Source organism: Aquarana catesbeiana, linkage group LG11 (genome assembly GCF_042186555.1).
Source record: "Aquarana catesbeiana isolate 2022-GZ linkage group LG11, ASM4218655v1, whole genome shotgun sequence".
Classification (NCBI taxonomy): domain Eukaryota; kingdom Metazoa; phylum Chordata; class Amphibia; order Anura; family Ranidae; genus Aquarana; species Aquarana catesbeiana.
Genome location: NC_133334.1, coordinates 265264269 through 265408447, shown reverse-complemented (window position 1 = coordinate 265408447; position 144179 = coordinate 265264269). Strand labels below are relative to the sequence as shown.

At 43.4% G+C, this 144179-nt stretch overlaps 3 protein-coding genes and 1 long non-coding RNA gene across 7 annotated transcripts in view; 2 read left to right on the top strand and 2 right to left on the bottom strand.

The window, feature by feature from the left end:
- ORC6 (origin recognition complex subunit 6) overlaps positions 1-17813 on the top strand; it is a 20060-nt gene extending 2247 nt beyond the window's left edge. The window contains exons 3-7 of the mRNA XM_073605808.1: positions 3177-3340; positions 4930-5019; positions 6441-6553; positions 13472-13546; positions 15892-17813. Of these exons, the coding sequence (XP_073461909.1) occupies positions 3177-3340; positions 4930-5019; positions 6441-6553; positions 13472-13546; positions 15892-16025 (576 nt within the window). The 3' untranslated portion in view covers positions 16026-17813. The remainder of the gene's footprint in view (positions 1-3176; positions 3341-4929; positions 5020-6440; positions 6554-13471; positions 13547-15891) is intronic.
- A 9624-nt stretch (positions 17814-27437) lies between these two features.
- On the bottom strand, positions 27438-124567 carry MYLK3 (myosin light chain kinase 3). Of its 3 annotated transcripts, none has more exons than XM_073605807.1 (13): positions 124319-124567; positions 72533-72623; positions 70791-71157; positions 66495-66889; positions 64841-64946; positions 55014-55107; positions 48031-48140; positions 44809-44950; positions 39570-39640; positions 36771-36899; positions 34377-34529; positions 30575-30707; positions 27438-28574 (listed from the first exon to the last, which is right to left on the bottom strand). In XM_073605807.1, exons 1-13 carry the CDS (start codon positions 124367-124369, stop codon positions 28503-28505), a joined length of 1914 nt encoding a protein of 637 aa, XP_073461908.1. In that variant the 5' UTR covers positions 124370-124567; the 3' UTR covers positions 27438-28502. The 3 variants fall into 3 exon arrangements, with proteins under 3 accessions (XP_073461908.1, XP_073461907.1, XP_073461906.1); XM_073605806.1 differs by lacking the exon at positions 124319-124567 and adding an exon at positions 114371-114709; XM_073605805.1 differs by lacking the exon at positions 124319-124567 and adding an exon at positions 86430-87105.
- LOC141111784 (uncharacterized) lies at positions 56236-58321 on the top strand. The gene is made up of 2 exons (XR_012236475.1): positions 56236-56467; positions 57566-58321. It is a non-coding gene; the product is annotated as an uncharacterized lncRNA (long non-coding RNA).
- Positions 124568-129810: 5243 nt separating the features above from the next.
- Positions 129811-144179, bottom strand: part of LG11H16orf87 (linkage group 11 C16orf87 homolog) — a 20965-nt gene continuing 6596 nt past the window's right edge. The window contains exons 2-5 of one of the 2 annotated variants that reach the window (XM_073605803.1): positions 142619-142715; positions 139944-140126; positions 134751-134867; positions 129811-130289 (exon numbers count right to left, since the gene is read on the bottom strand). In XM_073605803.1, the coding sequence (XP_073461904.1) occupies positions 130171-130289; positions 134751-134867; positions 139944-140126; positions 142619-142715 (516 nt within the window). In that variant the 3' untranslated portion in view covers positions 129811-130170. The remainder of the gene's footprint in view (positions 130290-134750; positions 134868-139943; positions 140127-142618; positions 142716-144179) is intronic. The other variant, XM_073605804.1, reaches the window with a different exon arrangement.

Here is a 144179-nt window from a genome sequence, read left to right as displayed (position 1 = left end):
CCCCCCCCCCAACGTCTATTTTATAAACAATGAGAATTTTTTTTTGTTAGTGAATATTTTTACACATATATATTAACATATATTTACACATTTCACCTTGAAAGTGCAGAATAAAAAAAAAAAAAAAAAAAAAAGTATTTTATTTATAAATAACTTTAACGCTTTATACCATTGCTGACAGCTGAAGTGAAAACAAAACAGTTATCGGTAATTGGTATTGGCGAGTACTAAAAAAAAAAAAAATTAAAAAAAAAATGGTATTGGTGCATCCCTAATGGGAAGATTGTGCTTTTCTTCTTTATAGCTATCTCTTTTTTTTTTTTTTAATGCCCTGGCATCAATGGGAGTAAATGCCCTATCATTGGCATTAGTGGGAGGAAGACTGCCCCCTCTGTTGGCGTTAGCGGGAGGATTAGTGTCCATCGTTGGTGTCAGTGGGTGGAGTAGCGCCCCTCCGTTGGCGTCAGTGAGAGGAATATTACCCCTTCGTCAGCGGGAGGAGCAGGGCCACATCTGGGCTGCAGTTTGGAGACCACTGCTTTAAGCCTTCGAAATACGGGAATCGGTGCAGACAATTTGCATCACTTCCTGTATCTTAAAGGATTAACAATTCTACAATAGCCTAAGTGCCCACCTTTGCCCTTTCCATGCCATTTATAGTCCTATGTCATTACAGACCCCCTGTTCAGTGAGAAACCGCTTTTATAGGGTACAGACTACACTGGGTGACTTCCTTCCTCTTAACCTGGCAGCGGGCTCCGGTGTACTGCCTGCCATATGCAGCCTTTTCTGCATGGACCTCAATGGAGAGGCCGTCTACTTGCAGACTAGTTACTTGGCTGCCAAGTAACTGTCTTTTACATTGAGGCCTATGGGAAAAATGCTGCATAGGTGAAGTACACTGTGGGTTCCTATGACACTGTACAGATGAGGTTCCCCACCCTGGGGGCATATGATGGGTAACATAAAGTGTATGGCAGGGGTTTCCTGCCTTGGTCCTCAAGTACTCCTCATTGGTCATGTTTTCAGGATTTCCTTCCTGCACAGGTGTTTTACATTTTGTCTTTATCTAAGGGAAATTTCTAAAATCTGGTCTGTTGGTTGTACTTGTGGGCTGAGCTTGGGAACCAATGCTGTATGACGGGGCTTGAGAAATTTGCTTTGATTCTAGGAGCTGGCTAAAAAAGTTAGGAGCCAATTTGTGCGCGGCGATATGTAACGTGAATCGCAATCGATGTTTGTTTTTGGGAATTTTTCTCTTGTTTAAAAATAGCTATAGATATAAATAGATAAAATAGCTGTCCAAAATACCAAACCATTGACTCTGATTTAAAGCATCTGTGCAAAGATAAAGGAAAACCTGCAAACATGGCTTGTTGGGTGTACTTGAGAACCACTGACCTACGGGACACAAAGTACTGTACTGTGCTCGTTGCTGGCCGCCCGCCGCAGATTTACAAAGTGGCATGGCTGGGCAGAACGACGTACTTGTACATTGTTTTGTGCACTAGCCCCTGTGGGCGCTGGGGCTAATTGACCAGAGGGGGGAGCCAATCAGTAGGACCGGCGGATGCAATGTGATCGTTCCCCCACAGAGGCAGAACAGGAATTTGCAAATGTAAACCAGGCAGATTGCCGTTTTGACGGGAGGACATAGAGATCTTGGAACACAGATCTGTGTTGTTCTAGTCAGTCACACACACAGTTATTAAAAAAAAAAAAAAAAAAAAAAAAAACACTCCCAGGGAACACACTTAACCCCTTGATTTTCTCTTCCAGTGTCATTAGTACAGTAGCAGTGCATATTTTTAGCACTGATCACTGTAATAATGTCACTGGTTCCCAAAAAATGTCAGTGCGGATTTGTCCGCTGCAGTGTCGCAGTCCCGCTAAAAATCGCTGATCACCTTCATTACTAGTAAAAAAAATAAATAAATACAAAATTCCATAAAAATTTCCCATAGTTTGTAGACGCTGTAACTTTTGTGCAAACCAATCAATATACGCTTATTGGGTGTTTTTTTTTTTTTTTTTTTTTTTTTTTTGTGTTTGTTTTTGTTTGTTCCAAAAATATGTAGCAGATTACATGTTGGCCTAAATTGATGAAGAAATGTGTGTTTTTTTTTTTTTTTTTTTTTTCCTTTAACCACTTCATTTGGCTGCTCTTGGATTTGGCTGCTCAATGACTGGGCCATTTTTTGCGATTTGGCACTGCGTCGCTTTAACTGACAATTGCGTGGTCGTGCGACGTTGTACCCCAACAAAATTGACATCGTTTTTTTTTGTTTTTTTTTTTCCCACAAATAGAGCTTTCTTTTAGTGGTATTTGATCATCTCTGCGATTCTTTCCGATGTAAATGTACATGTAGCGGTCGGCAAGCGGTTAAAAAAAAGTTTGTATTTATTATTGGATGTGTTTTATAGTTAAAAAATTTTTTTTTTCAAAATTGTCGGTTTGTTTTTGTTTATAATGCAAAAAATAACCGCAGAGGTGATCAAATACCATCGAAAGAAAGCTCTATTTGTGGGGAAAAAAGGACATAAATTTTTATTTGGGTACAGTGTTGCACGACCGCGCAATTGTCGTGCTGTATTGCAAAAAAATGGCCTGGTCAGGAAGGGGGTAAAACCTTCTTGTCCTTAAGTGGTTAAATCATACAAATGAGCTCTGTTCCACTTGTGCTCAAAGTGCCTCACATGGACTTGCACTCACCACGTGGTAGTGACCAACTATTGCTAGTATGGTCTATTGCGCTTGTGGGGCATTGCCTTTGCTGATCACTGTCGTTTGAAAAAAAATCCACCTCCACCTGTTATGACCAGGATGACTGAGGGACCTTGTTGCGTAAAACCACTTAATAAATCTATTTTTAAATTTTAAGGTAGAAATACTCACATTTTAAAAGTGCCCTTTGAACCTGGCACCTGGTGTAAACAGCATTTGTTAGCGGTGGGTTCCAACCAACGTCCGTTTTGCTACCGGAAGTGCCGCACAGCTCAGGACCCACAGATGACGTCAGCGGAAGTTGCGTCACGATGACGTGAATTATCCTTGATATGTTTCAAACTGATCCTCAGGAGAGCTGACTTAGTCCTACTCTTTTCTCCATAACTGTTGAACCATCAGCTTAGGAACCTCTGTTTAGTATAGAAACCCCTTTATTTTTTTTCTTCAGGACTATCTGGTGCGACTCTCTGGACTCAACAAGAAGGTCTATCAGAACTGCCTCAAGTCCTTTGAGTGTTTGCTTGGTGTGGATAACAAATTGGGCATCAGAGACCTGGCCGTACAACATGGCTGCATGGAGGCCGTGAACCTTGCATCCACAATCCTCAACAGGTCAGAAGGCAATTGGCTTTGTACTTTTTGGTCTGTGTGATTTTTAGGCATCTGCAGACATCAGAGAACATTCACACAATCTGGCCCAGGTTTATAGTTGATGTGCATTTGTATGTTAATAGTCCCTTCCATGACTCTTGTTGAATCACCTTTTGGAGAAACGAAATTGGCTGTATGTTTTTCAGCCAATCACTTTAGTTTCTTCTAAAACCGTTGAAGTGCGCCTCCTCTTTACTCTACTCTATTACTCTATAGACCAGACATACAAAAATCTGTCAAGTGAAATAAGAAATATATTAGATTAGCTTTTTCAATTAGCTTTTTCGATTAGCTTTTCTATTGTAAAGTGAGTAGGTGTCCCTGCACATACCCACACAGCGGCCTCTAAGCCCTCATCCTTTAGAGGACCTACTATGGCAAATGGTAGGTTTTTTTTTTTTGTGGGTTTTTTTTTTTTTTTAAGCTCCAATCTTTGCGAGAATGCATGGTGACATCACCCCTGCCTCCCAGAAGTGTTGGTTTGGTTATAACCCGGGGGGGCAGACATAAAAAAGAAAGCAGACCTTCCGTTTGCATTTGCCATGGAAGCTTCACTTTAAAGCTGAAGTCCAGGATTTCAGCCAATTTGTAAAAAGTAGAGGCACACTGAGTTAAGTCCAAGGAGGTGCATGACATCTCCTGTACATCTCTATTATTTATATCTGACAAGTTTATGGCTCTGCCAGAGCTGACACTGGCTGAGAGAGGGACACACAGCAGCTATGCCCGTCCCTCGCCTCTGCTGCCCATACAGAGAAGCCCTTGTATTTTGTGAATGAGTTCACATAATACAAAAGCTTCTGTGATTGGACAGGAGGAGGGGAGGGACTGGCATAGCAGCTGCACCAACTATAATGTTTAAGACTCTTATGCTGGCCATACACTATACGAAAAATCGGCCGAAAAATCGTTCGTATAGACACTTCGTTCGTTTTTCGGCAAGTTAATGGGCACAAATCGATAATCGTTTGTGACGTTTTTGTGGGAAAAAAACGAACGGGAAGTTTGGAAAATTTCTGCAGAACGTACGATAAATTGCAAGGTTAATGTGTTTCCCGTCCGAACTGTCTGCACTAGGTATATGTAAAAAAACGAACAAAAAATTATTTATTCATGTCCACTGAACAATTTATCGGTCATTACATGATGGCACGATCGTTTGCGGTCACGGTCGAACGTTCGTTTTTTGAAAATGGGTTCGGACGATTTTCTGTATAGTGTATGGCCAGCATTAGACCTGAACCAGTCGGGCTGCTGGAAATACAGTGATAGCTGCCTTATGGGAGAGCACAATAAAACTGTCAGATGTTAATAGAGAGAAACCCAGGAGATGTCATACACCTCCTTGGACTTAACTCAGTGTCTTCCTTTTTTTTTTTTTTTTTCCAAGAAGTGGAGTTTCTGGAATTCAGTTTTAAAGGGCTTAGTTGGCTTTCAGTTAAACTGGTGTTACAAATACACATCTCCTCCTGACTTCAATCCATTTTCGTAATTGTAGTGATTGATATCCAAATATTCGCCTTAATTGGAATATGTTTGTATTGCTCTAGATATGAAGCTACGCTGCCTCAGGCTCAGCAAGAAGATCTCGATTTATCCAAACCTTTATTTATCACGGCCGCTCTGTACTCCGCTTGCAGGTATGATGGTTTGAAGACGGGGGGAGGGGGGTTGGCATTCTCATTATAGGAATTTTCTGCAGAATGTCTGACTTCTGTCAGAAGTATTCTGGCCTGGTTTTAGGGAAGCCACCTTAGGGCTATCATTTAAAGAAAGCTACTTGTATGTTTGTTTTATTATAAAACAAATGAAAAGGAATTGGTTAAAAAAAAAAATCCTTTTACTCTATTGAACAATGTTTAGTAAAATACTGGGGCCTCTTTATTGCATGGTAAATTCTTAATACAAATGTGAACTAACCCTTTTAAGACTGCAATCGACAGGTTGCCGACCCCCATCTACATGTCGATCACTGGCATCTGACGGGTAGATCGTGACCCGACATGCCGCCAGCTCCTGATCCTGCCTGTTGCAGATCAGAGCGGCAATTTATAATAACAGCCGAGACTTTTTTTTTTTTTTTTTTTTTTTTTCTAGAAATAGTGGCGACCAGCGACTTGTAGCGGGACTGATATTGCGGCGTAAAAATCGGACACTTAACTGACACTTTTTTGGGGACCACTAATGCAGTGATCGGTGCTAAAAATATGCACTGTCACTGTACTAAGGACACTGACTGTACCAATGACACTTACTGGGAAGGGAAGATGTTAAACATCTAGGGTGATCAGAGTTAAATGTGTGCCCAACCAATGGGGTTAACATCAGGGACGATCAAAGAGAGTGCTTACTAACTCTGGGGGGAGGTGCTTTTTACTACTGGAAGACATGGATCTGTGTTTCTGCTTTACAGGATCATGTATTCACAGAACGACAGTCTGCCTTGTTTACATGGGCAGACTGTCATTCTGTCAGAGTAACAAATGATCGTCTGGTCCCAGCAGACATCGGGTCCGTGGGAACCCGCTGATCAGCTCCTGCTGTGTAAAATCAGTGGGAGTGAGCTGCCGGCGCATGCTCGCGCCCAAAACGCGGAAGTGAAGATGGATATATACTAGAGCTGCATAAATAATCGTTAAGAATCGTTATGGTGATCTTGAAAAAAGTATTTCCTGATTATTTCTATGTAGAGAATTCTCTCTGCTGTGCTAAAGCCGACAGCCGTCAAAAGAAAGGGAAAAAAAAAACGGGCAATCTGCCAAGAATCACAACATTCTTTAGCGGTGAAACTTAAGTATAAACATTGTAACGATTTGTCCTGGGGGCCCAGAGCAGAGAGCCAATGACTGACAGTCCCCCAGCTTTCTGCTCAGGGAGCGATCGTGGTGTTTGATCGCTCGGTTCTCAGCTTTAGAGATGCAGCATCCACCTAGGCAAGTATGATTCTGGGGAAAAAAAAGCTTTACTTCTCTTTTAAGTTTGGCAGTATAAGTGAGCCTTTATGGTTTGACATCTAAATTGAGTACAGTCTATTTATTGCCTTTTTGCTTTACAACCCGAGGTGTCTGAAGTTGAAAATCGAAAAGAACAAGTTGCTCTCTTCCTCCGGTGTGAAGAAAGGAATATTTGAGCGTCTCTGCGTTCAGTTGGAGAAGATTGGATCGCAGATCTGTCGTAAGTCATCCACAATTTCTTTTAAAATTTAGGAAGACCTAAAATAAAAATCCTAATGTGAAACTGATATCAGGACATGGAATATTCTCTAAGGAATTGGCCTTAGTGTACTTACCCTCATCTCCCAGCCCCCATCCAGCTCTGTGACGAAACCCACACCTACATAATTTCTTTATCATACATCACGGGACACAGAGCTTAGGCGGCTATTCATTAATGGCTTATACGCCATCTGTAGGTGAATGGACACTGGTAGACAAAGTCTAAGACCGGAAGTCAACCCCTATATATAACCCTTTCCATACAGAGGGTACTTCAAGTTGTTTTTTTTGTTTGTTTTTTTTTTTAACCAGTGTCTGCAAGGTGGATGGGCACGTTTTTAGTTTGAGCGCTCTCTAGCCCCAGGTCTTTAGTCCCAAAGTGGTTCTTAAATGAATCAAGGGATTGACCGATCTGATCCATTTGAAGAAAAGCTTAAATATATGGTACCAAAACCTCGCAAAGACGACGCAAGGATCCTGCGAGGTTTTGTCTGTAACGCGACCTTTCGGGCGCTGGACCCTGCGTAGTGGAATCCTGAACACCACAGAGCTAAGGCATTCCTGCAGGGTGCTATACAGTTCCAAGGGAGTGGACCCTAAAACATGAAAGGGTACCCAGTCCTTGAAGGTCCCCAAGTGACGCAACCCGCCGTGATGGGTGAAGATTGGGCTCTTAGTTTCTAAGGCTGCCCTGCGCCTGGACAGGTAAGTGAAGCCCCCTTTTTTACTTATTGAGGGGTGCCCCAGGGATTGTAACAATCTGTCAAACTAGCTAGAGGCTGTACACCTGTGTGGCGGTGACCGCAGGGGGAGTTTTGGGCTAGCTGCTGTGTTTTTATGTAGGAGTACCTTTTCCTGTTGTCTTGGCTGCTTTCTATGGATAAGTCCGTGGGTTCGCTATTGCACACGAAGGTTTGCCATAATGCACAAGAATCCGGTGGCGGCCATGGCACACGCGGCTTCACCACGCTGAACTATGTGCATGCACTGCCGCGCAGGCGCTGTAGCTCTATGGATGGCACGTACACAGCTACACACGTCCTCCGTGACTGCGTACGGCCACAGGTCTGCATGCGCCGAGCATCCCGGAACACAGCCAGCCTATTTAAGCTCAAGGTGGCTGACATGCGGTGCTTCCAAGGGACAGCTGTGGGACACAGAGCAGGCTCTGAACCAGGTCACTTCAGCAGTTCATTCTTCCTTACCCGGGTCATGTGAGTCCTCCAGGTGTTGGTTAGCAGGATTGTTGAGCCCCATTAAAGGGTCTCCCTTCTGGGGTAAATTCGAAACCCAGATACTCCCTTTTTGTGGCTTGCAGATGTCTTAAAAAAAAAGGGGGAGCGGGGCTTACACTACAGGGAAGGGCACATCTGTCATCAGCTCCTGAGGAGCCTAGTTGAAACTCTAGTGTTTTATCCCTTGAAAGACCAGAGGCTTCCAGGCAATCTAAGCCGCTGCGCCTGTCTGGTATTCTGCCTTCGGTCAACGCTGCTGCTTCAGCCTTTATCACCAGGGATGATCTGTCCTCAGCACTAGCCGGTTAGAGGACAGGATTGCTGGCATGATTGCCTCCATCGGAGGGTGGTAATAAGTGTGACAGATTCCCCCCCCGCCCCGAGCCTCCTATCTTGGAGCAGGAATGGGTTGAGGATGGGGGGAAAAGCTAAATGCCAGGGATACTGTGAAGGGCCCGGCAGATGAGTCTGCTTCTGAGCAATCTGGGCCGGAAGATGTCCAGTTGGTGTCGGCCTCTGTCGCAGAGGCTTTTGATCCAGACTTGCCAAGATGGTTCGTTCTGCCTTTAAGTTTCCTCCTGCATAGGTTTCTGAGCCCCCCTGGTCGTCTTTGGGGACCCTGAGGCCTCATCAGGCCACACAGGCTTTCCCCTTGCACCCACTGTTGGAACAGGCGGTGTATGCTGATTGGGAACATCCTGACAGGATTTTCGTTCCCCCTAAGAGGTTTTCCCTTTTATATCCCATGGAGGAAAAGTTTTTAAGAAGTGGAGCATGCCAGCCGTAGATGCGACTGTCTGTTACTTTAAGAACTTGACGTGTCTGGTGAATAACGCACAGGGCTTGAAGGACCCTGTTGACAAGAAACTGGAGTCACTATTAAAGGCTTCCTTTTCTTTGGCCAGTTCAGCTATTCAGCCAGCTGTCACAGCAATTACCCTGTTTCCCTGAAAATAAGACCTAGCGTGATTGTCGGTGATGGCTGCAATATAAGCCCTACCCCCAAATAAGCCCTACCCTGTTTCCCTGAAAATAAGACCTACAAAGACTTTACCTAGGGCTTATTTGGGGGGTAGGGCTTATATTGCAGCCATCACCGACAATCACGCTAGGTCTTATTTTCAGGGGAAACAGGGTAGTCTGCCATTCCTTAAAGTGGATGTAAACCCGAAATTTTTTTATTTATTTTTTTTTTTATATCATAATGTAGAGTATAAGATTTCCTATCATTTGAGCCCAGTCTTGCCACACAGAGTTAATCCATCTCTGAGCAATCCTCTTTTATTGTTCAGTGAGATAAATCTTGACAAACTGAGAAACTTTGTCAAATCCTCCCCCTTGCTGTGAGTGACAGGTGATTTACATCTCGTGCACTAGCCTAAGACATGCATTATTTTTTAATTCCCTCCCCCACTCCTTTCTTCAGCAGCTCTGCAAGGATTGGCTGTTCCACACCTCAGTATGATTGGGCATGCTGAAGTCATGTGGTTACTTTCCTGTCTTTTCACTGGATGTTAGAGATCATAGCAGAAGTTCAGTGTAAGAAATACACAGGAGAAAATGCATATTGACAAGGGGAGTGTAGAGGTGGGCGGGGATTCTACTGACATCACGACTCCACCCACCGAGCTCCAGACAACAGACCCGCCCACAGAATCTGCAGTTTTTCGGGTCTCATAACAGACAGAGGGGAGACATTTGACAGGTAAAGATACATGCAGGAGGCATGTATATCCTTATAGATAACCCCTATGGCAGTAGTTTAGAATGGATGACATTGGGTTTACATCCACTTTAAAGGATCAGGTCAGAAGGCCTGACAGGCCTAACCAAGTGGATGATCCTGCTGAAAGCAATGCAGAATATACCTTGAGCGCTGTTTTGCTGTTGATGCCTTTAAGGATTTAATACAGCAGGTTTCTCATTTGGTTCTCCTGTCTGTATACACGCACAGACTTTTGTGGCTTAAGAACTGGTCAGCCAAGCTTCCTTGTAAGAAGTTATTGGCAGGGTTCCCCTTTCATGGGGAACGCTTGTTTGGTGATTTGGACAGAATTATATCCAAAAGATTTCCAGAGGGCAGAGTTCTCTACTTCCTCTGAAGAGAAGAACCTCAGGTGTCTCAGCGCCAAGGCAGTTCCACTGCCAACAGGGCGCTAGAACCAGGGGTAAGGCACAAGACCAGGAGAAACCCTGGGTCCATAACTCTTCTAAACCTGGCACCAAGCCCCTGCGTTTTGAGGGGACGCCCCCAGTATCGGGTGGGGGGAAGGCTGCTGCACTTTGCGGACATTTGGAGAACAGTGGTTCAGGACAAGTGGGTCACCTCGAAAGGTTACAAGCTGGAATTATGGCTTTCCCCCTCCAGAAGTTTCTAAAATCTAGCGTTCCCTCGGGTCCACCTAAGAGAAACTTAATGTTTCAAGCACCAGATCATTTAGTGCATCAGGGAGTTATTATACAGGTTCCTGTAGCTGAAAGGGACGTAGGGTTTTATTCAAACCTGTTCACGCTTCAAAAACCAAACGGGAACACAAGGCTCATTTTGGATTTAAGATCCCTGAACCAGCCTCTGTTAATCCAGTCCTTTCGGGTGGAGTCAGTCCACTCGCGTATTTACATGTACCGATTATTCAGCCTCATCGGAGGTTTCTGCGATTTGCAGTAGAGCAATGTCCTGTTCGGTTTGTGGCTCTGCCCTTTGGGCTACAGCACCCCGCGTGTTTACAAAGGTCCTAGCACCAGTACTGGGTCTTTTAAGGGCCCAGGGAATCTTAGAGCTCGGATACCTTGAGGTCCTCCTGCTCAGAGATCACTCACTACAGGCTCTAGAACAGAGCATGGCTTGCACAGTGCAGTATTTAAAAAGCTTGGGCTGGGTCATAAATACCGAAAAGTCAGCCTTGAGACCAGCTCAAAGTCTCTGAAGTATTTAGGTCTGATCCTAGATACAGTCCAGGCAAGGGTATTTTTGCCACCCGTAAAGATCTGTGCCCTGAAGGATCAGGTGCATCCGACAGCAGACTGTTCTTCGAGGCAGTGCCTTATGGCCAGTTCCATTTCAGGCCTATACAACAAGACCTCATCTTGTCTTGGAACAGGAGAGGGCAAGCCCTGGATTACCCTATGTTCTGATTTTTCTTGGGCGCGCTTATGCAGGATCAGAACCTGCGAAAGGGAAGATCCTACCTCCTGGTGTCTTGGAAAGTACAGACGCCAGTCTCTCGGGCTGGGGAGCAACCCTAGAGGGGCTCACAGCTCAGGGGAGATGGTCAAGGGCAGAGCCTGACCATCAACATCCTGGAGTTGCGGGTAGAACGTCTGGCTCTACGGTCCTGGACAGTGGTGCTTCAGTACTGCCCTACCGGGGTTCAGTCAGATAATGATTAAACCACCAGGGCGTTACCAGGAGGAGTTCAGCTCAGGAAGAGATGAACAACATATTAGCCTGAGCATGTGCCGGTTCTATCGGTGGTCCATATCCCAGGGTTAGAACTGGAGGGCGGATTATCTCAGCCGCCAGCAGATCTGCCAGAGGGAAATGATCCCTACATCCGAAGCTGTTCTGGGAAATTTGCCAGCATTGGGGGTGGCCAGATGTTGATCTATTGGCATCCAGGTTCAGCAACAACCTACATCAGCTTGTGTCCTGAACAAGAGATCTCCTGGCAAATGGAGCAGATGTTCTGGTAGTTCCGTGGAGCCAGTACGTCCTGGTTTATGCTTTTCTCTCCCCTTTTTTTTTTTTTTTTTTTTAAATATATATTTATCATACTTGCCTGTAAAATCCTTTTCTTTGAATACATCACAGGACACATAGGTCACTCCCCTCATTTTGAGGATTCGGTGTTTGCTACAAAACTGAAGAGGGGTTATATAGGGGCAGACTTCCTGTCTACCAGTGTCCATTCACCTAGAGATGGTGTATAACCCAGTAAGTAATAAATAGCCTAGCTCTGTGTCCCATGATGTATTCTACAGGTAAATATGAAAAAAAAAATCCAATGGTTTACATATTTCCAGACCTGATGGCACCAATGTTATTTCCAGCAGGTTTAACTACTGTAATACGGCTGGTTCACATTGGCTTTGGTTTGCATTCAGATTGTTCTGCAGAGAGCATTTGTCAGGTGGGGAGGAAGCATTGTGGATCCTCACTGCCTGCTCAAACCCCTTGATCCCTGCACTAGCATGCTGCAACCATGGAGCTTGCAGAGTGGCCCCAAAAACTTAAATGGGTTGCGTTGAAACCCCCCCAACCAATACCTCCAGTAGATGCAGTGGCCAGGGGTGTACACATGCCACGATGCTTTGTAGAAATTCTACCCCCTATCATTTTTACTGGGCGCTATGCAATGCATGCAGCTGTGCGGTGATCAGAGGTTCAAACCGGTGGTGAGAAGGTGAAACGCTTCCACCGCCTGTTAAATGACCCACGTTTGGGTCGCTTTTCGGAGACCAAAGCTTGTATGAATGAGTCTAAATGTCAGGGGGTATAATTCTGGCATCAAAGCACAGCTTTGCAGCCGTGACACCAGTACACCCCATCTGCTGCCTCCAAAACTACAGGTAACGGGGCAATAGAAGTGGCTCAACCACAGGGTTTTATCACACAACCACCCCCGTAACCAAAAAAACAAAAGGCTAGGTTTACAATTGTTCGCAGTGGGTGCAGGAACAGCTGCGATGCCACATCGTGCTGTTCTGCGGAGACGCTCGGGGCTGCCATTCATTCCTAAAGTGGTAGTAAACCGCTGAAGAAAAATTAAATAAATCTGCAAGACAATGGCATAATGCTTCGCATACTTGCACCTTAAAAAAATACTTACTTTTTTAGGACGAAGCTCCCGCAGCCAAATTGTTGCCCCGGCGTTTTTCTTCCGGGGTCGCCGGCTCTAGCGCTGCGAGTGGCCGGAGCCGCGATGACATCACTCCCACGCATGCACGCGGGAGTCCTCTGTTCCGGCACGATACGCCGGACCTTCACTGCGCATGCGCTGCTGACGTCAGCGGCTGCTTGCAGGGTGAATGGCTCCTAAACCGTGTGGGTTTAGGAGATATTCATTTTACCTACAGGTAAGCCTTATTGTGGGATTACCTGTAGGTAAAAAATGTCCAAGCGGAGTATACAACTGCTTTAATGGCACCCCCTACGCATTGTGTACTTTCAGGAACTTCAGAGAAATCACACTTTTTTTTTTTTTTTTTTATGCGGGTAACGCAGGCTTGGCAGCCCGCTCAGACTGCTGTACCTGCGCAGATGCGGGCTGCACAAGTGTGAACCAGGGCTAAATCCGTCATCAAATATGTTGGTTTTTAAATGTTGCCTCATTTGATGTTCATTGCATATCAAAATCTCAATAAGAATTAAATTAAAAATAAAATAAATTAAACTTGGATGGCTAAATAAACAATTACAGGGGTGAAGTTTCTCTTACATCCTGGCACTTCTCTGTAATCTGTACATACTGCAGCGTTGTGTTCAGAAAGCTTGAACTTTATAAATACATCGGAGCCTCTCCCTTCCGTCTGTCCTCTAAGGTGATGGGTTGTCGTGTGTTTTTTTTTTTTTTTTTTTTTTTTTTTTTTTCTGACCTATAAATGTCTCCCAATCACATGCTCTACGTCTTTCTCAATTTCAGAGGAAAACGCCGCCATCACGCAGCAGCCGCGGAAAAAGCAGAAGACCCTCCTGGAGCGTATAGAACAGAACTACGGTAAGACTGACCTCCTAAGGGTGGGGGGATATGGGTAATATTTTTGGTGATTAAAGCAAAGCTGGCACAAACTGATTGCACATTTGAAACATTTTATGGATTAGGCTGCCAAATGGCTTGTCGCTTTCTTTTACTGCCAATTTTGTGATTTACAAACCTTTTCCTCACGGCTCAGCCAGACAGCTGACACTCGGAGCTCCTGATTAAAGGTGACGTTTAATCTGCTTATAGATTGGCCTGCATTTGGTACTTATTTCCTCCATCAATATGCTAATGATATATTTAAATCCTTTCCATTTTCATTCCATACTTTTGGACCTAGTGATGTCATCACTGGGTCTCTGTGCTCCCCTGTGCAATGGCGGCCGATCATGGCGGGTGGGAGGGGCCAGCAGGGTGCTGTACATGGCTTCTTGAAAACATCACAGACCCCCCCTGCCTTAGTACTCCTCTCCAGAGTCCCCAGCCCTGGTGCAAGCAGTGGGTCGGCTCTTATGAGGAGGAATCCACCCATGAAGGCTTTTAGATATTTGTATAACAGTATGGAGGAGTGGGTGTTCTCAGGCATTTTTCTAAAAGACCCCTGACTCCCCCCCTATGATCCACTGAAGCTAATGGAGCACAGATTGCGCTGCATTACCCTGGACCCGAAAGTGACCTTTTACTAGTCCCTTTTCGGGTTAATAACCACTTGCCATCCAGGCCAATTCTGACAATTGTCTCCTACATGTAAAAATCTACGTTTTGTTGCTAGAAAATTACTTAGAAAAAAAAAAAAAAGTGGTGATAAACCACTTTATTTGAGACTTGTTTAAAATCAGTTTTTTTTTTTCTAGAAAATTACTTAGAACCCCCAAACATAATTTTTTTTTTTCTTTTTTTTTTTTTTTTTTTTTCAGACACCCTAGAGAATAAAATAGAGGTTGTTGCAATACTTTGTCACACCGTATTTGCGCAGCGGTCTTACAAGTGCAATTTTTTGGTAATAATGCGCTTGCTGACTAGCCGCCACAATTTTACTAAATATGAGATCTGGGGTCACAAAGACCTCAGAACTCACATTTACACCTAAATTGAATAAATCTTCTTCCTTTTTGTACAAAAAAAAAGAAAATTTCCCCTTTAAGACCATCGGGCGGAAGTGATGTTTGACGTCGCTTCCGCCATCTAATGTTATGGAGCCGAGTGGGGGCCATCATTCCCTCACTCGCCATCCAGACTCGAAGGTGAAGGGACCCGATCGTCTCCGCCGGCTCCGGTAAGCGGTGGAGATGTCCGGAATGCACATTTGGGGGGGGGGGCATCCTATCCCGCCCCTGATAAGTGATCTCTCATCGAATCCACCCACTTTTAACTTAGAGAACCGCCCGCCGTTGCTGAAAACACCGGGGTTATGGCAGCTAGCTGCTGCCATAACTGTATTTAGCGTCAAAGTACTGACGTACGGTTACGGCGATTTGTGTGAAGTGGTTAAATGCCACCAAAAGAGAGCTCTGTTTGTGTGGTGGGGATAAAAAAAGATAAAAATTTTAATTTGGGTACAGTGTTGCTTGACCGTGTAATTGTCATTTCAAGTGTGGCAGCTCTGAAAATTGGCCTGGACAGGAAGGGGGTGGAAGTACACTCCTGGTATTGAAGGGGTTAAACCCCAAATCTCTCCTCTGGCCTCCAATGCAGCCGATCGGACACAGATTGGTCTGATCAGCTGCTGACAGCCAGGTAAACAGAGGTGGAATCGTATGTGGCGACACTCTTCGCTTGCACTTTCCGGGGTCACAGAAAGAGAGAGGGGAACAATGTCAGCTCCTCTCTCGCTGTGTAGTTGTTACCGCCGATCACATCGCTCCTGGACTCCGCGATCAGACATCAGAGCCTGGGAAAAGGAGGGGAACCCCTTCCGCCACCTGCAGAAGTGAATATCATGTGGCTGTTCAGCCACTCTGATCGCTTCTGCAATACAGGGAATCTCCGGCTGAAAATGTTCATACTGGGATGTTGCCGATATGTGAACTGAGGACGTCTTATGGTCGGCAAGTGGTTAACGGGACGGAGATCCGCAAACGGATGTTTATTGATCTTTCTGTCCCTCCCCCTCTACCTAGCAGCACCCACCATGCCGGTCCCGGCTCTGCTGGTGGATGAGTGGATTCCGGGGATCGTGGCTGGGCTGTGTGAAAGCGATTAGCACAGCCGACAGCCAGCTTGTAAGATTTACACACAATCCCAGTGGCGGTAACGGGATATGAAGCACAAGATGCCTCCACTGTACGATGTGACTGTTGTATTTCTTCCATCGGATGACATTTCTTTAGTTCTCATAGCTTGCTTTTTCTCTGTCTGCACAGATTCAGAGGAAGAAGATGAAGATGAGATTCCACGCAAACAAGCGTGCTCCGAGCCAGAAAACAAAGAGCGAGTTTACGAGGAGTGGAAAAGGAAAATTCTATTAAATGCAGCAAAAGCCGCCAGTGGAGAATAACGCCAGACATTTTTTTTTGGTTCATTCAGTAATACTGAGCAAAGAGCAATGACATTGTAACCCATAACAGCCAATCAGCAGTCTCTCTTTTGATAAGGTTAACTTTTTTAAAAAAATATTTGCTGATTGGTTGCTTTGGGTCACTTTTGAACAGTGAGTTTCTAAATAAGTCCCAAATTTTAACAAATCGAGTGGCCTTATCCTGCGAGGGGTCCTAGTGCCAAAGGAAGGGATTTGCAGAGGTATCAACTTTTTCTATAATTTTAAAGGTCTGAAACCGGCCTTAAACAGGACGGCAGAAGGGGGGCGCAAGGTGCATATAAGTGGGTTTAACAATTATGCTGAACTCCAGCTATGATTTTGAATTGCATGCTTGCATTGATTCAGTTTGATGCAGTGTAAGTGTCGGCACCCCCTTGGGTGCAAGACACGCTATTACTGTAGTAGTTGACACTACTACAATGATTGCCGCTACATTCCAGGTCCTGTGCTGGTAGCTGCAATCTTCAGGACCTGTGCCAAACAGCCGACCCACTGCACACTAACCACAGGGGGTCGCTTGCTTGGCACTGCCACCATTCACAGAAAACCTGTTTTTTGTTCTAAATGACTACAAGGTGTATTCTTATTGGATGAGGTGGGGAGAAAGGGTGGTGATATCTCGATCTCCACCTTGTCCAGTCAGAAAATGCCTTGTATTCATTGCAAAAAAAGTTTTTCTGTGAATGGCATTCAGCGTGAGCAACCCATCCCCCCCCCCCCCCCATGGTCAATGTGCTTTGGGACAGTCACCCAGAACAGGAATGTTGCAGCTATCACTGTTCTAACACAGGCTACTATAATTATCTGCTTCCCCAGCGGCCCCTCAGGTATGAGCTATGCATTGTGCAAAGCTGGACCAATGTAATCTGCTAACTGCAATAAAACACACCTGCAGTTCGGCTTTAAGGCCTGGTTCAAACCTATACGGGTTGCGATTGATGCATTTTGCAGGGTTTTTTTTTTTTTTTTCACGTTTTTGGGAGGTATCTGTAGTCATGCGAGAAACCAGCAAAAGTCTGCTTTTTCATGAATTCTCAATGTTTCTGCTGCATTTCCATTGAAGTCTATGGAATCAAAAAATGCAACCTGCTGCGTGTAAGAAGGGGAAAAAAAAGGGTCCCATTCCCTTTCCAAAAAAACGCATCAGTTGAAATTTCACAGATGTGAATGTGACCCATATTAAATGACGATAAATGGGCTGTAAATGCGTTTTTGCAAAACTGAAAATGCGTAGGTGTGAACCAGGCCTTAAGAAGCGCTCACTTTGCGCATTCAGGGACTTAACGTCCTCCCGCTCATCCCCAGTTTCCTCCTAATTGGGGTACTTACTACCAGGGTGTGTGGTAAGGATTGCTCGCCAACGTGACCACTGATTGGCTGTCATGTTCCGACGGCCCCCAATCATTTCTAGATACCAAGATCTGTCTTTGACCGATCGGTCACTGTGCTGTGAGCTCGCTCTTAGCACAGAAACCTCTTCCGTACCCCTTCCCCCACCCCACCCCATGGACGCATATGTATGGGTGGTAAAGCCCTTCCACTTTGCCGCCACGCATATGCAAGGATTGATATCGCAGAATCAAAATTATTTTTGCCATATTTCACATTGCAGGTAACCGTTCACATTGTTTTAATTTATAAAGCCTCTCTGTGCAATGAATCTCATTTTTACCAGCTGTTTGTGGATTGCAATTTAAAAAAATAAAATAAAATCCATTTTAATATTTCCAGGGCAGGGAATTGGGGGGGGGGGGGGGGGGGGTATAAAAGTGTGAACGTTAAGTTTCTACTTTTGCCAAAAAAAAAAAAAAAAATCACAATGTCCCCACCTTCCAGCTGCTGTGATCCCAGTGTGACCCGATGGAATGCTCTGTGCTCTAGCAGCCCCGGCGTATGTAAGCCTCATAATGCCCACAATGGGGAGCGGTCATTGGTCAGTGCAGCCACACGACCAACGTGAAGCACTTCTTTCTCCTGGGACGTGCCCACACTGACCAATGAGAGCACACGGTGGGGAGCAATTGTGATTCTTACAGACGCTGAGGCTTTCGAGGTGTACAGACCACAGCAGCTAATGTGGGGATCAGTCACACCTCCCAACATTTTTGAGATGGGAATGAGGAACACCTACTAACAAACGTATGTAGGCAGAGGACACGCCCCCTGCTACACCCCCTTGGAGGTGAATAACCAAAAAAAGTTAATTCAATTCAGAAGGGCTTTTTTTTTTTTTTTTTTGCACTCCTATTCCTTTTATATTGGCTTTTAAAATGTACACGTGCTACAGTTTAAAATTTGGATGAAAGGTTTAGCGCTGGGAAAAACTTTTTTGAAAGATAAAAAGTGCATTTTATATACATCTATATAGATCAGACCAAAATGAGGAGGACAGAGGGACATTGCTCCAAATCAGGGACAGTCCCTCAAAATCAGGGACAGTTGGGAGCTATGATCACAGCAGCTACGGGGGGTTGTCAGGGATGTTTGTTTTTAGTTAGTTTTTTTTTATTTTGTAAAAAGTTGAACTTGCCCTTTTAAATAGGAGAGTGTGTTTTTAGAAGGTACCCTGTACTGAGAAAAATACAAGGGTTATAATTTGCTAAACGCCACCTTTTTTAAAATGCTAGTTCCCTGGCTGTGATGCTGATCTGGTGGCTTTCATATTTTAAATCTGACTGCAGAGTGAAGTTGAAACTCCTGATCTGTGTCTGTGATTTAGACAGTACTGAAATCACTGATCTCCCGTGATGGCCAGAAAACTAAAATTTTTTTGAATAGGTCACCACCCCCCCCCATACTTATTTTGTACAGGTTTCTATGAAGGCCTCTTTCAGGGACAGGGATTTGCATTTGAATGGTCCTGCTTCATACAAGTTAATGTTTAAGCCATTTCCTTTAAAATGTAAATTCATTTTAATTTTTTTCAAGAAATGATTAACTCCAAATGTCCTGGCCACCCCTTTTGGACTCCACTGTACATAGTGGCTTTGATGCCCTGTGCTGCCAGTGTATTCCATACATCTCGATTCACAGCCCCAGAATGAGCATCCATCATAATGCCCCCAAGGTAAAGTGGTCATTGCGACCAAGTTCACCAGTGAGGAGCGCTACTGTCTTCTGGGACGCCTTTCTTGGAGAAGCCTCAGATATGCTTTTCATTGGTCAGCACAGTCCATGTGGCTGCACTGACCAATGAGTGCTTGCCATTGCGAGCAATATATGCATTCCAAAGCCGCGTATTGCAGCGTATGGTCCACTACACCGGCAACACAGAGAATTGCAACAGCCGTGTGCCGGTGTTCTGTCGCTTTTTACTGCAGATCGTCAGATAATGCCTCACTCTCTACGCTTGTGATACAGGGGGGAGTGGGTGCCACGCCAGCTGCAGAATTAAGCCAATCATAGCCTGGCCCTGTTTCTTTCTCCCCTCTTCGACCAACCAGATGGTGTGGAATGAGCGTCTTGCGAGATTCATAGACCACGATAGTGATGACCCTCCCACCCCCAAATAAGGCAGGGGGTGCCGGTGTTCTGTCAATTACTGCAGATAGAGCAAGGCAGAATCTGATGATTGGATTCTTCCTCAATGCTTTGCTGATTGTCAGATAAAGCCTCCGACGATATTTGCATGCGCAGTGTTGACGTCACGCCAGCTGATCAGTAGATCAGCTGGCGTGATGTCACTACTGCGCATATGCAGGTCGTCTGAGACATTATCCGACAATCTGCAGTAATCAAACACTGGGGTGGCCGGGATATTTGGAGATCTTTTCATGTTGTGTGTTTTTTTTTTTTTTTTTTTTTTTTTTTTTTAAGATGTACTTGCCTTTTTAAGAAAATGAAAGGTAAATTTAAACTTATAAATTGTATCCATTTCCCAAACCTAAAGCATGTTGCATTCCATGTTTTTACTATTGACGCCTGGTTTACAGGAATTTTTTATGAATGTATAACCCTTTTTCCTCCATTCGAAGGCCAGACGGGAGATGACTCTGTGTAAGCTCCAGACTGACTTGTCCGAGCTTACACAGGGCCTATGGGCCCTCCACCATGTGACCGTGCTGGGCCAATCCTGAGACTTTAGTGGTGTCCTGTGGGAAAGGGTTGTTGCACTCTACCGGGAAGTGATTAGTGTCTATTTGACCCGGGCAGGGAAGTAAATGGGGAGGGGGGAGCAGTTGAATTACCCTGCTAAGCAAAGCACCGGGTCTCTTATGGAGGTCAAAGCAGATGTTGCTAGGAATGAGAATTTGTAATCATTTTGTTGCTGATGGTTTAATGTTGCATTGTGTTTTTACATATGTGTATATAAGAAATAAACCTATTTAATTCATTTTAATGAGTGGCACAGCTTGCGTTATTGACTAATTTCAGCTGAACTCTAGGCAGGAGAAATGCATATGTGCGTTAAAGGTTCCTCTTTTAGAAAAAAAATTCACTTTTTTTTTTTTTCCCTTTTCCAGAGCTGTGTATGATTGACATGACCATGTGGGTGGGGTCCCGCACGGCTGCGCTAATTTTAAAGTATGGGGAATTTCTCATACTGCTGTCACAGGGAGAGGGGTAGCGGCTGCAGCATTGGGAACATGTTGCGCCCTAAAAATGGGTGGAACATGCAACATGTTCCCAAAGGTGAACTTATCCTTTAAAACATTGATTTCAGCTTCACCATTCTAGCACTGTCACTGGGCCTGCTGCTTCAATGTTACAGATGCAATGTCGTTGCATTCTCTGGTTTTTTTTTTTTTTTTTTTTTTTTTTTTTTCTCTTTTAAAGCATATTCTAAATTTTGTAAAAAAAAAAAAAAATGTAAATTTGGATGCAACCTGAAACACGGTCAGAAAGGTGGACTTGGCCTTTAATCTGGTACCTGTAATTCTATGCAAAGCAGCACATCTACCATCTGTTTTAAAAGCGAATGCATTTTGGAGATTACAAGGCTCCCTTTTACTAAGCAGATCTGGACATAGAAACTGGAATTCCTGGGAGTTTAACCACTTCATGTAAAATCACGTACCTGTACATCATTTGGTTGAAGTGCCCGCGAGTTCACGTGCCAAAGAAAACACATGCTTAGGTTGCGCCCGCAAATGTAAACGGTGTTCAAATCACACATGTGAGGTATTGCTGTGATCGCTGGAGTGAGAGCAATAATTCTAGCAAAAGACATCCTCTGTCACTGTAAACAGGTTACCGTTAAAGTTTAAATGTTGCCTATGGAGATTATTACCGTAGTTTGTCACCATTCCACGAGTGCGTGCAATTTTTAAAGCGTGACATGTTGGATATTCATTTACTCGGTGTAACATCATCTTTCACAATATGCAAAAAATTGGACTAATTTTTACTGTTTAAGTTTGTTTTTTTCCAAAAAAAATTGCATTTGAAAGACCACTGCGCAAATACCGTGTGACCTAAAATATTGCAGCACTTGCCATGTTATGCTCTAGAGTTTGCTAAAAGTGTGTGTATTTAGTAATTTTCTTGCAAAAAAATGCTGATTTTTTTTTTTTTTAACTTGTAACCAACAAGTGTCAAAAATAGGCTTGGTCTTGAAGTGGTTATTGTACCACATCCCCTAGGATGCATACAGTCTCTGGGTATGAGTTGAGATCCAAAACACTGAATGACCCCACCACAACCACTCTGACACACTCCTGATCAGAGATTGAACCCCAATGTGAGTGAGACTATAATTGTATTCTGTAAACTAACTCATACAGATTAACACTTTTTTTTTTTTTTTTTTTTTTTAAAGGGATGAACAATGCAGCCCTCCTAACTCTAGAGAGACCTACTATGCTAATAATACCCCTCCCCTTTCCCAGAGACTAGTAATGACCAGCCTGGTTTTTCTTTTATCAAATCAGCTTAAACAGTAGCAAGGGCACCTTGGAGCACAGTAGCGGTATAGAGCAAACCCTTTCTGTGCTATGCTGTTGCCAGTCCTTGTCACGTGACCTATGTTGGACCTGCAGGTCTTTAAGCATAAAATCCAAGATTAACGTTCTGCTAGATAGGATGCTTAAGGCACTCCCAATATTGCAAATTCAGGAAAAAGGCGATTGATCATGATATATGCACTGGGAGTACTCAAAGATGACCGTTCCTATTTGCTGGCTTTGTTGGGGCCCTTTATGGTGGTGCACTTAATTGTATCCACCAGCTTTGGTTCTGGCAGAAAACTGTTTGAACCATAGCATCTCTCTAACTGTTGAGAGCAAAGTAGAAATTTTGGTAAGTTTCTTAAAAAAAAAAAAAGACTGGAAAACTGTTGAATATTGAACAGGGAAGAGTCTATGCTCTATGTCAAAATTTAGGCTCATAATGTATCATCAATGGCAATAAGGAAGCTGATTAATTAAACACCACCTTAATAATTTGGCAGGGAGGGAAGATGGAATATTTTATCAGCATTCACTGTGTAAAGTATATGTGCCTCTCATTGCCTCTGGCACTTTTGTTACTTGGTCTTGCAGAAGGAGGGGCCCCTCAGACGTATTGCGATTTTCTGACACCAATTTTGGAGGTTCTTCTGCATGGCAGGAACCAACTTGTGTCTTATTTCTCAAATCCTCGAAGAGCGGGAAGGGGGTTTGGTGACCCTGCTCTGTGTCTTGGCTGAATCAGGGAGGCCCCCTGTGGTGCAGAATACCTATAAACCACAAGGTGACTTGCTCAGGACACAGTGACAACCAGTAGCAAACCTGTATCAGGATGGCTGAAGGTAGACTGATGCCACCCAAGCGCTATGGGCCCCACTCACAAGTCTTTGGCACATCCTCCCCTCTATCAGAGTGGAGTAATGAAAGTCAATGAGATCTAATAAATAAGCATGCTGGGACTGTTCAACAGGAATCCGTTCATCACACTACAGACGCTGTCACAGTACCTGGCTACATTAAGAACCATGTTCTGCAATTTGGTAGAAAGTGCCTTCTGTGAGCAAAGCTTGATCTCTTCCCCCCCCGTCAGCCAGACATGCTTTGCTTTTCTCTCGATCAACTTCTGTACAACCGCTCTGTCCAATTTTCACCTTAAAAAAAAAAAAAAAAAAAAAAAAAAAAAAAAGGAAAGTTCCGCTAATGTTTTTCCTCTACCATTGGCGATTCATGTGGAAGTTCAGAGCCTGCCATCCTCCCTGCCCGTAACTTTCTGGGACCAGGAGGCTGCAGGACCATACTTATAGCTTGCACATTGGGGCACTGGCTGTGAAACCACAGGAAGTTGCAGCTGGCTTCCTACAGTCAACATGGTGGCTCAAGGGATCCGAAGACCGGCAAAGAATTGGCCTCGGCGAAGACAGCATTGGATCTCTGGGCTGGCTAAGTGTCTCTTATAAAAAAATTAAAGTCAGCAGCTACAGTATTGTTAGCTCCTGACTTTTAATTTTTCTCTTAAATCTAAACCGAAGCTCCTTAACTACTTTTTTTTTTTTTAATATCCTGGAACCTACAAGCAAGAAAGCATCTATTGCAACGCAACTGCTAAGTGGTGGATGGTCATGTCACATTAAACACGGCTTAGCAAGAAAAGACACCCAGTGACAAGGAAAGTGCTGCCTGTAAAATGTCCGTCTGTTCTCATCGCAGGATGCGTGCAAGCGTTGTACGTGATGAGTTGTTTTAAGCATCTTATTTCCCGCTTCACGTCACAGACCTTTCTTATGGTCCTCGTCAGTGCAATTACCAGTATAATTACCCGTGACAAACAGTTCTAGTTAACATTTTACAGAATCTCTTAAATCTATTAAATTTACAAATTAAATTATCCAATCGCTAAAATCTGCTACAAAGTCACAATTCCTTCTTTTATATTCATTTGAGAAAATCATATTCTAAAAAGCTAATTTCCAAAAAAAAAAAAAGTCTAAAATTGCTGAATAGCTGTGACATTCATAGCGGGTTAATGGCTGTGACATGTCAATCGTTCGTTTTAATAGAGCACTCTCATCCTTCAAACGTTTGTGAGCTGTGCAGTTTTGGAATTTATGATCCATAAGGGTTGGTAACGTTTTATTTTTTCGTTATTCTATATTGCATCCAAATTTTGAGATTTTTTTTTTTCTGGTAGAAAATAGTTTTCCGTATGCAGCAAAACACTTCTCCAATCACTATGGGGTTTGTTTATAACAATAGTTAATGCACCTGTTCTAAAAGTAAAATGGAGTATTAACATAGTAGGCAAGGATGAATAAAGACAATAGTCCATCCAGTTCAACCTGTGTAGGTGTCTATAATTGTTTCCCATATCCCTGTATGTTGTACATGTTATTTATCACCACTCTTTGGACACGCCCCTGTAACCATTTTTTTTTTAACCCAAGAACAAACCTTATGGTCCATGCCTGCAGACCTCAGCTTGTAAATGAAGCGTTTATGGGAGACTATATCAAATGCTTTTGCAAAATCCAAATACACTAAATCTACAGGCCTTCCCCTGTCTAGATGGCAGCTCACTTCTTCGAATGTTAGCAGATTGGTCTTTTAGGAACGACCTTTCATAAACCCATGCTGATTACTACTTTCTTCAGTCAATATTTGGATATAGTCCCTCATCTCCTCCAATTTACCTACTATTGATGTTAGGCTGACTGGGCTGTAGTTTCCAGGGATTTGTCTGCCCTTTTTTGAATATTAGTACGACATTAGCTTCTGGAAGAATGGTCAAACATTCCCATAGACACGCTCCTAAACCTTGTGGACAGCCTTCCCAGAAAAGTTGAAGCTGTTATAGCTGCAAAGGGTGGGCCAACTCAATATTGCACCTGCAAAAAGGGCTGTGTGCTTTTGTGCATTATGCGAATGCACACAATTGTGTGCACATTCCTGCATAGCAAAAACGTCCACCTTGGGCAGAGGTAATTAATTCAAATTCAAGGAGATCCGGTTGCTAAACTTTTCTTCCAGCTGAGGTCGGAAATGCTCTCTAATATAACCAAAAAGTAGGCCAATCACATCCATATTTCAAGTAAAAGAAAATAAAACAATCTTGTATCAGGTATCCCCATCCTTGCCCCCCCCCCCCCCCCCTTACATCAGGTTCCCCCACCAAAGCCCCCCTTACATCATGTTCCCCCTTAAATCAGATTCCCCACCAGAGTTCCTCCTTAAATCTGGTATCCCCACCCGAGCCCCCCTTACATCAGGTTCTCTCACCAGAGTTCCTCCTTACATCAGGTTCTCTCACCAGAGTTCCTCCTTACATCAGGTTCTCTCACCAGAGTTCCTCCTTACATCAGGTTCTCCCACCAGAGTTCCTCCTTACATCAGGTTCTCCCACCAGAGTTCCTCCTTCCATCAGGTTCTCTCACCAGAGTTCCTCCTTCCATCAGGTTCTCTCACCAGAGTTCCTCCTAACATCAGGTTCTCTCACCAGAGTTCCTCCTTACATCAGGTTCCCCACTAGATTTCCCCCTTAATCTGGCATCCCCACCAGAGTTCCTCCTTACATCTGCTATCTCCCAGGTGTCCCTCCACACATCAGAGTTGAAGATCCTGCAGGTGGCTGCTATAGGAGTCATATGGTAGTGGCCAATAGGCAGGTGGGAGAAGGTGGGCTATAACCATGACCACAAAGTTTTGTGGACACTATTTATGATTAAGCCTTTGGGGGATCCTAGAGGCGGCTGCTCCAAGGATTTAGGGGTCATGTGAAGGGTTGGGGTTAAGAACCCTAAACGGGTTAAGCATGAGAAGTGATTCAAGTAACACAATACTTTTGATTTACCTTTCCACCAACTTGTAGAACCAGTGCACCCAAAAATAAATCAACTCATTTATTAGGCATTTTCTTTTTCTTTATAGAAATACAGAAATATCCCACTTGTACAACATTAACCTCCCCCCACAAGAAAAAAAAAAAAACACACACTAAACCAGCATAGGTACACGTTTTAAAACCCATTGTACTGCAGCTTTAAGCATGCACCGCAATAAATGCAAATTCCACCAAAATCTTGCGCTTAAATTTCGCCTCATTGCTTTTCATTAAATTAAGACCTATCATAACCCTGATTTTTCTGAATGATCTTGGGAGAAGTTGTAATGGTCTGTTTGTAGTCTTGAAGCCTTGATAAGGAAAGGGGCTATTTGTCTCAGTTTCATAGCAGTACCTGTATTTGTGGTATAAGTTGGGTGCAGCTTTCACTGTTACCCAGCGTGCAGAGAGGGGCAGGGTGCTGCACAGTTTTGCTTTATTCATTTATGGGTGTCACTGGTGTGCATCATGCTTCAAAAAAAAAAAAAAAAAAAAAAGCCAATGAGCTGCTTACTAAAATGCAGTCCATTTAGTGCTCCAATCAACTGACTTTGCCTAGGCTTTGACAATGTCATCAGTCTGCTGCAAGCAGGAGAACATTTTCCCAGTCTCCTGTCCCCAGTGGTCAGACTGTAACATTGTAATCATTTTGTAGCAAGTCACAACGGGGCTGATCTGTGTCTAACGTTTATGAAAAAGTACATAGGCCCCCAGGCATTACATGACTGTCATGATCCAGAATCTCAGTCTCAGAATATCTGATCAGAGATGGCGATAAGGGCATTTTCAGGAGGGATAATGTGATAAGCACATGCATCTACTTATCAGGAAAAAGTACACTATATTACCAAAAGTATTGGGACGCCTGCCTTTATACACACACACAAACATTAATGGCATCCCAGTCTTAGTCCGTAGGGTTCAATATTGAGTTGGCCCACCCTTTGCAGCTATAACAGCTTCAACTCTTCTGGGAAGGCCATCCACAAGGTTTAGGAGTGTGTCTATGGGAATGTTTGACCGTTCTTCCAGAAGCGCATTTGTGAGGTTAGGCACTGATTTTGGAGGAGAAGGCCTGGCTCGCAGTCTCCGCTCTAATTCATCCCAAAGGTGTTCTGTCGGGTTGAGGTCAGGACTCTGTGTAGGCCAGTCAGGTTTCCCCACCTCAAACTTGCTCATCCATGTCTTTATGGACCTTGCTTTGTGCACTGGTCCAGATCATTTGGTGGAGGAGGGATTCTGGTGTGGGGTTGTTTTTCAAGGGTTGGGCTTGGCCCCTTAGTTCCAGTGAAGGGAACTCTTAAGGCATCAGCATACCAAGACATTTTGGACAATTTCATGGTCCCAACTTTGTGGGAACAGTTTGGGGATGGCCCCTTCCTGTTCCAACATGACTGTGCACCAGTGCACAAAGCAAGGTCCATAAAGACATGGATGAGCGAGTTTGGGGTGGAGGAACTGGATTGGTCTGCACTTTGGGACCGCCCAAAGAATGGTCGAAGAATGGTCAAACATTCCCATAGACACACTCCTAAACCTTGTGGACAGCCTTCCCAGAAGAGTTGAAGCTGCTATAGCTGCAAAGGGTGGGCCAACTCAATATCCAACCCTATGGACTAAGACTGGGATGCCATTAAAGTTCATGTGCGTGTAAAGGCAGGCGTCCCAATACTTTCGGTAATAGTGTATATCCAATTCTAGGTTCACTTTATAGAAGGGTATAAGTCTATTTAATAATGAGAAGAAACAGACTAAAATAATCCCTAGAGGCAAATTCTATTTGAAGCGGTTTATAAAGGCTTAAGGTTGTTTACCCTCATGTATTTTATGCATAAAGGTAAAAAACCTTCTCTGTGCAGCAGCCCCCGTAATATTTTACCTGAGCCCCATCTCGGCTCTCCGGGGACCCTCCCTCCTTATTTGCTAAGACACCAGCAGGGGGGATTGGCTCCCGCTGCTGTCAATCACAGCCAGTGAGCCAATAAGGAGAAGAGGGGGCAGGGCCAAGACATCCACAAGTCCATGTGTGAATGGACATGCAGAGCTGCAGCTCGAAAGCCCCCATTGCAAGCTACTTGCATGGGGGGCATTTGGTAGGAGGGGCCTGGAAAGAGGAAGATCGGGGCTGCTCTGTGCAAAACCGCTGCACAGAGCAGGTGAGTATGACATCATTGTTATTTCAAAAGAAAAAATAGCCTTTAATATCACTTTAAAGCCCAACTATATTAAAAACTTTATTCTTTTAGTTTTGAACAGAGTGGGGAAGTGCTGGGGTTAACTGTAACCCTAATAGAAGAATTCAACATAATCTATTATGCACAATGCCTTCTTCCCATCTTCACAGCTCAAGATACAAATACACCTTGTAAAATATAACAACACATTTCATCCAATTATCACTTAGCTAAACCTGTAAAATGTTCCTCACAGTTGAGATATTCAATATAAGGTATGAAGGAATGGTGGTACAAATCTGAGGATCCAGAAGGCCAAGGGTGAAGATCTCTATCTACATTGGGTATAATATTTCCACAACCACCACATTCACACTGTGCCCCCAGACAGTGGATATCGGTTATCAGGTGACCCCTGTGTACATAGTGCAGTCCTTAGTGTTACAGGGCGGCCAGGCAGCTGTTATGTACAATCCACGCACAAGTGTCATAGTCTTGTTCTCTAGGAGGGTTTGAGGGAAAGCAGCTGAAACTTCCTGAGACGATTGGCAGCTGTGACCACATAGAAATGTTTCTGTAAGGAAAGATGGTGGGAACATTTAATATTGTGAGTAGTATGACTTGATGAACAAAATGCAACAGAGACATTAGTTGATCTATCTATTATCTATTAGATCAGTCCACCCCAAAGTAGTATTTATGAGTTTGGTGGCCTGGGTAACCTGTTGTCTTACAGTATGTTTCTTCAGAAATTTGATGTTGAGATGATCTACCTAATAAAGTTCCTGACTCTAGTTCCACTCATCCAGCATCACATTTTGGGTGACAACCCCCCCCCCCCCGCAATAATTTTCAATTTTAAACTAACCAGACCTAAACGAGGCAACAGTGTTGAAATGCAGGTCCCTTATTCTTGCAAGTACCTGTGTTAGCTTTTTAATTGATCCCAGTGGGGCCTCAAATTCTGTCCAAGTCTAGATTAAGCCCTGTATTCTTCCTGTACTAAGCTTTCTTCCTGCCAATAAGCTGTCAAGTGCCAGGACTCCAATGGGCAATAAGGGTTCTGGCACGTCGCAGTGGAATGACGGGTATGGAGCTAAAACCTAGAAGGTGTTCAGGAAATAAAATTATATTATGGCCAAAAGTGTGTAGACGCCTGACCTTCACATCCATACGAGCTCCTAGTCCAAAACCATGGGTATTTATATGGATTCCCACCTTCCATTTGTATCTACAGCAGATTCCACTCTTCTGGGAAGGCTTTCCACAAATGTGCATGTGGGAATTTGTGCCCATTCAGCCAAAAGTAGCGAAGGCCTAGCTCACAACTGGTGTTCCAATTTAGCCCAAAGGTGTTCAGTAGGGTTGAGGTCAAGGTTTGCACAGGCCACTTGAGTTCCTCCACACCAAACTCATGAAACATTTGTCTTTATGGAGCTGCCATTGTGCATAGAGGTACAGTCATGCTGGGGGCGTAACCCAAACTGTTACCATGAAGTTGGAGGAATAATATTGTCTAAAATGTCTTTGTATGCTGTACCAGTACCATTCACTGCAAACACCTGAACTTAATAATTTGAAGCGGTATCCACTGGACATAGAAGTTTCGTTAGAAATCATAATTTGGACGACATTTTCATTTAGAGATTCTAGTGTATCCCAATTTCTAAATGACAATACTAACGAATTTCAACAAATCTGAAATACATTATAATGAAACAAAATAACATAACGAATTATTAGAATATGAATTTGAAAATGTATTCAAGTTCGAAAATAATTCATATTTGAAATTAAAACATATTGCAATAAATACAGTAAGGTATAAAAGTGAAAAAAAGATGCTTCCTATTTAGGCTGTTTTATAGAATAGAAAAAAAAAATAGAAACATAATAAAATAGAATACAATAGGAAATAATAGAATACAATAAAAAAAATAATAAAATAGAAAATAAAAGAATAGAATACAATAAAACAGAAAAGAATAACATTTTTTTTTATAGATTAGAATAGAACAAATATAGCCATCATCCGAAATATATGAAACTAATTCAGAAAATGAATCATTCTAACATAACACAAGGAAATTAACTTAACAAATGAATCCGAAACAAAACTAATTTTTCCGTGGTGCACACCTCTAGTATCCACATACCGTCGACCATATACAGTAGGTGGATGTGATGGTCAGATGTCTACAAACGTTTGGCCATATGGTGCATATATATATATAATAGTCATTGGAAGTTTGACCATCCAAGATCTTCAATAAACATCTATGAACATTTCAGCCAAACCAGTAGCCTCATGCCTATGCAAACACTCTTCACACCAGCTGTACTTGAGGAAATAACAGTATTTATCCATGAAAATTCCATTTAAACAATACATTTCTCTATCATCCAAAGCCATTTGCTGGCTGCAGAGACTATGGTGTGACCACAGATGTGTAACTGTTACCCAAACTGATCATTATATCCATGGGACTAGTTTTCGGTCATGTTTATGAGCTATGAGGTCCTTGTACTTGACAGGAAGATCAATTAGATACATTAGAGATACGGATAACCTACTTTCCACTTCTTTTGGGCCATGTATTTCTGAAGCATGATCTGAGACTTCAAGCGAACTTTGTATTTCTTGGCCTTTAGGGGCAAATTCGTCAGCCACTCATGCTTTAAGCATTGTCCGGCGCTCAGTCTACAGCTAAAAGTAGGAAACAGAACAACAACAGCCAATAAAAAATAAATCAAGGTCAACAGTCACATGATCTTGCTGCATACATTTGCTTCTTTTTTTTTTTTTTTTATTTTATATATATATTTTGTGCTGTTCAACTCAAGCCCTTTACAGTGGGGAAAATAATTTTTTTGATTCCCTGCAGATTTTGTAAGTTTTCCCACTTACAAAGAAATGAAGGGTCTATAATTTGTTATCATAGGTGTATTTTAAAATAAGAGAGACAGAATATCAACCAGAAATTCAGAACAAACACGATACATATGTTATAAATTGAGTTGCAATTCAGTGAGTAAAATAAGTATTTGATTCCCATGCACCCCATCGCCCCCCCCCCCCTCCCCCCCACCTCAAGCACAGAGGTGGAAACATTATGCTTTGGGGCTGTTTCTCTGCTAAAGGTAGAGGCCGACTTTGCCGCATTGAGGGGCCAATGGATGGGGCCACCTATTGTAAAATCTAAGATGAGAACTTTCTTCCCTCAGCCAGAACACTGAAGATGGGTCATGGATGAATCTTCCAGCATTACAATGACCCAAAACATACCACCAAGGCAACAAAGGAGTGGCTCAAGAAGAAGCACATTAAGGTCATGGAGTGGCCTAGCCAGTCTACAGACCTTAATCCTATAGAATATTTATGGAGGGAGCTAAAACTTCGAGTTGCCAAGTGACAGCCAAGCAACCTTAAAGATTTAGAGAAGATCTGTAAAGAAGAGTGGAACAAAATCAATCCTGAGCTGTGTGCAAACCTGGTCACCAACCAGTGGCGGCCCGTGCATTAAGGGCGCACGGGTGCTGCCCCCTCTATGTATAATGGATAGATTCATACATAGAGCATGAATCTATCCATGGCTGCCACTGCCACCCCCTATTCAGGCGTCCGTCCCCCTTTCGGAGGCCGGGCACCTGAATTACAGCGGCGGGGGGGGGGGAGGTTTGAAGCACCCGATTAGAGCCATAGGCTCTAATAGGCTTCAAAAATATGGACTTGGAGCGAAGAGCATTGTGCTCGCAGTCCACCTAGATGTGTTAGAAAAGCAAATTAATATTTGCTTTTCTAACACTGAAATCGCCTCTCCGCCAATCAGGAAGCGCGGGTATGTTATGCGGTTCCCGATTGGCTGAAAGCTTAGGCGATCTTATTGGATGCCTAAGTGAAGGGGAGGAGATGCACAGCGGAAGCCGCTGTGATCTCAGAGGAAAACGCCATCCTGCTGCAGCCTGTCTCCCCCGATGATCCCCGCCCTGTCGGCAAACAGCTGGGGGGGAGGGTTGAGGTGCCGGGGGGTTGTTTGCCCCCCCCCCAAACAAAAAAACGACCATCTGCCACTGTAACCAACTATAAGAAACGTCTTATAGGGTTTCTCCACCAAGTACTAGGTCATGTTTTGCTACAAAGTACTTGATACAAAAAAAGACCGAAAAGTTTTTTTGTTTCGTTTTTTTCAAAGTTTCTGGACCAGTGCTATTTTTTTTTTCTACTTAGCAGCTATCTAAACACTCAGGAATGACCACAGGAACGGTGAATATCGCTATTTATTTTGTTATCCTTTAAAGAGACGAATGTTACTCTCCCCATATCTACAGAAAGCCAAATCTTCTGGGTATGGGAGATCATGTGTGATAGTGCTCGAGCCTGAGCAGCCCTTCACCAGGTTGTGTGAAGTGGGCCCATGATGTGACCCATGTCTAGACTCCAACACCAGAGAAACATAGAGGTAGTGCAGATTGGTAAGTATAGAAGCATGCAGAGGTGGGCTATCTACAGATACCATCACTTTGTACTGATTGGACAGTGACTTTAAAAAGTAAATCCTTGAAATAAAGTTTAAGTCTCGGGGAACCCCTATAGGGATGGACAGAATGCCTCACTCACAGACAACTAATGCCGCGTACACACGGCTGGACTTGCGAGCGGTCTAAACTCCGTCTGCATTTCCGACATAGAGATTTAGAACATGTTCTATATCTGAGTCCGTCGGAAATGCCGACAGAAAAAGTCTGATGGGGCATACACACGGTCGGAATGTCCGACCGAAAGCTCCCATTGGACTTTTTCTGTCGGGAAGTCCGGCCGTGTGTACGCGTCATAAGACCACTTGCACATGGGGCCATCAAGCTGCTGCCTACAGTCTGTCAAAGTCTATGGCAGACTGCAGCTGAATGCAGGTCTTCTGTGTTCCGTGCATTTGTCCCTGAATGCACAGGGTCCTAAGCGCAGGTAACACTCAGTACAACATTCAACCCTGTCCAGCTGCAGCCTGCCATAGCCTTTGACAAGCTGCAGGCAGTGGAGCTGGACGCTGCACCCCTCCCTCCCTCCTGGGTGCATTAAATGCCAAATGCACATCAGCTAGATGGCCCTGTGTGCAAGGGTCACAATTGCGACCGGGCCACATGCTCAAGGGTGCCCGTGCGGACCCCTGTACACCTGGATAGTAGAGGTGGCGGCATATAGAGGAACTGATCCCCTCGTGGAGTCCTGTTGTGCTGCCTTCGTCATTCACGTAGGCAGCACAACAGGACGCCACGGTTTACCAATGCGTTCCATCAGGCCAGCGTTGTTTTACACGCAGTCATAGCTTACCACAAGTGCGTTGTTTATTTAGACCCCTGATATTTCACCAAAGCCCCCCAATGGGGCTCCTAAAAAATTGTAACAAATAATAAAAAATAATATTGTAGAAACTAAATTAATTCCTCTATATTGGAAAACAGACAAGTCCCCTCCACTGTCGCTGTGGGTCTCCACCGTTAACGATATTATGCGAATGGAGGAGATGCTTGTGCTGGATAATGATACCTTCAAGAAATTTAAAATCTTATGGTGTGTGTAGCTAGACTTCTCCACCTCTGCTACACTTAAAGCCATGCTAAAACTAATCTATTAGTATATATTCCTAACTAATAATCTTTTTTCCTTACCTCCTCATTGGCTGGCCACGTGAGAGCCGGGATTTCTTCTTTTCTACTCTTTCTTCCTTCCTTAGACCTTTCTCTCTTCCTTTCGCTCTCTTTTTTTGATCATACTTTCCTCTCTCCTCTTTCTTTAATTATACAACTAATATGTTTCATGATTTTATCACATGATGCCTTCTTTCCCTACTATGTTACTATGCGAAGTTATCATCCGTTTACTTGGGCACCATTATTATTGTTCATTCAAAACTGTACTATTTGGGTATAATTCGTTGTTATACTGCTACTTGTGATGGAAACAAATAATAAAAATATATATTTACCTCTAAATACGTCTCTGGGGCCTTAAAAGAACATGTCATGCCAGTGGCTTTGCAAAGTGGCATTGGAGCCAGAATTATGCAGGAACCATCAGATGGGAGGTCAATCAGCTACAACTCATGGAGCCCCTAGCAACCTCTGGAGGAACCCAAAGATTCCAGGGAACCATGGTTGAGAATGGCTGCTCTAAAGCAACCCCATGACAGCCAGAAATGGTCATGTAAAACAGCCATTTGGATGAGAAGTTGATCATTTGCAATTCGCACTATACGGGAGGGTATTATATAGTATATGAGTCCAACTGTAATGGAATCTCCTTCCTCCAGCTGAGTTATCTGCTGTAGGACGTCCCTGCTTTATAATGTCATTGAGGAAACTTTTCATATTTCATTACCTCTTTTCTTTGAGCAAAAGCCCTGAGATGAAGTCTTTGGCCTCTTCGGACACCTGATCGAATGCATCAGAGTCAAAATCCCAGTTGCAATTGACAATGTAGTTCATGGTTTCTGCGTCACTTTCTCCCAGAAATGGAGATAGACCGCTGAGTCTAACAAAGACAAAATGATGCCACCCTGTTTACCATTATCATTGAAAGTGAAAGTATACAAAAATCCCACATTTTAAATTGTCCCCAGAAAAGTAATAGAGGGGTAATCTTCCAATGAGGACGCTACTTCTGGTGACCTGGGGGTCCCAAAGAAATTCCCCTAATTTGCAGGAATTTCCTCTCACTTCCTATTTGCCTATGGTACAGGAAGTGAAGGGAAATCTCCACAATGGGACCAGTGGCGTCACTAGGGTTGGTGTCACCTGGTGCGGTAATACATGGTGTCACCCCCCACCCCCCGGCGCTAAGCAGGCTAGTGCGTCGGTGCAGCTCTCCCCCCTTAACCTACCACAATGGATGGAACTGGAATGGGATTGGGGGGATGGATGGAGCCGAGATTGGATGGGGGTGGTGGATAGAGCTGCAATGGGATAGGGGGAATGGATGGAGCCAGGATGGGATCAGGGGATGGATGGAGCCAGGATGGGATCAGAGGATGAATGGAGCCGGGATGGGATCGGGGGGGATGGATGGAGCCGGGATGGGATCGGGGGGGATGGATGGAGCCAGGATGGGATTGGGGGGATGGATGGAGCTGGGATGGGATCTGGGGATGGAAGGAGCCGGGATAGGATCAGAGGGGATGGATGGAGCGGGGATAGAATCAGGGGGGATGGATGGAGCGGGGATAGAATCAGGGGGGATGGATGGAGCGGGGATAGGATCGGGGGGTTGGATGGAGTGGGGAGGGGATCAGGATCAGGGGGGATGGATGAGCGGCTTTGGGATCGGGGGTGGGTGGAGCTGGATGGAGCCGGGATGGGATTGGGGGGTGGATGGAGCCGGAATTGGATTGGGGGGGGTGGATGGAGCTGGGATGGGATCTTTGATTTTGGGGGGGTTAAAGGATATGTGCTAGGGGGTGCTTTCGGAGGGAAGAGGAATTGTGCTGGGGGAGGGGGTTAAACTTCAAATCTGCCCCCCTCCTACTTCTAGTACAAGTCCTCTCTAACCCAAAAGAAAGAGCACCCCCTAGCACCTATCCTCTAACCCCCCTAAAATCACTCCTGGCAGCATAATTGTTACCTGACAATGCCCCCCCCCCCAACCACTATGTCCCCCTCCTCTGCAATACTCCTGTTGCATACCTCAGGACAGGTGCTGTAGCGTGGATGGTGTCTGTGTCCCTTTTCATCCTTGGCTCTTCCTCCCGGCCTGTGTATACGTCAGAGCCAAGGGGGAAGCGGCAGTGAGTGCAGCCGGCGGGGACAGAGATCTGATTGCGGCCACATGTGGAGGTGTGTGTGGACGGTCGGACCCCGGGCACCCTGTCTGTCTCTACCTCACTCCCTCTTCCCCCACTCTCCCTGCACATCACATGGAGAAGAGATCCCGGAAGGGAAGGAGGGAGCCGCGGCGCCCCTCTCAATGCAGCACGGTGCCAGTCTGAGCCGGGTGTCACCCGGGTGCGGGCCGCATCCCCTGCACCGCCCATAGCATGGCCACTGAATGGGACAGATGGTGAAAAAAATAAAAATCTGACAGGGGGTTATACCCATCCCTTGCTCTATCCAAAATTAGAAAAAGTTTTACCTATAGTTCTAGTTTGACTACCACCCTCCCCAGCTGCACATACTTACTTTCCCTTTGCTGTCCCAACATTCTTCTTTTTAAGGGATAAAGGGAGAAAGTCCTGGGAAAACCAAGTCAAGATTGCCTAAAAAGTGCCCCAGTGTGAAAGGGGTCTAAGGCTCCGTTCACACGTGGCCAAACGTGGGCAGAAATGAGCATTACTGAAACGCGCAAAAAAAACTTAAATCGTACAGCGCGCTTGTGTCGCCATTATTTCTTAATGGCACCCCTATTGCAGGTAGCAGTCATGCATTTTGCCGTGACATAATGCGCACAAAATGTGTAACACAAATTGCGCTTGCCTCATGTCCTAAATGCATGAGCTTCTTTAGCACATTATTGGAACGGAGGGAGGCCCATTCAAAAATGTGCAACAATACACTCCAAAACTGTGTTATGGTGGCGGCACGCAAGTGTGAAGGAGGCCTAAAGCTGACTGTTTTCAGGGTAAAAATGTAACAGGGTAAAATATTACTATAACACTGATAATGAAATAAAAAAAAAACCTTGCAACAAACAACAATGTAACAAATCCTCTGCAGCTGATAGTTCAGTAACAAAAGTAGCGCAGCAAAAGCCCCAGATCCGCCAACCCATTGGGTAACTTACAACATGTAGGTAATGACCCCCACACTCCACATATCAGTTGGGAATGACACAAAGTCATAATTCACCACTTCTGGAGCCAAAAACTCTGGTGTTCCAAAATTCACCTTCAGCTTCTCTCTTGGCTTGTACCTGTGAATAGAGTGCGGGATATTAAAGTGACAATAAACCATATCCTGATCCGCCAAAAATAATCCATACACATCCACTACTTACTTATGTAATCTATTTTTCATGAAATCATTTCTTACTATGTAAATCAAAAATGCCACGTTCAAGAACAAAATTGTGTTACATGTAATAAACATACTAGCAATATCTCATCATAATATATGTGTAAAAACTCAAACAGGGCGGAGCTTAATGATGTCATCACGCGACCTGGATAATGGAGTTTGGTGATGCTGCGATCTTTCTCTTAAGGGGACTCCAGAGAGATAGATAACATTTTGCCCCCCTGTACAAATCATTAATAAGACCTCATCTGGAATACGCAGTTCAGTTTTGGGCACCAGTTTTTAAAAAGGATATCGGGGAACTGCAGAAAGTGCAGAGAAGGGCAACCAAACTGATAAGAGGCATGGAGGAGCTCAGCTATGAGGAAAGATTAGAGGAACTGGATTTATTCTCTCTTGAGAAGAGGAGAATAAGGGGGGATATGATCAACATGTACAAATATATAAGGGGTCCATATAGTGAACTTGGTGTTGAGTTATTCACTTTGAGGTCATCACAGAGGACAAGGGGGCACTCTTTACGCCTAGAGGAAAAGAGATTTCATCTCCAAATACGGAAAGGTTTCTTCACAGAAAGAGCTGTGAAAATGTGGAATAGATTCCCTCAAGGGCTCTTTCTGGCCAGCTCAGTAGATTGCTTTAAAAAAAAGGAATTATTTCCTAGGTGTACATAAAATAACTGGGTACTGACATTTATAGGTAAAGTTGATCCAGGGAATATTTGATTGTCTCTTGGGGGATCAGGAAGGAATTTTATCCCCTGCTGTAGCAAATTCAATCATGCTCTGCTGGGGTTTTTTCGCCTTCCTCTGGATCAGCTGTGGGTATAGGATTATGTATATGGGATTGTATGTTTTTTTTAACTAGATGGACTTGTGTCTTTTTTCAACCTGACTAACTATGTGACTATGTACCTGCATTTATAACCTTTTTTTTTTTAAGGTAACTTTATTGTACACAAAATACTGTCCATTCATATTGTCAAAAAGCCTCCAGTTCCTGTAAATTCTTGGGCTGTCTTGCATGAACGGCACGTTTTGAGATCTCCCCAGAGTGACTCAATGATATTGAGGTCAGGAGACTGAGATGGCCACTCCAGAACCTTCACTTTATTCTGCTGTAGCCAATGACAGGTCGCCTTGGGCTTGTGTTTTGGATCATTGTCATGTTGGAATGTCCAAGTACGTCCCATGTGCAGCTTCCTGGCTGATGAATGCAAATTTTCCTCCAGTATTTTTTGATAACATTTTGACCAAATTTCCTGTGCCTTTGTAGCTCACACATCCCCCAAAACATCAGCGATCCACCTCCGTGTTTCACAGTAGGAATGGTGGACCTTTCATCATAGGACTTGTTGACTCCTCTCCAAATGTAGAGTTTATGGTTGTGGCCAAAAAGCTCAATTTTGGTCTCATCACTCCAAATTACTTTGTGTCAGAAGGTTTGAGCCTTGTCTCTGTGCTGTTTGGCATATTATAAGCAGGATAGTTTGTGGTATTTGCATTGTAATGACTTTCTTCTGGCGACTGGACCATGCAGCCCATCTTTCTTCAAGTGCCTCCTTATTGTGCAACTCAAAACAGCCAAACCACATGTTTTCAGAGAGTCCTGTATTTCACCTGAAGTTATTTGTGGCTTTTTCTTTGCATCCTGGACAATTTTCCTGGCAGTTGTGGCTGAAATTTTAGTTGGTCTACCTGACCGTGGTTTGGTTTCAACAGAACCCCTCATTTTACACGTCTTGATTAGAGTTTGAACACTGCTGATTGGCATTCTCAATTCCTTGGATATCTTTTTATATCCTTTTGCTTTCCCCATGACTCAGAATCCAGAAATATCAGTGCAGCACTGGATGAAACATGCAAGGGTCTGTCAGGAGTCCAGAAACTCATTGACCTTTTCTACATACACACTAATTACAAGCAAACAGATCACAGGTGAGGATGGTTACCTTTAATAGCCATTCAAACCCCTTTGTGTCAACATGTGTGCATGTTATCAGGCCAAAATCACCAGGGTATACATTAGATGTATTCATTTATATAATTTTTATATATACTGTGTTTTTTTGTATCTTTTTAGCCCTGATGAAGGGGGTGCTTTCTGGCCCCTCAAATGCATCGGCTCTGTGACAGCTTTTTATGGGATCCTATATTGGAGTAATTCTCAATGTGATGTTTTAACCTCAGATTCATTTTTTCTTTAGTTTTAGGGGCAATGGTCTGAAATTTGCTGCCTGATCAACTACTGGAACGTACGCACCATCTCCAAGTTCCTGAGGCCACATACTAGTCCAATAACAGATCGATATCTGGCAGCTTGCTTTCATTTACAATTATATATATTATATCAAATCAGTGTCTCCTAAACAGGAAGGCTCCCGGGTCCTGGCACAATATGAGTTGAGTATATAAATCAGGGGTTAGAAAGTATAAGTAGCAACATCTGTTTTTATATTAACTACTTATATTCCTCTGCCCTGTAGGCTGTATAACATTCCCACATAACAGAGCTGTGCGTGTTTTATTTTAAATCCCTGATAATTATGGCAAGGAATTTTTTTTACCTTCTTGCTAGTCCAAAATCAATAATTTTGATTTGGTTTCCAGTTCGATTGACGCACAAAATATTTTCAGGCTGAAAAAAAAAAAAAAAAAAAAAGAAAAAAGGAGTTTAGATTAAAATCAATAATGCATGTTACAAAGTTTTACCAAGTCTTTACATTTTTTTTTTAAATCAGAATAAGTCTTTAAATTTAAAGTGGAGGGCCACCCTGAAAAAAAAAGATTGCACCAAAAATCTTAAAAAAAAATTTGAAAAAAAAAAATTTGAAAAAAAAAAAAATGTTTTAAACTTACCTGAACCCTTGTTGCTAGACAGTCTTCCTAATCTGCCTCTTCCTATTCCTATTCCGCGGCGTGTCCTGTTCCTCGGTGAGCGGCCCCGTTGCCTTCTGGGAACTGTGTGTGTTCCCAGAAAACCACGGGGCCATTTACAGAGCGCCGCGCCGCTCGCGCGTGCGCAGTAGGAAACTGGCAGTGAAGCCGCAAGGCTCCACTGCCTGTTTCCCTTACCTAGGATGGTGGTGCCGGGACCCGAGAGCCGAGGGACGGGTCGGCCTCGGGCGGCCGACATCGCGGGCACCCAGGACAGGTAAGTACTTATTTAAAGTCAGCAGCTACAGTGTTTGTAGCTGCTGACTTAAAAAAAAAATTTTCGCTGGCCGGAATCCCGCTTTAATAGTCTTAAAAAAAAAAAAAAAACCCTGCTTCCAAAAATGTTATTGGTGGAGATCTTAAAGTAGCACTATAGGCAAAACTTTTTTTCCTCATTTTTGGATAGAGGGTGGATTAAAACCACTTGATGTTTTTTTATTTTTTGCGTCTCATTGGGGAGATTCCCCTTCACTTCCTGTCCCATAACCAAAACAGAAAGTGAGAGGAAATCCCTCCAAAGTGAGGGAATCCCCGGTTGTCATTAGAACTAGTGTCCCCCTTTGGTACATTTCCACTCTATTCCTGTTCTGGTGACAACCCAAAATTTGTGATTTTCCTTCTCAATCATCATGATTCCGGGAGGCTGATTCAAGGTTACACTCTTATCTTTCCAAAGGTGTTGTACCTGTTCAGAACTCTTCCCATAGCAATAGATAGAGCGGACCTAGCGAGGTTCCAGAATAAACTCCTGGAATTTATCTGGGGGAACAAGAGACCCAGGGTGAATAGACGAACATTATACACCCCCAAATTGCAAGGTGGATTGGGGGTACCAGACCTGATAAAATATTATCATGCAGCACAATTAGCTCAGCTAACACGATTCCATACCCGACAATCAAACCCACTTTGGATGAAAATGGAAACAGCGTTATTTCCCAATAAGGAGATCAGCCACCTAATGTGGATGAAACCGAAGGACAGACCGACAATAATGTGTCCGACACTGTCCTTGTCATTTGATCTGTGGGATAGACTAGCAACTACTTATAAGTTTAAATCTCCTCATACTCCATTGGCCCCATTATTAAATAATCCTGTCTTCGCCCCGGGTCTCTGTCCCCACGAATTTAAATGGTGGACCAACAAGGGATTGTTACGGATAGCAGATTTATGCGACCACAGAGGGGTTATATCTAAACAGGTTCTGCAGGAAAAGTACCAACTACCGAATACAGAAATATACCGCTATTCCCAAATAGCGCACTTCTTAACTACATTGAACCGTAGTTCGGACCTAACTAAATCCACCCAAATGGAAAATTTCTGCAGAACCATAGATAAACACTCGGGCCACATATCATTGATATATGGTATTTTATCATCATCCTCTCAGAAATTGTTTTATATGGAAAAATGGGAGCAAGATACAGGTATCAGCCTAACAGTTGAAGAATGGCACAAAATATCTCTCCAGGCTTCCAAGTCATACATTAATACCTCTTTGATAGAGGCAAACTACAAGGTTCTGGTGAGATGGTATATGGTTCCAGTGAAAGTGGCAGCTTTTGTCCCGGGGGCCTCCCCACAGTGCTTTAGAGGATGCAACAACGAAGGTACCATGATACACACATGGTGGTCCTGCCCAAAAGTGCGTAGATTTTGGATCCGTACATACAACTTTATATATTCATTAACCCAAGTGAACTTAATCAAGTCACCCTTGCAAGCGCTGTTGGGACACCCAGTAGATGGCGCATCGAAATATATGCGAAAACTCATAAATTTTGTGTTTGTTGCAGCAAGAATAGCGATAGCGAAATCATGGAAGTCTCCAACGATTCCCTTTTATCTCATCAAATCTAAACTGTCATGGATTATGGTTAATGAACGTCTGTCTGCTATCTTAAATGACAAAATGCATTTATTTGAAAGAATATGGGACCCCTGGATAAAATATATCTCGAATACATAATGTGAGGGAATATTTAAAAATCCCTCGCTCTAAGACAGGAGTGCACCTTCCCCTCCCCTTCTTCTCACTATCCTCTACTTCCCACTTTCCTATCTTTTTCCTTCTTGTTACTTTATCAAATATAATAAGCATTAAAGAGTATAGGGTTGATCGAAGCCCTAAAGCTGTTATAGGAGGATCATTTACAGGTTGCACTAGGTTGGGGAGCTTGGGAGTGAGAATTCTCCTCCTGAGACTCCTCAGGCTATACATGAAACACCATAAAGAATTAATAATCATATGGAATTATCTGTCGTGTAACCTCCCTATCTCTTTCATTTTGTTCTTTTTATTTTTGTACGGTTATTTTGTATAAACGTCTTGTTATTGGTTCTTATACCTCAAACAAAACATGTAAAACTCTAATCTTATATCTTTTGTAAAATCTTGAATAAAAATATTGGAAAACAAGGTTACACTCTTAATTTCTTGCAATTATAAAAATATATTTAATAGTCTTTTAACCACCTGCCGAGCGCCGCACGCCGATATACGTCGGCACAATGGCAGCGGCGGGCAAATGGGCCTACCTGTACGTCCCCTTTAATTTGTGGGGCTAGAGGGTGCGCCGCGTACATCGTGACCGTGTCTGCGCACTCGATGTCCGCCGGTGTCCCGCGATCGTGTCACGGATCGGCAGAACGGGGAGATGCCTATGTAAACAAGGCATTTCCCCGTTCTGCCTAATGACAGAGATCTACTGCTCTCTGTCATCGGGAGCAGTGATCGCTCTCATGTCAGTAGTAGCCCACCCCCCCCCCCACAGTAGGAATCACTCCCTAGGACACACTTAACGCCTTGATCGCCCCCTAGTGTTTAACCCCTTCCCTGCCAGTGTCATTTACACAGTAATCAGTACATTTTTATAGCACTGATCGCTGTATAAAGGACAATGGTCCCAAAATAGTGTCAAAAGTGTCCGATGTGTCCGCCATAATGTCACAGTCACGATAAAAATCGCAGATCGCCGCCATTACTAATAAAAATGCTATAAATCTCTATCCTTTATTTTGTAGACTCTATAACTTTTGCGCAAACCAATCAATATACGCTTATTGCGATTTTTTTTACCAAAAATATGTAGAAGAATACATATCAGCCTAAAAAATTTTTATATATTTTTTGGGGATATTTATTATAGCAAAAAGTAAAAAATATTGCTTTTTTTTCAAAATTGTCGCTTTTTTTTGTTTATAGCGCAAAAAATAAAAACCGCAGAGGTGATCAAATACCACCAAAAGAAAGCTCTATTTGTAGGGAAAAAATACACCCCGCACTCGGCCACAGTAAAGGGAAGCAGTCAGAAGGCGGCAAGCGGACATCTTTTTACACCCACCGGAGTCTTGCATTTCACACTTATTTTTACCAGAAAAACTCGGCTTATATAGTGAAATACGGGATTCTGAAATCCGCCTGACTGTTTTGATGTTGAATCTTAAATACAGCAGCAGTGTTCTGTCAGATTACCAAACCTGTGAGATCAGCAGGCTTGCCGCTGCTTTTAAAATTCAACATCAAAACAGTGTCACGCATTTCTAAATACTGTATTTCACGATATATAAGCTCAGTTTAGGAAAAGAACAGAACAAAAGTCCGGATGGCCGCACTCCGATGAAATATAAATTCTTTATTGATATCAATTATAGCAAGGATAAAAAAACGCGTTTCACGCCGTCAAGGCAGGTGCTTACTCATAGCTTGAGTAAGCACCTGCCTTGACGGTGTGAAACGCGTTAGGGGTTTTTATCCTTGCTGTATGGATTGATATCAATAAAGAATTTATATTTCATCGATCAATTATAGCAAGGATAAAAAAACGCGTTTCACGCCGTCAAGGCAGGTGCTTACTCATAGCTTGAGTAAGCACCTGCCTTGACGGTGTGAAACGCGTTAGCGGTTTTTATCCTTGCTGTATGGATTGATATCAATAAAGAATTTATATTTCATCGATCAATTATAGCAAGGATAAAAAAACGCGTTTCACGCCGTCAAGGCAGGTGCTTACTCATAGCTTGAGTAAGCACCTGCCTTGACGGTGTGAAACGCGTTAGCGGTTTTTATCCTTGCTGTATGGATTGATATCAATAAAGAATTTATAATTCATCGGAGTGCGGCCATCCGGACTTTTGTTCTGTTCTTTTCCTGCATATTGAGCCGCACCCACATCCGAAGGAGGAGGAGATCTTTTTGGAATCAGACACCTGGAGCGGGCCTTTCTTTGCTGTTCATAAGCTCAGTTTACTGTTAAAAATAAGTGTAAAATGTAAACTTCCAGTGGGTGGCAAAAGATGTCTGCTTGCCGCCTTCTCTCTGTATTACTTACTGCGGCAGAGTGCGGGGTGTACCAAGATGGCCGTGCCGGAACGTCACTTCCGTTACAAAATCTGACGGAACACAGGCAGCCTCTAGTGGGTGGGGTCTGCTGAGGCCCCTCCCACAGCTCTGCTCTCTGCAGAGGCAAGGTACTATCTGGGTTTGCAAATCCATTTGGTGCAAGGATTTATGTCCTTTATGACTACTGAGGAACATATTTAAGTGAAAGTTTTGAATCCAACTAAAAAAAAAAACGTAAAACTAAAACTGCCAAAAATAAAAGTGGTTTGAAATCCCAGCTTTCTAAAGAAAAAAAAGTTCTAATCAAAGTCAAGGCAATAAAGCAGAATTTAGAATGTGTGAATTTTATTCCGGGTATTTCTATATACGGCTCCAAATATCAAATTGCCAGCTGGTGTCTATTCCTGAATCAAGTAAACAAAGATGCCGACAGATGATTCGGGACTCAGAAAACGGTGACAACAAGCAAAGGACCAAAGTTTTGGAAGAGCTACATTTTTGCTTTAAAGTCATCCCCTCACCTTTAGGTCTAAGTGCAGAATATACTGCTGGTGCAAGTAGTAAATCCCTTCGCAGATCTGTTTGGTGAACATTATGGCGTCCAGTTCTGTGAGATGGTAGTTCTCATCTGTGATCCGGTCAAATAATTCCCCGCCGTCCAAGCTGGGAAAATAAAAAGGTCACAGAATTTGAAAAATGTCAAACAATTTTCAGCTTTTTTTTTTTTTTTTTTTTGCTTTGCTGCATCTCAGTGCTGCTGCTCTCCTACATCCTCTTTGCAGTAGACATGTGCACTACTGAAAAATTTGTTCATTTTTGCTTCATTTTTTTTTTTTTGTTTTTTTTTTTTTTTGGGTCATTCGTAAAATTAGAAAATTTGTAATTTCGTAAATTCATAAATTAGAAAATTTGTAAATTCGTAAATTAGAAAATTTGTAATTTTGTAAATTAGAAAATTTGTAATTTTGTAAATTAGTAAATTAGAAAATGTATAATTTCGTAAATTCGTAAATTAGAAAATTTGTAATTTCGTAAATTCGTCAATTAGAAAATTTGTAAATTTGTAAATTAGAAAATTTGTAATTTCGTAAATTAGAAAATTTGTAATTTCGTAAATTAGAAAATTTGTAATTTCGTAAATTCGTAAATTAGAAAATTTGTAATTTCGTAAATTAGAAAATTTGTAATTTCGTAAATTAGAAAATTTGTAATTTCGTAAATTCGTAAATTAGAAAATTTGTAATTTCGTAAATTAGAAAATTTGTAATTTCGTAAATTTGTAAATTCGAAAATTTGTAATTTCGTAAATTCATAAATTAGAAAATTTGTAATTTCGTAAATTTGTAAATTAGAAAATCTGTAATTTCATAAATTCGTAAATTAGAAAATTCGTAAATTAGAAAATTTGTAATTTCATAAATTAGAAAAAAATTGTAATTTTGTAAATTAGAAAATTTGTAATTTCGTAAATTAGAAAATTCGTAAATTTGAAAATTTGTAATTTCGTAAATTAGAAAATTTGTAAATTAGAAAATTTGTAATTTCGTAAATTCGGAAATGAGAAAAATTCGCAAATAAGAAAATTCGAAAATTCGAAAATTTGTAATTTTGTAAATTCGTAAATTAGAAAATTTGTCATTTTGTAAATTAGAAAAGTCGGAAATGAGAAAATTCATAATTTCGTAAATTCTAAAATTCGTAAACTCGAAAATTCTAAAATCCGAAAATAATAAAGAAAATTCGAAAGAACGAAATCCTAAAATTCTAAATAATTAACTAACTAATAATAACTATTAAATTATAGGTATTGGAATTTCCATTCAAATTCAGCTGTTAGTGAACATAATGAATACGAATTTATCCAAATTATCCAAAATAACAAATGCCGCAGATAAACAAAAGGAACGGAACGAATAATAAATAATAAAACGTTTTTATTATTATTGTTATTTATTAATATTAATGTGTTGCGTTCTATTCGTTTAGATGCGGCATTCGTTATTTTGGATAATTCGTAGCTTCGGATAAATTCGTATTTGTTACGTTAACTAACAGCCAAATTTGAAAGGAAATTCCAAAACCTATAATTTAATAGTTAATTTCTATTTCAGATTTTTAGAATTTTCAGGTTTTCGGAGTTAGGCTGGGTACACACCATTGAGAATTGGATGCAATAGCAGGAGATTTTGACTGACTCTCTATGGAGTCGGATCACATATCTCCGCAGCAGATCCAGGGCGTTTTGCACAAAAATGCTGCGCGTCTTTTGGTCCGAACTCAGCCCAAATTTCAGGCTGAAATCGGGCCTAAAACGGTGAACGGAGACGCACCGAACCCCCTGCTGCGAGCCACATGCGGCTCATATGTGAACCGAGCCTTACGAATCTTTGAATTTACGAATTATTAGAACATTCGAATTTACAAATATACAAATATTCCGGATAATTCATTTTTCGGGTTTTCCCTAATTTGGACGTTTCCGAATTAACAAATTTGTTGAAATTCCTTAAAAAAACGAATTTGGAATTAAACGAATTGCACACGTCTACTTTGCAGACAATTGCTGTCTACACAGCTGCATGGCATTTCTCCGGGCAGGGTTTCCCGATGGTGACAACAATGGACCATGCCGGTGTAATGTGTGGAGAAACGGCCACTTGTAGTCTCCATTACCAGCCCAGGTGACAACCCAGGTGAGCACTTGGGAGACAAGGGCCCAGCGTTGTCACCCTATAACAGGAAGGGGCTTGGACAAGGACAACAATAATGTACACTATATTGTCAAAAGTATTGGGACGCCTGCGTTTAGACGCACATGAGCTTTAATGGCATCTCAGTCTTAGTCCGTAGGGTTCAATATTGAGTTGGCCCACCCTTTGCAGCTATAACAGCTTCAACTCTTCTGGGAAGGCCGTCCACAAGGTTTAGGAGTGTGTCTATGGGAATGTTTGACCATTCTTCCCGAAGCGCATTTGTGAGGTCAGGCACTGATGTTAGATGAGAAGGCCTGGATCGCAGTCTCCGGTCTAATTCAGTCCAAAGGTGTTCTATCAGGTAGAGGTCAGGACTCTGTTCAGGACAGTCAAGTTCCTCCACCCCAAACTCGTTTATCCATGTCTTTATGGACCTTGCTTTGTGCTCTGGTGATCAGTCATGTTGGAACAGGAAGGGGCCATCCCCAAACTGTTCCCACAAAGTTGGGAGCATGAAATTGTCCAAAATATCTTGGTATGCTGACGCCTTCAGAGTTCCCTTTACTGGAACTAAGGGGCCAAGCCCAACCCTTGAAAAACGACCCCCACACCATAATCCCCCCTCCACCAAATGATTTGGACCAGTGCACAAAGCAAGGTCCATAAAGACATGGATGAGCGCATTAGGGGTGGAGGAACTTGACTGGCCTGCACAGAGTCCTGACCTCAACCCAATAGAACACCTTTGGGATGAATTAGAGCGGAGACTGCGAGCCAGGCCTTCTCGTCCAACATCAGTGCCTGATCTCACAAATGCACTTCTGGAAGAATGGTCAAACATTCCCATAGACACACTCCTAAACCTTGTGGACGGCCTTCCCAGAAGAGTTGAAGCTGTTATAGCTGCAAAGGGAGGGCCAACTCAATATTGAACCCTACGGACTAAGACTGGGATGCCATTAAAGTTCATGTGTGTGTGTAAAGGCAGGCGTCCCAATACTTTTGACAATATAGTGTAACAACCCCCCCCCCCCCCCCCATCATACATACTATTCCATGATTAAGGTCAAGTCGTTTTTGCACTCGAAGGCGTCATATAACTGTATCAGGTTCACATGGTTTAACTGGTTCATGACATTAATTTCATTCTTCACCTCGTCCTGGAAGTGAAAAAAAAAAAAGAAAAGGGAGAAGATACAATTTTATTGACATTTCTGCTCCTCCATACAAGGCGAGGAAATATTCCGCTAATTAATCACACCGCCTAACTAGACAACATCTCTATCCTGACAATACTTGGGGGCGCCGCTGCCCTTTTCCAGCCCTCCCATCTCGTCGCCTAACGAGGCGACTGACATGCGACTCCCACCGAGCGACTCATGAATATGCAAATTCACCCCGCAGTCGCTTGACAGATTGGCCGCGCTGCGTCTCAGCGCTAAAGGCCAGCACTTCAGGAGGCGGCCGAGATCATACAGCACCGTCTGAAATATTGAAAACATATTAATGAGTTGTCTCGCCAAGGCCAAAAAAAAAAAAAAAAACAATTCCCGTCTGTATATTAAACCCTTCGGTCGGTTCTTATATCAGAGCTGTATAAAGAAATCCAAACCCAATCACTGAATTCTCAGATGAACTTTAACATGTCAAATGTTCATTGCAAGATTTGTTTGCAATATTACAATCTGTGTTTTTCTTTAAAATAAATAAAATTTGTTGGGAGTGCGTTCAGAGGGGGAAACGTTGGGTGGGAGTAAATTAAAAGAGGGAGGAGCCAGGATGAGGGGGGGGGGATATCGGTTTGGGGTAAATTAGAATAGGGATTGGGCTTCAACCACTTCAGCCCCGGAAGGATTCACCCCCTCCTGGACCAGAGCACTTTTTGCGATTCGGCGCTGCGTCGCTTTAACTGACAAATGCGCGGTCGTGCGACGTTGCACCGAAATACAAAATTGACGTCCTTTTTTTCCCCACAAATAGAGCTTTCATTTGGTGGTATTTGATCGCCTCTGCGGTTTTAATTTTTTTGCACTATAAACAAAAAAAAAGAGCGACAATTTAAAAAAAAAAAAAAGCAGCATTTTTTACTTTTTGCTATAATAAAAATCCCCCAAAAATATAGAAAAACTAATTTTTCCCTCACTTTAAGCCGATATGTATTCTTCTACATATTTTTGGTAAAAAAAATTGCAATAAGTGCATATTGATTGGTTTGCGCAAACGTTATAGCGTCTACAATATAGGGGATAGTTTTATGGCATTTTTATTATTAATTGTTTTTTTTTTACTAGTAATGGCGGCGATCTGCGATTTTTATCGTGACTGCGACATTATAGCGGACACATCGGACACGTTTGACACTATTTTGGGACCATTGTCATTTATACAGCGATCAGTGCTATAAAAATGCACTGATTACTGTATAAATGACACTGGCAGGGAAGGGGTTAAACACTAGGGGGCGATCAAGGGGTTAAGTGTGTCCTCGGGAGTGATTCTAACTGTGGGGGGGGGGGGGGGATGGGCTACCACTGACATGACAGCGATCACTGCTCCTAATGAGAGGGAGCAGTAGATCTCTGTCATGTCACTAGGCAGAATGGGGTAAATGCCTTGTTTGCATCTCCCCGTTCTGCCGCTCCGTGTCCCGATCGCGGGACACCGGCGGACATTAAGTCTGCGGGTCCCGCAGGCGCGGTTACGCTATACGCGGTGGGCTCCCGCTAGCCCCGCCAATTAAAGGGGACATACAGGTACGCCCATTTGCCCACCGCTGCCATTGTACTGACGTATATCGGCGTGCAGCGGTCGGCAAGCGGTTAAAATAGGGAGAATCCAGGATGAGGGGGGGGGGGGGTATTGGTTTGGGGTAAATTACAATAGGAATTGGGCTTTAAGGTAACCTGAAAATTCACCTTTAAATGACCACTGTATAATATACTGTTTACTGAATGTGGTTAAAGGGGGAATTAAACCCCAAAACAATGTAATATATTGCAGGTTACAAATCCTTTGATGTGGTGGCTGCATTAGTTTTTTTTTTGTTTGTCTTTATTTTTTCCCTGGTGATCTGGCCAGCAACACACTTCCTGTCTTCAGTCTGGATGGAGGAGCAACAGAGACACCTTTAGGCCCCATACACACTATTAGATTTTCTGCAGATTTTTTTTCTTCAGATTTACCAAAACCAATGTAATAATTGAGGTCAAACCTTAGGAGTTTCAATTTAAATGCAATCAGGCAGACCCTTGCACTACATGGTTTGGTAAATCTGAAGACAAAAATCTGCAGAAAATCTAATAGTGTGTATGGGGTCTTTGACAGAAGTATTGTCAGTCTGGGGGGAGGGTAGTACAGTGGAACCTTGGATTACGAGCATAATCCGTTCCAGGAGAATGCTTGTAATCCAAAGCACTCGCATATCAAAGCGAGTTTCCCCATAGAAGTCAATGGAAACGAAGATAATTACTTCCACATTGACTTCTATTACATGCAATACCGCATGTGGCCAGAGGTGGGGGGGGTGCCGGAGAGCCTCGGAAATACTTGGGGACAGCTCAGCTGAACTCGGAAAGCCTCGGAAACACTCAGAAATGGAGTACTTGCTAGTCTTTCAATACGCTCGTTAACCGCGTTACTCGTGAACCGAGGTTCCACTGTATTAGATGGACTAGCAGATTTAGAAGCATTAGACTTAAGGCCCGTACACACGATACGAAAATCGGATGGAAGAATTCACACGACGAGCTGTCTGCCGATTTTCGGATGGTTAGTACGGTGCTTCCGACAGTCGATTTTTCACTTTTTGTCGGATGTGAACTCAACGTCCGATTTTTGTTTCATTAGTACGCTTTTTCGTACGAAAAAAATCGTAAGAGCAAGACTACGCAAGACAAAACTATTCAACGCGTTACGTCACTTCTGACGTTGTATTCTGTCGTACGAAAATTTTCGTATTGTTAGTAACCTCTTCACTTTCGACATGAGACTAGCATGCCACCAAAAAAAACGGACGTTCCGTGGTCCGAAAACCTAAGCGTGTGTACGAGGCTTAACAAATTAAAGCTGAACTCCAGCTGACACTTAATAAGCTATTATAGCAAAAGTGTTGTTCTCCTTTTGGGATAAAAGTTTTACATAAATGAATAAAAGCTGATCAATGTAAGCACCCCTGTCAGTGGTACAGTAAATGGTCTGCCTCATCCCTCTTACTGCCACATTTGCTGGACAGCTTGGTCTGTTAAAGAAAAATTGAAAAATAACAGACTTACTGGCAGGATCACCAGGTGAAAATAAAGGAAAAAGCCTAAAAAGGAAAACAAATGCAGCTCCCACACCTAAGAATTGGTAAGCTGTAATAATATAATGTTTTATAATTATTTATTATTATTATTATTATATTATTCTATTCTATTATATTTTTATAATATATACAGTGGGGAAAATAATTATTTGTTCCCCTGCAGATTTTGTAAGTTTGCCCACTTACAAAGAAATGAAGGGTCTATCATTTTTATCATAGGTGTATTTTAAATAATAAAGACAGAAAATCACCCAAAAATCCAGAAAAGACACATAATACAAATGTTATAAATTGAGTTGCAGTTCAGTGAGTAAAGTAAATATTTGATCCTCAAACAAAACATGACTTAGTAGTTGGTGGAGAAACCCTTGTTGGCAATCACAGAGGTCAGACATTTGTCGTTGGTGACCAGGTTTGCACACATCTCAGGAGGGATTTTGGTCCACTTTACAGATCTTCTCTACTGTAAATCCTTGAGGTTTCTTGGCTGTTGTTTGGCAGCTCGAAGTTTCAGCTCCCTCCATGAATTTTCTATATGATTAAGTTCTGAAGACTGGTTGGGCCACTCCATGACCTTAATGTGCTTCTTCTTGAGACACTCCTTTGTTGCCTTGACGGTATGTTTTGGGTCATTGTCATGCTGAAAGACCCATCCATGACTCATCTTCAGTGTTCTGGCTGAGAGAAGAAGGTTCTCATCCAAGATTTTACAATACATGGCCCCGTCCATTGGCCCCTCAATCCGGCAAAGTCGACCTTTACCTGTAGGCTGGGTTCACACTTGAGAACGCAGCAGCTCACAGCAGAAGTCCAGTGCATCCCCATTTAGCGTTTCAGGTCCGATTTCAGCTCGAATTTTGGGACGAACTCGGACATGAAATGGACCAAAAGACGCACAGGGCTCCTGTGCAATTCGCACCGGAGCGGCTGCGGAGATGTGTGAACCGGCTCCGTAGAGAGCCGGTCACAATCTCCTGCTATGCGAATTGGATGTGGGTTTTCCCCGCATCCAATTCGCATAGGTGTGAACCCAGCCTTAGCAGAGAAATAGCCCCAAAGCATAATGTTTCCTTCTCTGTGCTTGACTGTAGAGATGGTGTTCTTAGGGTCATAGTCAGCATTTTTCTTCCTCCAAACACGGCGAGTCAGGTTAATGTCAAAGATCTCAGTTTGGTCTCATCTGACCACAGCACTTTCTCCCAATCCTTCTCTGAATCATTTAGATGTTCATTGCCAAACTTCAGATGGGCATGTACATGTGCCTTCTTGAGGAGGCGGACCTTTCAATCCATGTTGGCATATTGTGTTACCGATAGTTTGTTTGGTGACTGTGGTCCCAACTGCCTTGAGATCATTCACAAGCTCCTCCCGTGAAGTTCTGGGCTGATCCCTCACTTTTCTCATGATCTGAGGCGAAACCTTGCATGGAGCTCCAGACCGAGGGCCATTGATGGTTATTTTGTATTTCTTCCATTTGCGAACAATCGCTCTAACAGTTGTCTCCTTTTCATCAAGCTTCTTGCTGGTGGTCTTGTAGCCCATTCCAGCCTTGTGTAGGTCTACAATCTTGTCCCGGATGTCCTTTGACAGCTCTTTGGTCTTGCACATAATGGTGAGGTTTGAAAGGAAGAAAAATTCTGTGGGCAGGTGTCCTTTATACACGTGGCGAGTTGTCGTTAGGAGCGCCTTTTTAAATTGACAGGACTAATCTGTGCACATATTGTAGCGAGTCTGTGGGAGCCAGAATTATTGTTGATTGATAGAGGGTCAAATACTTATTTTACTCACGGAACTGCAACTCAATTTATAACATTTGTATCATGTGTTTTTTTCTGGATTTCTGGAAGGAGGCTCAGTCCAAATCTCTCATTCGTAGTCCTCCACCCACCTCTCTTTTCCTCACTCTTCTTGATAGGGGGTGAGTGTCTCTCACTCATCTTTGGAATTAAATATAATAGAGACGTTGGACTGGAAGCTTGACTTTCTTCAAATACGGGTTGGTAGTAGTTCTTGTCAAATGGATCTTGGCCACTTGGAAAACTCAAAGTGGAGTCCCATATAAGTAGAACACACCCAATTTGAGAAATATACATAAACATGAGAAACCAAACCCCCAAAATAAGTTTAACAGCCCATATATCTTTTATTACTGACAGTGAAGCCACAAGCAATTGAAAAACAGAATCCAACTCGTTTTGGGTGATAAAATAAATCCCCCTTATCAGGACTCAGTTGGCAAGTTCCAATATGGACTATGATCAAAACATTCTGGGTGGATATTTTAAACAAAGGAGACTATGCAGAGCTGAATGGCTGTATAGTAGCGTTGCTGCTCTCGGAAACTGTCAAGAATGAAGGATATGTGGACTATTGAACTTATTGTTTAGCTCTTGGTTTCTTCTGTTCAAGTATACTTCTTGTTCAATCTTTGTCCCTCAGTCCCTTCCTCTTTACCTGCAGGAACAGGTCTGGACCCACTCCCTTTTTCCAAGCCTGGAGAAGGCCAGTACTGTGAGGTCACTTAACCCTTTGATGGACTGGCCTTGCCTTGTTTGGATCCCTCCGGTCAGAGGTGTAGTGGCATGTCTATCAAAGTGCACAAACAAGCCATATCCCCACCCAACCAACAACTCTTACTAGATTAAAGATGGCCAAACACCAGTAGAGTTTTGTTCAAATATTAAAAATTCAGAAAATTGCATCTAATCTTGCCATCATTGAGTCAACTAGTTTTGTTTGAAAGCCCTTAAAATTTCATCCAGATTTGCTATCGCTGAGGTACTGTATTAACCAGGTTTTTTTGTGCCTAGAACATGTGCATTACAACATGTTTGATAATTCCTGATCTGATCAAAAAGCTCTTTCACAGTTAGAATTTTGTTTGTTCGAGAAAAACTTTCAATCCTTTTCCTTCAAATGTTCTTGTCTCTACAGTCGAAAGCATTGTTGATTTGAGCCTACAAACCATTTGTAGTGCTACCCCTGCAGGGGCCGCTAATTTTAACTTGATCTCCCCCAAATAGTGCAGATGTGACCAGCCACCCAATAAACAGTCTGGGGGTTGTCTTTTTGGGTAATATTGTTTGTAAGCTTGTAACAAAAGAGGGGGTAAGGCATGGATACTCAAAAAAGGCTTGATGGTAAGTACATTAGAGGACAGTCTTTCCTAATGGTAGTAGCTAGTGGGGAACAGTCCAAGGCCCCAGAGCTGAAGACCATGGGGCAAGTCTTTGAACGTCTGGTTACCTTGCGCCCATGTGCAGCTCTCAGTACCCAGTGCAGTGTCCAGCACAATCAGGGATGAGTTTAAGGTCACTACTCACAAGTCCCCAAGACAGCTGCCTCCTTCCAGCCTCCTACAGACCAGCCCCCTTCTGGACACTTCCCATCCAGGGATTGGCTGGAGCCCGAGAAATATTCAGGTTGGTCAACTTGAATCTCCCGCCCTAAGGTCTGAAAATTTCTTACAGATATTGGGGTAAGCAATCAAACTCCCAGCCTGTGAGACCATGAACAGGCCAGACCAAACAATCACTGCTTCCTTGGTTACAGAAGGAGCCAAAGCAAAATTTGCCTAGCCACCAACACTAGGAGGGAGCTACACATTGGAAAATTTAAATGACCGTTCAGAAAACCAAATATTTTCCAAGGAAATCCTGGTAGTGTATCGGTAGCTTTACAGGGCCAGGTTTTTAGGAAATCTCAGTAGGAAACCATTATCCGTACATACCCTGTCCTTTGGAGCTTTAATTTTAATCAATTTGGCAGCCAGTCGTAGCCCGGTGGATATCTCTACACACTTGTGGACTTGACCAAAACGTCCGCTGTTAACAAATGTAAAAAGATATGAACATGACAGTACATTTTAACTGAAACAAATTCATGTAAAGGAGGTATCAAAATGCTACACCTCAAATTCAGGAAAAAAAATTAAAAGATTCCTACACGCTACTAAAAAATGCCCTGTCCTTTTACATACATTCCCTGTCCTCGGTATTGGATTGTTGTTGGCATTGTTTGACAGAGAAAGGTACTATGCTGCAAAGTTGGTGGTCCTGCCTCTTGATCTTACCCTTCTGGTACTTCAGACAGGTGATGAGCTTATCCATTAAGGGAACACCAGAAATTGCCCTTTCTCTATGTTCCTAGGGTGGACCTCAAAGCCCAAGAAAAGCCTTCTGTGCTCTTTTTCCTACTGCGGCCAGAAAGGTAATACAAGACGCTGGAGAGCCACTAACCCTCCCTCTATCAAGGAATGGGTTACCGAACTCACCCCCTTACAACGCCTAGAGCAACTGACTGTTCACCTTCTAGATAAATGTAATAAACATATCTCCAATTGGATCATTTGGATCCATTATATGAGCTCTGCCCACTTCAGAAACCAATTATGACCTCATGCATCCTTTACCCAATACTTGGATGTAACAGTTTTCCTTCTCAGTGGTTACCCAACTCCTCATTTTCTCCTTCCTTTTCTTTCTTTCGCCCTACCCACCTATGTTTTCTTCTAATACTCTAGATCTCTTTCTATTGGGACTCTCACTGGATTTGGTGGCAGTATGCATATACCCCTATATACTTGCATGATAGGGTTGTTGAAACTCTATCTCAATTAACATGTATTATTCTGATCAGCTACTGACTGTGTCTTCTCTCACTTTCTGCACTGTTTCTATACTTTGTTTTGTATGGAAAATGTTCAGTACACTTGTAGGCAGGTGCAGTCTACTTTCTCCACTGCAGGTGGAGCTCAACCACAACGGCATTTCAGAAGGAGAGGAAGTCAAGATTAACATGGTTCCTCTATGGTTTCCTGGTTCACTGGGGGAGCTTTCCGATTGGATACAGATGCTCCGTGTGACTCTGGTGGCCATCTTGGGATGGGCAGAGGGTATTTAAGACCCTGGCTTCCAGGGTTGGCATGCATTTCGCGTGTGGGTAGTGTAGGAACAGGTCACCAGTCTGTCGGGGACAGTAATTAGCAGCAGGGAGAGGTTCCAGAAGAGTAGGGAAAGAGCAGGGACATGCCATCCTTCCTTGAAGCCTCCTTGTTTGGGTACGGACTAGCCAGGTTGCATTTCACACCTCGAGACAGACACGGTCAGTGCACCCGAGACCTACTGTTATACTCTTCGCTGCAACCTTCTGTGAGTGCGCCCAGTCAGGATGTCTTCCCACCAGGTAGTTATGCCTTGTTGAACTTTAATATAATTCTGTTTCTGCAACTAGACTTGGACTTGAGTGTTTACTGCTGCCATACCACGCTGCACCTCCCCACACACTTTTACTACTTAAAAAAATATGCTGCACCTTTTAACTTTCCAAGGACATCATCAGAATTAAGTACTATTATATAATTTACTGATTTTGTTGAGGAGTATTAAACATTTAGCTTTCTACAACTTGTAGAAATATACAGTGACTTGAAAAAGTATTCACACCCCTTGAAATTTTCCACATTTTGTCATGTTACAACCAAAAACGTAAATGTATTTGATCGGGATTTTATGTGATAGACCAACACAAAGCGGCACGTAATTGTGAAGTGGAAAGAAAAATGATAAATGGTTTTCAATTTTTTTTACAAATAAAGATCTGAAAAGTGTGGCGTGCATTTGTATTCAGCCCCCTTTACTCTGATACCCCTAACTAAAATCTAGTGGAACCAATTGCCTTCAGAAGTCACCTAATTAGTAAATAGAGTCCACCTGTGTGTAATTTGATCTCTGTATAAATACAGCTGTTCTGTGAAGCCCTCAGAAACCTTAGTGAACAAACAGCATCATGAAGACCAAGGAACACACCAGACAGGTCAGGGATAAAGTTGTGGAGAAGTTTAAAGCCGGGTTAGGTTATAAAAATAAATGTGGAAAATTTCAAGGGGTATGAATACTTTTTCAAGGCACTGTATCATTAGAGAAAACGTAAACACTTGATCAATGCTCTTCTTGCTTTGAGTTCAATGTTTTGCAGCATCTTTGATGAAGGAAGGAGCAGCGAGGACCAGCATGACGAAGGTTAGGCGGCTCAAAGACTCTCCATGAAGGACTCTTTGTGCCTGTGGCCCTTGTTCCATGCTGAATTTATTAAGAGACTCATAATGTCCTTCATATGGTACAAGCCAATGCATTTTGGGGGCTTCCAGCTGCTGCTGGGACAACCTGCTGCATTCTGGTGCAAACAAACGGTTCCTATTTCCAATGTAACATTTGCTAAGTTTAGCTGTTTCTAGCCATTATGGGTCCTCTTGATTCTTTTTTTTTTTATTATTCACCTAAGCCCTGAAGAAGTGTATGTTTGGAACTCCTCAAAACATGATGACCTGATGATCTCTACCATTTGATAACAATCAATATCTGCCTTTACACATTCCTTGATGTTTGGAACCCATCAAAGCTTGTATTTTGTGATGGAAATTTAATGCCATTTTGCATCTCTACCCTGCCAATTTGACAGCAATTCATACATTCCTAAATTGAAGGATTAACACCTGTGCAGACTTCCTGACATCAAGGGTGGGATTTTATAACTAGAACAGGGTAGTTCCACAACTTTCACACTTTCCATCCTGTTTTGAACCCCACAAATCATGTTGACTTGCATTATATCTTGAAATAAAATGGGGTTTCAACATCTCTACACCAACGATTTGGCAACAATTTACACTTTTAGCCATGTAAATCGAAGGATTAACACTTATGCAGACTTCCTAAAACCAAGGATGAGATTACGTTACTAGAACATGGTGGTTCCACGACTTTCACACCTTCCATCCTGTTCTTAACCAATCAACATCTGCCATCACAAATTGCGAAATGACTGGAGTATGGTGTCTGTGCTACCTCTATGATTATACTGGGGTGTTTTCCTGCTCTCATCGGAACTGAAGAAGTGGTTTGGAGTAGCTACAAAACATCCTCAACATTACAGAACCAGCCCAGTTGAATGGGACCAACTACTACTGGATATACTGTACCATGACCTGAATAAATGGTAATATATGAATAAATAAACCTTTTTTGGATTTGTAACAAATAGTGGTGCGCCCATCCTTTGTCTTTGTTTACTCAAGCTAAAGTGTCAGACTAAAAACAGGACAATAAATATTTAAGACAGCTCCTCTTTAAAGGGATCAGTGGGTGGAAAACCACTTTAACTCCAAACGTGACATTAACAGCGGCGTTAATGGAAAAAGTTGCACAATCCACTTGTGGACAAAGGGCGCGTTCCTGTGTATAAGGCAAGATCCCAGGGATGTTTTGGAATTTGGTTGAAGTGCTGTTGTTATAACGGATTATAAATAGCCGCTGCCTGGTAAACACGGTCCCAAGGCCAGGAGGCATCAATCTTATCTTACTCACGCGTTACAGAGGATTAGACCTTCGCCCAGCTGTTCTGTGTTACAGAATGTTACAGTCCTTTTATATGCCACATGTGCACACGCACAGTACAGATATGTAGGCCACATACTAACATTCTTACAGTAGCTGTAATGTATAATGAGCCTCCATCGCTAACCTGAGTTTGCAGGATTCACACATACACATATCATACCAGTATGTAAGCTTATCAACACATGATATACCAATGACATCACTTAGAATGCAGCCTATCCAATCACTAGAGACCAGTGACATCACTAGAATACAGCCTATCCATTCACTAGAGACCAGTGACATCACTGAGATTGCAGCCTATCCATTCACTAGAGACCGGTGACATCACTGAGAATGCAGCCTATCCATTCACTAGAGACCAGTGACATCACTGAGATTGCAGCCTATCCATTCACTAGAAACCTGTGACATCACTAGAATGCAGCCTATCCATTCACTAGAGACCAATGACATCACTGAGAATGTAGCCTATCCATTCACTAGAGACCAATGACATCACTGAGAATGCAGCCTATCCATTCACTAGAAACCTGTGACATCACTAGAATGCAGCCTATCCATTCACTAGAGACCAGTGACATCACTGAGATTGCAGCCTATCCATTCACTAGAGACCAGTGACATCACTGAGAATGTAGCCTATCCATTCACTAGAGACCAATGACATCACTGAGATTGCAGCCTATCCATTCACTAGAGACCAATGACATCACTGAGAATGCAGCCTATCCATTCACTAGAGACCAGTGACATCATAAGAATGCCGCCTATCCATTCACTAGAGACCAGTGACATCACTAGAATGCAGCCTATCCATTCACTAGAGACCGGTGACTTCACTGAAAACACAGCCATGGCCAAAAGTTTTGAGAATGCCAAAAATATTAATTTTCACAAAGTCTGCTGCTTCACTGATTTTAGATGTTTTTGTCAGATGTTACTATGGTATACTGAAGTATTATTACAAGCATTTTATAAGTGTCAAAGATTTTTTTTGACAATTCCATGAAGTTTATGCAAAGAGTCAATATTTGCAGTGTTAACCCTTCTTTTCAAGACCTCTACAATTCTCCCTGGCATGCTGTCAATCAACTTCTGGGCCACATCCTGACTGATGGCCGACCATTCTTCTATAGTCAATGCTTGGGAGTTTGTCAGTATTTGTGGGGGTTGCTCACCCGCCTCTTGAGGATTGAACACAAGTTCCTAATGGGAAAGGTCTGGGGAGTTTCCTGGCCATGGACCCAAAATGTCAATATTTTGTTCCCCAAGCCGCTTAGTTATCACTTTTGCCTTATGGCAAGCTGCTCCATCATGCTGGGAAAGAAATTGTTCCTCATCAAACTGTTCTTGGATGGTTGGGAGAAGTTGTTCTTGGAGGATATTTTTGTATCATTCTTTATTCATGGCTGTGTTCTTAGGCAAAATTGTGAGTGAGCCCACTCCCTTGGCTGAGAAGCAATCCCACACATGAATGATATCAGGATGCTTTACTGTTGACATGACACAGGACTGATGGTAGCACTCACCTTTTCTTTTCTGGACAAGGTTTTTCCGGATGCCCCAAACAATCAGAAAGGGGATTCACCAGAGAAAATGACTTTATCCCAGTCCTCAGCAGTCCAATCCCTGTCCCTTTTGTAGAATATCAGTCTGTCCCTGATGTGTTCCTGGAGAGAAGTGGCTTCTTTGCTGCCCTTCTTGACACCAGACCATCCTCCAAAAGTCTTCTCCTCACTGTGCGTGCCGATGTCCTCACACCTGTCTGCTATCATTCCTGAGCAAGCTCTGCACTGGTGGCGCCCCGATCCCGCAGCTGAATCAACTTTACAATTAATTGCATTTTATCTGATCACTCTTCATAACATTCTGGAGTATATGCAAACTGCCATCATAAAAACCGAGGCAGCGGACTTTGTGAAAATTAACATTGGTGTCATTCTCAAAACTTTTGGCCACGGCTGTACAGCCTATACACTTACTACAGACAAATGTCATCACTGAAATGCTGCCCATCCATTCACTAGAGACCAGCGATATCACTGAATGTGCAGCCTATCTATTAACTAGTAGGCATCTGCATTTCATTTTGTTATGATTCGTTTTTCGGATAAAAATTAGATTTTCAGAGATTCGGATACATGCAGCTTATCTACTCACTAGATATTGAGTGACATCACTTAGAATGCAGCCTATCCAATCACTAGTGAACAGTGACATCACTTAGAATGCAGCCTATCTAATCATTAGAGACCAGTGACAACACTGAGAATACAGCCTATCCAATCACTAGAGACCAGTGACAACACTGAGAATGCAGCCTATCCAATCACTAGAGACCAGTGACATCACTTAGAATGCAGCCTATCCAATCACTAGAGACCAGTGACATCACTTAGAATGCAGCCTATCTAATCATTAGAGACCAGTGACAACACTGAGAATACAGCCTATCCAATCACTAGAGACCAGTGACAACACTGAGAATGCAGCCTATCCAATCACTAGAGACCAGTGACATCACTTAGAATGCAGCCTATCCAATCACTAGAGACCAGTGACATCACTTAGAATGCAGCCTATCCAATCACTAGAGACAAGTGACATCACTTAGAATGCAGCCTATCCAATCACTAGAGACCAGTGACATCACTTAGAATGCAGCCTATCCAATCACTAGAGACCAGTGACATCACTTAGAATGCAGCCTATCCAATCACTAGAGACCAGTGACATCACTTAGAATGCAGCCTATCCAATCACTAGAGACCAGTGACATCACTTAGAATGCAGCCTATCCAATCACTAGAGACAAGTGACATCACTTAGAATGCAGCCTATCCAATCACTAGAGACAAGTGACATCACTTAGAATGCAGCCTATCCAATCACTAGAGACCAGCGACATCACTTAGAATGCAACCTATCCAATCACTAGAGACCAGTGACATCACTGAGATTGCAGCCAATCCATTCACTAGATATCAGTGACATCAATGAGAATGCAAGCTATCCATTCACTAGATATCAGTGACATCAATGAGAATGCAAGCTATCCATTCACTAGATATTGGTGATGTCACTGATCATGCAGCTGACCCTGGGGGCTGACCAGTACACTTTGTTGCACTAATATTAGAAATGTGTGCATGTATTTTTTTTAAATCAACATAAAAAATGTGAGGTTTAGCCAACAGAGACAATAATCTCAGCGAGAGTTAAAGATTCTGTTTTCCTTGTCAAGCTCTTGGGTGACATTTATAAAAGAGCCAAAACAAACACCATGTAGGAGTTTTAAACAGATTGTGTTCAGGATTAAATATCTTAAGAATCCCCGTTTCATATATACTTCTGGCTGCCAACATCTAAAATGTGGTGTTTAATTAATGGAGTGGTGCTCTGAGAATACTTGGAATTTTAATCAGGTTTATACAAACCTTTTCACAAAGCCATATTGTCTGCCCTACACAGTATTTGGGTCTCTATGTGCCCTTCTGATCTAGCTTGAAAGGCCAAGCCAAGCGGTAGTAGCTTACAGTTTACTTTTCAGATGTTAATGCAATGAGCAATCTGGTGAGTGTTAACCCTTTCATGCCTAAGCCTATTTCTGACATGTGTTGCTTACAAGTTAAAATCCGTATTTTTTGCTAGAAAATTACTTATAACCCCAAACATTATATATATATTTTTAGCAGAGACCCTAGGGAATAAAATGGCGACTGTTGCAAACTTTTTGTCTCAGGGTATTTGCGCAGAGGTCTTTCAAAGGCAATTTAAAAAAAAAAAAAGACACTTTCATGAAAAAAAAACAGTAAAGTTAGCCCAATTTTTTTTGTAGAATGTGAAAGATGATGTTACGCCGAGTAAATAGATACCTAATATGTCATGCTTGGAAACTGCACACGCTTGTGGAATGGTGACAAACTACGGTTCTTAAAAATCCATAGGCGACGCTTTAAAAAAAATTAACAGTTACCAAGTTAGAGTTACAGAGGAGGTCTTTTAATAGAATTATTGCTCTCACTCTGACTATCACGGTGGAACCTCACATGTGTGATTTAAACACCGTTTACATTTGCGGGCGCGACTTACGTATGCATGCGTGTATGCGCGAGCACGCGGGACGCTTTAAAACAAACTTTTTTTTTCTTATTTATTTTTTTAATATTGTTCCTTTAAAAAAAAAAAAAATCTGATCACTTTTATTGCTGTCACAAGGAATTTAAACATCGCTTGTGACACTAATATGTGGTGACTATTTATGGAGGGTTCGGGGGTCTAAAAGACCCCAAATCCCTCCTTTGCACTTAAAAGTATTCAGATCGGCAAAATCAGCGCCATTGGCATCTGAGTAAACCGAAAGTGACGTTGTGATGTCGCTTCTGAGATTTTACATCGGAGACCCGATCAAAGCTGAATCCAGCTTTGTTCGGGTCTCAGCCTAGCCGGCGGACACGCTCCTTATGGGTAACAGCAGAACGGCTTTTAGCCGAATTGGTTGTTATCACTAAAAAGCCAATCGCTGGCAGCTGCAGGCATCACCCCGGTATAACCCCTTCAAGCCATGAACGCAAATTTGCGCACGGTGGAGTGGTTAAAAAAAGTGATAAAAATAATATTACAGAAAAGGAAGCAGAACTTAAATAAGTAATAAACACAATGAATAATAATAAAGAAAAAGAAGCAGATCATGCATGCTGACGTCGCCTGTGACATCAGCGGCCCAGCATGCACCGGTCGATGACGTCACAGAGGGCGGTGCCCCATAGCAATTTAAAAAATGTCAAACAGAGGGGCAGGCAGACCGCAGGAGCATTAGTCGCGAGTGGAGTTTTTTTTTCCTTTTTCTGGGTCCGGCGGTGGCAGCAGGCGTCGTGATTGATGATGGATCTACATGGCGGGATATTGTTCTTTTAATTTTTTAATAAAGGAATTGTCAAAAACTCTTGTACTGTCTTTATTCACTTTTACACTTTTTTGGTGAATGGGTAGGGTTACGATGTACCCCATTCTCATTCACATAGGGGGGCTTAGATTTGGGGGCCAGATTCCGACAAGCCCCCTACCCGCAGACCCCCACAACCACAGCCCAGGGTTGTGGGGAAGAGGCCCTTGTCCCCATCAACAGAGCCCCCTCTGCCCCAAAGCACCCCCTCCATGTTGAGGGCATGTGGCCTGGTATGGTTCAGGAGGGGAGGGCACTCACTCGTCTGACCTGCCAGGCTGCATGCTCAGATAAGGGTCTGGTATGGATTTTGGGGGGGACCCCACACCATTTTTTTTTACATTTTGGAGTGGGTTTCTCCTCCAAATCCATACCAGACCCGAAGATTTGGGGGGACCCCACGCCTGTTTTTCACGATTTTTTTTTTGTTGGCAATTCTTTTTTTTTTACATTCAGCTTTCTTACATACACACACATGAACTTTACGGGTATCCCAGTTTTAGTCCGTAGGGTTCAATATTGAGTTGGCCCACCCTTTGCAGCTATAACAGCTTCAACTCTTCTTGGAAGGGTGTCCACAAGGTTTAGGAGTGTGTCTATGGAGATGTTTGATTAATCTTTCAGAAGCACATTTGTGAGGTCAGGCACTGATGTAGGATGAGAAGTCCTGGCTCTCAGTCTCTTCTCTAATTCATCCTAAATGTGTTCTATCAGGTTGAGGTCAGGACTCTGTGCAGGCCAGTCAAGAACTTGACTGGCCTGCACAGAGTCCTGACCTCAACCAGATAATAGACCTTTGAGACCTCCCAAGCACAAATCCCCCCCCCCCCCATAAAAAAACCCCTCTACCATATCACCTCTTCTAGCACAAATCCTCTTCTCCCATCCCCTATCCCTAACACAAATCCCCTTAAATCACCATTCCCAGCACTTCCACCAAAATTTCTCTTCCTAGAACAAACCCTCTCCCCCCTCACCACATGACGCCACAGTGCCCAGGGTAGGTGCCCCTCCTGCCCACCCCTTGTCCCAGCTCTGCCCCCTAGCAACCTGTCAGTTGGACTATATAATAAAGGAGACTTACACCCCACTACATGCACTTCCTTCTTTAATTCTATATTGCAGTTATACAGCATGATAAATTATCTTGACTAGTAATGCACCAGCATAGCTTCGACCGCACCATAATTAGCTGAGACTTGTTCAACTTACCCCCCAAGGACTTCATGCTGGCAGACTGTGTAACAGGATGACAATATGGCTTGCTTAATGCTGACTATCCTGTGGTTGAAAGGTGCAGGAGGTGGCGGGCAATCATCTACAACAGGACAATACACAGCACGATATGAGATTAAGACATCTCAAGACAATATGCACAGATAAAACATATAGAAGTGATTTAGCTGCCAAAACATTTGTAAAGTAATGTACCCTTTCTTACGATCCCCTATCGATGCTATGCAGTGACAACAACTGTCATAGGAGGGATTTCTGAAGACCCTGGGCCACTTCTCCACCTTCCTGCCTGGCCAACTAGAGAACACCACCACACCAACAAATCCCACCTATCTCAGGGGTTACCAAGGTATTTCCCCATTTGTCCATCAGCTTACAGACCCTGGGCCTGCACACAACACCACACTGGGAAAGCCCACCCATCTCTTCTATCTGTGCAGCCACCAAGGTATTTCCCCATTTTATCTATCAGCTTACACGTAGGCAGGTGCAGCCTCTGTTCTGTAGGTGGCACTCCACCAGAGCGGCTGCAGTACTGTAGCTGGAGAGGAAGTCAAGAGAAACCTTTTTTCTCTATGGTTTCCTTGGTACTCTAGGCAGCGTTTCAATTGGCTACACTGCATCCAGGTGACCCTGGAGGCTATCTTGGGTCAGCAGAGCCTTTTTAAGTGCCCGCCACCCCCCAGATTTGGTGCACTTTCTTGTGAGTGGATAGCATAGGAACAGTTCACCTGTCTGTCATGGAGAGTGAATAGCAGTAGGGAAAGGTTCCGGACAAGTAGGGACACGACATCCTGCATCTGAAGCCACCCCTTTTGGCTCAGACTGGCCAGGCCACATCCCGCCCTTGGAGACAGATGCTATCGGTGCATCAGAACCTGCTCCAAACTACAAGTTTGCACAGAGCTCTGAGTGTTCCCAGCTGGGTGCCTTCATGCTCGGCTGTTTGCATCTTTGGATCGTTCCTTCAATACAAGTGTTGTAAATTGCAACCAGGCTCAGTGTATTTACTGCCTCTGTACCATGCGGCACCTATCCACATACAGACCCTGTGCCACCTCCTGCCTTATCACACCAAACACATCAGGAAAGCCCACCCATTTCTCCTATCTGTGGAGCCACCAAGTTATTTTCTAATTTTGGCCATCAGACCACAGACCATGGACCACTTCTCTACCACCTGCCTGCTCAGACCCCCACACTGGCAAAGCCCACCTATTTCTACTGTCTGTGAAGACACCTTGGTACTTTCCCTTTTTGCCCATTAGCTCACAGAGCAAGTACTGCAAGCCTGATGTCAAAGTTTGGCTTTGGACAATAGGACAAATAAAAAAAGGAAATATTACAGGCAGACTGTAACTTTTATTGGGCACCCTTGCAGCAACATTCTGAACTGCTAAATGACCACTGAATGTTTCAGGCACAACTCCCCCACAAAGTAATCTGCCAGTGCTGCTATGTTAACAGGTATGCATGGAGGTCCACCCAACCAAAGGCTCTTTGATAGTTGACGCTTGTAAATTAAGCTAAAACCTTTACTAAATCAACTAATAGCAAATTCCAGTATTGTTTTATTTTTTCAAATTAGGCTTTAAAGTCAACTGAACAAAAGTGTAATTAATCTTCTTACCAATAACATGCAGAGACGAGTCCTCCAGAGCTGTCCTTGTGTCCACTGGTGGTTTGTTGACAGAAGAGGAAGCGGGAGTTGGGGCAGGGCCACAGTCTTTTTTAACCAGTTCTGTTTGGTTGGGTTTTACTGCTCCCTTCACTCCCTTGTCAGTATTTTTTGCTTGTTTTAGGTCCATGTGGCCTATTTCCTGAGTCGGCACGGGTTCTTTTCCAAGTACAGCTGGTTGAATCTCCTCAGTTTGGGTTGCAGAGGATGTCTTCTTGTCCTTATCTGTAGCTTGTGTTTTATGTCTGGCTGCAGCTGGTGTATTCTTGTCAGACTTTTGTTCTTTTTCTGGTACAGATCTGGTTCCTGAGTTGCTTATCTCCTCTGTCTGGACACAAGTGCTTTTCCTAAAAAAATGTACAATGTAAATAAAATAAATATAAAATAAATAAAAAATAAAATATACATGATAAAATCTTATAAAGCCAAGAAAGAACACCAAATGTGCCTGGAGATCAAGGGTACCACAAACCTAAATGAAAAATACATAATGTGACAGTAGGAGATGCTGTCACGGTAAAATTGGTAGTTTGCGGGACACAGGGTGTGCACATGTGCTTGGTGCAAGACTGCAGAGCATAGATGTGGACTGGAGAAAACGGCTTTCACAGCTTTCTCCAGGTTTTGGTATTCCGTCATGGGGCTCTGTAGTATGGAGATTCCATAGTGTCTTGGGTGGGATGGGATCTCCAACCCCGTGTCCAGATTTTGTAGATGACCAGCAGGGTCAACAGCCCTTATAATGAGGGTATGGGAACACCTCATGGCTCCCAGTTGGAGACTGCTACACACCAAGAGAGACAGGAGGTCTCCGGGAGTCAGAGGGGCTGCAGGAGAAAGCCAGAACATGTGTGACTGCAAGAGGCAGTGAAATGGCCTGAGGACTAAGGCCAGAGCAGAGCTGTGGGCGCTAAAGTGAAGCCGTCCACATTGAAGAATCCTGTGGTCTGTGTGACCAGGATAAGAAGTACTGCTAAAGAGAGCCAGGTGGGCTAGCATTTTCCGTTGTGTGGATGTGGACGCTAAAGTGAAGCTGTCCACATTGAAGAATCCTGTGATCTGTGTGACCAGGATAAGAAGTACTGCTAAAGAGAGCCAGGTGGGCTAGCATTTTCTGTTTTGTGCATTTGCTGGAGAAGGACCCCTGCGTGAGAAACCTTTATGTTACAGACTTTATTTGCCTTTTTCATAAAAATGGGCTACCATGCCCTAAAATATAGTTCCTGACTGGCTTGAATCCCTGACAAATGCATCTTCCATGAGAGCTAACTGTCCCCCATGTTACAATACACAAAAAAAACATAGGATTTTAAAGGTGCCAACAAATCAACCAAATAATTGTATTAATATTCATCATTAAAATATATATTAAAAATGCATTAAAAAAATATTTTATAGATTCTTTCACATTGTAACATGCCGGAATGAAATATCTATATGCTATGTTCATGCAGTCACTTGATCTCGCCAATACACTGGCTTCATCAGGAGATATTTTAAGAGCTACATATCGAACCACCACAAAATTGAAAAATAGAGCTTGTAACTAATTATTTAATTTAATTGTTGGTTGTTCTATTTTTCAGTTTTGTAGTGGTTTAATATGTAGCACTAAAAATGTCTCCTGATGAAGCCAGTGTATTGGCGAGATTAAGTGACTGCATATACACAGCATATGGATATTGCATTCTTGTCAAAGAAACTGTAAAAAAAAAAATCTTTTTAAATGCATTGATGAATTATGAATAAAAATATGTTTTTAAGGAAATATTGTTTTATTTGTTGGCACCTTTAAAATTCCAAAGTTTTTTCTTGTATGTGTAAAATCTTATACACAATCATATACTCAAAACTATCACTGTTATACAGGATACTCAACACAATACTACCAAATGTAGCATTGTGCATCTTTTAGACCAAGACCTCTTTTGCAACCATCTGTTCCTCTTTTTGGGGTCTGTACCTGTTTTTCTTAATTTCAAATAGTAGTATAAAGGAAATATAAACCTGGAATTGTACTACACAGGTTTGTTTGCTGATATATAGGCCTGCCTGACTGAACAGTCAGACAAGTCCACATTCTGCTCCCTGTTGTTTACCATAGCAGCCAAATGGCCATTGGAGTTGAGGCACAACTACCAGTCAGGCAGCATTACATGGACTGGCCAGCTTGCGGTGTTGCAAAGTCCCTTCCTTGGAAGTACTAAACCTATTATGATGAAACGTGACATAACATACTAAAGGCTTCTTGCCTCACTATGCATGAGACCGCTGTCAGTTCAAACATGCACAGATCAGGATAATGTTTCTATGATCGCAGTGGAAAACAAGAGGTCAGGAAGAGAAGCTTTATTCTAGGTCTTAGCAAAAGTCAGCTATAGACATCTGTGTCCAAATATGCTCCACTGGCTTTGGCCAAATCTCAACATTTTCCTGATGGGCACAATGGATATCTCAAAAGAATGTACAGTCCTTAAAGTGCACATAAAATTACCGTAGTTGATCTTCTGATGTGGCCATTTTTGGTGCAGAAGACAATGCAAAATCTATGAAGCACCATGTCAGGGCCGGGATCACCTGCTGGTGTCACTGTGGTTCATTGGGCAGAGGGTTGTAGTTCCAGTATCAACCAGTTGGTGTCTCCCAGCAGCCAACAGTTTCCAGTAATAACTCTAACCTGATGCTGGCTGCTAGGAGGGTACTTAGTTCTTCCTGTACTAGTGCCTTTCACATCAGTGTTTTGCTTTGCTTTGCTAGTCAGATAATGCTTGCCATTTATCCTACTCCTGACCTTGTTCTTGCCCTGCATCCTGTACCCTGCTGCCTTTTCTGCTCCCCTTGTACCTGATCCCAGTGTTGGTTCCCCCCTTTCCATTTGTTCCCTGCAATTTACCCTGTTAATCCATGTTCCATATTTTTGTACATATTGCATATAGTTAGTTTGTAGCTAGGCTTCCTGTTACTTAGGTTGCTAGTTAGGCATTTTGGTTATTGGGTTATGGTTCAATTATATCTTTATGTTTGCTGTGTTTCCTGTTTGCTGGTCTTTGAATGTCTATCTATATATATATATATATATATATATATATATATATATACACATACACACACAGTATATACTGTATATATGGTCCCAGTTTCCTAGTGTAGCTATGCAGATTTTGCCATCCTTGCTGCTGATTCCTGGCACACCAGTAGCCATAGCCAGTCAAAGTTCGTCATGGATTTGGGTCCTGGACGATTTGGAAAACCTTGTCCATTGCCACCTTTTATCCTTTGATAAGCAGTGTATAGTATGTATCCCCCCCCCCTTCATAGAATAAAAATGAATGGTTCCACAATACAATTGTTGGTGTATGGGACCAGTCCCATCAGACAATTGTGCCTACATGTCTGACCACCATCTCATGTCTTTGGCCCCTTTAGTCTACCCATATAAAGTATGGGATTTTTGCATTATATGAACATATTTGATGCAGTCATGCAACCATCTTCTCATGCATGGCACATGAACAATCATACAAGCAAACCCTGGGAGATTTTAAGATAAATGCCAAGTTAGAAATGTGAATAGAGTGGATGCAGTGTTCCCCTTTAGTGGAGTATCTCATTAAAGAGGAACTGCAGTCTGCTCACATAATTTCTAATAAAAACATCTTTGCCATTCTGAAGCTTCCCTCCAACCACTTTGCATATTAATTTATATATACTGTGATTCTGTACTTGCCAAATATGCTGCAGAAATCTCCCTCCACTAAGCCTGGCTGCATGCATTTTAACTGTGGGCAGCTGAAGCTGTTGTCTGTTCACTTCCTGGATTTACACAGACACACACCTCTAGCTCTGCAGCTCTCATTGACCCTCTTATGACTCATCCCCCCCTCCCTTCCTGGCAAACTCTCAGGAGAGTGAGAAAGAGAGCTGTGTATAATGTCAAAAGCCTATGCTTTTTACCAGACAAGAAACAGGAAACTGGCTCTATAAGGTATTTACTGGCAGAAAAAAAAATGTTTTACTATCAAAAGTTAAAACAACAAGGGCATAGGATTTAATAGATGGAAAGATGAAAAAATGACTGAAGTTCTGCTTTAAATACATAAAATATGCATTTTGGGGGCATGAAGGATCATTTGATCAGGTCTGAATAGTCCTTATTTGGTCAGTTTTAGATTGGTACTAGATACTGCATACAATGTTGATAAGAAACTCAACTCAGATAACAAGAAAAAATCAAGAGGGCATCTCTACCTTTGGAGTTGGTCTTCTGGAGATAGTGGACATGTTGCAGAGATCAGCTTTTGAGTAAGGGGCTCAGGATCTCCTCCAGGTTCCTCAACAATCTGCTTAGGTTCTTCGATTTTGGAACTCTGGTCTGCTACTGGGGTGAGGGAAGGTTGTGTATACTGGGCATCTGGATCTGTCTGGGCATTTTTCTCTCCTGGTAGTTCTCCTGCCACTTTCTGTGCCCACGGTTTGGCATTATGAGAGCTGTCAGGTTGCTGAGGTATATCTAGAGTCTGGACATCAGTAGAGTCGGCTTTAGCATGATGACTGGTACACTGAGCTGTCTTCTGGCTGAGTCTTCTGCCTTCCAAGCTGCTGCTCTTCTGTGGAGCTGCAAATCAAAGCAATATCTAAATGTATGCATTTAAATTTAACTAATTTGGTAACAGGTAGTTTTGTTTTGAGTGAATGCAGGCAAGTAGAATCATGGCTTTTTTTTATTCTGTGATTTAAGGTCTCAGTGCTTAAATTGTAACTGTGATCAGGCTGTGGGCATTCAAGTATTAACATACACTTAACAAGCAGTAAATGACAGTAAAACAAGTTCTCACTTATACCTGTAGCTGCAGGCACTTTGCATGTGCAGTTCTCTCAGCAACTCAGGTTCAGCTCTCTTTGTGTTTACATTCAAGTTTAAAAGGCTGCTAGGTCACTGTTGGGAGGTGGGAGCATAATGAGCTGATCTGCTAGGAGAACAGCTTGAAAGACTTCCCCGAATCTCTTGTGAACTTGAGGATTAATTACTCCACAGTCCACATAGATAGATGTCGATGAGGGCTTGTTCCAACTCCACTTTAGGTTCCCCAGTTCTCCTCCCTGACCCAGTTATAATTTGGGAAAAAGGGGGGTTGGGGTCACTCTCTCTATTGGGTTTTTCACTCTATTAGGTTTTAACTTTCTTGGGTTGGGTTTTCAAAATGTTTGTGTTGGCCTTATCAAGTGGGGGTAAAATCTTTGAGAGCAAAATGGAAAATAGAGACAACATCTGCTGGCAAGATGAAACAGTACAATAGTTTTCTGACCTTAGTCAACATCAGTCCTTGTTTGAGAGAAATAAATGTTCTTCTTTTGAAGAAATATGGAATCGGACTCAGCAGAATTTATTTTTCAAGGTATACTATAAGGCCAAAAGTTTTCAAAACTGTGGACATGAATTTTGAGTTGCCCATCCCCATTCCCCTAGCTCCTTTCAATGTTGTACAAAAGGCCTTGGCTCACAAACAGTATTCTGATTAATCCGAAAGGTATTCAATTGAGGTCTATGTGAACCATCAAACCATGTCTTTATGGAGCTGGCATACTGGAAGTCGTGCTGGGACAAAAAAGGGCCTTCTTCAAACTACTGCTACAAGGTTGGAAGGTCACAATAATGTAGAATATCTTTGTATGCTTTAGCATTACCAGTACCCATTAGTCGAAAGACCTGAACTGACCAGAAATGATTTGGGGGGGTATGTACAAACTTTTGGTATTTTAGTTAGGTTCACAAATTTTAGTCATAAAATGTGCCCCAAGTTACAAAGCAGTTATAGCAGACTATTAACCAATAAGCAAAGGAGGCAGCATTTTTGTTACCTCAATAAATAGTCAGATTAGTTCACCAGGAACTGGTCTCAAAGGCTTGGCTTGCTAAATGGCCAAACCCTGAAAAGCCTGCTGCAAAAAAAATAGAATAATGAATTGCTACTACATAGATTTTTACTTACTTGCTGGCGCTCTCTGCACATCAATCTGTGATCCTCTGCTGGCGAGGACATGCTTTGGTTTGCTTTCTTTCTCTTCAGTGTCATCTTTGGCCTTCAAAACAAAAAACTACAACAGTTAACATTCACTGTTACAAAAGGAAGACATTCAAAAGATAGCATTCTTTAGCAAATTTTGTTTTATGGCTCTGCTGTAATCAGAAGAACAGCAAGCAAATTCTTTGGTCTGCTCTGGGCTCTACAGGCTGTAGGTTTGATTGCCTTCAAGAAATACAAGGCTGAGGGATCATCATCAGCATTCAGACTTTACAAAGAATGCAACAAGAAATGTAAGGGTGCAATTAGGGCGGCTAAGATAGAACACGAAAAACACATAGCGGAGGAGAGCAAAAAAATCCCAAGAAATTCTTTAAGTATATAAATGGTAAAAGAGGGAGGACAGACCATATATTGGCCCCATAAAGAATGATAAAGGGAATCTGGTTACTAAGGATGGAGAGATGGCGAAGGTATTATATTAATTCTTTTCCTCAGGCTTCACGAGAGAATCGGGGGGCTTCAGTAACCAAAACTGTAGTGTTTATCCTCATGACACATCTCAAGAAGCACCCTCATGGCTAACAGGGGACAAAATTAGGAATAGACTTGGAAAACTTAACATTAATAAGTCACCATGACCAGATGGCTTGCACCCGAGGGTCCTTAGAAGACTCAGTCAAGTAATTGCCAGACCATTGTTCCTGATTTTTACTGACAGTCTAACAACTGGATTGGTACCAGCTGATTGGAGAAAAGCCGATGTAGCTCCAATAGTTAAAAAAGGGCCAAAATACATCCCTGGTTATCACAGACCAGTTAGCCTAACATCAATAGTATACAAGCTCTTGGAGGGGATGATAAGGGACTTTATACAAGATTTTAGTATTGAAAACGGTATCATTAGCAGTAATCAGCATGGATTCATGAAGAATCATTCTTGCCAAACCTTCTATGAGGAGGTGAGCTGCCATCTAGATAAAGGAAGGCCCGTAGATGTGGTATATCTGGATTTTGCAAAAGTATTTGACACAGTTCCCCATAAACGTTTACTGTACAAAGTAAGGTCCGTTGGCAAAGACCATAGGGTGAGTACATGGACTGAAAACTGGCTACAAGGGTGAGTTCAGTGGGTGGTGATAAATGGGGAGTACTCGGAATGGTCAGGGGTGGAAAGTGGCGTCCCCCAAGGTTCTGTGCTGGGACCAATCCTATTTAATTTTTCATAAACGACCTGAAGGATGGGGTAAACAGTTCAATATCTGTATTTGTGGACCATACTAAGCTAAGCAGGGCAATAACTTCTCCGCAGGATGTAGAAACCTTACAAGAAGATCTGAACAAATTAATGGGGTGGGCAACTACATGGCAAATGAGCTTTAATGTGGAAAAATGTAAAATAATGCATTTGGGTGGCAAAAATATGAATGTAATGTACTCACTGGGGGGAGAACCTCCGGGGGAATCAAGGATGGAAAAGGACCTGGGGTTCCTAGTAGATGATAGGCTCAGCAATGGCATGCAATGCCAAGCTGCTGCCGACAAAGCAAACAGAATATTGGCATGCATTAAAAAGGGGATTAACTCCAGAGATAAAGTGATAATTCTCCCGCTCTACAAGACTCTGGTCCGGCCGCATCCAGAGTATGCTGTCCAGTTCTGGGCCCCAATCCTCAGGAAGGATGTACTGGAAATGGAGCAAGTACAAAGAAGGGCAACAAAGCTAATAAAGGGTCTGAAGGATATTAGTTATGAGGAAAGGTTGCGAGCACTGAACTTATTCTCTCTGGAGAAGAGATGTTTGAGAGGGGATATGATTTCAATGTACAAATACCGTACTGGTGACCTCACAATAGGGATAAAACTTTTCCGCGGAAGGGAGTTTAACAAGACACGTGGCCACTCATTAAAATTAGAACAAAAGAGGTTTAACCTTAAACTGCGTAGAGGGATCTTTACTGTAAGAGCAGCAAGGATGTGGAATTCCCTTCCACAGGCAGTGGTTTCAACGGGAAGCATCGATAGTTTCAAAAAACTATAAGCGATAAGCACCTGAACGATCACAATATACAGGGATATACAATGTAATGCTGACATATAATCACACATATAGGTTGGACTTTTTTCAACCTCACCTACTATGTAACTATATAGTGGATGGGAGAGTCAAGTGAGCAGCCTGATAATGTATGCAGCTCCAGCCAATCCCTTGGGGAAGGTGCCCAGATGGTGGCTGGGAAAGGGCATAAATAGTCTGCAGCTTAGAGAGCAGGGTTCTTCTTCCCCATGTATATATGTGTGTGTGATTCTGCTCTTCCGGGTAGGGGGCGCACTCGCGCGCCACTTTTGCTGCGATTAGTCAATAGATGACCACCATCACCCGCTGATGGGTGAGAAGACAGACTGGATGGAGTTCTGCATATGTAAACAATGCAGAGCTCCGTCCTGTCAGCGGGGATGTGCTGGATTTTGTTTCCCTCCAAAGCAGGGAAAAAAAATCCAGCACATCCCTTAGTGAAAGCAGCACACATAGTACACACAAAAACACTGGTTAGGCACACATTTAACTCGTTTGCCCTAGAAGTTTAACATCTTCCCTTGCCAGCCAGTGTCATTAGTACAGTGACAGTGCATAATTTTAGCACTGATCACTGTATTAGTGTCACTGGTTCCCACAAAACATTAGTGTCAGATTGTTTGCCTCAATATCACAGTCCTGCTATAAGTCACTGGTCGCCGCTATTACTAGTATAAAAAAATAAACTAATAAAAATTCCAGTATATATACCATAATTTGTAGACGCCATAACTTTTGCGCAAACCAATCAATATACGCTTATCTGGATTTTTATTTTACCAAAAAATATATAGCAGAATACGTATTGGCTTAAATTTAATCAAGAAATTTGATTTTTACATATTTTTATTGGATATGTTTTATAGCAGAAAGTAAAAATCTGTTGTTTTTTTTTTTTTTCAAAATTGTCATTTTTTTTTGTTTATAGAGCAAAAAAAGTATGTGCAGCCAACCTGACCCACCTTCATCGAGCCAATGATTTTCTGATGACAGGTTCACTTTAACTTGGGAAAACTTGGCCCTTTTCCCTTTAAGAATCTAAGTATCTACAGTGCCTTAAAAAAGTATTCATACCCCTTTGACATTTTCCAAATTTTGTCATGTTACAACCAAAAACGTAAACGTATTTTATTGGGATTTTAGGTGATAGGCCAACACAAAGTGGCACCAAATTGTAAAGTGGAAGGAAAACAATAAATGGTTTTCCAAATTTACAAATAAATATGTGAAAAGTGTGGTGTACATTTGTATTCAGCTCCCTTTACTCTGATACCCCTAACTAAAATCTAGTGGAACCAATTGCCTTCAGAAGTCACCTAATTAGTAAATAGGGTCCACCTGTGTGTAATTTAATCTCAGTATAAATACAGCTGTTCTGTGAAGTCCTCAGAGGTTTGTTAGAGAACCTTAGTGAACAAACAGCATCATGAAGGCCAAGGAACACACCAGACAGGTCAGGGATAAAAGTTGTGGAAAATTTAAAGCAGGGTTAGGTTATAAAAAAATATCCCAAGCTTTGAACATCTCACGGAGCTCTGTTCAATCCATTATCCGAAAATGGAAAGAGTATGGCACAACTGCAAACCTACCAAGACATGGCCGTCCACCTAAACTGACAGGCTGGGCAAGGAGAGCATTCATCAGAGAAGAGCCAAGAGGTCCATGGTAACTCTGGAGGAGCTGCAGAGATCCACAGCTCAGGTGGGAGAATCTGTCCACAGGACAACTATTAGTCGTGTTCTCCACAAATCTGCCCTTTATGGAAGAGTGACAAGAAGAAAGACATTGTTGAAAGAAAGCCATAAGAAGTCACGTTTGCAGTTTGCGAGAAGCCATGTGGGGAACACAGCAAACATGTGGAAGAAGGTGCTCTGGTCAGATGAGACCAAAATTTTGACTTTTTGGCCTAAAAGCAAAACGCTATGTGTGGGGGAAAACTAACACAGCACAGCACCCAGAACACACCATCCCCACTGTGAAACATGGTGGTGGCAGCATCATGTATGTTGTGGGGATGCTTTTCTTCAGCAGGGACAGGGAAGCTGGTCAGAGTTGATGGGAAGATGGATGGAGCCAAATACAGGGCAATCTTAGAATAAAACCTGTTAAAATCTGCAAAAGATTGGGGCGGAGGTTCATTTTCCAGCGAGACAACGACCCTAAACATACAGCCAGAGCTACAATGGAATGGTTTAGATCAAAGCATATTCATGTATTAGAATGGCCCAGTCAAAGTCCAGACCAAAATCCAATTGAGAATCTGTGGCAAGACTTGAAAATGGCTGTTCACAGACGCTCTCCATCCAATCTGACAGAGCTTGAACTATTTTGCAAAGAAGAATGGGCAAAAATGTCCCTCTCTAGATGTGCAAAGCTGGTAGAGACATCCCCAAAAAGACTTGCAGCCTTAATTGCAGTGAAAGGTGGTTCTACAAAGTATTGACTCCGGGGGGCGCTATACAAATGTACCCCACACTTTTCACATATTTATTTCTAAAAAATGTTGAAAACCATTTATCATATTCCTTCCACTTCACAATTATGTGCCACTTTGTGTTGGTCCATCACATAAAATCCCAATAAAATACATTTACGTTTTTGGTTGTAACTTCACAAAATATGGAAAATTTCAAGGTGTATGAATACTGTTTCAAGGCACTGTACATGCAAAATTAATTTTATGTTCCCTCGCAGACAGCAGGTGCTGCAAAATAAACACGTCCATCTTTTTCCAGATAAACAAGAAAATATTGAACAAACACTCCGCAGACAATGATCTTTTAGCTGCATTTTCATTTACAGTCGCCGTCCAGACTTCACAAGGCTGGTTACAACCCCCTCTGGATCATACTTAATCACAGTGATGGATCTGAACACATCTCTGTCCCCTACCATGAGACTGAACTGCTCAGGCGTGAGACAAGCTGTTTTATATTCGGTCAATAAGATATTCTTTTCTGGTGTTGTCCTGTTGTGTCTACCAAGTACTTACTTCATCTCATTTAATTATCTGTATTCTTCGGGCTTTGTGAGATCTCCCTCTGGAATGTGAATTTAAGGAATAAAATTCATTTTACAGAATCAACAGGTACAGAGAGCAACGGCGGAACAGATCATCTTCTCCATTTATTTTATTTATTGCAGAAGAACAATCAGTTGGAGCAAAAAGAAAAATATTGCTACAACAGTTGAGCTTTGGATTCCATTTATATGGATTTCTTTTTGATCACTCGTGTCCTTTCCTCTGGGGATCATGGTGGGCGTCCGACCTTCCCGCAGGCCCTTTCCTCAGCTCCCTGGATGAACATTTTAAGAAGCCACCAGTTCTCATGTTCACATGGTTTAGACCTAGTTGACATGTACGTATTAAGTGGGATGAGTCAATTTCTCCCCTCCTTTACATACAGTTGTGCTCATAAGTTTACATACCCTGGCAGAATCTATGATTTCTTGGCCATTTTTCATAGACTATGAATGATAACACAAAAACTTTTCTTTCATTCATGGTTAGTGTTTGGCTGAAGCCATTTATTATCAATCAACTGTGTTTACTCTTTTTAAATCATAATGACAACAGAAACTACCCAAACGTTCCTGATCAAAAGTTCAATGAGTTTCTGGACTCCTGACAGACCCTTGCAGCTTTCATCCAGTGGTGCACTGACATTTCTGGATTCTGAGTCATTGGGAAAGCAAAAGAATTGTCGAAGGATCTGCGGGAAAAGGTAGTTGACTGTAAAAAACAAGAAAGGGATAGAAAAAGATATCCAAAGAATTGAAAATGCCAGTCAGCAGTGTTCAAACTCTAAGAGCCCTTGCACACTGGGGCGGGGGGCGGCGTCGGCGGTAAAACGCCGCTATTATTAGCGGCGTTTTACCGTCGGTATGCGGCCGCTAGCGGGGCGGTTTTACCCCCCGCTAGCGGCCGAGAAAGGGTTAAATACCACCGCAAAGCGCCTCTGCAGAGGCGCTTTGCCGGCGGTATAGCCGCGCCGTCCCATTGATTTCAATGGGCAGGAGCGGTAAAGGAGCGGTATACACACCGCTCCTTCACCGCTCCGAAGATGCTGCTAGCAGGACTTTTTTTACCGTCCTGCCAGCGCATCGCTCCAGTGTGCAAGCCCTCGGGGCTTGCACACTGGAATGAAAGTAGTGGCACTTTCGGGGCGGTTTGCAGGCGCTATTATTAGCACAATAGCGCCTGCAAACCGCCCCAGTGTGCAAGGGCTCTAATCAAGAGGTGGAAAATGAGGGGTTCTGTTGAAACCAAACCACGGTCAGGTAGACCAACTAAAATTTCAGCCACAACTGCCAAGGACTCTCTGAAAACATGTGGTGTGGCTGTTTCAAGATGCACAATAAGGAGGCACTTGAGGAAAGATGGGCTGCATGGCTGAGTCGCCAGAAGAAAACCATTACTACGCAGATGCCACAAAGTGTCCCGCTTACAATACGCCAAAACAGCACAGAGACAAGCCTCAAACCCTCAGGTACAAAGTCATTAGGAGTGAGGAGACCAAAATTTAGCTTTTTGGCCACAACCATAAACGCTACATTTAGAGATGAGTCAACAACGTTTATAATGAAAGGTCATCAGTGCAGCTTATCAGTGCCCATCAGTGCAGCCTCATCAGCGTACATCAATGAAGGACAAAAATTATCTGTTTGCAAAATTTATTAACAAAATATAAAATGGTTTTGTATTTTTCTTTAAAAAAACATTTCGGTCTTTTTTAATTTGTTTAACAAAAAATAAAAAACCCAGAGGTGATCAAATACCACCAAAAGAAAGCTCTATTTGTGGGAAAAAATGCTAAAAATGTAATTGGGTACAGTGTTGTATAACCGTCATTCAAAGAGTGACAGCGCTAAAAGCTGAAAATTGGTCTGGGCAGGAGGGGGGTTTAGGTGCCCAAGAAGCAAGTGATTAACAAAAAGCCCAATTTATCACATCATGTCATCTGAATGAAACAAATGAATTAGAATTAATTTGTTGTTTTACATTATAATTTATTTAGGATTCATTGAAATTCATTACAGTGGTGTAGTGGGTAACACTCTCGCCTAGCAGTAAGAAGGGTCACTGGTTCGAATCCCAACCACGACACTACCTGCCTGGAGTTTGCATGTTCTCCCTGTGCCTGCGTGGATTTCCTCCGGGTACTCCGGTTTCCTCCCACACTCCAATAGACATGCTGGTAGGTAATTGGATCCTTTCTAAATTGTCCCTAGTATGTATGAATGTGAGTTACGGACCTTAGATTATAAGCTCCGTGAGGGTAGGGACTGATGTGAATGTACAATGTATATGTAAAGCGCTGTTTAAATTGACGGCGCTATATAAGTACCTGAAATAAATAAATAAATAAAATTACTATTGTGATTCGGGTACATTCAGATCCTCGAATAACAAACAGTTCGTCCGAATTTCGATTTTTAACCAAATGAATTGCATATGTCTAAAAATGTCTGTAGTGCACCCCACGTAGGAGCCGCAGTCAAATGGGGTCCCCCACCCTGTACACTTGACTTCCACTTCAGGGACAACGTTCCTATATACAGTCTATATACACTCCTTCTCTTCCTCCAGCAATAGCTTGTTTGCAGAACTCAGCTGGCACACGGTTTTGTGGAACTGACAAAGGCACTTAGTCAGTTTTAAAAGCAATAGCCCTTTGCAGGCAGGAACCCGAGGCCCCCTTAAGTGTGTAGCAAAAAGTCACTGTCCAGCTTTACATCCCTGTGGCTACTGATGTCAGCACCACCTGTCCTGGCACTGCCAGCCTTCCTAGCTGCAGCTGCCCCTTTCACTAGCCCTCCTGGCTAATTTTCCGCAGTCCTCCCAGACTGACACCACAATCCTTCCAGACTGCTCAGTAACCAGCCCACCCGGAGAACTCCTGGACGTGCTGACCTGCTCCTGATGTCCTCTCCTTGCTCCCGTGCCTTCAGGAAGAATTTCCTCCGTGTGTTGTAGAGGGTCCCTCCAGCACCCCCCCCCTAAACTAGGGGGCCCCCTTAAGGGCCACCAATAGCCTCCTCAGCATTTCTTCTACATCTTCCACCTGATTGCCTGAATATTTATGAGGTTCCTGCCCCCTGCCAGCCCACTTTTCTGGGGATTGGCTGGGGCCCCTTATCAATACTCCAAGCAGCTCCTCCTGAACTCCACCCTCTACTTCTGGAAGCTTCTTCAAGGTTCCAGAGAGCAGAGGGAGTTACCAGAGGAGCTGCTTGCTGAGTCATCCAGCCTCCGTGAGTCACTTAGCCCTGACCCACATTCAACCCAGCCTGGCTCCGAGACAGGTCAAATTTTTCCACACTAACAATTAACCTATTCTAGCACACTAGAGGGTACTGCACGTCTCTTCAGCTTACATCCAACAGAGAAGACCCTAGACCAGTGATATGCAATTAGCGGACCTCCAGCTGTTGCAGAACTACAAGTCCCATGAGGCATAGCAAGACTCTGACAGCCACAAGCATGACACCCAGAGGCAGAGGCATGATGGGACTTGTAGTTTTGCGACACCTGGAGGTCCGCTAATTGCATCTTTCCTGCCCTAGACCAGGGTTTCTCAACTCCAGTCCTCAAGGCGCCCCAACAGGTCATGTTTTCAGGTCTTCCATTATTTTGCACAAGTGATTTGATCAGTTTCACTGCCTTAGTAATCACCACAGCCGTTATATCTGAGGGAAATCCTGAAAACATGACCTGTTGGGGCGCCTTGAGGACTGGAGTTGAGAAACATTGCCCTAGACGGTGCTTGGTAAATTTTAATTATTTGAGACAGATCAAATCTGCAGCAAAACCCAACTATACATGACCAGTATTAGAGTGATATATCATTTATAGGTATAGGCGTGTAGGCCATATCCCCTTGTGGCTTCCTTATATAGGTATATATTTTTGAGGCTTTCTACCCGACAAAAAAATTAAGGAAAATTACAAAACAGGGTGTGGACCCCTCCACATACACACACTGATCAAGGCCAGTGGGTGGAGTTGGGAACCCTGGTGCAGAGATCCAGTGGAATCTCCAAGAGACACCTACAGAGGTCCAAATAGAATCAACAAATAAAGAACTGGCTTCCACTATCTGAGGCTGAGACTAAGGCTGTTGTTGTCCAACAGCACAAGCTCTCGTGCAATTGCAGGGATGGGAGAAACCATTTACCACTGACAGGGGTGCTTACAATGATCAGTTTATATTTATTTATGTAAAACCTTTACCCTAAAAGTAAAAGAAAACTGTTGCTGTAACTGCTTGTGCAGCCATAGTGTGAGCTGGAGTTTGGCTTCATTGGTTAGTGCATCTATTGAAGAAAAAAAAAGCATACTGAATATTGTTAGTGTATCTAAATCTGCTAGTACATCTAATAGTCCCCTCCCTCCAGACTGACAATGCTGCTGTCCAAAGATGACTCTGTTGCTGATTCATCCAAAGTGGAGGCACCCTAATACAGGAGGTGTGTTACTGGCCAGATCACCGGGTGAAAACAGAGGGGAAAAAAAAAGCATAAAAAAAGAAAACGAATGTAGCCACCACATTTAATGATTGGTACGCTGCACTACATTACATTTTTAATTTCGAGTTTGTTACCACTTTCATAGCCCATTAGAAGATAAAATAACAAAACCAGCTTTTGCTGCAATATTCACATAAAATTTGAAAGCTTTCCCCCACAGTACTTTTTTTTTTCTGCCACTAGATTTCCTCCATTTGACAGCCAGCAATATTCAACCTGCGTCCTCTGAGCCTAGGCTGTCATGGTCTTGGCCCCAGCCTATGACAGGACCGTGAAAGGAGAAGCAGCACAGTGGTGAGCTCATCGCTCTACTCTCTCCTATCAGCATGTTAGCACATAAACTGATTGGTTCTTTGTGCTGCTTCCACTCCAGCCCTGCTGTACAGGGACCGCGAGAAGCTGATCAGGCCCATATTCAGGTACCTACGCTGCTTGTTTTTAAAAATACACTGTATTTTCAAAAGAATTGGGACGCCTGCCATTACACACACATGAACTTTAAAACGCATCCGAGTCTTAGTCCGTAGGGTTCAATATTGGGTTGGGCCTCCCTTTGCAGCTGTAACAGCTTCAACTCTTCTGGGAAGGCCGTCCACAAGGTTTAGGAGTGTGTCTATGGGAATGTTTGACCATTCTTCCAGAAGCGCACTTGTGAGGTCAGGCACTGATGTTGGATGAGAAGGCCTGGCTCGCCGTCTCTACTCAAATGCATCCCAAAGGTGTTCTATCCGGTTGAGGTTAGGACTCTGTGCAAGCCAGTCAAGTTCCTCCACCCCAAACTTGCTCATCCATGTCTTTATGGACCTTACTTTGTGCACTGGTCCAAATCATTTGGTGGAGGGGGGATTATGGTGTGGGGTTGTTTTTCAGGGGTTGAGATTGGCCCCTTAGTTCCAGTGAAGGGAACTCTTAAGGCGTCAGCATACCAAGACATTTTGGACAATTTCATGGTCCCAACTTTGTGGGAGCAGTTTGGGGACGTCCCCTTCCTGTTCCAACATGACTGCCCACCAGTGCACAAAGCAAGGTCCATAAAGACATGGATGAGTGAGTTTGGGGTGGAGCAACTTGACTGGCCTGCACAGAGTCCTGACTTCAACCCGATAGAATACCTTTGGGATGAATTTATGACAGTCAGATCAATGAAATATGCTTTATGTTAATATTGTTAATGTTGTTGTTTTTGTTATTATTTATTTTTGTAACTTAACTACCTCCCGCCCGCGCTATAGCTGAAAAACCGGCTGTCAGCCAATGACAGCTGATCACAGGATGTAAACATAAGCCAGGTATCGTCTTTTCTCTCCTCACGCTATCTTTTATTGGTCCTAACAATGCCCACCAATGCTGCTAATCAGTGCCCACCAGTGCCCATCAGTGCCTCATCATTAGTATCAACTAGTATCAGTGCTGCCTGTCAGTGCCACCTACCAGTGCCCATCAGAGTCACCTCTCAGTGCCCTTCAGTGCCACCTATCAGTGCAGCCTCATCCGTGCCTGCTCAGCAATGCCCACCAGTGCCCAGCAGTACCACCTATTAGTGCCGCCTCGAGTGCACATCAGTAAAGGACAAAAATTACCTGTTTGCAAAATTTTATAACAAACTATAAAAAAAAAAAAAAAATTTTCAAAAATGTTGGTCTTTTTTCTTTGTTTAGCAAAAAAATAAAGAACCCAGTGGTGATTAATTACCACCAAAAGAAAGCTCTATTTGTGTGAAAAAAATTATAACAATTTTTTTGGGATACAGTGTGGCATGACTGGACAATTGTCATTCAAAGTGCAACGCCCCGTACACACGATCGGATTTTCCGACAACAAATGTTGGATGTGAGCTTGTTGGCGGAAAGTCCGACCGTGTGTACGCTCCATCGAACATTTGTTGTCGGACTTTCCGCCAACAAATGTTGGCTAGCAGGTTCTCAAATTTTCCACCAACAATTGTTTGTTGTCGGACTTTCCGATCGTGTGTACACAAGTCCGTCGGACAAAAGTCCACGCATGCTCGGAATCAAGTACGAGCCGGAGGCGCTCGGTCTTGTAAAACTAGCGCTCGTAATGGTGATATCGCGTACGTCTTGTACGTCACTACGTCCGTAATTGTTGGCCAGCATTTGTGTGACCGTGTGTATGCAACACAAGTTGGAGCCAACATCCTTCGAACAAAAAGCCACGGTTTTGTTGTTGGAAAGTCCGATCGGGTGTACGGGGCATTACAGTGCTGAAAGGTGAAATTTGGCCTGGGCAGGAAGTGGGTAAAAGTGCTCAGTAGGCAAGTGGTCAATTCTCCAGAAAACATTTAACAGTGTCATTTCATGAGATAAAGGGGGAGGGTAAGGGTTGAGCCTGGCTAGTAGCTCAGTTTAATGTCGGAGCCCTGGTATTACCTATAGGAATAATCTTTTATGACCATCAGCCACAGGGCTGCCATTTGAAATCACAGGGCCCTTGTACAGCCTACCAGACAAGCCCTGCCTGGCAAAATGCAAGGGACATGGCCTACACAAGTCTGATGGGTGGCGCACCCTACCAATGAGACTCATCTTGGATCTTGGCCTAACCCAGGGCCCCCTGTTGACCCAGAGGGGCCTGGTACAGGAGGGCTGGTTGTACCCCCTCTATTCGCAAACTTGATCTGCCATGACCCTTATGGTAGTACCCTGTGCTTTACACTACGAAAGTGTCATGATCAGTGGTAGTCTCCTCCTAATTTACAGTGTGGCTGGCACTGCACCCAAGTAGGGTGACTGGAGGTAATAGTACAGAGGGGTAAGAACTAAAAAAAAAAAAAATAAATTAAATTTCACTGAGCAAAAGCCTTCTGGTCCCAGATAAGGCTTTCCACCAGTCACATGACCCTCCACATGGAGTTCTTATCCCTTAGTCAGTTGTGCAATGTAGTTACGTGTTGTATGCTCCATAAGGAAGTATACCCGTTAAAATGTATTTAGATCAAAAAGTTTTTTTTCGTTTTGAAAAGAATTTGGAAAGATAAGAGCCTTGTCAAGTTTCTATAGATTCACCCTCTCTCGTTTTTTCATGGTGAACATAGTCACTGGAGCAGAACATGATATAGTCAACATTTTAAAATCATCATAAGAACAGGAATAGACCTTCAATGGGGACACCTGTACTAGAGACAAATAAGAGATTTTCTCTCACTTCCTGTTGTATTTCCAGGACAGGAGGTAAAAGGAAATTTCCCTAGTGGGACACAGACAACAAAAATCTTGATGGGATTTGAACCCTCCTCTACTCTATGCAAGAGGAATCCAACAGAGTTTGAATGATCACTCAATCCCCCCAAAAAAACTACTCGGACTTTAAAAAAGTACACACCAATAATAAAATTATTAACGATAAAAGCTCACATTTTTATTGTATCGATTTTTGGAGACAAAGATATGTATATGAGATCTTTTTTATGACCAACCTGGGATATAGTCATCAATTAATGGTATGATATGTGATTGCAATTGTTTTGAAACAGCTGGATGTTTGATATTCATTTTTTAATTTCTTTTAATGTTTTGTACAATAAAAATGTGAGCTTTTACCTTTAAAAAAAATTCTTGGTGTGGTACTTTTAAAGTCCTAGTAGTTTTTCATGTTAGGGATGGAGTTATCTTTCAGTGTCGTATAGTAGAGGATGTGGTACCAGTAAAGCCTTTGGAACAAGCTGAGACTCCAGTGTTGAGTCTCCTTACCAACCTTTCTAGTTTACCTAACGAATCTAACAGAATTTGGCTTTAGATATACTTAAATGTTAATGGAAAAGCACTGTTCTTATAATGCAACATTTGGTTCCTCCAAGGGCACCCACTGTTCTTCAGGTTGTTGGTTATCTATTGGTCTTGTTCTGGAGCTACACTCATTATAATACTGGTATGTGTCACAGTTCTAATAAAATTGCTTTGATATAGATCTAAAGATATAAAATAAAGATTATTTTTTAAGCACTTGTCTAGTGGAGTAGGCTGAAATCACTCTCATTATAATGAAGTGGGCCGCCGATCCTCCTTCATAGAGAGAATCTCCACTGCCTTTAAACCATTAAACCTTCCTTCTTTATTTTATAATTAATGAACACGTCTAGATGACTTATACATGAAAGAACGCATCCCTCAAAGAGTCACCAAAAGCATTCAAAAGCTGACACATTAACCTACTAATCTAGCAAATCAAGCAAAGCTGGCTCTGGAGCTTCAAAAACGTCCACCTGACCCTTAAGAACACTATGTGAGAATAATCACCAACCTCCTCCTTCTTCTTCCAAGGAACTGTACCCTTTAGAATGAAATCCACAATTTTAGAATTTTTGAGAGTGTTCCCCACAAATGCCACCACCTTATCCATCGTTGACATCATCTTTTGAAGGCCATCTAGTTTCTCTTGGTGAATAATAGATTCTCCATGTAACATTTTAAGAAGTCGCATTAATTCAGAGAAGCTGCTTTCTTCTACAGCTGGCTCAATGTTCTCCTTTAGACTTTGTGGGTTGGGTCCATGAGAGGCAGACAGTTTATCCATCCCTTTTTCCAGCAGGTCCATCCCGTGAGAAACCGTTTCCAGTTTACCCATGACATCCTCCTGAAAGTGTAACAGCTTGTCCATTTTCTCGTTGAGCAGGTTCAGCTTGTTGTCCATGTTGTTGGCCAATCCGGGAGGCTTTACCGGGGATTTTCCAGGCCCCGTACTATGGTCAAACTTACTCTCGTACATTTTGGCCAAGCAAGAGGTGATCGACTCCTGCTTACTCATATTTGTTATGTTATCCACACGCCTAATCTGCCTTTGTCCTGCTAATCCTTCTCCTAATTCTGCATCTGTAAGGCTTTATGGTCTTACGGCAACCTCTTGGTGGTAACAGTAGAAGAGACAATGGGCATCGAGTTTCTTTGTGTCCAAATAGATTTAACTCATGCTATCAGGCTTTTCATTGTGAGGCCTCTAAACAACTGACTAAACTTGGCATTGAGGCTTTTTTTGGGGGCCCGTTGACGTCACAGGGACATTTTAAATTCTTTCCTGAGAGCCTGGTGATGGATAAGCACGTCAAGAATTGACAGCATTAGCAAAGTGGCAGGAGGCGATATACATTAGGTTCTAACAAATGCACGTCAGGCTAGAATATAACAGAAACTCATTAAATTGTGTATTGTACCAAGGGGAAGAGGAAGAGAAAAGTGTCACAAATAAGTTCTTATTAAAAGACGCATTTATAAGAGGCACGCTGCGTATTTGGAATGACAAGGCTGGCCCGATTTGGCTGTCACTTGTGTCTAAAAATAGCCGACAATGACAAGTATAGAAATCTAACACATAGCCAGCTCTTTGTAAACCCGATCTGACAATGCACTTGGACTGCTCCTCTCTAAAAACACTTAATGAAATTACAAAATGAGTTTGTTCCCCTTTTTTTTTTTTTCAGCCTTTGCATTTTGGAGTGTTTGGGAAAATTTGAGCTTTGCTGCAGACCGTGTCTCCAAAGTCTTTACTTTTGCTTTTTTTTTTTTTCTTTATTTATTCATTTGACTTCTTTACATAAAGGCGACACATTTTCTACAGCTCTTTCAAGCTGAACAGCTAAGCCTGTCTAAGGACTTTTGTCCATCCAGTCCTGGGATATACACAGCTCTGCAAGACAACACGGCTAGGTTGGTGAGCTGATTTTTTTCACCGTTGTAGGTAGGTGATAATATTGGGTCACCTCCCTGCCCCCAGCCTGTGAATGGACAGATAACAAGCTGCAGTGGTTCACTCCTTTGCTCATTCTGCTCTCCCCTCCTGTCAGCATGTTCCTTACCTGCACATGTGCCCGATTAGGTGCTGGTCAGGGGCGGACTGACCATTCGGGCACTCGGGCACTGCCCGAGGGCCCCATGCCACTAAGGGGCCCCATCAGGGTTGCCAGCCTCAATAAAACCAGGGACAGTATGTAAAAATCTGTGTTTTTTTAAAAACCTCAAGATTATAGCTGCCCCGCCTCTCCAGTACCTTTTCAGTGTGTGTATGTGTAGTCTGTGTGTGTATACTGTGTGTGTGTATATTGTGTGTCTGTGTGTGTATACTGTATGTGTGTGTGTATACTGTGTGTGTGTGTATATTGTGTGTCTGTGTGTGTATACTGTATGTGTGTGTGTGTATACTGTGTGGCCCCATAATCTATTGCCTGGGTGCCCCATAATCGCCTATTGCCTGAGGGCCCCATAATCTCCTATTGCCCGGGTGACCCATAATCTTCTCCTTTTGCCCGGGGGCCCCATAATCTCCTATTGCCCGGGGGCCCCATGAGTTGTCAGTCCGCACCTGGTGCTGGTGCTGCCTCTCTTGCTCTTATGTGCTAATATCAAAACAAAATTCTGCCATTTACATTGTTGCATTAAAAAAAAGAACATTTTTTAATGAACATATAACTGAATTAATTAGTTTTTTTTTCTTTTATCAGGTAAAATAGTGTTTTTATATACACCTGGGGTTCAGGTTTAAAGCCCAACTCCAAGTTCTCCGCTCCCCAGTGCTGATCCCTTCTTCCAGAAGGGCCCCTACTGTACTGCATGATTTTTTTTTTTTTATACTTACAGTGCCTTGAAAAAGTATTCATACCCTTTGAAATTTTCCACATTTTGTCATGTTACAACCAAAAAACGTAAATGTATTTTATTGGGATTTTATGTGATAGACCAACACAAAGTGGCACATAATTGTGAAATGGAAGAAAAATGATAAATGGTTTTCAAACTTTTTTACAAATAAATATGTAAAAAGTGTGGCATACATTTGTATTCAGCCCCCTTTACTCTGATACCCCTAATTAAAATCTAGTGGAACCAATTGTCTTCAGAAGTCACCTAATTAGTAAATAGAGTACACCTGTGTATAATTTAATCTCAGTATAAATACTGCTGTTCTGTGAAGCCCTCGGAGGTTTGTTAGAGAACCATAGTGAACCACCAGCATCATGAAGGCCAAGGAACACACCAGGCAGGTCAGGGATAAAGTTGTGGAGAAGTATAAACCAGGGTCAGGTTATAAAAAATATCCCAAGCTTTGAACATCTCACGGAGCTCTGTTCAATTCATCATCGGAAAATGGAAAGAGTATGGCACAACTGCAAACCTACCAAGACATGGCCGTCCACCTAAACTGACAGGCCGGGCAAAGAGAGCATTCATCAGAGAAGAGCCAAGAGGTCCATGGTAACTCTGGAGGAGCTGCAGAGATCCACAGCTCAGGTGGGAGAATCTGTCCACAGGACAACTATTAGTCGTGCTCTCCACAAATATGCCCTTTGTGGAAGAGGGGCAAGAAGAAAAACATTTTTGAAAGAAAGCCATAAGACCCATTTGCAGTTTGTGAGAAGCCATGTGGAGGACACAGCAAACATGTAGAAGAAGGTGCTCTGGTCAGATGAGGCCAAAATTTAATTTTTTGGCCTAAAAGCAAAACGCTATGTGTGGTGAAAAACTAACACTGCACATCACCCTGAATACACCATACCAACTGTGAAACATGATGGTGGCAGCATCATGTTGTGAGAATGCTTTTCTTCAGCAGGGACAGGAAAGCTGGTCAGAGTTGATGGAAAGATGGATGGAGCCAAATACAGGGCAATTTTAGAAGAAAACCTGTGTCATGGACCCATGACACCTTGCACTTACAAAATGTCCTTATCTTACTGGATGTCATTCAAAGCAGAAGAAGGAAATCTTGTAGCAGAGAGGGATTACTGCAGAGGATAGCACCAGAGAGGTGAGTATTGCAGCCAGAACTGCTTTTTTTTGTTTGTAAAACCTGCCAGGGGAACTTTTTTTTTTTAATAAAATTTTGCGCAGAGCTTGGCTTTAAAGAGAACATTGAAATACTCATACCAAAGAGGCTTCCTTACCAATGTACCTACCACAGCCTACACAGGATAGGGACTGTTTGGGAGGACACCATTTAGAGTGAACCAATGTACTGTGTCCTCTCTGCATCACGGCGGCTTCCTCCATGCGGCTCCTCCCTCCAGGGGTCCAATAGGTTTGCCTGTCCCTTCAGCCAATCGGGTGACCGGTGTCAAAACCAGCTTCCTGATTGGCCGGAAGGAGGATCAGTGTTACAACAGCGAATATTGATTCGCTGTTGTAACACACCTTGGTGTGTGCTCTGAGGGCAATCTCTGCGACCTGAGCCCACCCTATTTTGAAGCCTATTAGAGCCTCTGGCTCTAATCGATGCTTCAAAAAAACAGCTCCTCGGCATTGGAATCCATGCGCCGGTGTCCTGAAAGGGGCCAGATGCATGGATAGAGGAGGCGGCGATGGACGGGGGAAGGGGGGGGGTGCCGGCGCCCGTGCGCCCTTAATGGACGGGCCGTCCCTGCTCTTTACCATTTTCCTGGGCCAACAGACATTCCAGGTCTCTAATACGATCTACTTTAATAGCCCAATCCCCAAGGCATTGCATATCCATCGATTTCCAGTGTTGGGGGGATCATTGTTCGTGCCGCAGCAAGGAAGTGACAGAGCCCAGGTTTTGATTGATTTTAGAGGGCCAGGAATCATGGAGAGGAGGGCTATCTCCGGTGAAGGTTGGAGGGATGTCGCCATCAGCTTGCAGTACAGGTGAAAAATCGTTTGCCAGAATTTTTTGACAGGAGGGCAGTCCCACCATATGTGGAGCAAGATACCTCTAGAACCCAGACATCTCCAGCAAGCGTCCGAAAGGGAGCGATCAAAATGTCTTATGCCCCGTACACACGATAGGATTTTCTGACAATAAAACCGTGTTTTTTTTCCTTCGGATGTTGGCTCAAACTTGTCTTGCAAACACACGGTCACACAAACGTTGTTGGAAATTCCGAACGTCAAGAACTCGGTGACGTCCAAGACGCACGACGAGCCGAGAAAAATTTAGTACGATAGCCAGTGCGGCTCTTCTGCTTGATTCCGAGCATGCGTGGAATTTTGTGCGTCGGAATTGTGTACACGCGATCGGAATTTCCGACAACGGATTTTGTCGTCGGAAAAATTGAGATCCGGGTCTCAAATTTTGTTTGACGGAAATTCCGACGGAAAATGTCCGATGGAGCCTACACATGGCCAGAATTTCCGACAACAAGCTCCCATCGAACGTTTGTTGTCGGAAAATCCTATCGTGTGTACGGGGCGTAACAGTTACAGGGCATCAGTGGGCTTTCTTTTTACCAAAAATATGTAGCAGAATACACATTGGCCTAGGTTTATAAAGAAATTTTATTTTTTACTTTTTTTTTCTTATTGGGTATGTTTTATAGCAGAAAGTAAAAAATACATTTTTTTTTTTAAATACTGTAGTTTTTTTTTTTTGTTTATAGCACAAAAAATAAACACCACAAGTTGTGATGAAATACCACCAAAAGAAAGATCTATTTGTGGGGAAAAAAATGACAGCGTCGCACGACTGCGAAATTGTCAGTTTAAAGCAGCACAGTGCTGCATCGCAAAGAACGGCCTGGTCAGGAAGGAGGGCGGGGGGGTAAATCTTCCAGAAGTCAAGTGGTTAAAGTTCTAACAGAATGATATTTATTTTGCTCTGATCACTAAACAAATGTAGATTTGGACTCCTGATAGATTAGTGAGCCCTCCTGGTCCAATTACACGTTTTGCTGGTTTTCTTAGTGACAAGAAGTTAACAAAACCTCTGCAGGGAATAAACCTGAGTGTGGCAACATTCCAGAGAGTTTAATGCCCAATTACTGATTATTCTTGGAATTTAACAGACTGTAAAACAAAGAATGCATCTGTTTTCAAATAATTGGGCACCCTGTCTGCCAGTACATACCCGCTCTCCTTGGCGAGCAGCTACAGCCTCTGAGCCTTCTTTGCAGCCAGCTGACAGTCTTTGTGTTCTCTGAATTTTTTTTTTGCACGTTCTTTATTTGGAGAATCTTTAAACTTCAGAAATGTTGTTTAAATGACACTGACAAAACTGTATGTGGGTAAACCCAACCGCTTCAGTACCAACCACCCCATCATTACCAGGCCAACTTTAAGTGTTGTGATAGTTTGACTGACAAGTATTCAGTCGTGCAGACTGTATCCAATATAATTTTTTAGAGCTTTCTTTTGGTAGTATTTTTAATAACAATTTTATATATATAATAAATATATAAAATAAATATATATATATAGATAGATAGATATAAAATAAATATATATATAAATAAAATATATATATATATATATATATATATATTAAGTAAAAAAAAAATATATAAATAAATATAAATATATAAATAATATATATATATATATATATATATATATATATATATATATATATATATATGATATATAATAAATAAATATAAAAATAAAAAAAAAAATATATATATATATATATATATATATATATATATATATATATATATATATATATATATATATATATATATATATATATATATATATAGATAGATATAGATAGATAGATATAAAATAAATATATATATATAATAAATAAATATATATATATATATATAATAAGTAAAAAAAAATATATAAATAAATATAAATAAATAAATATATATATATATATATATATATATATATATATATATATATATATATATATATATATATATATAGATATATAATAAATAAATATAAAAATAAAATATATATATATATATATATATATATATATATATATATATACACACCAAAAATTTAGAATTGCTTACATTTTTTTTCCCTCCCCCCAAAAGCATTGGTGGTCAGTGGCACTTCAACTGACCCAGTGTCAAAGGGAAGGATCCATAAGCCGTACATCAAAAAGCAGACCTGTGTATATGAGGTGAAGTGAATGGCAGCCTCAGCCCGGACTCCAGCCAGGCCACGCCCCCAACGTGTTTCGTTCCACCCCCTTGGGGCTTAATCATGGGGATCTTCAACTGGCCCACCTTTGAAAAGAAAAAACATTCCCACAATCATTGGTGGTCAGTGTTTTATTTATTTTTTATTGCCCCCCCTTCCCCCACCTTTAGAAAAAAAAAACATTCCCACAATCATTGGTGGTCGGTGTTTTTCTTTTTTATTGCCGCCCTCCCCCACCATTGTAAAAAAAACATTCCCACAATCATTGGTGGTCGGTATTTTTTTTATTGTCCCTTCTCCCCCACCATTGGAAAAAAAACATTCCCACAATCATTGGTGGTCAGTGTTTTTTTTTTTATTGTCCCCCTCCCCCACCACTGGAAAAAAAAAAACATTCCCACAATCATTGGTGGTCAGTAGCACCCCCAAAAACAATTGTTTGGTGATCAATGGCACCTCTTTCCCCTCTCTTTCTTCCCTTAAAAAAAAATCCCACAATCACTGACCAGCAATGATTTTTGGATTGTTTTTTTTTTGGGGGGGGGGGGGGGGGTTTAAAGTGCCATGGACTACCAATAATTGGGGAATTATTGGTAAGATCCTTATAAATAAGGGAGTATAAATTGCGACTGACCACCAAAAATTGTTCTCAAAGGTAAAGAAAGAAAAGGTAAATGTAAGCAATCCAAAATTATTATTTTTTCCTTGCTATAGTAAAAATCTATTTGTTACACTATTAACCCCCCCCCCCCCCCCCCCCCCCGGAGCCCTGGAACAAACCTGCTACAATTTTTCTTCTACCGGCACCAGCCGATCATTGCGAGGAGAGGCTGGATGCACCTCTGCTTATGTAAAAAAAGGCAGGGCTCCGTCCTGACAGGGGGGAAAAAAACTGCAAAAGACTTGAGACTGGGGTGGAGGTTCACCTTCCAGCAGGACAACGAGCCTAAACATACAGCCAGAGCTACAATGGAATGGTTTAGATCAAAGCATATTCATGTGTTAGAATGGTCCAGTCAAAGTCCAGACCTAAATCCAATTGAGAATCTGTGGCAAGACTTGAAAATTGCTGATCACAGACGCTCTCCATCCAATCTGACAGAGCTTGAGATATTTTTCAAAAAAGAATTGGCAAAAATGTCCCTCTCTAGATGTGCAAAGCTGGTAGAGACATCCCCAAAAAGACTTGCAGCTGTAATTGCAGTGAAAGGAGGTTCTACAAAGTATTGACTCAGGGGGGCGCTATACAAATGTACACCACACTTTTCGCACATTTATGTGTAAAAAAAACGTTGAAAACCATTTATCATTTTCCTTCCACTTCACAATTATGTGTCACATAAAATCCCCCCCCCCCCCCAAAAAAAAATAAGTTTTTGGTTGTAACATGACAAAATGTGGAAAATTTCAAGGGGTATGAATACTTTTTCAAGGCACTGTATACACTATAGATTGTAGACGCTATAAGTTTTGCACAAACCAATAGGTTTATTGGGATTTCTTTTTTTTTTTATGAAAAACATGTAGCAGAATACATATTGACGTTTATTTTTTGAAGAAATTCGATTTTTTAAATTTTTTTTTTATTTGATATGATTTATAGCAGAAAGTAGAGTTTTTTTAATTTTTTTTTTTTTTTTTTAATTGTCGGTCTTTTTTGTGTATAGTGCAAAAAAAAAAAAAAAATTCAGACGTGATTAAATACCACCAAAGGAAAGTATTTGTTGGGAAAAAAATGACTTACGTTTTTATTTGGGTATAGCATTGCATGACCGCGCAATTGCATTTTAGTGTAAATACGAGCTCTGAGGTCTTTTGGATCCCAGATCTCATATTTAAGAGGTCCTGTCATTTTTTTTTTCTATTACAAGGGATGTTTACAAAAATAAAAGATAAAATAAGAAAAAAAAAAAAAAAAATTTTTTAAACGCGCCCCGTCCTGCCAAGCTCGTGTGCAGAAGCGAACGCGTACGTAAGTAGCGCCCGCGTATGAAAACGGTGTTCAAACCACACATGTGAGGTATCGCCGCGATCGGTAAAACGAGAGCAATAATTCTAGACCTCCTCTGTAACTGAAAACATGCAGCCTGTAGAATTTTTTAAACGTCGCCTATGGAGATTTTTAAGGGTAAAATTAGTCACCATTCTACGAGCGGGCGCAATTTTGAAGCGTGACATGTTGGGTATCAATTTACTCGGCGTAACATTATCTTTCACAATATAAATAAAATTGGGCTAACTTTACTGATGTCTTTTTTTTATTCAAAAAAGTGTATTTTTTCCCAAAAAAAAGTGCGTTTGCAAGACCGCTGCGCAAATACGGTGTGACAGAAAGTATTGAAACGACCGCCATTTTATTCTCTAGGGTGTGAGAAAAAAAATGTATAATGTTTGGAGGTTCTAAGTAATTTTCTAGCAAAAAAAAAAGTTTTTAACCTGTAAACAACAAATCTCAGAAAGAGGCTCGGCCCTTAAGTGGTTAAAGTGATGCAGTAGCATATCGTGAAAAAAGGCGTGGTCACGAGAAGGGGGGTAAATCTGCCAGAGGTCAAGTCGTTAAAACTATTCGCCCATCCAAGTCTACTCTGTTCACAGGGTGACAACACTGCTGTGTAATTTCATTGCAAAATGAACAATGTTGTTATCCACCTATAGGAAGTGAAAACATAATGGATCTCCTGGCAGGATCAACAGATAATATAACTATGTCTTTGGGGGACCATATTAAAACAAAATAACAAAAGAACAAAAAACAAAAAAACGGACATCTCACATCATATATATCACTCTTAATTTTGCCCATAGTTCCACTTTAACCAAATATGACATCAGGGTAAACGTGTTTAGAGTTATTTCTAAAAAAAAAAAAAAAAAAAGTGCCGAAAATAGGAGAGCGTCTCCATGGAGGGCACTTTGCGATATTTTCTGTGCTGGAACTGCTCAGCTTTATCTGGAAGGGTTAAATGTTAACATATAGCAGTCATGGGACAGTTTCCAGCCTCAACACACCGGGCTGTTCACTCACCAGTCAGAGGTGTCAAGGACACAATTAATTACCAACATTGTTTAAAAAAAAAAAAAAACGCAAACGTGTGAAGTTAAGTGGTCTAGAAGAGTCTAAATATATTCTGTTGCGAACAGAGAAAGCTCCTCATTGGAATTGTTTTATTTTCATAGCGATGTACCAGGTACAAACTTCCGAGTTCCACAATTCCTGTACAAAATACCGGCCCCTTTATTAGGTACACCCTGCTAGTACCTGGTTGGACCACCTTCATTCTCCATGGCATAGATTCAACAAGGTGTTGGAAACATTTCCTTTAGAGATTTTGGTCCATAGTGACATGATAGCATCACACAGTTGCTACAGATTTGTCGGCTGCACATCAATGATGTGACTCTCCCCTTCCACCACATCCCAAAGGTGCTCTATTGGATTGAGATCTGGTGAGTGTGGAGCTCTACTGGATTGAGATCTGGTGAGTGTGGAGCTCTATTGGATTGAGATCTGGTGAGTGTGGAGCTCTATTGGATTGAGATCTGGTGAGTGTGGAGCTCTATTGGATTAAGATCTGGTGAGTGTGGAGCTCTACTGGATTGAGATCTGGTGAGTGTGGAGCTCTATTGGATTGAGATCTGGTGAGTGTGGAGCTCTATTGGATAGAGATCTGGTGAGTGTGGAGCTCTATTGGATTGAGATCTGGTGAGTGTGGAGGCCATTGGAGTACAGTGACCTCATTGTCCAGTGGTGAGATGATTGGAGCTTTGTGACATGGTGCATTATCCTGCTGGAAGGAGCCATTAGAAGATGGGGACACTGTAGAGCTGCACGATTCTGGCCAAAATGAGAATCACAATTTTTTTACTTAGAATGAAAAGATCGCGATTCTCGCAACATAAAATCTTTCACGGTATACAAAAAAAATTGGGCCAACTTTACTTTTTTTTTTTAAATTCATTAAAGTAATTTTTTCCCCAAAAAAACTGCATTTGAAAGACCACTGCGCAAATACAGTGTGACATAAAATATTGCAACAACCACCATTTTATTCTCTAGGGTCTCTACTAAAAATATATATATAATGTTTGGGGGTTCTAAGTAATTTTCTAGCAAAAAAAAAAAAAGATTTTAAACTTGAAACCAACAAATGTCAGAAAAAGGTGGTTAAACTTTCTTCACTTACACACAAAGTCTATTCCATTGACAAATTGTTACAATGTTTATACTTAAGTTCCACTGCTAAAGAATGTTGTGATTCTTGGCAGACTGCCCGGTTTTCCTCTTCCTTTCTTTTGACTGTTGTCTGCTTCAGAAGAGCAGAGAGAATTCTTTGCATAGACAGAATCGTGAAATACTTTAGTCAAGATTGCAACGGGGAAAAAAACCGCGATAACGATTCTTGACGATTAATCGTACAGCTCTAGGAGACTGTAGTCATAAAGGGATGGACATGGTCAGCAACAATACTCAGGTAGGCCGTGGCATTTAAACGATGCTCAATTGGTACTAAGGGGCCCAAAGTGTGCCAAGAAAATATCCCCCCCACACCATTACACCACCACCAGCCTGAACCGGTGATACAAGGCAGGATGGATCCATGCTTTCATGTTGTTTGCGACAAATTCCGACCCCACCATCTGAAATCGAAACTTATCAGACCAGGCAACGTTTTTCCAATCTTCTATTGTCCAATTTTGGTGATCCTGTGCGAATTGTAGCCTCAGTTTCCTGTTCTTAGCCGACAGGAGTGGCACCCGGTGTGGTCTTCTGGCACAAGGGATGCATGGCTTGCGGAAAAGGCGGAGCCTTAAAACACGTAGCCACACCCCATCCGGTCAGCTGCAACATTACTTTCCGTCCGCTTGCATTCCGCAGAACTCCGGCTTCCCACTTCCTGCACCTGGTTTCTTAGAAACTGCGGACCACCCGGGCAGCGACGGTGATCTCTGGACATACCCGCCTGCAGCGAAAAAGGGACTTGTGGCCACCGCTAAAATATCTGTATACACACTATCATCTACCTGAGTGAGTTGCTACTTATTTTAGGTCATTACTATACATCGTACTGCTGCACTTAGTTAGCGCCCTCTGGTCTTCCTTTAGCTTTTTTTTTTTTTTTTTTTTTTTTTTTTTTAAGGTACCAAACAGCTTCTTTCCGTGTTCTCCTGCCTAAGGTGCATCTCCACCCTGCACCTGGCTGAGAACTCCAACCCAGTTGATGATGATTGATGATACGCTCATTTTAACTGTCCAACTGAGTTGCCGCTTATTTTTTGTTTTTAATAAATGTGCTGCACCTACTACACTTATGCCCCGTACACATGATTGGATTTTCCGGCAACAAATGTTGGATGTGAGCTTGTTGGCGGAAAGTCCGACCGCGTGTTCCGCCAACAAACGTTGGCTAGCAGGTTCTCAAATTTTCCTGCCAACAAATGTTTGCTGTCGGACTTTCCGATCGTGCGTACACAAGTCCATCGGACAAAAGTCCACGCATGCTTGGAATCAAATACAAGCTGGAAGCGCTCGGTCTTGTAAAACTAGCATTCGTAATGGAGATAATACGTACGCCTTGTACGTCACTACGTTCGTAATTGTTGGCCAACATTTGTGTGACCGTGTGTATGCAAGACAAGTTGGAGCCAACATCCTTCAAACAAAAATTTTGTTGTCGGAAAGTCCGATCGTGTGTACGGGGCATAAGATTGCACACTCTTTCTCCTTTTTCTTTGCAATCAGTAAAAAGAATTTAAAATTTTCCAGTACATCGCCCTTTGACTTGCATTTCCTGTTACAGGGTGACAAATGTCTCCCAACGGTCATTCTTCGTTGTCACCTTTGCACACGGGCCTTTTGTGGGAGAATACAACACACCGTGTGCAGGCATAGTCCACCATATCTAGAGATTGCCTAATCGCCCAACGTGTTTTGTCCTGAGTGGACTTCTTCAGGGGGATGGGTAGAGGATTTCCCTTTTCTCTATATGTAACCTTTCTTCTTCTGTTATATGAACCTTTTTCATTGATGGAAAGCTCTGAAGAAGTGGAGAGGCATCCCCTGACCCCTCACGGCACACATGTTCCAAATCAGTGGTGGCAACTAGTGAGCCATGGCTTCACGTCCTGCTCCGACAGCTACTGCTTTCACGCTATTCTCCAACATTCCCAATTAAATTTAAATCTACATGTCCATTCTAAACTACCCTAGGGTGACAACTGTGCGATTTCTATGCAGAGCGTTGTCACCTTAATACAGGAAGTGGAAAATACAGCTACATCATTTTTTATTTTGCAATTTAGGCCTCGTTGTAAATTAGGATGCAAGTTATTGGATGTTTTCACTGGAACTTTATTAGCAGCTGCAGCTTGGGGAAAAGAAGTGCGGTTGTCGTTTTTTATTGCATGTACACCAGCATTGCCGCAACAACTACAACTTATCAAACTGTCATTGTTCAGATTCCAACTGTCATTTTCAGGTCAAGTATGAATCCTGTTAATAATGGGAAAGGAACATCAGACACTGATACACAGGGTAGAACCTACTCCCTATTGTACGGTGTCATTCCATCCAGCGTGAGGAAGTCATGTGACCACCATCACCCTGCATCCTCAACCACACCATTGCACCAAGGTCCGCAGTACTGGTGTCCCTGTTGTGATGGGGCATAAAATGTGTCATTATATCTGTTCTCTCTTAATGCCTGAACCCTCAGTGGGGACACATAATAATTTTTTTTTTTTTATGTGGTTAGAAGAATATGTTTATCGGTGACTGATACCGCAGTGATATCCAGCTGGACTAAAAGTGAGATAATACATGAGTGTGTTCACGTTTATTGGATGCCCTGCAATAGAAACCATATGGCTTCTACCTCTGTATCTTGGCCCTGATGCAACACTCTCCCACTGGCAAGGCGAAGGTGCCAAAGACCCGCTGAAAGCCTTTATAGACACAGCTGAGTGCTGAATAGTATAGAAAAAAAAAATAACAAATAATCTTTCTTTGTAAATTTAGGCCAAAATGTATTCTGCTCCATTTCTATGGTAAAAAAAAAAAAAAAAAATAACCCAAATTAGTGTTTATTTTTTAGTCTGTAGGAAAGCTATAGAGTCCACAAACTATGGGATATTTCTGAAAATGTATCAATCCTGATGTACTGATGGCTTATCTCGTTTTTTTAAGGCCCAAAAACGTTTAATACATTTTCTTCAATTTTTTTTTCTTTTTTACTACATTATTTTTTCTTTTTTTTTTTTTACAATTCTTTTTTTTTGTTTTTTAACTGCTTGCCGACCAGCCGCCGCAGTTGTACTGCGGCAGCATGGCTCGGCTGGGCAAATCGCTGTTGTGTTACATCGGTAACATAAACGGCCATTAGGGGGCACATGCACCCCCCCCCCCGTGCTCGCCCCCCAAGCTGATGTGAGTGCCCGGTGGTCTCGATTGCTCGGGGCACACGGAGAACCGGGAGCTGTGTGTGTAAACACAGTTTCCGGTTCTCTGAGGGTTGAACTGATAGATCGCCTGTCTAGGAACAGCGATCTGTTTTCCTGCACAGTCCCCTCCCCCCTTCAGTTAGAACACACAATAGGACACACATTAACCCCTTCCTTGCCCCCTAGTGGTTAACCCCTTCACTGCCAGTGAGATTTTTACCGTGATCAATGCTTTTTAATCGCACTGACCGCTGTATTAATGCCAATGGTCCCTAAGATGTGTCAAAATTGTCTGACGCGTCCGCCATAATGTCGCAGTCACGATAAAAATCGCTGATCGCCGCCATTACTAGTAAAAAAAAAAAATTAATAAAAAAAGCCATAAAACTATCCCCTATTTTGTAGACGCTATAACTTTTGCGCAAACCAATCAATATACGCTTATTGCAATTTTTTTTTACCAATAATATTTAGAAGAATACATATCAGCCTAAATTGAGGGGAAAAAAATATTTTTTTATATATTTTTGGGGGATATTTATTATAGCAAAAAAGTAAAAAATAATGCGTTTTTTTCAAAACTGTCGCTCTTTTTTTGTTTATAGCGCAAAAAATAAAAACCGCAGAGGTGATCAAATACCACCAAAAGAAAGCTCTATTTGTGGGGAAAAAAAGGACGTAAATTTTGTTTAGGAGCCACGTCGCACAACCGCGCAATTGTCAGTTAAAGCGACGCAGTGCCGAATCGCAAAAAGTGCTCTTTGGCCAGCCAAATGGTCCGGGGCTTAAGTGGTTAAACACACTAATCCATGCGCTTAGCCCATAATCTACATGCAGGGCATGTTTTGTTTTTTTTTCTTTTTTAGAAGCACATGATTAGAGCCGGAGGACTCTAATCATATGAGGAACCCTCTCCTACACTTGATTCAGCTGCGGGATCGGGACGCCACCAGTGCAGAGCTTGCTCAGGAATGGCAGCAGGCAGGTGTGAGGACATCGGCACGCACAGTGAGGAGAAGACTTTTGGAGGATGGCCTGGTGTCAAGAAGGGCAGCAAAGAAGCCACTTCTCTCCAGGAAAAATATCGGGGACAGACTGATATTCTACAAAAGGTACAGGGATTGGACTTCTGAGGACTGGGGGAAAGTCACTTCCTCTAATGAATCCCCTTTCCGATTGTTTGGGGCATCCGGAAAAAACCTTATCCGGGGAAGAAAAGGTGAGGGCTACCATCAGTCCTGTGTCATGTCAACAGTAAAGCCTCCCGAGACCATTCATGTGTGGGGTTGCTTCTCAGCCAAGGAAGTGGGCTCACTCACAATTTTGCCTAAGAACACAGCCATGAATAAAGAATGGTCCAGAAACATCCTCCGAGAGCAACTTCTCCCAACCATCCAAGAACACTTTGGTGAGGAACAATGCCTTTTCCAGCATGATGGAGCACCTTGCCATAAGGCAAAAGTGATAACTAATGCCGCGTACACACGACCGGTTTAACCGTTGTAATAAACTCTGATGGTTTCTCCAATATTACTCCGACGGAATTCGATTCAAGCGGTCTTGCCTACACAAGTCCCACCGTCCAGAACGCGGTGACGTACAAACACTTACGACAAGACTAGAAAAAGGAAGTTCAATAGCCAATAGCTTCCGTCTCGTACTTGTTTCAGAGCATGCGTCTTTTTTGGTCCGTCGGACCAGCATACTGACGATCGGTTTTCCCGATAGGAGTTGGGTCCGTCTGAAAGATTTAGATCATGTTCCATTTCTAGGTCTGTCAGATTTAAAAAAAAAAAAAAGTCCGATGAGGCCTACACACGATCGGTATATAAGATGAAAAGCTTCCGCCTGACTTTTTCTGTCGGACAGTCCGCTCGTGTGTACAGGGCATAAGTCTCTTAGGGAACAAAACATCTAAATTTTGGGTTCATGGCCAGGAAACTCCCGAGACCTTAATCCCATTGAGAACTTGTGGTCAATCCTCAAGAGGCGGGTGAACAAAATAAAAAAAAAACCCTCCACAAATTCTGACAAACTCCAAGGATTGATTATGCAAGAATGGGCCTCCATCAGTCAGGTTGTGGCCCAGAAGGTGATTGTCAGCATGCCAGGGGGAATTGCAGAGGTCTTTAAAAAGAAGGGTCAACACTGCAAATATTGACTCTTTGCATAAAAACTTCATGGAATTGTCAATAAAAGCGTTTGACACTTATAAAATGTCATTATACTTCAGTATACCATAGTAACATCTGACAAAAAAATCTAAAAACACTGAAGCAGCAGATTATGTGAAAATTAATATTTGTGTCATTCTCAAGACGTTTGGCCACGCCTGTATATCTTCATGCATTCTATGCATGAAGGTAAAAAATCTGTGTGCAGCTCCCCTCCCCCAGCCCCCTTCATACTTACCCAAGCCCAATCTGGATCCAGCGATGTGCACCAGAGCAGCAGCTCCCTCCCTTCTCATTGGCTCAGAGAAGTACTAAGCCAGGGCGCTGTGATGTTTGCAGGAAGCTTTGTACAGCACCTTGCGTAGAGACCCGGTGGTGATATCATTAGGCATGTCACAAAAAAAGAGAAAATGTAAATGTAATCATTTTATTAGTAAGCTGATCAGTAGGGAAGGGAGGAACCAGAGAAGGCAAAAATATAAACAGATTAAACTTCAGCTTTTTGATCCTTAGATGAGGAGTTTCTCGTTGGCCATCTATATACACCAATGACAGTGTTAGTGAGTTAAAATTGAACATGTTAATGGGAACAAAATGGTGTGATGCGAATATGAGGATGTGGCCTCAATATGGCAAATAAAAGTAGAACTATAGGCAAAATGTTTTATTTTAAATTTTGGAGAGAGGAAAGGAGGGTTATAACCCCTGTCAGATTTTTTTTTCGCCATCTGTGTCCCATTGAGGAGATTTACCTTAACTTCCTGTCCCATAGCCAAAACAGGAAGTGAGAGGAAATCCCTGCAAATTAAAAAGGAATTCCTCTGGGACCCCCCCAGGTCACCAGAACTAGTGTTCTCATTGGAAGATTTCCCCTCTATTACAACCCAAAGTGTGGGATTTACTTTCACTTATAAAATGGTAAACAGGACAAATAGAGAGGATGAATCTCCTTACCCACTTGCCTGCTGGGCACTTTTACCCCCTTCCTGCCCAGGCCAACTGTCAGCTTTCAGCGCTGTTACATAACCGCGCAATTGTCATTCAAAATGTAACAACGTACCCATATGACATTTTTTTTCACACAAATAGAGATTTCTTTTGATGACATTTAATTACCACTGGGTTTTTTATTTTTTGCTAAACAAACGAAAAAAGACTGAAAATTTTGAAAAAAAAAACAAAAAAAACTTTTTCATAGTTTGTTATAAAATTTTGCAAACGGGTTATTTTTCTCCCTCACTGATAGGAGCTGATGAGGCTGCACTGATGGGCGCTGATGAGGAAGCTCAGATGGGCGCTGATGAGGAAGCTCAGATGGGCGCTGATGAGGAAGCTCAGATGGGCGCTGATGAGGAAGCAGTGATAGGCAGTGATGAGGCTGCACTGATGGGCGCTAATGAGGAAGCTCAGATGGGCATTGATGAGGAAGCAGTGATGGGCGCTGATGAGGCTGCACTGATGGGCCCTGATGAGGCTGCACTGATGGGCGCTGATGAGGCTGCACTGATGGGTGCTGATGAGGCTGCACTGATGGGCGCTAATGAGGAAGCTCAGATGGGCGCTGATGAGGAAGCAGTGATAGGCGGTGATGAGGCTGCACTGATGGGCGCTAATGAGGAAGCTCAGATGGGCGTTGATGAGGAAGCAGTGATGGGCGCTGATGAGGAAGCACTGACAGGCGCTGATGAGGAAGCTCAGATGGGCGCTGATGAGGAAGCTCAGATGGGCGCTGATGAGGAAGCAGTGATAGGCAGTGATGAGGCTGCACTGACGGGCGCTGATGAGGAAGCAGTGATGGACACTGATGAGGCTGCACAGATGGGTCCTGATGAGGCTGCACTGACGGGCGCTGATGAGGAAGCTCTGATGGGCGCTGATGAGGCAGCAGTGATGGGCGCTGATGAGGCTGCACTGATGGGCAGCACGGATAGGCGGCACTGATAGGTGGTACTGGTGGTTACTGGCATTCAGCACTGATGGGTGACACTGATGAGGAGGCACTGGCGGGCACTGTTGGGACTGCACTGATAATCAGTGTACATGCCCCTTTTAGAGAAGCCGGTTATCAGCTCTCCTCTCTCAATGCTGTCAGCACGAGGAAAGGAGTGCTAATAACTGGCTTTTATTTACATTCATGATTGGACACAGCTGATCACATGGTAAAGAGCTGCTAACTGGCTCGTTACCTCAATCTGTGATCAGCAGTCTCCTTCGGAAACCTCATATGAAGCCCTTCCAGAACTAACCGTTCGCGTTGTAATTCGGCGAGGTCGGCAAGTGCTTTATGGGGACACAGACAGCAATAAAAACTGACAAGCTTTCTAATCCCTCTCCGCTCCATCCAAAACTACACTTCTATCCAAAACTACACTTCTATCCACAAGTTATACTTAAAATATCGAAAGTGGGAAAAATATAAAACCTTGTAATTGTAGTTTGTCCTGTAGTACATTTATTTTTTTTTTTAACTTTTCTTTTCCTTTTTCTTCTTCTATGTTAATATTTTATGGATTTGATGCTTGCAAAATGAAAATCTCTAATAAAAAAAAAATGTAATTAATAATAGACGCGGTTAATCATCATCTCAGGGTTATAGTCAATAAAAGACAAAAACTTACTTAAAAAGTTTCTTACAATAATAGTCTGATCTGTTCTGATGAGTCACTCTATAAAATCCTCATCATGCAGCTTTCCGATTCACAATTTTCAATACAATGTTCCATTTTCTCACTTTTGGGATTGCTTTGTTATGTTTTATTTTTCTTTTCTTTAGAATTGACGTTCGTTATTTCCATCAAACCCCCTTGGTGGGAAATTGAGCCGTCAGCCTTTTATTCTCTTTCAAAACTCATCAACTGGAGGCTTTAAAGCTGAAAAGATTTTATTCATTATTTACCAATTAGAAATTTTATAAAATCGATTACTTCGGCTCTAGCGGTTTGGATGTCATTTATCAAAACTCACTAAACGTGTTTTTCATAGGAAGTTGGTACAAGTACACGATCGGCCTCTGTATAGTCGAGCTCAGACTGGGAGCACCAGAGACCAATCAGACGTGCTGCATGCACCTATGCCGAGGAGCAGCGTGCTGATAGGAGGAGACAGCAGGCTGCTGAGCTCATCAGTCTGCTTTCTGTCTTCATTGAAGACAGAGATATACACTATATTGTCAAAAGTATTGGGACACCTGTCTTTATACACACACATGAACTTGGCATCATGACATCCCAGTCTTAAGCCTGGTACACACTATTATTTTTTTTTTTCGTTCAACCCATGCTGCGGCCCCAGCCCGCTCCTTAACAACCAGCTATTCTTTACACACAATTCAAATCGGTCGATCGTTTTTCAACCGATTAGAATTGTTCCAATAGTTTGGAAATTGTTTGAAAATTAATAAACAAAATGAAATTTAAGGAAACGAAATTAAATGCATTCCGAACTAAATCAACAAAATTAAATTGGTAACAGGACAAATCTATCTGAAACTAAACAAAACAACATTTTCTCTTACGCACATGTCTAGTTGACCTCCTCCCGCCATCGCTATAGCCAAATGATGGCTACAGCGCGGGCCTAAATTACCAGGAGGCCGTCATATGACGTCCTCCCGTGCATGAGCTGCCTGCGTGCCCCCTGTGGGCCGCCCGCGTGGCACGCTCTGTGATCACCGAGTCTATGAGATCCCGACCCCTTACCACGTTATCAGCTGTCAGCCAATGACAGCTGATCACGTGGTTTAAACAGAAGATCGGTAATCAGGGTTTTTTTTTTCCCTTCATGCTGAACAAAAAGCCGTTCATCGGCTTCCGTCAGAGAGAAATCGGATCCTCACACAGAGAGACGCGGCTGCCTCATCTGTGCCCACCAGTGCCACCTATCAGTACCCACCAGTGCCACCTACCAATGCCCCCCAGTGCCGCCAATCAATGCCCACCAGTGCCGCCAATCATTGCCCACCAGTGCCGCCAATCATTGCCCACCAGTGCTGCCAATCAATGCCCACTAGTGCCACCGATCAGTGCTGCCTATCAGTGTCACCTATCAGTACCCATCAGTGTCACCTATCAGTACCCATCAGTGTCACCTATCAGTACCCATCAGTGTCACCTATCAGTACCTATCAGTGCCCATCGGTGCAGCCTCATCAGCACACATCAGTGAAGGAGAAAAATTACCTGTTTTCAAAATTTTATAACAAACTTTTTCAACACTTTCGGTCTTTTTTCGTTTTTTTAGCAAACAATAAAAAACCCCGTGGTGATTAAATACCACCAAAAGAAAGCTCTATTTGTGTGAAAAAAAAACATGATAAAAATTGAATTTGGGTACAGTGTTGCATGACCGCACAATTGACATTCAAAGTGTGAGAGCGCTGAAAGCTGAAAATTGGTCTGGGCAGGAAGGGGGTTTAACCCGTTCCCGAATGGCTCACGTCTATTTACAGGGGGGGGGGGCAGAATGGCTCCTCTGCGTGAAAACCCGTACCGGGTTTCCTTCAGCCACGGAAGATTTGGCTGGTCAATTACCAGGCCATTTTTTGCGACACGGCACTGCGTCGCTTTAACTGACAATTGCGCGGTCGTGCGCCGCTGTACCCAAACAAAATTTTTTTCCCACAAATAGGGCTTTCTTTTAGTGGTATTTGATCATCTCTGCAGTTTTTATTTTTTGCGCTATAAACTGGAAAAAATGAGCGACAATTTTGAAAAAAAAAAACATTTTGTACTTTTTTCTATAATAAATATCCCCATTTTTTTTTTAAAAAAGCGAATTTTTTTCCTCAGTTTAGGCCGATATATATTCTTCTACATATTTTTGGTAATAAAAAAATGCAAAAAGTGTATATTGATTGGTTTGCACAAAAGTTATAGTGTCTACAAAATAGGGGAAAGATTTAGGGCATTTTTAATTATTTTTTTTACTAGTAACGGCGGCGATCAGCGATATTTTAATCGGGACTGCGACATTATGGCAGACACATCGGACACATTTTTGGGACCATTGGCATTTATGCAACGATCGGTGCTATAAAAATGCACTGATTACTGTAAAAATGTCACTGGCAGGGAAGGGGTTAACACTAGGAGGCGATCAAGGGGTTAACTGTGTTCCCTGGGAGGTGATTCTAACTGAAGGGGGAGGGGACTGACTAGAGTAAGTGACGGAGCGTGGTTCCTAGCTAATAGGAACACACGATCTGTCATTCCTCTCAGAACAAAATACGGATTTGTGTGTTTACATACACACTTCTGTGTTCTGTCTCTGGTGCTCGCGATCGCTTGTGGCCGGCGGTCATCGTGACCATCTGCCACAAGCATCGGCACCCCCGCCGTGCAGCGGCGCACGCGCCTGCTATCCCAACCCAGAAACACTGAGTCAGTGATTGTTACGGTTCATCGAGACAAGGAAGGGGCCAGTAAATTACACATTTACCGGCTCCTTCCCCACTCTATCCTGACAGAATCCCCCATGGCAGATGGCGGGAGGTAGGAGGGGGAAACCCGGCAGTCCTGCAGGAGGCGAGGGAGAGCCAGGAAAGCATACAGGGGCCCGGGACAGCAGGACAGGGATTGGGAGGCAGTGGGAGCGCCAAGTAGAGAAACCGATGCCCGCCATTTCCTTCCTGCAGCCGCTGAATGTCTACAGGAGGGAGAGGAGAAGTAGGCATTCACTGGCTGCATTGAGGGATTGGTTCCTTTACATTCCACTGCCCCTCCTATCCAAGTGTACATGGGGGGGCCACACTCCCTGGACCATGGAGCCAGGTGGCAATCGTGACCCCTGTACGTACGCCGTCTACCCTGGAGTGCACATCCGTGTGGGTCAAATGCACAGATCAGGACGCAGACGGGCTGAACTATGATCCATGCATTGGACCCACATGGATCCATGCAGCTGGCTGCCTGTTATTGATTCAATAGGCTGCCTGCATGCTCCTGCAAGGAACACCTATGCATCCTGGGAGGCTGATGGCGGCCCTTCACATGAGCATACAGATGGGTGCGTCCATGTGAATGAGGCCCATCAGTCTCTTGCAGGTCTCTGCACTGTAAACCCAGGCTGGGAGCACCAGGGACCAATCAGGTGTGTTGGATGCACTTATACTGAATAGGCAACATGCTGATAGGAGGAGAGAGGAGTCTGCTGAGTTCATCAGTCTTTTGCTTCTTTACTGGCTTGGGGGATGTATTGCATTACTGCAGCAGAGAAAACTCGGGTCACCAACCTGACTATGCTGTCATAGCTGGGTTTAGCTAAGGGCTGGATGGACAAAAATACAACTCGTTTGGCAGGTAAAGCATACCCCTTACATACATATTACCAAAAAGTATTGGGACACCTGCCTTTACACGCACATGAACTTTAATGGCATCCCAGTCTTAGTCCTTAGGGTTCAATATTGAGTTAGCCCACTTTTTCAGTTATAACAGGCAGCTTCAACTCTTCTGGGAAGGTTTAGAAGTGTGTCTATGGAAATGTTTGAACATTCTTCCAGAAGCGCATTTGTGAGGTCAGGCACTGATGTTGGACGAGAAGCCCATAGGGGTTGAGGTCAGGACACTGTGCAGGACAGTAAAAGTTCCTCCACCCCAAACTCGCTCATCCATGTCTTTTTGGACCTTGCTTTGTGCACTGGTCCAAATCATTTGGTGGAGGAGGGATTATGATGTGGGGTTGTTTTTCAGGGGTTGGGCTTGGCCCCTCAGTTCCAGTGAAGGGAACTCTTAAAGGCGTCAGCATACCAAGACATTTTGGACAATTTCATGCTCCCAACTTTGTGGGAACAGTTTGGGGATGACCCCTTCCTGTTCCAACATGACTGCGCACCAGTACACAAAGCAAGGTCCATAAAGACATGGATGACCGAGTTTGGGGCGGAGGACCTTGACTGGCCTGCACCTCAACCCGATAGAACACCTTTGGGATGAATTAGAGCGGAGACTGCGAGCCAGGCCTTCTCGTGCCTGACCTTACAAATGCTCTTCTGGAAGAATGGTCAAACATTCCCATTGACACACTCCTAAACCTTGTGGACGGCCTTCCCAGAAGAGTTAAAGCTGTTATAGCTGCAAAGGGAGGGCCAACTCAATATTGAACCCTACAGATTAAGACTGGGATGTCATTAAAGTTCAAGGATGTGAGGTTCTTTGTGCACGGTTTTAGGATATGCTGACATGGAACCTGCCTTTTTCCCTGACATAAATAAAATATTGGGGGGGGGGGGGGGGGTCCCAATACTTTTGGTAATATAGTGTAGCTGGATTTGTCTAAGGACTGTATGGACAGAAATACAACTCGTTTTGGCAGCTAAAGCACACCCATTATATATATTTCAACCTCGTATTTAGCTGTTTGCCTGGAGTTCAGGTTTAACGATCGTTCTAGCATGTTTTTTTTTTTTTTTTACTGACTTCAATCAAAAGGTTCTTGTATCTGTCTTCTTTGAAGTGTGGAACATCTAAGATGGAGATAATAGCTCAGTAGTCCGCTAATTACGACAAGTTCATAAGTCTTCTTATTACACGCTCTCCGTTCTCTGTTGATCACATTCTGTAATTATATGACGTCCATTACTTTCCAAATCCGAACAATCTCTTTATAAACACAATGCTGAGAATGGCGGACAATACAAGCAAATGCCACGTCAAGCTCATTCTGGGAACGCGCAGGTCCCGGTTCTACGGCACTTTGATGTTTTTTCGGTAATGACAGCCTGAATGGCTTTTGCAAAACATTGAATCAAATGACCCCTCCCCCCCCATCCTACTTTACAGCAAAGTGCGCTAATTTGTCCTGCATGTTGTCTGAATGCCACCCGCCTTAATAAGAGTAATTTCCATTCAATGTGTACTTTACTGTTATAAAGCTAATTGGCAACTAACAAAAGGTGAAATTGTGTATTGTGTTGGCAGGAAAATCACTTATATCTTGCTGCAATTTCGCACACTTATAGCAGCAAAGTGTATGCAAACCCAAAATCTACTTTTCAGTATATTTGATACAATGCACCACTCTATACAGTTTTCTAATGACCTGTAATGGAAATTTGTAAGTTTTGTATATAATTGTATTCTATTTTGTATGTATTGCACACTGCCCTCACTGTGCACCCGGCACTGATAATGTTTTCATGACATGTTTGCATTCTTTCGAGTCCTGATTAGAATTAGCCTGCCTATGTTACGCCCCTTGTTACCATAAAAGTACAATTGTAATATTAATGTGATAGCTACGTAATCATGAGTATAAAAAAACCTTCAATTGCGTCATAATAAAGCAGAACAGTTATTTGGAAAGATGCTGAGTGTATCTTTTCTGTCTGTTTCCTACTGCGGTAGTTATTATTAATTTGGAACCACTAATCAATATGAGGATATCTTTAAAATGTCCAGGTCAATCTCTTCAACAATTGGCAGTTTTTTGGGGTCGGGGGGGGGGGGCTTCGGACTGGTACCTGGTTTTGCTCCCACCTCCGGTCAGATCACTGCAGAAGTTTGGTTCCACCCCCCACCCAAGCAACCTTCTGGGACACATCAAAGGACCCAGAAGACTGTGGGACCATTCATAACGAGCAGAGTGGCTCGTGGGAAGCCGGCGCCTGGACTCGAAGCAGTTTGAAGAATCGGCTCAGGGGAAGACATCGCTGGATCCCCAGTAATGACAGGTAAGTGTCCTTATATTACAAGTCAGCAGCTACAGTATTTGTGGCTGCTGACATTTCATTTTTTTTTTTGGGGGGGGGGGGTCTCCTTTTTAAAGAGGAAGTAAACTGCGCCAAAGTTTCTTCTTCTTTTTTTAAAACCCTGCAAAGTAAAAAAGGCATTATGTGCTAGTATGCATCGCATACTAGCACATTATGAAATACTTGCCTTCGAACAAATCCCTGCACCACCACGCTGTGGGGGAGGGGGGGGGATTTGTTTCACTTGCCCACCCATAGCTAATACAGGAAGTGAGAAGAAATCCTTCCAGAGGTGAGGGGATCCCTGGTTGTCACCAGAACTAGCGTCCCCACACAAAATATAAGATTTCCTTTCATTTTCACTGTCAGCAATAATGATAAACAGGACAAAGAGGGGGCACAGAAAGCAATAAAAACCTGACAGGGGGTCTAAGCCCTTCCCACTCTATCCTTCCTGTAATCAGAAAACTGCAACAACCTGCCCAACAGAGTCACACGAATGAGGAAAATCTCATAGTCTATACAAAGTAGCGGAGGGGGGGGGGGGGGGGGGGTTCCCACACATGTCCTGGGTGCGCTCCAAATCAGGATTGGTACAAAGTAATGCTCAGCGGGGTGCTTGTAGGGAGAGGCGACAAATCAAGAAATAGATTTTATTCTCTAATGAGAATTCGGTGGGATTCGTTGGGACGCAGCCAAGCAAGGCAAAAGACACAGCGACACCATAGATACCAATTCATCCAAAACGCCGCACCGCTCCTACAAATGTGATGTCATTTCCAACAACTACAAGTTATATTTTGCAACTTTTGCACACATTTGTAAATGTTAGTAGCAGTTATTTCCTGTATTTTTATGTTCTATGGCCCAATATGCCCATATTTTTTATCATACGGCCCAATACACCCAAATTTTATGTAATGAGGCCCAATAAGCCCAGAGTTTGTGTTATACAGCCCAAATATGCCCATATTTTACATTCTATGCTTCTATACACCCATATGTGACATTATACAGTCAATATTTTACATTATGTGGCCCAATACAACCATATTTTACATTATACAATCCACTACACTTATATTTTAGGTTACACTGCCCAATGCACCCACATTTTACATTATACGACCTAATATGCCCATATTTTATGTTATGCGGTCCAGTGTGCCCATATGTTACGTCATGCAGCCCAATACACCCATAGTTTGTGTTATACAGTCCAATATGCCTATATTTTACATTATATGGCCCTATACACCCTTATTTTTCATTATACAGCCAATATGTTATATTACATGGCCCAATACAACCTTATTTTGCATCATAAAGCCCAACAAGCCTATATTTTATGTGATATGGTCCAATACACCCATATTTTAGAATATACTGCGAAATGCCCCCACTTTTTGATACAACCCCCCCCCCCCCCTATATGCCCTTTTTTATGTTATGTAGCCCAGCGTGCCCATAAGTTACGTAATGCAGCCCAATACACCCATAGTTTGTGTTATACAGCCCAATAAGCCTATATATTTCATATTAAATAGTCCAATATACCCATATGTTATGTTATACAGCCCAATACACCCATATTTTAGGTTATATTGCCCAATGATCCCACATTTTACATTATACCACCCAATATGCCCATTTTTATGTTACGTGGCCCAATATGATCATATGTTATGTAATGCAGCCCAATACACCCATACTTTGTGTTATACAGTCCAATATGCCTATATTTTACTTTATTTGGCTCTGTACAATCATATTTTACATCATACAGCCCAACAAGCCTATATATTTTATGTTATATGGTCCATTACACCCATATTTTAGGTTATACTGCAAAATGCTCCCACATTTTGATACAACTCCCCCTCCCCCCCAATATGCTAATTTTTATGTTATGTAGCCCAGCATGCCCATATGTTACGTAATGCAGCCCAATCCACCCATAGTTTGTGTTATACAGCTCAACAAGCCTATATTTTAGGTTATATGGTCCAATATACCCATATTTCATGTTATACAGCCCAATACACCCAGATTTTAGGTTATACTGCCCAAAGCGCCCACATTTTACGTTATACAACCCAACATGACCATATTTTATGTTATGTGGCCCAGTATGCCCATATGTTACGTAATGCAGCCCAATAAGCCTATATTTTAAGCTATATGGTCCAATATACAGCCCAATACACCCATATTTTAGATTATGCTGCCCAATGCTCCCACATTTTAGATTATACCACTTAGTATGCCCATATTTTATGTTATATGACCAATATGCCCATGTATTACATTATACAGCCCAATATGCCTGTGTGCAGGATCAGTGGTATATTAGGCTCTCTATAGTAGTGCATTAGGCTATGCCATGCCGTGATTTAGCCAATATTTTTTTTTTATTATATTCATCTCATTCTCATCTTTGCACAAATGATTCAGAACAATTTTTTTTTTTAAATACCAACAACCACCACATTTTAAAAACATATATTTTAAAAAAATACCAACCACCTTAAAAATAACAAAAAAATTAATATATTTCTCTATAAAATGATAAGCAACGTCCTCAAATATTTCATAAATAAGATCGAACAAATTCCAGGATCCAAACAGCTGATGCAGCTATGAAAGTACAGGGACCCCTCATTTTTTAAGCCTGCAAATTAATGTTCCCCCAGCAATTTAGAAGCTCTTGCCGCCTCTGAAAGTGCCCACAGGCTGAAGCCAATCCCAGATTTACACAATTGTAATATCTATGTCTTCCATCGGGCACAACAAGACTATAGCCAATGGGCTGGGTTGGAATCTGTTGCTAAGCTGCTAAAATAAGCACCATAGAAAAGTTTGGAGGTTGGGGGGGGGGGGGGTTCTGTAAATGTTTTGAACATGGCTGCTCGACCAGTTAGAAAAAAAAAGAATAGAGTTGGTCTTAAGACCCCAACCCAACCGCCATGTCATGCCAGCTGATCTCCCAGGTTTATGGATTCTAGATTTTTGCCCGCCCATCTGTAAAGGTAGCCCCAAAAATTCAAACATGGAGGTCATTACCGCAAATTTCTTGATGTAATCCGAAACGCTAAATCCTCCCGTCGCCAGGCGAATCGATCGGTGGAGAGGCGACTCTTGATATAACGTTCCCATTTTCTCGCTGTGACAACCTACCATCTAGCCGAGTCCCTTCTGTCCGACTTTAGGAAAGAAAAAATAAAAACCTCTCAGCCCTGTTTGGATCTTGTAAGTATTGTGTTTGGGAGATAATGGAGGAATGTGTTTATCAGGCTTCACTCCAAGCATCCAAACCCGGCACGGCCTTATCTCCTACCGAGCGGAATATAGCTTCCGGAGATACGGCTGCTAAAGACATCACTGGACACGGCGAGGCTGACTGACGGCTAAACCAATGGTGCCTTTTCTAAAAAAAAAAAAAAAAAAAAAAAAAAAAGTTTTATCCTTTCAGATTTCCAGAACATTCTGGAGAGAGGACATATCTCACATTCATTACTTTCTAGGCTCTGATTTCATTATATATATATGGCATGTGGTCAGACTATATCAAGCTGGACTTGACTTAAATACAGAGAATTGGGTAGTGATCTTGATAATTGTAATCTTGTAATATATAACCTATAAATTCATGAGTTCAATCTCTGTATTTGCGGACGATACTAAGCTAAGCAGGGCAATAACTTGTCCGCAGGATGTGGAAACCTTGAAAAAAGATCTGAACAAATGAGTGGGGTAGGCAACTACATAGCAAATGAGGTTCAATGTAGAAAAATGTAAAATTATGCATCTGGGTGGCAAAAATATGAATGCAATCTATACACTGGGGGGGGGGGGGGGGGGGGGAGAACCTCTGGGGAAATCTAGGATGGAAAAAGGACCTGGGGGTCCTAGTAGATGATAGGCGAATATTTTTCACTGATTTAAAAAAAGGAAAATACTGTATTTGGCCACTAGATGGAGCTGAGTATCCTATGTTATTTAGCTCCATCTAGTGGGCAAATATGCGATTTTCCATTTTAAATCTAAAAGGCAAAAAAATGCTGTATTTGGCCACTAGATGGAGCCAAGTATCCTTATTGTATTTAGCATCATCTAGTGCAGTGGTTATCAACCCTGTCCTCAGGGCCCACTAACAGGCCAGGTTTTATGTATTACCTTGGGGGAGATGCAGACTAGAATACTGCAATCACTGAGCAGCAAATGATATCACCTGTCATGTATTTCAGTTATCTTGCAAACCTGGCCTGTTAGTGGGCCCTGAGGACAGGGTTGATGACCACTGATCTAGTGGACAAGTATGCCATTTTCTATTTCAAATCTAAAGGCAAAATACTGTATTTGACCACTAGATGGAGCTAAGTATCCTATGATACTTCATGCCATCTAGTGGACAAAAATGCCATTTTCCATTATAAACCAATGAAAAATATTCAACTAGCACAGGAATTAGCCTAATAACACATTTTTTTGTGCCCCATTTGCAAAGAACAAAACGTACATGCACTTTCAGCGGGTGAATTGCTGTGCAAATATTTAAAAAATAAATCTCATACAATTGATTTCTAGCAAAACCGATCAATTTCAGATTACTCTGATCAGAAAATTGCCTGGAATAAACGTAGTTTATTTATACTGGAAGTTCAGATAGACTCTAACGTATGCAGAGGTGTCTTTTTAAAGTCTAACATAAAATATGACATATTTGGAAAGTGGAGAGCTTATTTATAGTATGACTTTTATCAGAATGGCAGAGAACCCCTTTATATAGTAAGTCAGGTTGAAAAAAAGCCACCCGTCCATCGGCTTTAACCAAAAGAGATGAATGAAAAACCTGCGTCCTCAGAATCCTAAACCCACAGTTGATGTAGGGAAATGCAGAAGACCCCCCACGGTCCAATTTACCCCAACAGGTTAAAAAAAAAAAAAAAAAAAAAAAACCTTTTTGATCCCCTAAGGCAGTTGGTTACTTTCTGAATCAACAATCCACAATGGTAATTATAAATGTGAATAGGTTGTTAAATTTTGTATCCATAGAAAACCTGCTACAAAACGTGACTCCTTGTCATCTGCAATGACCAACCTTAGCCACATTTACTATATGGCTCATTTATCTATTTATAGATGGTGACCATATCCCCCTTTGTTTACCTCCTCCTAAATAGTGTAACATATTGACATAGTAGAGAATTCTAGAATATATTACGATAGTAGAAAACTCCTCTATAATATACTGTAATATATTGGGGTAGTACTGAACTCCTTTATGGAGGAGTTGTGTACTATCCAAATCATAGGTGTGCGCACAGGGTGTGCCAGGTGTGCCCAGGCACACCCTAATCACTCTGTGCAGCATAGATTCCCCCTATTGCCCTGCCCCCCCCCCCCCCATTTCCCCCACAGCGCTGCCGGCTTTCCTCCTCTCTTTTCCCAATGGCTGCTGCTGCTGGCACACACAGGGGGATGTTTTAGGATGAGTGGGGAAAGTGGCTGGTAAATATGTCATTTACCGACCCCTTACTTTTCTAAATAAACACAGTGAGTGATCAGTAGTGTGTGTTTGAGCTTTGGGGTGCACATCCTAATGCAATAGGCTGCGCACACCTATGATCCAAATATATTATATTATAGTCTAAACCAGCGTTCCTCAAACTTTTTGAGCCAAGGCACCCTTTAAAGGGATTGTAAAGTCTCAAGGTTATTTCTATGCATTTAGGTGAAAAAACCTTCTTAGCTGCAGCTCCCCTGCCCCCCCCCCCCCCCCCCCCCCGAGCCCATCTTTTTCTTACCTGAACCTATCTGTTCCAGCGCCGAGCACAAGCCCACCAACTCCAGCCTCTGTTCTCATTGGATAGATTGATAGCAACGGGAACCATTGCCTCCCGCTGCTCTCAATCAAATCCAGTGGGTGTCCCCACGGAAAGCGTCCCTCTGTGGGGGCGCCCGATGAAGAGGAGGGGCCAGGAGCGCTGGCTGACCCCATACAGTACTGCATACACCAGCGCCCCCGCACCTCTGGCCACATACAGTACTGCATACACCAGCGCTCCCACACCTCTGGCCCCATACAGTACTGCATACATCAGCGTCCCGTACCTCTGGCCCCATACAGTGCTGCATACACCAGCGTCCCCGCACCTCTGGCCCCATATAGTGCTGCATACACCAGGGCCCCCGCACCTCTGGCCCCATACAGTGCTGCATACACCAGTGTCCCCGCACCTCTGGCCACATACAGTGCTGCATACACCAGCGCCCCCGCACCTCTGGCCCCATACAGTGCTGCATACACCAGCGACTCCGCACCTCTGGCCCCATACAGTGCTGCACACACCAGCGCCCTCATACCTCTGGCCACATACAGTGCTGTATACACGAGCGCCCCCGCACCGCGGGGCCACATACAGTGCTGCATACACCAGGGCCCCCGCACCTCTGGCCACATACAGTGCTGCATACATCAGCGTCCCGCACCTCTGGCCCCATACAGTGCTGCATACACCAGCGTCCCCGCACCTCTGGCCCCATATAGTGCTGCATACACCAGGGCCCCCGCACCTCTGGCCCCATACAGTGCTGCATACACCAGTATCCCCGCACCTCTGGCCCCATATAGTGCTGCATACACCAGCGCCCCCGCACTTCTGGCCACATACAGTGCTGCATACACCAGGGCCCCCGCACCTCTGGCCACATACAGTGCTGCATACATCAGCGTCCCGTACCTCTGGCCCCATACAGTGCTGCATACACCAGTGTCCCCGCACCTCTGGCCCCATATAGTGCTGCATACACCAGCACCCCCGCACCTCTGGCCACACACAGCTCTGCATACACCAGCGCCCCCGTACCTCTGGCCACATACAGTGCTGCATACACCAGGGCCCCCGCACCTCTGGCCACACACAGCTCTGCATACACCAGCGCCCCCATACCTCTGGCCACATACAGTACTGCATACACCAGCGCCCCCGCACCTCTGGCCACATACAGTGCTGCATACATCAGCGTCCCGTACCTCTGGCCCCATACAGTGCTGCATACACCAGCATCCCCGCACCTCTGGCCCCATATAGTGCTGCATACACCAGCACCCCCGCACCTCTGGCCACACACAGCTCTGCATACACCAGCGCCCCCGTACCTCTGGCCACATACAGTGCTGCATACACCTGGGTCCCCGCACCTCTGGCCCCATACAGTGCTGCATACACCAGCACCCCCGCACCTCTGGCCACACACAGCTCTGCATACACCAGCGCCCCCGTACCTCTGGCCACATACAGTGCTGCATACACCAGCTCCCCCGCACCTCTGGCCCCATACAGTACTGCATACACCAGTTATGAACGACTTATGCTCATAATCCAAGGTATTACTGTATTCGGATAGAGCACTTCTCTATAATATAATATATTGGGATAGTAGAGATCTCCTTTATGATATTTTATATTCGGATAGTAGAAAACTACTCTATACTATAAATATATTTGGATAGTAGAGAACACCTCTATTATGTAATACTTTGGGATAGTAGAAAACTCCTTTATAATATATTATTATTGGGATAGTAAACAGCTTCTCTATAGTCTGGAATATAACATATTTGGATTGTAGACAACTCCACTATAATATAATATATCGGGATAGTAGAGAACTCTACTACATTATATTTTGATAGTAAAGAACTCCTCTATAATTTATTGGGATAAAAGAAAACCACTATATAGTGTAATATATTAGGATAGTACATAACTACTCTATAATATATTTATTGGGATAGTTGAGAACTCCTCCATACTGTAACGTAAATTTGGAAAGTAGAGAACTCCTCTATAATATAACTTATAGTGGGATAGTAAGGAACACCTCTATAAACACTGGGGTAGTAAAGAATACCTCTATAAAATATAACTTATAGTGGGATAGCAATAAACTCATCTTAAATGTAATATACTGTATATTGGGATAGTAGAGAACTCCTCTATAATATGATAGAGGATAGTAGAGAATGTCTCTAAAGTATTGGGATTGCAGAGAACTGCTCTATATTAAAATATACTGGGATAGTAGAAAACTTCTCTATAATAAAATATATTGGGGTAGTAGAGAACTCCTCTATAATAGAACTTATTTTAGGATAGCTAAAAATGTCTCTTGAAAATGACATATTTAGATGTTAGAAAACTGTTCTATAATATATTCTAGATTGGGATCCTAGTGGACTATTTTATCATGTATATACTGTATGAAGAGCAGCGACGTCCTGCAGGATATAGATTTGATATGCAGTAGTAACATTCTTATAACAAAGATTCGTATTTGGATTTTATGGATGTCTCTGTAAAATACAATTAATATTCGGAAAGCAAAGAAGCAAAATATAACAAATGTGTATTGTCTCAACTAAACACTATAATAATATCCAATAGCCTGTGGAGCAGAGGCACCATTCATCATGCATCATGTGACGCCACCCTGATATAATATAGTTCACTGTATGGGGGTCACTTCAGGCATAAACATTCTCCAAATGTTGATTTTTTTTTTCTCCATGCTGGTACATGTAGTCCCACTGCGGATAGAGAGCTGAACCTCCAACACAATGGAGGGACCTGATTTAACACCTTCTGAATGATGAGTACATTGATATTTGACTCGGATCCATCCGCATGAATAACACCGAGTAATAATCCGATTTGTGGTAATATTTTCCTGAGGGGTTCTTTTAAAATCATTATAATGTGGCAACAAAAGGTATAATACATCCCACACCATGGTAACGAGCCCGGCTCCCACTTAGCTTACGAAATGCTGCTGAATTAGAGAAAAAAAAATAAAAAAGAAAGACGGCTATGTGGATTTCCCATGGAGCTACTCAGGTTATAAAACCTCCATTAATAATCCGAGTAGATGAAAAAAAAATTACCCCTTTTCTGCTGTGTATATATATTTTCCCATATATTGAGCTGGGGATCCCTTTGTACTGTATATACGGATGAATTTATTTTTATTACATATATATATATATATATATATATATATATATATATATATATATATATATATACACACACACACACACTGTATCTCACAGAAGTGAGTACACCCCTCACGTTTTTGTAAATATTTTATCTATCTTTTCATGTGACAACACTGAAGAAATGACACTTTGCTACAATGTAAAGTAGTGAGTGTACAGCTTGTATAACAGTGTAAATTTGCTGTCCCCTCAAAATAACTCAACACACAGCCATTAATGTCTAAACCGCTGGCAACAAAAGTGAGTACACCCCTAAGTGAAAACGTCCAAAATTGGGCCCAAAGTGTCAATATTTTGTGTGGCCACCATTATTTTCCAGCACTGCCTTAACCCTCTTGGGCATGGATTTCACCAGAGCTTCACAGGTTACCACTGGAGTCCTCTTCCACTCCTCCATGGCGACATCACGGAGCTGGTGGATGTTGGAGACCTTGTGCTCCTCCACCTTCCATTTGAGGATGTCCCACAGATGGTCAATAGGGTTTAGGTCTGGGGACATGCTTGGCCAGTCCATCACCTTTACCCTCAGCTTCTTTAGCAAGGCAGTGATGGTCTTGGAGGTGTGTTTGGGGTCGTTATGTTGGAATACTGCCCTGCGGCCCAGTCTCTGAAGGGAGGGGATCATGCTCTGCTTCAGTATGTCACAGTACATGTTGGCATTCATGGTTCCCTCAATGAACTGTAGCTCCCCAGTGCCGGCAGCACTCATGCAGCCCCAGACCATGACACTCCCAACACCATGTTTGACTGTAGGCAAGACACACTTGTCTTTGTTCTCCTCACCTGGTTGCCACCACACACACTTATCACCATCTGAACCAAATAAGTTTATCTTGGTCTCCTCAGACCACAGGACACGGTTCCAGTAATCCATGTCCTTAGTCTGCTTGTCTTCAACAAACTGTTTGTGGGCTTTCTTGTGCATCATCTTTAGAAGAGGCTTCTTTCTGGGACGACAGCCATGCAGACCAATTTGATGCAGTGTGTGGCGTATAGTCTGATCACCGACAGGCTGACCCCCCCCCACCCCTTCAACCTCTACAGCAATGCTGTCAGCACTCATATGTCTATTTCCCAAAGACAACCTCTGTATATGACGCTGAGCATGTGCACTCAACTTCTTTGGTTGACCATGGTGAGGCCTGTTCTGAGTGGAACTCGTCCTGTTAAACCGCTGTATGGTCTTGGCCACCGTGCTGCAGCTCAGTTTCAGGGACTTGGCAATCTTCTTATAGCCTACCAGTGATGGGGAACCTTGGCACCCCAGATGTTTTGGAACTACATTTCCCATGATGCTCCACTACACTGCAGAGTGCCAGAGCATCATGGGAAATGTAGTTCCAAAACATCTAGGGTGCCAAGGTTCGCCATCACTGGCCTTGACCATCTTTATGTAGAGCAACAATTCGTTTTTTCAGATCCTCAGAGAGTTCTTTGCCATGGGGTGCCATGTTGAACTTCCAGTGACCAGTATGAGAGAGTGAGAGTGATAACACCAAATTTAACACACCTGCTCCCCAATCACACCTGAGAAGTTACACGACACCGGGGAGGGAAAATGGCTAATTGGGCCCAATTTGGACATTTTCACTTAGGGGTGTACTCACTTTTGTTGCCAGTGGTTTAGACATTAATGGCTGTGTGTTGAGTTATTTTGAGGGGACAGCAAATTTACACTGTTATACAAGCTGTACACTCACTACTTTACATTGTAGCAAAGTGTCATTTCTTCAGTGTTGTCCCATGAAAAGATATATTAAAATATTTACAAAAATATGAGACACATATTTGTGAGACACTGTATATATACTGTATATAGTGTGCTGGGGATCCCTTTGTATGGTTTTATTTATTGCACTACCCATGTGCACCTTTCGCTAATTTTAAACAGATCAGAGCAGATGCCATTGTTCCTTTTTTTGTTTTTTATTTGGTGCAAATACACAATGGAAGTCTTCAGCTGCCTTGTAAAGATGATGTTTGGGCTTCAGGTGTGTTGTTCCTTTAAGAAGGAAAGCAGCAAAAAAGAAGAATATTTGAAGCATCACCCCACTGTTCAATAGTCCAGGTACAATTTTATTCCAGGAAACGTCAAAGATAATAAAAAGGTGTTTCTGATGCATTTAAGGGATCCAAAAACACCTTCATCAGGGCTTGCAATAGGAAACAAAGTATCAGGACTGAATAATGACTGGACCTTGAGGCGTATTTAATGCAGTGTGATAATATTCACAGAACGCCTGAGCAGCTGCTTAAAGCGGTATTAAACTGCATTTAAAAAAAAAAAAACCTGTAAGAAAATTGCATAATGTGCTAGTATGCATCACATACTAGCACATTATGAAATACTTACCCTAGAATGAAACATTCCAGCGGCACGCTGTGACCGCTGAAGGTGCTTCCATCTTCACTGGGTCTTCCTTCCAGGTTTGCGTCCTCCGGGCGTCCAATTGGCCATGCCGTGATGACGTCACTTCCCGCACATGCGTGCAGGAGTCAGGGACCGCGGCATGGAGCTCTAAAGGGACGGCACGGGTATACGGTCCTTTCAGAGCGAATGCGCTGGTGACATCACCGGCTGCATAAAGGGTGAATATCTCCTAAACAGTGCAAGTTTAGGAGATATTCACTCTACCTACAGATAAGTCTTATTATTATAGGCTTATCTGTAGGCAAGTCAAAAAGAAGACTTTACTTCCACTTTAAGAAGGAAAAGGCTGCTTCCAGGGTGCCTACTCTCTGTTAATGCAATGACAATAAATACATACATAAATACATCATCTATATATCTCTCTCTCTCTCGATATATATATATATATATATAATCTATATCTCGATTAGGGATGAAAATGACACTCATGCATTGAATTCAAACAAAAGACAAAAATCAATAAATTAAAAAATAAACCCGCAGTTGATCCAGAGGAAGGAAAGAAAAACTCACTTTGTTCCATTTTGCTCTAACAAGGAACAAAGGTCAATTTACTAAAGGCAGATAGACTATGCAGTTGCTCCAGAGCGTAAGTATGTAGAAGCTCTTCTGACTTATCATCCAATCATGCGCTAGCAAAAAAATTTTGTTTTTTTTCCCCCTTGCATGTGATGGGGTATTCTTTGCAAAGTGAAACGTTGGGGTTGATTTGCAATAGACTGCACTTTTTGAGGTGCAGTTGTACTCTGCACGTGCAGTTGCTCCAGAGCTTGGTAAATGAAGTAAAGCTTCACTTTGCAAAAAAAAACAAAAAAAAAAAAAAAAAAACAAACAAACAATCACATGCAAGCAAAAAAAAAAAAAATAAAAACACACAACACATGATTGGATGATGGAAGTCAGTAGAACTTCTGCTCATTTACTAAGCTCTGGAGTAACTGCACTTTGCAAAGTGCACGGTCCATTTGCCTTTAGTAAATCAGCCCCAAAATCCTTCCTAAACCCCTAAGGCAGTTGGAGACTCCCTGGATCAACAATCCCCGGTGTTATTCCTTATCAATATTATTAGGTAGTTATATTTTGTACATTTAGAAAGGCATCCATCCTTTTTTGAAACTATCTACATAGTTGGCTAGATCTACGCTTAAAAGGGTAACTACACGTTTGTGGGAAAAAAAAATAATAATGCACTCGCTCTGTCTCCTAACTGCTGTCCTGGGTTGTCACCCTGTCCCACTGGCGTCCAGTGGAGACTACAAGTAGCCATATCACACAAGGATGGTCCCTGACAAATGCCAAGCATCCATTGTTGGAGTGCACATTTACAAGAAGTGGCTGCAAACAGGCTGCAGGAGATTAGCAGCAGTGATTTATAACAAGGGGGGGGGGGGGTGAAAACACATATTTTATTTTTTTTAATGGCAATTGTTTATGATACAAAGTGCTTCAGCAGACTAAATGTCATTCGGTTAGGGTTTACATCTACTTTAGGTTTCAAAAGCAAATAATAATAACTCACGTTTCGTCTTTGGTACCATCCGTGTAAACACCTGGAGCTGGACACCAGCATAAAGTGACCACAGCAGAGGGAAGAGTGCGTTGTGGGGATTCTGCAGGAGCTGGGCAGGAAGGACGGACGGACGGAGAGGAGCAATGCTCGATCAGCCGGGGTCCCCCCAAGACTTGCCAAGCCCAGAACGAACAGCGGTCATAAAAATAATCCGGACGGGGGCACTCAGGAGGCCGCGCCCTCTGGCCATTATCTCTGTCTAGGTGCTGGCTGCCGGCTACATAGATTAATAGTAAAGGTCATTCCCAGAGAAGCCCAGCCAAAAGGGATGGTACAACTCGAAATAAAAATAGAGCCACTCCCCGGTGTTATTTCAGGTGCTTTGTATTGTTATAGAAGAGCTTTCGTCTGACCGGCGCTGGAATGGCTGATCCTTCGTCTGGTGGACAAGCCAAGCTGGGGGGGGCCAAAGTTAGCATCACCACATCCATGTTTACAGCAGCAAGGAATTGTGGGAAATAAGATGTATAAGCCATAGTGGTTCAGCAGCTCTATCCTCCTGCAGAATAGTCCTTTTACTATCAGGAGTCCCCAAACTATGGCCTGCGGGCCACATCCGGCCTACTACAAAATGTTATCTGGCTTGCAGCTGAGGTGCACAGATAGAGGATCCAGATCAGTTGGTCTCTACTGATGGGGACCCTGATGTAAGGAGAGGCTGATGAAGACTCTAATGCAAGAGGGGACCATGATTTAAGGAGGGCTCTGATGGGTACTCTGATTTAAGGGGGATCTCTGATGAAGACTTGGATGCAAGGTGGGTTCTGATGGATACTCTAATGTAAGGGGGCTCTGATGGTCTCCCAGATGTAAAGGGGGAACTCTAATGAAGACTGATGTAAGCAGGGCTCTGATGGTCACCCAGATGTAAAGGGGAGCCAAGACAGAGACTCTGATTTAAGGGGTAGCTCTGATGAAGACTCAGATGCAAGGTGGGTTCTGATGGGGACTCTACATCTGGGAGACCATCAGAACCCACCTTGCCTCTGAGTCTTCATCAGAGTTACCCCTTAAATCAAGAGTCTCTGTCTTGGCTCCCCCTTACATCAGTCTTCATCAGACTTCCCCCTTTACATCTGGGAGACCATCAGAGCCCCCTTACATTAAAGGGGGAACTCTGATGAAAACTTTGATGTAAGGGGGCTCTGATGGGTACTCTGATGAAGACTGATGTAAGCGCGGCTCTGATGGTCACCAAGATGTAAAGGGGAGCCAAGACAGAGACTCTGATTTAAGGGGGAACTCTGATGAAGACTCAGATGCAAGGTGGGTTCTGATGGGGACTCTAATGTAAGGGGGCTCTGATAGTCATCCAGATGTAAAGGTGAGCCAAGACAGAGACTCTGATTTCAGGGGGAACTCAGATGAAGAATCTGGTGTAAGGTGGACTTTGATGGGAACTCTAATGGTCATCCAAATGTAAAAGGGGGCTAAGATAGAGACCCTGATGTAAGGTGGAACTCTGATGTGAGAAGGGCCCTGATGAGTACTCTGATTTTAGGGAGATCCCTGATGAAGACTCTGATGTAAGAGGGGTCTGACATAAGGGAGAAATCTGATGAAGAATCTGATGTAAGGTGGGCTTTGATGGGGACTCTAATGTAAGGGTGAACTCTTTTGTAAGGGGGGACCTAATGGGCACTCTGATTTATAAGAGGACTCTGATGTCATGTGCTTCATCTCTCGCACGCGCCGTACAACACTACATGCATCTGTTGCACACTACATGCATGCGGCCCCTGACATCACCAAAGGGCCACACATAATGTTCAACATATTTAATGCTTGGGAGGACTGTTAAAAACTTCAACCTTAATAGAGGAAATGAGGGTCAGAGAGTGCAGACAGGCTACATTGTTGGCTGGGGAGATGCTGCAGAAGACAATACAGAACTGGGAACAGGTTACATGATGCTAGTAGAGATAAATTCTATTACCCTAATCAATGATCCCACCACAGACTGCTAAGGTCCGAGAGTCTCTACTGAGCCCAGACTACTGACCGCAGGTTGGGCACCAGGACCCTAAACTAATCAGATGTTAAAAACATGCCTGTAGGATATTTGTGGAAGGAGTGAAGCCCATCCCAAACACTCCTGACAGTTTTCAAAGCTCTGTTCCATCTTCCTTCTTGGATGGATCAGCCCTTAGGCCAAGCACCCCTTGTAGTACAGGAGTCAGCGACGTATCCTTCTCCTCAATCCAGCACATGCGCAGTGCGTTGGCCTCATCCATAGTGACAAGACAGCACATGCGCGTAGGGTCAGCAGACAGACCTCCAGGCTTCACTCCTTGCGTAAGTGGCCTACAGGTATGGAAAGGGCATGAATGCATATTTATAAAGTTCGATTAGTTTAGGGTTATGGAATGGTGTTTATGGAGGGCTTTTTTTTTTTTTTTTTTTAAAGCAGACCTCAACCAAAAGAAAGAATAACCTATCTAGGAATAAAATAAAAAAGGAAGCTTTTTCTGCATTACTTATCTTTAATCTATAGCCATCCCCACAGTACTTCTTTCCCACCACTAGATGTCCTCAGTCTTCAGGCAGGCTTTCATGTGCCCACCCATAGCCTGTGACTGGTCAGCTTAGGATGAGCAGTACAGTGATGCGTCCTTTTTATCCACTTTGAGTTTGGCTTTAAATAATTTACGCCAGTGGGAGCCAGTGCTTTAAATGGGCAAGAACACCCCCACCAATATAAGGGGCTTCCATTCATGTGGCACAGTGCTGACATCATCGATAGACTAACAACTTCCCATCCTTGGCGTCTGTGGGAGGAATGCTGACCCCCCATCTCTTGGCATCTGTGGGAGGAACTCTGCCCCCCCCATCCCGTGGCGTCTGTGGGAGGGACCCTGGCCACTCCCCCGTCCCTTGGCGTCTGTGGGAGGAACGCTGCCCCCCCCAATCCCTTGGCGTCTGTGGGAGGAACGCTGCCCCCCCCCGTCCCTTGGCGTCTGTGGGAGGAACGCTGCCCCCCCCCCCCGTCCCTTGGCGTCTGTGGGAGGAACGCTGCCCCCCCCGTCCCTTGGCGTCTGTGGGAGGAACGCTGCCCCCCCCGTCCCTTGGCGTCTGTGGGAGGAACGCTGCCCCCCCCGTCCCTTGGCGTCTGTGGGAGGAACGCTGCCCCCCCCCGTCCCTTGGCGTCTGTGGGAGGAACGCTGCCCCCCATCTCTTGGCGTCTGTGGGAGGAACGCTGCCCCTCTATCCCTTGGCGCCTGTGGGAGGAACGCTGCCCCCCATCTCTTGGCGTCTGTGGGAGGAACGCTGCCCCCCATCTCTTGGCGTCTGTGGGAGGAACGCTGCCCCCCATCTCTTGGCGTCTGTGGGAGGAACGCTGCCCCCCATCTCTTGGCGTCTGTGGGAGGAACGCTGCCCCCCATCTCTTGGCGTCTGTGGGAGGAACGCTGCCCCCCATCTCTTGGCGTCTGTGGGAGGAACGCTGCCCCCCATCTCTTGGCGTCTGTGGGAGGAACGCTGCCCCCCATCTCTTGGCGTCTGTGGGAGGAACGCTGCCCCTCCATCCCTTGGCGTCTGTGGGAGGAACGCTGCCCCTCCATCCCTTGGCGTCTGTGGGAGGAACGCTGCCCCTCCATCTCTTGGCGCCTGTGGGAGGAATGCTGCCCCTCCATCCCTTGGCGTCTGTGGGAGGAACGCTGCCCCCCATCTCTTGGCGTCTGTGGGAGGAACGCTGCCCCCCATCTCTTGGCGTCTGTGGGAGGAACGCTGCCCCCCATCTCTTGGCGTCTGTGGGAGGAACGCTGCCCCCCATCTCTTGGCGTCTGTGGGAGGAACGCTGCCCCTCCATCCCTTGGCGTCTGTGGGAGGAACGCTGCCCCCCATCTCTTGGCGTCTGTGGGAGGAACGCTGCCCCCCATCTCTTGGCGTCTGTGGGAGGAACGCTGCCCCCCATCTCTTGGCGTCTGTGGGAGGAACGCTGCCCCCCATCTCTTGGCGTCTGTGGGAGGAACGCTGCCCCTCCATCCCTTGGCGTCTGTGGGAGGAACGCTGCCCCTCCATCCCTTGGCGTCTGTGGGAGGAACGCTGCCCCTCCATCTCTTGGCGCCTGTGGGAGGAATGCTGCCCCTCCATCCCTTGGCGCCTGTGGGAGGAACGCTGCCCCCCCATCTCTTGGCGTCTGTGGGAGGAACGCTGCCCCTCCATCCCTTGGCGCCTGTGGGAGGAACGCTGCCCCCCATCTCTTGGCGTCTGTGGGAGGAATGCTGCCCCTCCATCCCTTGGCGCCTGTGGGAGGAACGCTGCCCCCCATCTCTTGGCGTCTGTGGGAGGAACGCTGCCCCTCCATCCCTTGGCACCTGTGGGAGGAACGCTGCCCCCCCATCCCTTGCGCCTGTGGGAGGAACGCTGCCCCCCCATCCCTTGCGCCTGTGGGAGAAACGCTGCCCCCTATCCCTTGGCGCCTGTGGGAGGAACCCCAAGGGCCAGATAAGGGCAAGCAAAGGGCCACATCTGGCTCACGGGGTACAGTTTGGAGACCACTTTTCAAGACCAATTGTAGGGACCATAGTCCCGCATTAAACGTAAGGATGCTGAGCAACAATCCACCACCAAAGCATGGAGGAGCATACGATCAGGTAAGTGAAAGTGTTTTTTCCCCAATACCGATGCAGAAAGCAGCTAACCATTGCTGTGCAAGCACAGCCCCACTGCATGAGAAGACTTATTTTTTCCGGAGTTTGACTTTAAAAGTGTAAAAGTGTCAGCTCTTGGTAAAAGCTTCATTTAACCTAATGGAAATGAGCTGACAGTAGAGCAGCTCCAGTTTGCAGCATTTGTGCTTCTGACCTTGGAAAGGACTCATCTATGTAGAGTGAAGGTCCTCTGCACTTCTGTAAAACAAGAGCACCATCTAGTGGCAGGAAGAGGAAATGTCACAAAAAAATAAAAAATAAGTTGTACTTCAGCTGAGCTATGTAGAGATAGCACAGCTACGCTGTGTGCCGCTATCTTAGCATTACTTTATACATGTAAAAATCTTTGAAACTTTCTAACCCCAAAAATTAAAATAAAAGGATATTCTGGTTGCAGTCATCACCTTCCTTGTCGCACCTTGCTGGTCCTTTCGCCAGTCTACGTGACATGGGCTGTCTGGAAACAAAAGACACACAAATTGCCATGGACATGTTTCACACAATGAAGTACTCATTCTGAATATGCACTTGGATGTGTGAAACGCGTCAACCACCTTGTGTATCCTAGTGCTGTCAGTGTAACATTGGTGGCAATAAACGTATTGGTAATTGGACCGTGTCCCCCGGTGGTGTGCAGCCATTTGTTTTTTTTTTTCTCCTTTTTTTCACCTTGATCCTTCCTTTGACTTCCTAATTTGAACTAGGAAAATCAATCCTGCAATCTGATTGGTCTGATTACAATACAGACGCACACAAAAAAGCCGGAAACAAAATAACGCATTACACATCTTTCAAAAGGCAACATCCATTTAATATATAAACGTTATATAAACTGTACATTTGTCAGGCTCTATTTTTTTTTTTAATTTATAAAATTGTGATACATATAATATTTTACCAAGCGTTTAAATACACCAAGTTTGGCGGCCGTGCCAGAGTGATTTCCTCTTCTAAAAAAAAAAAGGATTAGAATCACTGAGATTCATATAACGAAGAGAAAGAAGAAAAGCCCCCGTGTGGAAAATAGAATATTGCTGTATGACACGGTAGAAAATACAAAGTCTGTAGTGCAGGGAGCCGTCTGTAATGTCCTGTACAGGTCAGGACTGCACCTGTATTGACCATCCCCTCCAGCCAGATGGAGGGAGGTCACAAGATAAGTCTTTGATTGAGGATTTTCCGGTTAATTTCTGCTAGTGCAACGGAAAATACAAACGCTTTTTCATCTGAGAGGTTGGCATACATGTCCACTTCTTTCTCTTGTTTTTCTGGGGGAGAAGGGAGAGGGGGAGGGGAGAAAGAGAGAAGGGAGAGGGGGAGGGGAGAAAGAGAGAAGTGAGAGGGGGAGGGGAGAAAGAGAGAAGTGAGAGGGGGAGGGGAGAAAGAGAGAAGTGAGAGGGGGAGGGGAGAAAGAGAGAAGTGAGAGGGAGAGGGGGAGAAAAAGAGAGAAGGGAGAGGGAGAGGGGGAGAAAAAGAGAGAAGGGAGAGGGAGAGGGGGAGAAAAAGAGAGAAGGGAGAGGGAGAGGGGGAGAAAAAGAGAGAAGGGAGAGGGAGAGAAAGAGAGAAGGGAGAGGGAGAGGGGGAGAAAGAGAGGAGGGAGAGGGGGAGAAAGAGAGAAGGGAGAGGGAGAGGGGGAGAAAGAGAGAAGGGAGAGGGAGAGGGAGAGGGGGAGAAAGGGAGAGGGAGAGGGAGAGGGGGAGAAAGAGAGGAGGGAGAGGGGGAGAAAGAGAGAAGGGAGAGGGAGAGGGGGAGAAAGAGAGAAGGGAGAGGGAGAGGGAGAGGGGGAGAAAGGGAGAGGGAGAGGGAGAGGGGGAGAAAGAGAGAAGGGAGAGGGAGAGGGGGAGGGGGAGAAAGAGAGAAGGGAGAGGGAGAGGGGGAGAAAGAGAGAAGGGAGAGGGAGAGGGGGAGAAAGAGAGAAGGGGGAGAAAGAGAGAAGGGAGAGGGAGAGGGGGAGAAAGAGAGAAGGGAGAGGGAGAGGGGGAGAAAGAGAGAAGGGAGAGGGAGAGGGGGAGAAAGAGAGAAGGGAGAAAGAGAGAAGGGAGAGGGGGAGAAAGAGAGAAGGGAGAGGGGGAGAAAGAGAGAAGGGAGAGGGGGAGAAAGAGAGAAGGGAGAGGGGGAGAAAGAGAGAAGGGAGAGGGGGAGAAAGAGAGAAGGGAGAGGGGGAGAAAGAGAGAAGGGAGAGGGGGAGAAAGAGAGAAGGGAGAGGGGGAGAAAGAGAGAAGGGAGAGGGGGAGAAAGAGAGAAGGGAGAGGGGGAGAAAGCGAAAGAGAAGGGTGAGGGAGAGAAAGAGAAGGGAGAGGGGGAGAAAGAGAAGGGAGAGGGGGAGAAAGAGAAGGGAGAGGGGGAGAAAGAGAAGGGAGAGGGGGAGAAAGAGAAGGGAGAGGGGGAGAAAGAGAAGGGAGAGGGGGAGAAAGAGAAGGGAGAGGGGGAGAAAGAGAAGGGAGAGGGGGAGAGGGAGAAAGAGAAAGAGAAGGGAGGGGGGGGGGAGAAAGAGAAGGGAGAGAAAGAGAAAGAGAAAGAGAAAGAGAAGGGAGAGAAAGAGAAAGAGAAAGAGAAAGAAGGGAGAGGGAGAGAAAGAGACAGCGGAGTGGGACAGAGAAAGAGGAGAGCAGAGAGATGGGGTAGGTGAGAGGTTGGGTGGTGGAAGAGAGAGAAAAGAAAAGAAAAGAGAAGAAGAAATATAAAAAGTGCATCTTTTACCATCTAGGTGAAGCATAATAATTACTGTAAAACAATATCTATACTAGTCACATACAATTGAAAATTGAACTGCAACACCAGACACAATTGTTTGTTTCGGATAGAGGGGGAACATTTAAAACTTCTATCATCATTTTCTTTTATTTAAATGGCTGTGTACATTGCAGAGATTTCCTTGATTATATCCCATTCGCTAAAATATGATTGTTATTTATTTCATAAAACTGAGAGAAGTTCTAACCCAGTCCTGTTATTTAAAGAAGAATCCTTTTTTGTCATGTGTGTGTTGGAGAGATTCTGCTCATCTCCTGGCAGCCGGTAGACAAGCTTGAGGGTGGTCAGATTTATGACACTGGACTGTCCTCCTAGATCTATGGCCAGCCTTGGAAACCAGTTGAAGGTTTGTATTTATTATCCAGCTTTAGCTGGCTGCTTTCCCTTCTTATGGTTATTAGTTTTTTATTTTTTTTGTATTCTATATCCATTTTGAACTGTTGAAAAAATTATTTTTGTTTTGTAGGTTATGAAATATCTTAAAATTAAATTTACTGTCGCAAATTTAACACAATATAGTGTTCTTCGACTTAGCCAAGAAAGTCTGCAAACATAACATTATGTCCTTTTCCTTGCTCATGCTGTCCCCATCAAGTTCTAATTTCCCTAGTTAAACATGTGAAAATTTTCACACTGTGGAGACTTCATGGTTATTTAGCAACACTTTTATCTTTCATATTTTTAACACCCAATAGAAACCCTTTTTTAAAGGTTTGTTTTGCAGTAAAGCTACCCCACACAAGTTCACTTTAACCACTTCCAGCCCGGCCTATTGCAAAATGACGGCCGGACGGGACCTTCATCGTTCCGGGTGGATGTCATATGAAGTCCTCCCAGAAGGTGGCACACAATGCAGGAAATCTCTGCAGGCGCAATCTGTCACCGGACACTGCCCATGACAGATCGCTGTACAAGCCTGCTGACAGTACCATGTGACCGCTGTGACCAATCACAGCAGATCACATGACATCTGTAAACAATGGATGGCTTTCTTTCGTGCCATCCAATGTGTACATTTGTGTCGCTAATGGTGATTGGTCACAGTGATCACATGTTACAATCAGGGCCAATCACAGCCCATTTGTATCATGTGATTAGCTATGGCCAATCACAGCTAATCACAATACACACTGAACGAATCAGTTTCAATCAGTAAACATGGTTGCATATACAAATAAAATTAATTGGTATAAGCAACCATAAGGTGTTGAAAAATCCGAAAATAAAAAAAATCCTGATTAATTCTACAGAGTAGTACAGTGGTACTATGGTAACTCTGTATTGCTCTGGTTTTGTTACATACTGTCTGTGTTCCTGATCTCCACCACACCAATTCATATGGTGACACTGTGCTGCACTGGTGACAGTACGTAAAAAAAAAAAAAAAAAGTGAGGCCGTCAGTACATCAGGATTGTGGACAGACTAAATAAAACACAGATTTGGGTTATTTTCACCAAAGAAATGGAGCAGAATACATTTTGGCCTAAATTTATGAAGAAAGATTTATTTGCAACATTTTATAACAGAAACAAAAAAAAAAAAAAAAAAAAAAAAAAAAAGAACAGTAGTGATTAAATACCACCAGGGGAAATCTATTTGTGTAAAAAAAAAAAGATAAAAATTTGGACACAGTGTTGCATGACCGCGCAATTGTTAAAGCGTGACAGTGCTGAAAGCTGAAAATTGGGCTGGTCAGGACGGGGGTTGAAAGTGAAGTGGTATTGAAGTGGTTAAAGGAGTTCTAAAGTCAGAAGGTTTTTTTTATATCTTTATGCATTCTATGCATTATGATAAAAAAACCTTCTGTGTGCAGCAGCCCCCCTCAGCCCCCCAATACTTACCTGAACCTCATCTCTGTTCACTGATGTCCTCGAGTGTCTTGGCCATTCAAAACTCTCCCTCCTTATTGGCTGGGACACAGCAGCAGCACCATTGGCTTCCACTGCTGTCAAAGTCAGTCAGCCAAACAGGAGAGGGGGGCGGGGCCGCAGCTCCGTGTCTGAATGGACACAGGGAGCTGTGATTTGCCCCGGGTGCCCCCTGTAGCGAGCTGCTTGCTGTGGAGGCACTCGACAGGAGGGAGGGGCCAGGAGCACAGAAGAGGGACCCGAGAAGAGGAGGATCCTGGCTGCTCTGTGCAAATCCACTGCAACAGAGCAGGTAAGTATAATGTTTGTAAAGACTCGTTTTTTTTGTTTTTTTTTCAATAAAAACAATTACTTTACGGTCACAAACTCATGCTTCACCGTGGGGTTTCCCAACCAGGGTTCCTCTAGAGATCGCTAGGGGTTCTTCGAGCTGTGGGAAAAGACAGATTGATCTACCACCTGCAAATACTACCAATGTGGGGGGTGGGGGGACTGATATTTGATGTAATTCACTTCCACACTGATCACCAATGGGCATTTCACCACTGACCATAAGTGTAACGAAGGCCTTTTTCATTGACCACCTATGTAAGGAAGGGGGAGGGGTTTCCGCTGGCCACCAATGTAAGAGGGCATTTCTTCAATTGCTGGTAAAAAAAAGAAAAAAAAAAAAAGGAATTAAGATTTCCGACAGGGCAGGGAGGTTAGGTCCTTATTTTTTGACAATAGGTAAAAAAAAAACTGAGCTGCCTCTCTAGCAGATGAAGGGGATTAAGCCACCAGCAGGGGGAGCCCCTGGGCAATGCTTTTGTTTCTGTGCCTGGTGTCCTGCTCCTGAAGGTGGATCTATAACCCAATGGTCAAGATCCAAGAATCTGAGCTGTGTCCTTCAATGGAGGGAAGAGAAAAGTTATACAAGAAAATTATAAAAATACATTCAGTTTTGCAAGCTTCATTGTTAAAAGAAAACGGTTACAATTACCACACTTTTTTTTTGACAAATGATTTTGAAACTAAAACAGCAGAATAGTCGACATCAAACCAGCCCCATTGCTCACCAGAGCAATCTCTCCCACAATGCAATTGCTCGCCAGCAATCACCTTACCTTCTCCCATCCCCTGCTGCCTCCTACTCCCGCGGTCTGCTCTCAATGATCTGGATTCGTCGCTGCTCCCTGCTGACGGTCTGTCAAATCCGGTCTCCTTGAGGCTTCCAGGCGCCGCTGCCGGGTAAGACTAATGGGTTAGGGTTAAAGCTGCAGCAGGAGGGAGGGGGTGAAGCGTGATGTCAGCAATGGAAGGAAAGGTGGTGGGGGGGGGGGGGGAGAGGAGGGGGTGTTAGCTTTAGGAGGGGTGGGGGGGAGGGTAAAAATCTTAAAGCCCATTAACATTCCCTTTTAAATAACTAAAAGCTCAAACAATACACACGTATAAAGTAAAATGTTAAATTTTCATTTAAATAAAAAAAAAAAAATAATAATAATTCAAAAATGCAGTAAGTCAATCGCCTTCTTGCTCAAAAGCTGGCTCTGGATGTGAAAAGCGGGGTGGAATTGATGCAGGAATTAAGAAGCTGGATAGGCAAAGGCTGCAGAAGCGCTGTCAGGCTGGGGAGTCCAAGCAAGTTAAAGGGGTAAGCAAGGTTAGGGATGTGCGTGGGGGTGGGGTGGCAGAGGGGAGGGGGAGGGTCTGGCCTAACCTCCACATATTAGCTCATTAGGCCAGCTGCTTGAAATGTATTATTTTAATAACATGATTCACAAGCAGCAACTAAACACAACTCGTTCTTAAAGCGGAGTTCCACCCAAAATTAGAACTTCCGCTTACCTAATTCATGTCGTTCCCCCCCCCCCCCCCCCCGGTGCCACATTTGGCACCTTTGAGGGGGGGGGGGAGCAGGTACCCGTTTTTGACAGGTACCGTCCCCACTTCCATCGGACCTCGCCGCAGCGAGGTACGTCAGAAGTTCCGCCCCCCCCTCCTCCTCCTTCTGCCGGGCCAGTAAGAGAGTGCAGCGCGCCTCGCACGTGCGTAGTAGGGACCCGGCTTAAAAGCCGCAAGTCTTTACTGCCAGGTTCCCTTACCGGCAATGGCGGCAGCAACATCGGCTGGGGCGCCAAAAATCGCTGAATTCCAGGAACTCAGCTTCAAAGAGCGAACGTCTTTTTGCAACTCCCCTGATAAGGGGTGTGCGAGACCTCTGCTTCCATAAGTTCTGAATATAACACGTTTCGAGGGTAGTACCCTCTTCCTTAGATGGTCTGGCCCTGAGAAAGAGAGTACTACTGTCAAAACATGTAAGCCAGTCAGGACCCTGGTTGTGTCCTTCCAAGCTTAGGAGTGCGCTGAGGGGACTTGAAGCTACTGCTTAACTTGATGCAATGGGGTTGATTTACGAAAACCGGAGTGTAAATCTGGTGCAGTTCTGCACAGAAACCAATCAGCTTCCAGGGTTTTTGTCAAAGCTTAACCTCTTCACGACCGTGCTATAGACGAATCACGGCCGATTGTGATCACGCTGTTCGCATGCCCCCTGCGGCGCACATCTGCAGGCAGCTGTAATCGCTGTGTCCTTGAGACACGGCTATTCACAGATCGTGGTAAAGAGCCAATCACAGTGGCTCTTTACCTCGCGATCGGCTGTGTCCAATCACAACTGATCACCACAGTGTAAACAGGATTTCATGGTCATCGGCATTCCTCTCCACACGCTGACAGCGCAATGAGGAGAGCCGATAACCGGCAAATCCACACAGGGTACATCTACACTGATAATCGGGGAAACTGATTACAGTGCCGCCCCAACAGTGCCCATCAGTGCTTCCTGTCGGCGCCACCTAATTAGTGCCCATCAGTGCCACCCAATCAGCCCACATCAGTGAAGGAGAAAAATGCTTATTTACAAATTTTAAATTCAAAACCTGGTTTTGACAGGTACCCGCTCCCGGGTAAGATCGATGTAAGAGTATGTAAGGCCCCTCCTCCTTCCCCCAGCGGATCTCCACTCACTTCCTGTTGTGTCACTGGGACAGGGCGTGAAAAAAAATTCTCCCTGATGGGGGTAAAGACAGCCAAAAAACCTGATGGAGGTTCCAACCCTTCCCAGCTCTATGCAGGAAAACAAACGAAAAAAAAAAAAGTTTTGGCTGCAGTTGAAGTTGCCTTTGAGGGTGAGTTTTTAGTCTGAAGACACAAAGGGATGAATCTAGGATGCATGCAGGAATTTGACAAAATTGATGTTCAGGAGACCAAGGCCAAAGCTCGGTTCACATTGCCGTGACTTGGGATCCAACCTGTGAGACCCCCAAGTCGCTTGACATGTGAAATCCCATGTTATTCAATGAGAGCGGTCTTAATTAGCACTACTGAAGCCGCTCCGACTTTAGAAAAAGGTTCCTGCATGTCAGGGCTGGGCTCAGCCCTTCCTTCTCTGAGCTGGCCGAACAGCTGTTGGCTAATTGCCAGCTCCTACCTCTCCACAGTTACTCAGCTGTTGATGATATCCTGCTCGTCAGTCCGGCCTACTTAAGCCGTCCAGCCCAAAGAATCTCTGCCTTCGCCTTGGTCAACATCACGGAGACACTCTCCTGCATTCCTGTTAAAAGACTTGCTTGGCTGACATTCCTTCTGGCTCCAGATCCTGCTTGCTGTTTTACTACGCTCATCTCCGGCTCCCTGACGTTTGGCTTGTCTGACTATCCGTTCCGGTTCCTGAACTTTGGCTATGTTTTGACTACGTTTGTTCTATTTACTTTTATTATTAAACAAGTATGATTTAACTGTACTTCTGTCTCAGTCTGATTTCATGGTTTCTGACACTGTACTACTTCAAGGCGACTTCTATCTATATTGTGCCCATAGACTTTAAAAGGAAGTCGCCTGCAAGTCTGATTCTCATCTTAAGTGATGTGATTTGGATCCGACATTACAGGAAGATTACCTGAAGCTGCTTCAAAAGTCGCCTGGCATAGTCGCACAGCAGGTCGCAGCAGTGTGAACTGAGTCTAAGGAGACCATGGCAGGAGGGGTTGCTGCAATGATCCTTGGGGAGGGTGTTAAAAGTTGACAGACGAAAAACTGACCCACCACAGCCGGCATGAGACATAACTGCAGTAATTAATCAGTGCCGCCAGCAATTACCATGTCAAACACTCGCAAATGTGATTATCTCACAGCAGTCGCTGAACGATGATTGCCGATTGGTTCCCAAGGGTGGGGGGGGGGGGGGGGTTGCCACACTGCTCTTCACCTCCTAACATAAGGCTGACTATACTACAGTTATTTACCTGCAAGAATTACATTTTATCCTTCTTTTACCTTTAGGGCAATCTAATCAAGAATGTAAATGACAAAAATCATAACAGGAGGATGCAATCATTTATGAAGAAATTAAGATTAATAATGATTATGTAGACACAGTACATATAGAAAATCCAGGATGTGGTTCTCCACCCAAATCTCACATCATTATAGCAATAGATCCTGTAAAGAGAATGGCCTTTTCCTCTGCTCCAGACCCACTGAAGGGAATGGATGGGGTCTGAATTCATGAACAAATCGTCCTTGTGTAACACGGCAAGTATCCGAGACTGAGCAAATTATACACTCTATTGCCAAAAGTATTGGGACCAGTGGCGGCTGGTGTAATTTTTTTTTTTTTTTTGGGGGGTGGCACTACACCTCCCCCCCGCCCCGGTGCTCGCTGTCTGCCGATTGGTCTGGCACTTACCCCCATCTAGGTGGCAGGCTGCGGCTCTGGTGTCCTCCAGCACGGCGGACCCCATCTAGGTGGCGGGTGGCAGGTCCGGAGTCCTCTCCTCCAGCACGGCAGTTTCCACTGTGCGTCTCCTCCTCCTAGGCGCTAGGTGTCCAATAGGATCGCCTGACTTTTGGCCTCCCCGGATTGGAGGGGAGGAAACTTAGTGTGAAAATAGCGAATATTCATTCGCCATCACACAACTGGGTGGGATCAGGGCGCAGTGCCTCTGGCTCTAATTACACACACCTCCGCCATTGGAATCCATAGTCCGGCGCCCTCTATGTAGATTAGGGGGCCGGACACACGGATGAGGGAGGGGGGGCGGCGCTAATGGACGGGCTGCCGCTGATTGGTACGCCTGCCTTTACACGCACATGGACTTTAATGGCATCCCAGTCTTAGTCCGTAGGGTTCAATATTGAGTTGGCCCACCCTTTGCAGCTATAACAGCTTCAACTCTTCTGGGAAGGCCGTCCACAAGGTTTAGAAGTGTGTCTATGGGAATGTTTGACCATTCTTCCAGAAGCGCATTTGTGAGGTCAGGCACTGATGTTGGACAAGAAGGCCTGGCTCACAGTCTCCACTCTAATTCATCCCAAAGGTGTTCTATCGGGTTGAGGTCAGGACTCTGGGAAGGCCAGTCAAGTACCTCCACCCCAAACTCGCTCATCCATGTCTTTATGGACCTTTACATTCAGCGGTTCAGGTACGAATTTGACATTTAAATCGCACCTGAACAGGACTGAAAAATGCACCGGACCCTTTTCTTTCATTTGCACTGCAACCGGCCTGCATATATGTCAACTAGCTCCACTGAAAGCTGGTCTAGTTTACAGGTTATGCAAATCGGATGCAGTTCAAAATATATGTAAACCAAATCTAAAGCTGAACTCTGGGAATGGAAAAAAAAAAAAAAAAAGGAAGAAGTACTCTTGCAGTGGAGCCGTCCTGCTTGTTCAGGCTCAATTACATGTAGGCCTGTACAAAGATGCACAGGTGTTCCATGCAGACTACCGGTTCAAATCAATGACAGGCAGCCAGCTGTACAGAGCTGCACAGATCTCCATGCCTGCCCTAGAGTGAGCCTCCATGCCCGCCCTAGAGTGAGCATGTGAATCCCCCTCTGTTGGCTTTGAATTTCTCTCTGTGCACCTGTTGCAAATTTTCCCTAACTTCCTGTTTGGTAAAAAAAAAGTTGTCAGCCAGACAGGAAGTGAGGCAAAAGCTCTCTTCCAAAGCCCTGGAGAGCAGCAATTCCTTTACAGGTGTTCAAACGAATCCACACGACATGCAAAACAAAGAAAAAAATATGTTTTGGCTGGAACATGCACTTGAATGTTGGTCACCGAGTAGAAGGAACTTTACTGACCAGCCCGACATCAGAAAGGTCCATTCTCTTCAAATGGTAAAGTAATAGGCAGTCCTCTTACGGGTCATACCACCATTTATAAAAGGAGGCTCACCCCCCCCGCCCCCATGGCAGTACTAAAATGCAGAACCTTGGGTAGAGAACCTCTGGACAGTATGTAGTTATAGATACCTTTCTCCTCTTCCGGTTTCTTCGATGTAACTGTTTTCGGCCGCCCCCTTCCTCGGCGCACTGCTTCCGATTGGCTATTGGATCTTGACCGCCTCCTGTTCTCCAGGTCTCTACTGACTGTAGAGATGATCCGCTCTCTTTTTATCCTTTCTGTCCGCCTTCGTTTAGGATCGGATCTGTTTTCTAAACAAAACCAAGACAGGAGACTATATGAAGTATACGAGAAAAAAAAAAAAAAAAAAAAAAGCTGTCCAGCATAGGCGAGCCAATCTCATAACTCCAATGTGATGAAATAAGAATCGCTTGTACATAAAACCAGAACAAACTTCTATTTGCTCCCTATTCGCAAGCATTTAGTTATATCTGTTCTATAAGTGTAGAAATGTTGCTTTTGATCCTGCCCTAAATCCAGTGGGTTCCAAACTTCCTGTGGCAACATATGTTAGCAATGTTTCTCAGCTATCTCTGGACTACAAAACACCTCCCTCCAATGTTCGTGGTAAAGGGGAAACCCCCCCCCAAAAAAAAGTACACTCACCTATATGGCTGCACCATCGGCCTAATGCTGCAACAGTCCCCCACCGCCGAAGACAGAGCACTGAGCGATCACATGGCTGCCATCGCTCAGTTCTCACTGAGCAGGGAGCAGTGACTGTCAAATTATTCCACTCTGCTCTGCCCCTCCAGCAAAAACTGGAGCTGGGAAGGGGATTGGAGCGGCTCGCTCAGGCTCTCATTGGCACGCTGTTGCATCTGGGTGGATCCCAACATAGTCGGGATCCTTCTAGATCCTGGACCGCCGGCTCTGTGACGTCAGTCGACAGTGGGTTTTAGCCCGCTCAAGGTTGATTCTGGGTCACCGGAGTGCAAAAGTAAGTTCACACCCGTGACCCACAAGAGAAGTATGGCCAAAAATAGTTTTTGCCATACTTTTTTTAAAAGGAAAAGTAGGGCCAAAGCTCTAGTGATCCTACTTCCTACTTCAAAAGATTCACTTCTGTGGCCCAGAAACAGGTCAACTGTGGGCTAAAGTCCGCGGTCGGCTAAAGTCACTCAGCCGGTCCAGGCTCTGGAGGGATCCTGACTTTCGATCCACCCAGATGCCTGAGAGCAAAAAGAAAAAAAAAAAAAAAAATGATATAATTATATCTCTCTCTCTATATCTATTTATATATTTTAAAATGGACAGCACATTAAAATAAAGTCCAAAAAGGTGTTAAAAGTGAAAAAATGCTAAAGTAAAAAAAATAAAAATATATAATATATATATATATATATATATATATTTTATTTTTTATTTTTTTTACTTTAGCATTTTTTCACTTTTAACACTTTTTTGGACTTTCTTTATTTTAATGTGCTGTCCATTTGAAACACAGTATTCTTATCTCATCACTGTTCATTTACTTTTGGCGCTACACACAAGATTATTTATAAGTTTGGTATATTACTTATCTGTGTCAGCTGCCGCCCCACCACAGCACAGAGATGCATATTTTTTATTTATTTTATTTCAGTTGTGATATGTAGTTTTATTAACACATGTCAAATTATGCTTAGGCATTTAGATTTGTTTTATCCTTACTCATGAAAGGGTTAAAGAGGAACTGAATTCTGGAAGCTGGGCCCAAATATGCAGGCAGAGGGCAAAGGGCTGGTTACCAGTAATGTCTGTGTTCTCTCTACAGTTGATCACCCCCCCCCCCCCCCACCCATTACGGACTTTCTATGGCTTGTTCTGCACTGTTTCCATGTTGAGGCGGCCATCTTGGTAGAGGCAGGGCTTTACTTCCTCATGTCAGATCCTCCAGTAAGGAGAACAGTGAGCAGCACACTAGTGACATCACCAAATCTGAATAAATCAGAGAGACAGTTGTGCCTGAGATCTCACATTGCAGATATACAGCTATGAGGCTGTAGGCACACTCACATACCAGGAATTGCACAGTTATTGGTCAGGAGGAATTGAAGACAAAAAAGGTACATTTCACGGGGGACCGCTTCAGCACACTTAACATTTCTAGATGTTCTCTATCCACTTGCCGACTGCCTAACCGGGGAATGTACGTCATGTTTTTGACGTTAAATACCGGGGAGTTATGGCGGCAGCTAGTCGCCATAACCCCAGTTATCTTTTTTTCTATTAGGCAGTCGGCTTGCCAATAAAAGTGATCCCAGGGGCGCATTCGCCGCAAGATCACTTTTATTGGCGGCGGGAAAAGTGACCCCAGTTCCCCTCCCGTTGGTTCTGAGCTTACCAGAGTCGTCAGTAAGTCAGAACCGGTCCAAATGCGGCCGATGGCTAGGCAGGAAGTCAAGTGAGGGCAAGATAGCCCCCCACTCAACTCTATGCCCTTGGAGGACCGGAGCGACCTCTTACGTCACTTCTGGTTCTTGGGCTTAAACACATGATTATTTGTTTTTTTTAAAGTCAAAGTGTTTCTTTTTTTTTGCTTGTTGGGTAATTTTATTAGTAAGTTTCTAGCAAAAAAAAAAAAAAGATTTTTACTTGTAAACAAATGTCAGAGTGAGGCCTGGTCAGCAAGTGGCTATAACATATCAAAAATCTTCACTTTGTAAGTTGAGGTTCACTTTAATGTTCTGTGCATCTCCTTTGCTCAGGTGGGACAATTAGGAGAGTCATAATATAAAATATAATAGGGCGAGACGAATACCTGATGTGGGGTGTATCCGCTCCGTCTGTCTGGCATGTAGAAGTTTTCTGCTGATAAATATGTAACCACAGGGACAGGACTTGCAGGCCACAGGAACCTGAAACACAAACACATTTCATAAGACCGATCCCAATCATTCCTATTGTTGTATAAAACCAAAATACTTTTTCTGAATTTGTGGAACTCCAACTAACTCTAAAGAACCCTCAATACACAAGCAGTTATAGATTAAAAACCCAAATGGACTTTCTTCTCTGTTCCCCATTCCAGGAGCATCAGAACAAATAGTGTCTTCTATTTCATTTTCTTTAGAAAACAGCCACAGTCTGGTTAGAGAAGCCTGTCCTCTGCCAACTTGCTGCAGAGTGGGACCCTTGCTCACTGTGTGGAAGCAGTGGTCTCTTTTCAGAGCTCAGACACGCCTTCTGAGGAGTCAAACTTAAAGTGGCGTTCCACCCAAAAGTGGAACTTCCGCTTTAAGCACTCCTCGCCGCCTTTACATGCCACATTTTGGATGTCATTTTTTGTGTGTGTGTGTGTGGTGTGTGTGTGTGTGTGTGTGTGTGTGTGTGTGTGTGTGTGTGTGTGTGTGTGTGTGTGTGTGTGTGTGTGTGGTGTGTGTGGGGTGGGTGGGGTGGGGTGTGTGGGGTGGGGTGTGGGGTGGGTGGGGTGGGGTGTGTGGGGTGGGGTGTGGTGTGTGGGGAGGGGTGTGTGGGGTGGGGAGGGGTGGGGGGGGTGAAGAGTGGGTCCTTACTTTTTAGAGAAACTTCCTGTCCCACTTCCTCCTTCCGTTTCTAGGCCACCTAGGCGGCGACTCCTCTCCCCTTAGGCAGGCCCTTCCCTCCAATAGCAGAGCGCAGCGCAACGTGTGCGCGCCCAGTCGCGAAGCCGTAAGCTGTCACGGCCGGGTGCCCACAGTTACTATGACGGCGGAGAGGAGCGCTGCTTCGGGTGGCCGCATCACTGGACCGTGGGACAGATGAGCGTCTGTTTGTTAAAAGTCAGCAGCTACATTTTTTTGTAGCTGTGGACTCTTAATAAACTAAAAAACGGGTGAAACTCCGCTTTAAGGTGATTGTATAGTCTCGTTAAAACAAAAAAAGAAAACAAAAAAAAAAAAAAAAAAAAAAACCACACAAACATGTCTATACCTACCTCCTCTGTGCAGTTGATTTTGCACAGAGGAGCCCAGATCCTCCTCTTCTCGGGTCCCTCTTCGCTGCTCCTGGCCCCTCCCTCCTGTTCAGTGCCCCCACAGCAAGCAGCTTGCTATGGGGGCACCCAAGCCGAGCCACAGCTTCCGTGTGTCCATTTAGACACGGAGCCCCACCCCCTTTGTCCCCTCATTGGCGGGAGCTAGTCAGCCAGGGGAGCATTCCGCCGCAAAAGATCACTTTTATAGGCGCTCTCTGCTGAAAAACGGGTCACAGGAGTGCAAAACGAACTGCACACCTGTGATCAATAGGAGAAGTCCAGCCAAACAAGCTCAGGCTGGACTTCTCCTTTAATGACTTGGAGAGGAGTGGGACAAAATCCCTCCTGAGATGTGTACAAACCTGGT

Bases quoted from the DNA above. Each gene is read 5' to 3' on its own strand.
- MYLK3 (XM_073605805.1), bottom strand. From the start codon at position 86,933: ATGAGTAAGCAGGAGTCGATCACCTCTTGCTTGGCCAAAATGTACGAG. The intron at 64,947-66,494 runs GTAAGAAGATTA...GTCCTGTTGTAG, and splicing joins CTCGTCTCTGCATGTTATTG to ATGATTGCCCGCCACCTCCT. The intron at 36,900-39,569 runs GTAAAAAAAATT...CTCTATTCACAG, and splicing joins GATTTTGGACTAGCAAGAAG to GTACAAGCCAAGAGAGAAGC.